The 144179-nt window shown below is 36.8% G+C and overlaps 2 protein-coding genes and 1 long non-coding RNA gene across 5 annotated transcripts; 2 read left to right on the plus strand and 1 right to left on the minus strand.

Moving 5' to 3' along the window:
* The first annotated feature begins 1931 nt into the window (after positions 1 to 1931).
* Positions 1932 to 49881, plus strand: LOC141506915 (periodic tryptophan protein 2 homolog). Of its 3 annotated transcripts, none has more exons than XM_074214124.1 (21): positions 1932 to 2039; positions 3426 to 3538; positions 5053 to 5147; positions 6848 to 6947; positions 11384 to 11527; positions 13058 to 13193; positions 14297 to 14541; positions 16717 to 16860; positions 17859 to 17929; positions 20466 to 20602; positions 21512 to 21660; positions 22856 to 23003; positions 23573 to 23723; positions 24927 to 25107; positions 30725 to 30872; positions 32475 to 32583; positions 36071 to 36136; positions 42020 to 42238; positions 42638 to 42788; positions 44444 to 44518; positions 44936 to 49879. In XM_074214124.1, exons 1-21 carry the CDS (start codon positions 2022 to 2024, stop codon positions 45084 to 45086), a joined length of 2751 nt encoding a protein of 916 aa, XP_074070225.1. In that variant the 5' UTR covers positions 1932 to 2021; the 3' UTR covers positions 45087 to 49879. The 3 variants fall into 3 exon arrangements, with proteins under 3 accessions (XP_074070225.1, XP_074070224.1, XP_074070223.1); XM_074214123.1 differs by lacking the exon at positions 1932 to 2039 and adding an exon at positions 2486 to 2788 and having other exon boundaries at positions 44936 to 49881; XM_074214122.1 differs by lacking the exon at positions 1932 to 2039 and adding an exon at positions 2806 to 2963 and having other exon boundaries at positions 44936 to 49881.
* LOC141506917 (uncharacterized) lies at positions 37219 to 52399 on the minus strand. Its single transcript, XR_012474013.1, has 2 exons — positions 51982 to 52399; positions 37219 to 49369 (listed from the first exon to the last, which is right to left on the minus strand). It is a non-coding gene; the product is annotated as an uncharacterized LOC141506917 (long non-coding RNA).
* On the plus strand, positions 52021 to 79310 carry LOC141506916 (putative glutamine amidotransferase-like class 1 domain-containing protein 3B, mitochondrial). The gene is made up of 7 exons (XM_074214125.1): positions 52021 to 52365; positions 53341 to 53393; positions 54914 to 55027; positions 58775 to 58894; positions 59658 to 59750; positions 77407 to 77563; positions 78239 to 79310. Exons 1-7 carry the CDS (start codon positions 52036 to 52038, stop codon positions 78365 to 78367), a joined length of 996 nt encoding a protein of 331 aa, XP_074070226.1. The 5' UTR covers positions 52021 to 52035; the 3' UTR covers positions 78368 to 79310.
* The last annotated feature ends 64869 nt before the right edge of the window (positions 79311 to 144179 follow it).

Below are 144179 nucleotides of genomic sequence, written 5' to 3' on the forward strand. Positions count from 1 at the left end.
TATTCTTGTTATTTTTAAATGAGTTAATGCTTCAAAATGTATCAGTTTTTTAATTAGAGTTGAATTGACAGCATTTATGGAATTATTACAAGGGGGCAAGCAAGCCCTGTTCTTTGGGTACTTCTGGGAAAGACCATAGTGGCAGAGGAGAATAATGCTTCAATCACACTTTAATAAGACATAGAGGGTATGAGGCAAGTGGCACAGAAGGTAAAGAAACAAATGACTTGGTGGGGCTATAGAGGCAGATGGGAATGGGGTGGTGGAGAAAGGTAGGCAGCATGGCAAAGAGAATAGAAAGGGGTGGGGGAGTCACTTATGTAACCATAGATTGAAGTTGGGAACACTTGGCAGGATGGATCCAGATGGAAATAGAAGAGTGGGGGAGGGTGGGCCAGGAATTTGGGATCTTGTTTTCATGGTGTTAGACAGACTCTTGTCCCTGCCACTTTAGGGTGCATTTTGTTAACATATTCATATCATTTTAAAGTTGATGTTTGCTGTTCTGCTGGTTTTATGGACCAACTTCCTGAGGCTTCTACAGGCAGTTAGTTCCGCAGACCAAAAGGTTCTTATAAAGTCCAGATTTAGCACTAGTTTCAGGATGTGATTTTTGGTTAATACATGATACAGTTTATAAGTTTGATACAGTTTATAAGTTTGATCTATGGGGCAATCTAGAAGTGATTTCTATGCTTCCTTTTTTTTTTAATCTTCTTGCTATTATTACTTTAAACTGGCTACTTAAAAGCTTAGTAGCTAGAAGGGGTTAGGGGGGGAAGGGGGACCAGAACATAATACAATTTCAACACAGAGTACAGTACAATAAATGACAATTTACTGTAAATAACTCACACAAGGTTCTCAATAGTTTTTATAGGCATAAAATAAAAAATTTGAGGACTGCCTCTTATAATGGCAAAAAAATAGTCACAAACCCTATAAAAATAAGCTAAACCTGTATACAATTATTTTCTTTCTATTAGGCAGCTGGGTGGTACAAGTGGACCTGGATTTGGAGTTAGGAAGACCCGAGTTCAAATTCAGTTTCAGACATTTACTAATTGTCCTTCCCTGGGCAAGGCAGAATAGTAAATGATAGTTAACATTTATATAATCGCTGGGTGTTATACAATTATTGTCTCATTTTATCCTCACCACAATTCTTGGAAGTAGGTGACATAATCATTCCCATTTTACAGATGAGGAAATTGAGGCAAACAAGTTGAGTGACTCTCCCGGGGTTGCAGAGTAGTGAGTAGAAGAGAAACAGTCTCAAGAACTACTCTCAGGGTCCTGATGAGGAGAAAATGGAATTTGCAAGCTTGACAGCCCTAAATAAACTCGAATGCTGTAAACCAGGGGTGTCTGACCCTCGAACCACCTTGAAGGAATGGGTGAGCAGCTCTCAGTGTTCACATGGAAAATGGCATATTCTTATTTTTTGTTTAAAAAGTAAATATTTTATGATTATAGTCATTATACTTTATTGCATTTTATTGCTATCACATTTTATGATTATACTCATTTTATTATACTTTATTGCATTTTCTTATGTTATCACATTTTGTGATTACACTCATTTTATTATACTTTATCACATTTTATGGTTATACTCATTTGTGATTTGAGTTAGGTTGCAGTAATAAAGCAATGCTGAACGTTCTGTGCTGCCCTGGGCCAGCTTTTGCTGGGTTATGGTTATACTCATTTGTGATTTGAGTTAGGTTGCAGTAATAAAGCAATGCTGAACGTTCTGTGCTGCCCTGGGCCAGCTTTTGCTGGGTGATGCAGCCCAGGCCCAGAAGGGATAGATGAAAGGCTGGACCGGAGCCGGAATCCTTGGCAGGAGCGAGCGTGCCGCGGCACTGTCTCCTCCGAGCCGGCAGGGGGCGCAGCTCCTTCCCAGTCGAATACTCCAGCGCCTCGCCTGCCTACCTTTCCGTTTCCGCCGGAAGTCCGGGCCTCCTGCAGCCTGACTGAACCGGGTGGCGGTGGGATCCCATGCGGGCACCGCGGAGATGAAGTTCAATTACCGGGTAAGCTCGGGGGTGCTCGGATGAGAGGCCCCCGCGCCCTCCCCCCGATTCCGTCGAGCACGGCGCCGCACTGCGCATGCGGACTGGGGTGGGGGTGGGGGCGTGCATCGCGCGCGGGGAAGGCCTGGGGGCCCGGAGCCGCGCACTGGGATGGGGGTTGGGGCAGCACGAGGCTCTCTGCCGAAGGGGGAAGGAGGGCTGGCGGCTGGGTCTGGGGGGGGGGGTGGCCTCAGCCTCAGCACGTGGACTCCTTTGTGGAGTCCGGAAGCAGCGTTCCGGGCCCGGTGAAGCCCCGGATGTGGGGGGGGTGGAGCTTTATTTTTCTGCGGGGACGCGGCTGCCCCGAGAGCTGGAGTCACGCGGGTGGCCCGCAGCCAATCAATCGCCGTCGATCCCTCGGTGACTCTTACGTTCCGCGTGTTGGCCGTGCTGCCGGAACCGGGAGGTCAGCAGGCCTGACGGCGGCGTGTGCACTGGCCGGCCTCTGCGCCCGTCCTCCGGGGGAATGGCGCTGTGGGATGGGATAAGGGAGTGTTTGTAGAGGACAGTGTGTGTGTGTGTGTGTGTGTGTGTGTGTGTGTGTGTGTGTGTGTGTGATGTAATGTGCGCAAAAAGTAAGACATCAGGAGCAGCAGTAGTTATGGCACTTTCTAAACAGTCATGGATAAGCAAAGGCTTCCTTTGGAGGTATGGGAATGAGAAGCTGGGATGTGTCCCCTATTCTGGAAGAAGACCATGACATCAGGGAGGTGAGGCCATGGCAAGCATGAATTGGATTTGAGTGATGAGAGCTGTGCCAAGTCACCAGCCTCCCCCTCTTCTCCAGAGCCATCTGGGTCCAGTGGCCAGATGTGGATCAGGACGACTAGAGATGCCCTGGATGCCTGTCAGTCAGGGTTATGTTTGCCGAAGTTCACACAGCTAGTAAGTGGCAAGTGTCTGAATTCAAACTCCTGTAGGAGGAAGATACTATTTAGAAGAAACCAAGCTATTTTCCTGAATTTTTTTTTTTTAGGTTTTTGCAAGGCAATGGGGCAAGGCCACACGGCTAGTTAATTATTAAGTGTCTGAGGCTGCATCTGAACTCAGGTACTCCTGACTCCAGGGCTGGTGCTCTGTCCACTATGCCACCTAGTCGGCCCAATTTCTTTTTTAAATTTTTTAACATTTATTTAAGGCAATGGGGTTAAGTGACTTGCCTAAGATTACACAGCTAGACAATTAAGTGTCTGAGGCCAGATTTGAACTCAGGTCCTCCTGACCAGGACCAATGCTCCATCCACTGCTCTACCTAGATGCCCCAAAATTCTTAAGATTTCTATTACTCTTTAGGAATAACAAGTTTATAATCTTTGTTTTAAGGCAATCGTATTTTGTTTTCTTCAGTTTTCAAATTTGCTGGGTACAGTCTATCGCTGTGGGAACTTGAATTTTACTCCTGATGGAAATTCTGTCATCAGCCCTGTGGGAAATAGAGTCACCGTCTTTGATCTAAAGAAGTGAGTGTGTTGGAATACTGATAATAGTACTTTGTGCTTCTATTAATACATCCACTGGAGTAGCTTGATTTCAAAACTTTTCCCCCTCATTTTTAATTTTTACAGCACAGTTGTGAATTAAGCATATTTCACCTACATTTGACAAGACAGTTTTAGAAAGATGTCAGCAAGTTCAGGGCAGAATTGACCATGGAATTAACACCCTTTTAATGTTAATTTATTAACTAAAATTCCACATTATGAAGTAATTTTGTGCTGTTCTTGGAACATTACATATGATTTTAGGGAAATATATAGGGAGCATAGTTTTGATTTTTATAACTAGATATGGACTGAGTAAGTATAACTAGGAAATGGACTTCTTAGATTTGATTTTGACTGATAATACAATTGTTGAATGAGAGAGCAGTTAAGGTTATAGTACAAGTGGGAATTTGGATGAAGCAAAATGATGTTATATACAACTGAAACCAGAGTATGAATTTATTAGTAAAAGGGAATAGATCTTAAAATTAAAGAAATTCAAGATCCTGTCTTGTGGTAAGGAGAGCATTGTATTGGGAAGCTGACAGCTAGATTCTTGTCCAAATTCTATGCCCGTGAAAGTCACCATAGCTTCTGTTGGTCTCTGTTCAACTTTAAAATGTAGGAGAATTGAACTCTTCCTTTAAAGCAACTTCGCTCTCTTATTCTTTGGAATTTAATTAATTGGAATTTAATTTTTGAAAACTAGAACTTATTTTTCTTCTGAATTGTTCTATATTTCCTTCTCTATTCCATAAAGGAAAAAATGGATAAAATGGTATCTAAGATTAGCATATTATGAATTTGATCTTTAAAGTTACTCTATTTTACTTTTCCTTCCTGCACATCTTTGATCAGCAGGGCTCTCCCATTACTTTCAGAATGAAATCCAGACTCCTCTGGCATTTAAAGTCCTTTACAATCTTGCTGGAGGCTACCTTTACAAGCCTTTTCTCACTTCACAAACACTTCAGATCAGCCAAATTGGCCTTTTTTTGCTGTTCCTCATTTATAGCACCCCATTTTCTATCTCAGCCTTTGTAAAGGCCCCCCCACCATGCATCTTCATTCCCATTTCTTAGATTTCCTTCATTTTTTCCAAACTGCTCAAGTACCACTTGATTTGTAAATCCTTTCCTTGGTCCTTTTTGCTGTTAATCCCCTTCCATCCCCCCAAATGATCTGTATATATTTTGTTTATACTTGCATATATATATATATGTTGTCTTTCCTCAGAGAATGTAGAATCCTTGAGATCAGGTCTTGTCTTTTTTTTATCTCTAGAACCTTACTACAGTGCCTAGCATAAATGCTAGTTGCTCAGTAAATGCTTGTTGATTGATTTGAGTGACATGATTAGACTTTCAGATCAGGTTCTGGATTAGGACTAGAGAAAACATTATTGTATTAATATTTACCTCTGTGTAATAATAAGATTTAAAAATGCTTATATTTTCTGTATTTTTTTTTTTTTGTTTGTCTGTTTTTAGCAACAAGTCTGAAACCCTGCCTCTGGCAACCAAGTATAATATTAAATGTGTCGGACTCTCTCCAGATGGTTGCTTTGCCATCATCATTGATGAAGGTAATCATTTAGCATATATTTCAGTTTTTTGGGGTTTTTTTTAGGTTTTTGCAAGGCAATGGGGTTAAGGGGCTTGCCCAAGGCCACACAGCTAGGTAATTATTAAGTGTCTGAGGCCAGATTTGAACTCAGGTCCTCCTGACTCCAGGGCCCGTGCTCTATCCACTGCACCCGCCACCTAGCTGCCTCAAGTTTCAGTTTTTTTAAAACATTCTTAGATTGAAGCTGTTATTCTCCATTTGGGACCTTTGTGGTAACCTGAGTCTAAGTTGAAATGCATGAGTAATATCCTTTTATAATGACTATCATAATCACATATACTCATTTACATAATCCTTACTTCACAGTAGTTTGTTGAGCAAATTATCCTGTCCATTTACATATGAGAAAATTGGAATTCAGAAAGGTGAAAAATCCTTTCCCAGGGTCACACAGCTTTTTCTTTTATACCTTGGTGCTGTATTACAAGGAATGGTTCTGTATCTTAGTTAATATCATATTTTAGTTATGGGTATCCCACACAAACTGCTTTGGTGATCTGTTTCTGGTGGATCCTATAGAAAAGAGTAATGGTATGTCACTGGCACCTTTCCTACATACCTTTCCTAGTCTCTTCCTACATAAGAAAGTATCCTTTGATAGTGACTTATAGAGACAAAGAGTTTATTAGCTAATTCCTTTATTAGGAGGGAGTTGAGGAAAAGATCTGGTTTTTGAAATCTTTTTTGGGACTAGATCTGTAATTCTCTTGGTATAAATTGATCAGAAAACTTTCTTTACCATTTAGTGTCCTAGAAATTTACCTGGGGCCACAGAGAGGTTAATTTATTTCTCTGGGGTCACATAGCCAGTGTATCTATAGAGATATATACATACATACATGCATACATACATACATACATACATACATATATACACACACATATGTACATTTTATATATACATGTGTGTGTGTGTGTGTGTGTGTGTGTGTGTGTGTGTGTGTGTGTGTCTATCTCAGGCAGGATTTGAACTTGGGTCTCCTTGACTCCAGGGTGAATCTACTTACTGTAGCATTCTACCTTTCTTTGAAGTCTTAGCTTTGGATTGTCAGAACCCAAGGAAATCTTTATAGTTATGTTCAGGTAAGTGGTTCAATAAATAAAATGCAAAACTTAGAGTCAGAAAGACTCAAGACACTAGCTTTATGACTCTAGGCATGTCACTTAACCCTGTCTCAGTTTCCTCATTGTAAAATGGTTATAAGAATAGCACTTATGTCCCTGGGTGTTAAATGAGTTCATATTTCTGAAGTACTTTGGAAATCTTAAAATGATATATAAATGCTAGTGCCACATCATCCTCATCATTATTATTATTTGAAGGAAGGGTCATGAGGAGAAGGGATCAGACTGATCTTTTTAATTCTAGAAGGTATAATAGGAGCAGTGAATGGAAGCTGGATATGGGTCAAATTTAGGTTCAGTTTCAAGATAAACTTGAGATGAACAAAAATAGAATGGATTACTTTAAAAGGTGGGGAGGGAGGTTTCCCTTCCTTAGAGATCTTTAAGGATGGATGAGCCCATTGTTAGATATGTTATACTGGGAATTATTTTGATGTTGGGATTGAATATGACCATGAAATTTCCTTTCAAACTTCAATATTTTGCTTCTTTTTTTCCCCATATTCTGTCAACTTGTCCTTGTTTTAATTTCAGAGGGAGCAGCCTTACTTGTCAGTTTGGTTTGCAAATCTGTGCTGCATCATTTCCACTTCAGTGGCTCAGTTCACAGTGTCTCCTTTTCCCCAGATGGCAGGTAGGGCATGCTGGATTTATTGGAAGGGGGAAAATAGGTTTGTCCTTTGAATATTTTAAAAAATATTTTATTCTTTTAAAAAGTCATTACTTATTTTTAATAGTTTAAAAAAAAATTTCAGTTTCAAATTCTCTCCCTCTCTCCCATCTGTTGAGAAGGTAAGTAATAAGATATCAGTTAAATCCTGTGAATTCATGCAAAATATTTCTATATTAGCCATGTTGCAAATGAAAGGATCAAAAATAAAGTAAAAAAATTGTACTTTGATTTTCACTTAGAGTTCATCAGTTCTCTCTCTAGCATTAGAGAGCATCTTCCATCATATTTCCTTCAGAATTGTGTATTGTATAGATCAGAGTAGCTAAGTTTTTCCCAGTTGATCATCCTTACAAGATTGCTGTTACTGGGTATAATATTCTAGTTCTGCCCACTTCATTTCACAGCAGTTCATTTAAGTTTTCTCAGGTTTTTCTGAAACCATCCTAGTCATTTCTATTACCCGAGGTCTTACAGCATCATAGTTGATTACTGCATTGATCAGAATTGTTAAATCTTCTAAAGTTGTTATCCTTTACAGTACTGTAGTCAGTGAATATAATGTCCTCATTCTGCTAAATTCACTCTGCATAAATTCATACACATTTTAGTTTTCTTCCTTTTTTCAGAAATAATTCAGTAGTATTCCATTATATTCCTATGCCATAATTTGAATACAGTTCTTTACTATGACAAAAAATGTTTAACATAAATATTTTTGTATACATGGACCTTTTCTCAGCTTCTGATCTCTGATATGTCTTGGAATAGTAACTTCAGTGACTTCTTTTGGTCTAACTCCAAATTGCTTTCCAGAATGACTGGACAAGTCACAGCTCCTTTTCAGGAAATAGTCAGGGCATCCTTCTGTCTTCAATTTGCCTTCTGACTCTGTTAGACCTGGGCACTTTTCACTTAGGATTTCTTGAAATATAGTGTTTGGGTTTTATTTTTATTATGGTTTTCAGGGAGTCCAATGATCCTTAAATTATCTCTTCATTAGATATTGTTACCAGATATTCTAGGTTTTTTTTCTATTTTTTCAACTTTTTAATTTTATTCTGATTTCTGAGGCTCTTGACTGCTCTCCTGGCCTGTGCTCTGATTTGTGACTGACCACAACCACTCCCTTCTGCCCTCGAACTTTGAAATATCCCTGCTCCACCAAGACAGCAAGGCTCCTTTTCCTGAGACTGGGGCCCTAGACTTCGACTTAAATCTGAGTATGGGCAGAGCCATAGAGTCCTGCCTCAGGGAGAGCAGAGAGTCCTCTGTAATCTTCCCCCCCTTGCCCCACTTTTGTCTCTCATCCCCCTTAGCATCTTCTTGCCTTGGCTTTGCCCCTTTCTGGCACTTTATCTATGGAATCCTCTGCTCAGGATGGAGAACCCTGCTGGCTCCATCTTCTTTGGTTGTGCTGGGAAATGGTAAACTTGTTTAGTAGTCCCTTTTATTATTGGCCATAGATCCATGGCTGCCTTTTTATGTTGTTCTGGGTTGAAAAACTCACTGTAATTTTTATGTTGAATTTCTTTTTTTTTTTTAATTGTATTTTATTTTTCCAATTACGTGTTATGAAAGTTTTTAAACATTAATCACATGCATATGCATATTTTAAAATTATATAATTTCCTTCCTCCCTTCCTACCCCCTCCTCTGGGTGGTGAACACTCAAGTGAATATTAAACACATATATTTGTGTTTAACATGTTTACAGATAGCTATTTTTAGTATGAGGAATTAGAATCAAGGGAAAAGGAAGAAAACCATGAGATAGAAAAGAAATACAGAAGAGATTTTTTATTTTTTAAATTTATTTTTGTAAGGCTGTGGGGGTAAGTGACTTGCACAAGGTCACACAGCTAGATAATTTTTTTAAAAGAAATTTTTTAAAAGTGAATATAGTGTTCATTCAGATTGTGTAGGGTTTCTTGTTTTGTTTTGTTTTTCTTTTCTTCTGGATTGGGATAGCATTGTCCATAGTTGGTCTCCTAGGGTTGTCCTAGCTCTTTGAACTGTTGAGAGGAGTTGCATCTATCAACACTGATCAATTCACAATGTTGTTAATAATGTGTACAATGTTCTCTTGGTTCTGCTCCCTTTGTTCAGCATCAGTTCCTGTAATTTTTTCCTTACTTCTCTAGAATCTGATCAATCATGGTTTCTTATAGAACAATAGTATTTCATAGCATTCATTTACCATAACTTGATCAACCATTCCCCAGTTGATGGGTGGGTATCCCCTCAATTTCCAATCCTTTGCTGCTATGAATATTTTGGAACATGTGGGACTTTTCCCATTTTTTATGATTTCTTCTGGATATAGACCTAGTATTTGTATTGCTGGGTCAAAGGGTATGATCAGTTTTATTGCTCTTTGGGCATAGTTCGATATTGCTCTCCAGAATGGCTGGATAAGTTCATAACTTAACCAACAATGCATTAATGTTCCAATCTTCCTGCAATCTCTACAACATTAATCATTTCCCCTTTTTTGTCATCTTAGCCAATCTAATTAGTGTGAGATGCAACCTTATAGTTGTTTTAATCTGCATTTCTCTAATCAGTAATGATTTGAAGCATTTTTTCATATGATTATAACCTTATTTTCATTTGAAAACTGTTCACATCCTTTGACCATTTATCAGTTGAGTAATGATTTGTAACCTTATAAATTTGATGCAGTTTCCTATATATTTTAGAAATGAGACTTTTATCAGAACCCCTAATTGAAAATTGTTTCCCAGCTTTCTGTTTTCCTTCTAATTTTGGCAGCATTGGTTTTATTAGTGCAAAATCTTTTTAACTTAATATATTCAAAATCATCCATTTTTACATTTCATAATGTATTCTATTTCTTACTTGGTCATTAATCTCCCCTTTCCATAGATTTGGCAGATAAAGTATTTCTTGGTCTGTTAATTGATCTATGGTGTCACACATGAGCAAGTCCATCAAGGTTGATCATCATCCCCATGTTGCTGTTAAGGTGTACAATGAGCAAGTCCATCAAGGTTGCTTAGCATCAGTTCATGCAAATCTTTCCAGGCTTTCCTGAATTCTCATCCTTGGAGGGACTTCCTGAGGTGAACTTTTGGGAGGAAATGAATAAGACTCTTACTGGAAGTGCAGACATGGATTAATTATGATTCTCTTCCTTGGAAGAGATTCTCAAATTGATGAGTTTCACAGATCCTTTTCAGCAGTTGACTTTTTGATTCTTCTTGTCCTTGACTTGGTCAAGAAATCTTTATCTTTGCTTCTGAATGTCATCTTCTTTGTCTTTACTGATTGTGATGTGATCTTTAATATGAAAATCATTGTCTATTTGGACTTTGTCATAGAAAATAGTATGAGTTGTGGGTGTACATTTAATTTCTGTTGAGTAATTTTCCAGTTTCCTTTTTGTCCTCCTTGCCCCTCCCAATTAATGGGTTCTTAACCTCAGAAGCTGAGGTGTTTGAGTTAGTATAGGAATGTATTACTATTTTTGTTTGCTTCTATATATTTTCTCCTGTTCTAATCCACTGTTCAACTTTTTTGTTATTTTAACCAATCTCCAATAGCTTTGGTGACTATTTCTCTTTAGTAGAGTTTGACTTTTGGTGTTCCTAGACCTACCTTCTAGAGAAGCATTTGTCAGTAGTAACTAAGAGAGTTAAGTTGCTTTACATGTTCAAAGAGTTAAGGATGTCCTATCCATTAATGTCTCTGGAACCGAGAAAACAGTGATTGAGGCAGATGATGTGTCTAAGACACCTTTTGATGCACTGTCACAGAACTAACTAGCTTGTATACTGTGATTGCATGTAATACACTCAAGTATTTTAGGAATTGATCGTATAGCTTGAATTATGATTTCTTCACATCCTTGTCAATCAGCGCTGGATTATAGACAGAATTGGAGAATGGTTGGTAACACATGTCATTTGTGCTCTTTGTTTTTTCTTTTTTGCAAGGCATTGGGGTTAAGTGACTTGCCCAAGATTACACTTTGTCAGAGGTCCAATTTTAACTCAGGTCCTCCAGGCCCCAGGGCCACCTAACTGCCTCTGTGCTCTTAGGGTTTTTTTTTTTTTTTTTTTAGATTTTGCAAGGCAATGGGGCTAAGTGGTTTGCCCAAGGCCACACAGCTAGGTAATTATTGAGTGTCTGAGGCTGGATTTGAACCCAGGTACTCTTGACTCCAAGGTCAGTGCTCTATCCACTGCGCCACCTAGCCGCCCCCTCTGTGCTCTTTGTTAAGACACTTGCTAACAACTTTATTGTGATAAGAGTTTGCAGTTATTGAGCTAAAAGGTTTTGAATCTGTTTTAACCCTCTCAAGAGTAGCAATAATTTTGAGGGGGTTTTGTTTTGAATTTACTGTTTGTATAACTTTTTAACTATTCATTTGACAGGAGGTTTGTGGTGGCAAAAGACAACCTTGCCCAAATGTACTATGCCCCTGGAAAGAAACGAGAATTTAATGCTTTTGTCTTGGACAAAACTTATTTTGGACCATATGATGAAACCACATTTATTGATTGGACTGATGATTCTAAGTAAGTATTTCTGTATATTTTTTGTTGTTACGGAATGTAGCTAGAGATCTTGTATTGAGTGAAGAAATATGGAACATTGAGACTTTTTTTTTTTTTGGCAAGGCAATGGGGTTAAGTGACTTGTTTAAGGTTACACAGCTAAGTAATTATTGAGTGTCTGAGGCCGGATTTGAACTCAGGTTCTCTTGACTCCATCCACTGGATCATCTAACTGTCCCTGAGACATATTATTGAAACTCCATTCAAACTTCCTGGAAAGTAGACCATAAAACTCAGGATCTAATTTAATTAACTAGTATATCTAGATTATAACGGTGTTTTTGCCTAAAAAAATTTTTATATTGTGTCAGATACTTGTGGTCATACACATAATTTAAACTGGAATCTTTTTTAATGTACATGATACCAGAAGTGTAGTTTAGATGTTGGTTGAGTGTAGTAGAGTTGTCAAAATACTGGAACTATGAATAACATTTTACATGTGAGGAAACGAGGCACAGAAGCTGAAATAATTTGCCCAGGGTCACACAGATAAGTTTATAGATGAGTTGGTATTCAGATCATGTCACATTACAGGTATGTAAGGTATATTGCCAAACTCACTCCAGATTAAGGACTTTTTTTCTACAGTATCTTTTTTTTCCTACAGTGTCTTTTATTGTATAGCATATAGTGAGTTATAGAGATCTTAAAACAACTGCTCCTTCACGTTTATTGTAGTTCTTGATATAATGAGTTATCGTAACAGCTTTCAGATAGCAGAATCCTTAGAGCTTTAAGGCAGATACTCAAATGTGGTCTGACAAGATTAGTGCTACTCTTTTTTATTTTAGTTGAAAATTGTTTTATATGATAGTTTATTTTCATATGTTAAAAGATTAATTAGTATGTTTAGTGAACTGGCCTTGGAATCTGAAAGACCTGGATTCAAGGCTTGCTTCCATTACATATTAGCTGTGTGATGTTAGTTACTCTAGCTTCTTCATTTTGGTTAATACACTTTTCTTAATTCTGTCTGAAGTTATTTTAATTTTTTCCCCTGCTTCTTATTGACTTTGAAATCTTTTTAATACCTCCCCAAGTATAGCTATGATTTTAAAGGACTTTAAGGTCGTGCCATATGATAATTATTGGTGATATAGAGAAGAAAAGATTTAAAGAAATTTGATAGAAATCTTCATGTATATTAGAAGGCTTAGGCTCATTCAGTTCAGTACAAGAGTGCAGAAATAGGAACTTGCAGTAACAGAGAAGTAATAAAGTTAGACTTGATGTAATTTTCTAAATGGTAAAACTCTACAAAAGTAGAATGGGCTCATTTAGCGAGTTCTCTCAATTCAAGCCAGAGTTGGATAACCACTTACTAGCTAGGTTGTAGAGGAGATGGTAGTTCACATATGGACATGGTGACCTTTAAGCTCCCTTAGATTGCCCTGAGGTTTTATATTTGTGATAATGTCTTAATCAAAGACTTTATTAGTGGGCATAAAAGGCTATGTAACTTGAGTTGCTTTTTTCTTGTGTTTATAGGTGCTTTGTGATTGGGAGCAAGGACATGACAACCTGGGTGTTTGGAGCTGAAAGATGGGACAATTTGATCTACTATTCACTAGGAGGTCACAGGGATGCTATTGTCGCCTGTTTCTTTGAAACTGGAAGCTTGGATGTATGTAGATGAGCAAATGTCACTTGTAAAAGTTTTGAGTCAAACCACATAATAGCTTAGTTAAAGACTGGTGATTTGAAAAAAGCATGGATATGGAAAAAGCCCAAGGAACTTCTAGTCAGTGTTTTAACTGCTAGGTTGAATATGTCTTTTATATTCTTTTTCATAATAACTAGCTGCTTTGCTGCTTCATCAAGCTTTATACATCTGTTCCCTACTTCATCTTCTCCCCCAATTATTGATATCCAAATTTACTTTTATCTGTTTGTCCATTTGTTTGCCTACATATTTGTATGAATCCATTCCTTCATCTATTACCTTGAAAAAATGAAAAATGTGTTGTAGAATGCATAGATTTGAGAGATGGAATCTCAGAATCTTTTATCTTCCTACAAGGCTTAACTCGGGTTCTATCTTCCTCCGTAAGGCCTTTTCCAACCTCTAAATTGTTATAAGCTGTAATTTCAAGGAGAGTGCTTTTAATACCATAGGGGATAAGAGAGAGTTCACAGAGGAAATAAATAAAACCCAAGGAGGGCCTAAATTCTTATTCCTTAGAATATCTATTCAAGGCCATCTCTTTCCTCAAGAAAAAAAGAGAAACTGTTTCATAAAATTTTGGGGTATTTCCTGTTTTGCAGAGTTCTGTAGTTTTAAAGTTTTGTTTAAGGCAGTGGGGTAAAGTGACTTGTCCAAGGTCATACCTCTAGGTAATTATTATTAGCATCTGAATTTGAACTTTTGACTCTAGGGCCAGAAGAATATAATGTTAGATTTTTAATTTATGAAGCATGATAGACAAAAAAGTGGAAAATAGTTTTTGAGGACAAAAACTTATTTGGCTCTTCCTTTAGTTTTTAACATTGTATGGTTGCCAAGAAAAGATTTTGTTGTATCAATTAATGAAGTCTTTTTTCCCCCATTTTTAAAAATCATTCTACATTGAGAGCAATGGTTACACTTAATAGATTCTTAATGTTTCATAAATATAATTGATTCCTTATTGCAATTACTGCCTTTCTTTGTGGATTCCATGGAGAGAAGGGAGCATCTGACTGGAAAGCATTACCTCTTTGTCAATCTGTATGTTTTTGGTTTGACAGCTGTATACCTTGAGCCAAGATGGGGCACTTTGTGTGTGGCAGTGTGACACAAAGTTGGATGGCCTGAAGTTGAAAGCTCCTAAAGGTTGGCGAGCAGATGTCCTGCAGAAGGATAAGGAGGAGGAAGAGGAAAAAGAGGAGAAGGAGGATGACCACATAGAAAAAGAGGACAATATCATTCGTGGAAAAATTGTTCCGGATGATGAAAAGAAAAAGGATAAAGTGAGATACTCACATGTAGCAAAGTAAGTGGTCTTTTGTCTTCCGTGCTCTTATTTTAAAAAAATTAAACTCAATGGCTATTTCAAGCAGATGGTGGATTGGGGCATGAGGCACCTCTTGTGAGTGTTGCTCTCTTGTGATTTTCATATCTCAAGACCAGGATGGAGCAACCTATATGCCCAACTATTTCAACTTACAATAACTTTGGTACAACTTTAAACCTTTGTCACTTTCTGACCTCTTCTTCTATTGCCCTTCATGGAACTCTCATTGTATTCCCAGCAAACTGCTCTTCCTTTTTTACTTGTTTTCTTGCAATAATGGAAACCTCATTTCCCCAAGAAGACACTTTTTCTTGTACCCCAGCCCTTGTCTAGGTATGCTTGTGACTATTCATTGCCACTTCTGTCCTCTCTCCCAATCAGGAACACTTGGCAGATTCCTCTTTGAGGTTTCTTCTATCCAGACATTTATTTTTAGAGTGATTTGATTGGCTCAGAGTCACTCAGCTAGTAAGTGTCCAAGACCAGATATGAACTCAGGAAGATGAATCTTCCTGACTCCAGGCTTAGCACTTTATCCACCGGGCTACCTGGTTGGTTGCTTGACAGTTATTTCATCTGTAAAATAATGAGGTTGGACTTGATGAATCTGTAAGGTCCTTTCCACCTCTTAAGTCTCTAAACCTATGGCTTGTGCAATCTCTAGCAGCCTCTTTCTGATTATTGGGCCCTACTTTCCTAAGATCCCATCGGACTTATCCAGGACATCCTCAGCCCCAAAACTTACAAATTCTGGGGAGATGAATTAAAAATAGCTAGAGACGTAACCTGTAATTTTTTTTTCTGCTCTTGTAGGTCTTAACAAATATTGCTTTATGTTGTATTCACATATGTATATTCCTTGAGGAAAGCAAGACTTTGTAGCTAGGAGACAGGCCATAGAGTCAGGAAGATCTGATTTCAAGTTCTGTCAGTGCTATAGAGTAATTCTGTGACTGAGCATTTATCATGTGATCTCTTGTGCCTCAGGCCACTCTTAGTAGTAAATGTTCCAGGTGAATCTCCAGTTTGAGTCAGTAGTTGAATTTCTACTCCCTAATTTGCTTATACTGATGAAATTGGTATAAGATTTAGACTCCCAAAAAAAGTCAGCTTTAATCCCTAGTGCTCTACTATAAACTGGAGGGCATGGATTATCTCTTCTGTTTGTTCCCTAAGAACCTAGTATAGTGCCATACATGCTCATAATAGGTATCTGATAAATATTTTGGTTGGGGTTAGGAAGCAGGTAAGGAAGAACAATTTGAAAGTTGATATCAGAATTTAAACCTGAGCTGTGATATGGCAGTGGTGCTAATGTGAGAGATAATAAAACACTGCAAAAGGATTTCAGATTCCTTTCTCATAGGAGAAGTTATTTTAAATGTGAACGGTATAGAACAGAATAACAATTGAGGATAGAAGATCACTACCACACAGTTTGGCCTGGTCATAAGGGTCATATTCACCTTCTATGAAACTGAACTGTTTTCGTGGTTTATATCTTCTTTTTTAAAAGATTTTATTTATTTTGATTTTTAAATTTTTCCCCTGATCTTACTCCCCCCCCCCCCCCACAGAAGGCAATTTGCCAGTTTTTACATTGTTTCAATGGTATATATATATTGATCCAAATTGAATGTGATGAGAGAGAAATCATATCCTTAAGGAAGAAACATAAAGTATAAGAGATAGCAAGATCAGACAATAAGAATAGCAGGTTTTTTTTTCCCCTAAATTAAAGGTAATAGTCCTTGGTCTTTGTTCAAACTCCACAGTTCTTTCTCTAGATACAGATGGTATTCTCCCATTGCAGATAGCCCTAAATTATCCCTGATTGTTGCACTGATGGAATGAGTGAGTCTATCAAGGTTGATCATCACCCCCATGTTGCTGTTAGGGTGTACAGCGTTTTTCTGGTTCTGCTCATCTCACACAGCATCAGTTCATGCAAATCCCTCCAGGCTTCCCTGAATTCCTATCCCTCCTGGTTTCTAAGAGAACAATAGTGTTCCATCACATACATATATATGTTTTATGTCTTAAAAAAATACTGTGACCTGAAATATCCAACTTTTTGAGGTAACTGTATTAGGGTTTTGTGTGAATCTTTTCCTAACTTAACTATATAGTACTTTGGTCTTCACCATAATTTAGGTACTTTTTCAACAAAGAAGGAGATTTTAATAATCTTACATCTGCTGCATATCACAAGAAAATTCATCTTCTAGTCACTGGCTTTGCTTCTGGAATCTTTCATCTACATGAACTTCCTGAGTTCAACCTGATCCACTCCCTGAGGTAGGTTCATTTGCCTGCTGTAGTGGTATATATATTGGAAAGCCTACTATGGTGAAAATCCTCAAGTTCTGACAAAGTAAGAGAACTTTTGAGTTACCTGAGAATACTCAGACCAATGAGTTCTGGCATTGGTATTTTTCCAATTACATGATAGTTTTCTTTTACCTTGTGACACAATTTCTGTAGTAAGGAGTAATCTCTAATGAAACCATTAGCTAGTCAAGCCAGTTTATTTAATCCATGAACTTTAAAAAAATTTTATCTACCTTCCATGGGAAATTTTCAAGAGAATTTAGATTTTGAAGCTTGTACGTTGTCAGGTTGCTTAAATTTATTTATTAAAATGTCCGTACATATTAGGCATATGTTTTATTCAGTGACAGCAGTATGGGTAATCTGATTTAGAAATTTGATGATAAATAGGTTAGACCCATTTTCTTTCAGTGAGATAAATTTTTCTTTTTTTAATCTTAAATCTTTTTAATGACTTTTTGTTGGTGGGGTATGATTAGTAGATTTGACTTACTTCTCTGTTCTCTGTTATCTTTCTGGTAGTACCATTCTGAAATTTCTGAAGCAAATTAGAGAATAAGTATCTCATTCACTTAGCCTTAGAATCCTCATTGAATCATTACTGAATTTGATAATCTAATGTGTGGGTAGTCTCATTATTATCATAGCTAGTATTTTGTGTAGTTCTTTAAAGTGTGCAAAGATCTTTATAACTATTACCTTATTTTATCCTCTTAACTACCCTGAGAGAAGTAGGTATTCCCATTTTACAAATGAGGAGAGGACTGCTTAAGTGACTTGCCAATCCAGAGTCTTGCAACTAGTTAAGTATCTGACTCAGGCTGCTTATTCCCAGCTCAGTGTTCTTTCCACTGTACCACTTAATCTGCCTTGCAAAGTACATAATCTACAAAATGTATCTTTCAGGTAGAATTATCTTTTATTCTTTTTTTCTCCCTATTTATCTCTACTTTGGTCTTTTTAAGTATTTCAGATCAGAGGATTGCCTCTATTTCTATCAACAGCACAGGAGACTGGATTGCCTTTGGATGTTCAGGTTTGTGTCTCTTGATTCATAAAATACACAGAATATTTTCTTAATTTTTGTTCCCAACAGACTTGGGTTTAGTTGCTGGAGCTGAAGTTAAATTTTCAAAGTTAATGAATGTAAGTGCAGTTGTTTGAGAAGTATAGAAGAAATTGCAGACCCTTTTCTATTAAGGAAAAGCCCAGTTAATACCCAAGAGGTTTCTGTGACTTCCTTTGCCATCTTTGTCATTTGTAATAGCACTTGAAGGGAGTTGTGTCTGACTTTCAGCTAGGAGGTTTAGTTATGACAAGATATACCTTATTTAAGTTTTGAGTTTTTTATTTTCAAGAATTTTTTTAAATGAACTTAACACATCATCAAACTACACATACAAAGCAGTACAGAAAAAGATCTTATGTGAAACAATTTCTTTTATGCACATTTTTAAAATTATGTGGATATTAGTATAAAATTTAACATTTGTCATCTTTTGTCTTAGGCTTTTTTCTGGCCATTTAAAAAAATGTTTCATTGGTGCATTTTCTTTCATTTTTCTTTTCATGACTATCATTACTCACTTACATGGTCCTGTCTTTCCCCAGGCTCAGTGAAAGTTCTTCCTTGTAACAGGTGTAGTCAAGGAAAACAAACATGGGGTAGTTCTGACAGTGACTAATGTATCATTTTGCTCCTCTGATCCATCATCTCTTTTCCAAGAGATAGGAGGCATTCTTCATAACATCAGTTTTATGAATCATGATTACTTATTGAATTGATCAAAATTAGGTTTTTCAGAATAATTTTCCTTTAGATTATGGTGTGGTCATCATATAAATTGTTTACCTGATTTTGCTCATCTCGCTCCATAAATTCATGCAAATGTGTTCTAGATTCTCTATATGTTAATAAACAATAATTTGTTTAAGTGATTTCCTCAGTTAATGGGAACTCACTTTAACAATTCTTTGCTACAACAAAAAATGCTAGTATAATTATTTTTGTTCATAAGAGTCCTTTTATTTTTTACTTCATTGGAGCATATATTTATTAGTGGCATCACTGGATCAGAAGCTATGGAAAAATTATAAAATACCAGCTTCAGAAAGAAAAATAACTTTGAAAGACTAAGAACTCCAATTCATGTAGAGTAATCACAACTCCAGAAGACTTATGATGTTTCTCACTTAGGAGAGTGAGACCAGAGGTGTGATGTGAGATACATATTATCAAAGTCAGTGTCTACAATGGTTTTTCTTAACTATGCTTATTGATTATAGAAGAAGAAACCTATTTATATGTTAAGGAAAGGAGAAAGAGTTATTGGAGCTGGGGCAAAGTAGTGATAGTTAAAACAGAAATTTGAAAGCATCATTGAAACATTTTAAAAATACATCAGAAATCAGAAAATATATATATGTGAGTATGCCATATTTACATATGCACATATTATATATGTATATATGCAGACATTTTAAACATGATGTATGTAGCTATTTTAAAAGATACATCCTACCTCAAACCCTACTGATAAGCAACCATACTGAAAATGGCAGGAATTGTGAGAACAACAAAGGTTAAAGGCGAAAAGGCCTGCATTGCTAGCCATTCTTGAAAGTAGTTTGGATTTACCCTTTCTATCCTATTATTTTATGCCTTTGCAGTTTTTTATTTTTCTTAATTCTTAATATTTTACTACATTTACTCCATTTATTTACTATAATTTGTTTAGCCATTCCCCACTTGATAGATGTCCACTTTGTTTACTGTTATTGCACAAAAAGTGTTTCCATAAATATTTTTGTATGTATGGGATCTTTCTGTTTAAGAATTGTATATCTTTATAATGACTACCCTGGGTCAAAGCATATGTGCAGCTTTTTGACTCCAGATTGCTTTCCAGAATTGAGTGGATTAATCATAGCTCCATTATCAGTGTGCTTGTTTTCCCAGAATCCATTTTCCTTTTCAGTCATCTTTGTCAATATAATAGATATAAGGTGGGACCTCAAAGTTTTAATTTTCATTTAATTTTAAATTTCATTTTCATTTTATTATTAATGATTCAGAGCCTTTTTTCCTTTGATTTTGATAGCTTAAGATTCTTCCCATGAAAATTGGCTATTCGTGTCTTTTGATCCCTTATCTACTGGGGAATGGTATATCAGTCAATTCCCTTTATGTCTTGAGTATCAACTTATATCATAAAAGTTTGCTACAAAGATTGTTTTCTTCCTTTGAATATTCATTTAAATCCTGCCATCATCTTTGTGAGGCTACTTCATATTTTCCATTTTCCCTAGATAACCAGCTCCCATTTACAGCCATCATTTTAGCCGTAGTATGTTTTTCATGAGTATTAAAGTATAGCAACCATCCCAGCACCTCTGTGTACTGCTAAAGCAGCAGTTTTCCTCCTCCTCTCTGGATCGAATGTGTTCAATAGCTGTATAGATCTGGTGCCTAATTCTAGTGGTGGAGTTTGTAGGAGAGTGAGAAATAACTTTACTACAGAAATAGACTCATTCATGTACTCACTTTCTTCTAATGTTGTATTGGTCCTCAGGTCTGGGTCAGCTGCTGGTATGGGAATGGCAAAGTGAGTCCTATATACTGAAGCAGCAAGGCCATTTCAACAGCATGGTATCTTTGGCCTATTCTCCTGATGGACAGTATATAGTGACTGGTGGCATTGATGGAAAAGTAAGCTGGGGATTTATTATTAACTAATTAAAACCAATGTTAGCCTGCTTTTGTAAGACTCCAGGGTAATGAGTTGCTCATTCTAGAGGTTCCTCTGAAAGAACTATTTCACCTCTTGTCAGGTAAGTAATTCATAGATTTTTTAAACTAATTCAGGAGTACATATGTCTGGTCTCGGAAATCTAAAACCATATAGCTGTAGTTTAATTCATAGACAGAAAGATCAAAGTAATTCTTTTATTTTTTCCCACTCTCAGAGAGGAAACAATTTAATTGTGTGTGATTAAATTTAAAGTTTTCATATATTTTGAAATTTTTATTCCTGTTAAGATTCAGTCTAGTATGTGTTAGTGTTTGCAATTATTTATCTGTTGTCAGCATTACCATTTAAGTCACTAGATTGGAGGGCTTTATTTATGCTTGCCCTTTTTAGTCAGACAAACTCTGCTACCTATTTTTTAACTTCTTGGCCATTACTTCTCTGCTTTACTCTGAGGACAAGGTAGATGGGGATTGACTAGGGACAGTATCACTCTTCCCATTTTGTCACTCTGATCTTGATTGACTTGAAGTCTTTTAGGGTAGTGGCATCTTTAACTCTTGGCACCAGTCAGAGTATGAGGTGTGACAACATTAATACCATGGAAATTTGAAAATATATTTCAGTGAACTAAATTTGTCAGTGCTCTCCAGCTCATTTTCTATTCTCTGTTGTAAAAGAAGTCTTGAAATTGGATTATAAAAGTGCAGAGTTGAGCTCCCTTTTAAACAGCATTTACAGGTAATTTCTACTAACTATCTAAAGTAAATTCAGTATTGAACATTAATTACTCTCTTGGGGATGTGAGTATAACTTGTGAGGGTATTATAAAGTCGACTGAGATCTTCCACAAACCTTTTCTGTTGCAGGTGAAAGTATGGAACACCTTGAGTGGGTTCTGCTTTGTCACATTCACAGAACATACCAGTGGGGTCACAGCTGTGACATTCACCTCCACCGGTTATGTTATTGTTAGTGCATCTCTGGATGGAACAGTGCGAGCCTTTGACCTCCACAGGTAGTAAATTCTTACGTTATATTAAAATGTAGACTCAGTATTTTAGAACTTGAAGGTAACTTAAGGTGACCCTGGTACAATTCTCATTTGACAGGTGAAGAACGTCTAGAGTATCTTTTTTTTTTTTAAGTTTTTTCAAGGTAATGGGGTTAAGTGGCTTGCCCAAGGCCACACAGCTAGGTAATTATTAAGTGTGAGGTCAGATTTGAACTCAGGTACTCCTGACTCCAAGGCCAGTGCTCTATCTATTGCGCCACCTAGCTGCCCCCTGGAGTATCTTTTTTGAATTATTTTCTCTCTTCCCATTAGTTAAAATTTATAATGGAAAAAAAACCCCAGACTGTTTGTCAGTGTTCTTGGGTATTGTTTCTGAAACTAGGTTGTTTGAGAATAGAACTAGATGAGTATCAGAGAGTCTCAGAATTGGAAGAAATCTTAGAGGACATCTTGTCTGTTACGTGCCTGAACAGGAATACTCTGTAAATCATCTATTCCATACTAGAAAAGCCTGTAGTAAAGAAAAATCCATTTCCAGGGGCAGCCTATTCCATGTTAGCCTACCCCTATTGGGAAGTTTTCCCTTACATCAAACTAAAATTTACTTCTCTACAATTATCACTCATCATTCCTAGTTTTGTCCTCTAAGGCCAAATAGAAAGATTAGAATTCCTTTTTCTGTACAACAGTCCTAGAAATACTTAAATGCGACTATCCTATTGCCCTGTGGCTTCTCTAGTCCTTCAGCTCATCCTCAGTCTGTTCCTTGTTCATCTTGGTTACCCTTCCCTGGATGTTCATCTGTACATCAAAATCCTTCCTGTTTGTGACTTCTACAAATAGACCCGATATGGCCAATATGGAATGAATAAAGCAGAGTTCCTTTGCTCTGGATACTGTGCTTTTAGGGGTTTTTGGATACTATGCCACATGATTGACTCATCTAGCACCAACTAATCCCCTAGAGCTTTGTTTCACAAGCTTGGCTGGGGGATTTTTCTCTTTTTGAACACTTTTGGGGTTTGATATCTATCTCAGCATTAAATTTCAATCTATCATTGTAGCCTATTGGGAACTCTTTGGATACTATTATGTAGCATGTTAGATCTCCCTAATGGCAGTGCCTACCTATTATTTGTGAAAAAAAAATCTGTAAAATAACAATGACATTAAGACTATTATTTTTTTCCTTATGCAGATACCGAAATTTTCGCACATTTACATCTCCTCGCCCAACCCAGTTTTCTTGTGTGGCTGTGGATTCTAGTGGTGAAATTGTTACTGCTGGATCCCAGGATTCTTTTGAAATCTTCATATGGTCTATGCAGACTGGTAGACTCTTAGATGTAAGGAAGAGAACTTATTATATATATAACAAACCCTTGGCACTGAAGCACAGTATGAATTGCATGTGGAGTTTTGAGGAGGGGATGGTTGTAAATGAATAATATATCTGCTTCTTGTTAGTATTATCTCACTTGCATTAGAATGGCAAGAGGGAGTTCTTTGCTTACTCATTCTTCTTGGCTAGTAGTGTGGAGAAGGTAAAATTTCAGAAAATTCTGATAATTTTTATTAGCTCCTAATCTGTGAGTAAACACAGCATATTTTATTTTTTATTAACTACCTAATTTTCTGTGGGACTTCCCCAGATGAAATTAGGATCTACTGTCATTGTAGAGGATTAAGGACAAAGAAAAAGTTGGGATTTGGGGGGGAGAGACAGAGAAAGAGTCAAAGATAGAGAGAAAGAGAAAGAATGAAGGTGAGAATTAAAAAATGAAAAGTGAGTATATGATGGAAGAAATGGTGTGGCTTCCCAGGAAGTCAAAAAGAATTCTGTTTCTAAATCTTACTATATCCATGGTTAAATCACATGTTTTTCCCTTTTCTTTCCAAATGAAAAATTCTTTAGGTTTTATCAGGCCATGAGGGTCCCATCAGTAGTCTGTGTTTTAATCCAATGAAGTCCATTCTTGCTAGTGCTTCTTGGGATAAGACAGTGAGATTGTGGGACATGTTTGATAGCTGGAGAACCAAGGAAACATTAAATTTAACCTCAGATGGTAAGTTTTAATTTGTTTCGTTTCTTGGTAAACTACAAGAGTGCATAATGGGAGGAGGTTCAGATTTGTGACTTGAATCATTTTTATCAGACTATGCTTTTTCATTTGTTTTATTTTGTTTTTTTGAAGGGTGGTGGTGGTATTCCAGAGAGGTCAGAAAATTGATCAGGGGATGTTGGGTCACAACCACATGCTTTAATTGTTAATGTCGTCTCTGCTTTAAAGCTTTTTAAAATAAATTTAAGTTGATAGTGATTATAGTGGTCAGTACTATCCGAATGTAGCTGCTTTTGGTTTTAGGCTTTGGTCACTATTTTTCTTGGTTTTCTGTTCCATATTTGAGCAGTAGTAACCACAAGTGAGAACCCATAACACTCTTGGTCTGCTTTTGGATATTACTAAGCAGTTTTGCCTCAGATTCTAGAACATCACCTAAACCTTGCATTCTTGGTAGGAATCATCTTAAGCTCCTTCATCTCTTAAAATTGTTCTGTTATCAAGGCCTTGTGACTCTCCAAGGCATCTTCCTACTCTAGATTAGGCTCTGAGTGATCTTCCCAAAATCTAGTTTAATTTATTTGCTTGTCACCTAATTTCCCTTTTTCCATTCTGTTTTGTGCTTTGTTAAGAGGAAAAAAGGTCCATAAAACTATTCAGGTCCAACTTTATGTACAACATTCTCCCCTGCAAAGAAGGAAAGGAAGTACATTCACACACTTTTCATCAGGGCTAAGTATGGCCATTATAATTACATAGCATTCAGGGTTCTCTTTCCCCATTTGCATTTTTGTACTCGTTGTACATAGTATTTTCCTGGTTCTTCCTTTTGTACCAGTTTGTGTGTCTTCCTATGCTGTTCTTTATTAAAATAGATTTAATTTTTCCTACAGAACAGTAAACATTTCATTACATTTAAGTGTCATCATTTGTTTGCCATTCTCCAATTAAAAGATAAAACTTTACTTAAAAGTTCTTTACTATTCCATCACCCAGAAATGGAATATTTGGGTGAAAGTCCTCAGGTATATACATTTTTCTGGGAAACATACAGCATGAGCTCAAATAAGTTTAATATATTCTTTGGAATGATGAAGTTAAGGAAATCAGGTGTATTCTAGGGAAAATTTGAGGCCGATAAATACCCAGCAAGGAACATGGTTAGTGTGAACTCTGGTTCTGAGTCTGTATTATTTCTCTTTGCAGCTCTGGCTGTGACTTTTCGACCAGATGGTGTGGAGCTGGCAGTGGCCACATTGAATTCACAAATCTCTTTCTGGGATCATGAAAATGCTGTTCAGACAGGATCTATTGAATGCAGGCATGACCTGAAAGTGGGCAGAAAAGAGCTGGATAAGATAACAGCCAAGCATGCAGCCAAGGGAAAGTAAGTGTATCCTCCTCTGGAGACTGATGAATGGAAATGGAGACTAGGATTCATTGAATGTCCCTATGTATTGGGAGGCAGTTGTGGGAGGCAATGTTCATCCTATGGAAAGAGTGCTGAAAAAGGAATCATGATGTGACCTGGGTTGGAATTCTGGGCCTTAGACCTCATAACTGTTACAAGACTATGCACTTCTATTGCTGACCTCTATTTCCTCATCTGCAAAATGGGGATAATATTTGTAATATTTATCTCACCGTTTTGTGAGGAAAGCACTTTACTGGTCTTAAAGCATTATGAAAAATGAGCTATTATTTGTAATAAATGACTTTAAGATGTACCTCAAATGGACCAAGTTATTGATTTATAGCTCTTCTATTTCTGAGAGCAATTAATCCTAGAAGGAAAAAATAATTTACTTTGAAAATCATATTTCTTTTTTCTTTGCCCTTTAGAGAAAACACAATGCATTTTTGCATAGATAGACAGCTTGATTCTTGGGGTATTTTTTTTTTTTTTTAGGATTTTGCAAGGTAAATGGGGTTAAGTGGCTTGCCCAAGGCCACACAGCTAGGTAATTATTAAGTGTCTGAAGCTAGATTTGAACTCAGGTACTCCTGACTCCAGGGCCGGTGCTCTATCCACTGTTCCACCTAGCTGCCCCTTCTTGGGGTATTCTTAAATTTCAGACTTGTAAATGTGATGGAATGAGTTATTTTTTTGTACTTGAAATCAGTGGACCTTGGTTCTAGTCTTGGCTCTTGAATGACTGGCAATAACTTACACTTCTTAGGTTTTAGTTTCCCCTTCTTAAGGGGGAGGGAGTAGATTTGAGTAGATGATCTTTAGGGTCCATTTCAGTTCTATGATGATTTTAAGGATTGGTGATAGGCATTGTTTTGGTCACCTGAACAGACAAGTTAGAAAACTGAATCAGCTTTGGAGAAAAATTTAACAGCTTACTTTATTTTTCCTATCTTGTTCTCATACTCTCTTGACATTAGGAAATGGGATAAAAATGGATAGCCAATGTGTAAGACCTAATCAAACCAATTTTGAGTTTTTGGTATAAAATCTTCAGATAATTTTAAAGCAAATGAATAAAAATCCTCTAACCTTTTAGTTTCAGCTTTCCTTCTATCAAAGCAAAGTTCAGAGTACTGCTTCTTTTCATTTCTCCTTCGAGCATTCTAATAGGAAATAATTAACGAATAATAAAATGTTGAAAAGGGAGATTATGATAAGCACTGGACCTAGATTGGATAGCTTGGCTCAACTTCTGATTTTATTTGGGTCCAGTCTAATTTTTTCTCAGTCCCTAGACAATGCTTTGGGAGAAGAAAGAGTAAAGCCTTTTTCAGATGCATAGTAATGCATTTCTGGTAATGTTCTCTTGCTAGTTAATAGCCACTTCTTTTTGAAATAGTGAGGGACTTTATTAGTGAATGATGGAGGAAGGGAATTGTTTGTATTTCTCAACCTACCCTACCTCATTTTCTAGATCTATGTAATAATTAAAGTTCTTATTTTGTCATTTGGAAGAATGCCCTAACTTAACTTCCGTAGATTGTAGATACAGGTTTTACCTACTTAAAGGGCTGTATAACCAAATTTTTTTTTAAATATTTTTTTTATTCTCATTTTGTACAAATTTTTTTTACATTAATATTCTTGTTTACAAGTAAACAAAATACCCCCTCCTCCCCCATGAATATAGATAGACTTGCTTGGGCGAAAAAAGTAAAGGGGAGAGAAAAAAATTAAAATAAAATAAAAAATAATAGTAATAATTGTAGGTATGGCCAGGTGGCGCAATGGACGAAGCACCAGCCCTGGAGCCACGAGCACCCGAGTCCATATCCAGGCTCGTAAACCCAATAATCACCCAACCATGTGATATGCAAGCCACCCAATCCCCACTGCTCTGCAAAAACCAAAAAAAAGAAAGGAAAAAAAGACCCAAAATAAAATAGTAATACTAGTAGGGGTGGCTGGGTGGCAGACAGAGCATTGGCCCCAGGAGTACCTGGGTCCAAATCCGGCCCCAGACACCCAAAGATCACCCTGCTATGTGGCCCCAGGCAGGCCATCCAGCCCCACTTGCCCTGCACCCTCCCCCAAATAATACTAACAAAAAATGTGCTTGAGTCTTTGTTCCAACACCAACAACTCTGTCATGGGTGGATCTCATTCTTTATGATAAGTCCATCACAAAAGTTATTTCCATATTTTTCTACCCTTGCCATTGCTGATCTCAACTCCCTCCTTTCTTATTTCTCCACTACCGTGTACTATATTTTTTCCTCTCCTTTCACTCTGACTCTGCTGTAGGGTAGCTGAGTGGCGCAGCAGACAGATCCCTGGTCCTGGGGCCAAGAAGCCCTAAGCCCCCATACCACCCCTTAGGCCCAGAATCCACCTGGCCCTATGGTCCTGGGCAGGCCATCCAATCCCAGCCCCTTGCAAGAAGTAAGAAAGAAAATATCTGGCCACTCTCCCCCATGGTCCATCCTCTCCTCCTTTATTCACATCCCCACCCCTTCCCCCTGCTCCCCCCTCCTTCTTACTGCAGATGTCTATACCCCATTGAGTATATATGCTGTTTCCTCTCGTAGCCATCTCTGATGAGAGCAAAGGTTCCCTCATTCCCCCTTGACTCCCCACTTCCATATCATTGCAATAGCTCATTGTAATAAAAAAAAATCTTATTATGTGAAATATCTTGGACTACTCCCCCTCTCCTTTTTCTTTCTCCCATTCCATTTCCCTTTTTTTCTATTGACTCCATTTTTACACCATATTTTATCTTCGAATTCAGCTTTCTCCTGTGCTTCTACTATAAAAGCTCCCTCTACCTGCTCTATTAACTGAGATGGTTCATATGAATATTATCAGTATCATTTTTCTATACATGCAGTTCATCCTCATTAAGTCCCTCATATTTCCCCCCTCTCCTCCAATCTCCATGCTTCACCTGAATCCTGTATCTGAAGATCAAACCTTTTGTTCAGCTCTGGCCATTCCAACAGGAACATTTGAAATTCCTCTGGTTCATTGAAAGTCCATCTTTTTCCCTGGAAGAGGACATTCAGCCTTGCTGGGTAGTTCATTCTTGGCTGCATTCTAAGCTCTTTTGCCTTCCGGTATATTGTATTCCAAGCCCTATGAGCTTCCAATGTAGCTGCTGCTAAGTCTTGTGTGATCCTGACTGCAGCTCCACGATATTTGAACTGTGTCCTTCTGGCTGCTTGTAATATTTTCTCTTTGACTTGGGAGTTCTGGAACTTGGCTATAATATTCCTAGGGGTTTGTTTTTTGGGATCTCTTTCTCTGGGGGATCGGTGGATTCTCTCCATTTCTATTTTGCCCTCTGCTTCTAGAATATCAGGGCAATTTTCCTGTAGTAATTCTTTGAAAATGATGTCAAGGCTCTTTTCCTGATCATGACTTTCAGGTATTCCAATAATTTTCAAATTATCTTTCCTAAGTCTGTTTTCCATATCAGTTGTTTTTTCAATGAGATATTTCACATTTTCTTCTAATTTTTCATTTTTTTGGTTTTGAAGTATTGATTCCTGATTTCTGGTAAATTCATCAATCTCCCTGAATTCTATTCTTTGTCTGAAGGATTTGTTCTCCTCAGAGAGTTTTCTTATCTCTTTTTCCATCTGGCCAATTTTGCTTTTTAAAGCATTCTTCTCAATAACTTTTTGAACCGTTTTATCCATTTGACCTAAGCTGGTTTTTAGCATGCTGTTTTCTTCAGCATTTTTTGGATTTCTTGACTAAGCTGCTGACTTCATTTTCATGTTTTTCCTGCATCTCTCTCCTTTCTTTTCCCAGTTTTTCTTCCAACTCCCTCATTTGATTTTCAAAGTCTTTTTTGAGATCTGTCATAGCCTGAGTCCAGTTTCCGTTTTTCTTGGAGTCTTTAGATGCAGGAGCTTGTGCTTCCTCATCTTCAGACTGAGTATTTTGATCCTTCTTGGGCTCATTTGCAAAATATTTCTCAATAGTCTTCCTTTTGTTTCTCTGCTTGCTCATTTTCCCAGCCTGGGCCTGGTTTTGGGGTGCTTCCTGAGCTTTTGGGACACTCCCATAAGGGTCTCTGTGTGAGGCTCTGTCCTCCCTCCTGGTCTGTGAATGACCATAAGCGTCCCCCTCTGCCAAAGGGCTGGTGTGGGGGGGGGGCTGCTGTTCTATAGGGGGGCCTAGACTGGGATCAAGATCTGAATGTGGTCAGAGCCCCAGAGTCCTGTTCCAGGGGCAGAGGACAGAGCTCTGCAGTCTCTCTTCACTCCTCTCCCTCAGCTCAATGGGCTCATGCCCTGGAGGCTCCTGCTTACAGGCTCCACCTGCTTCTGTTTCCTGGATCAGGGCTGGGGAAAGACCATGCTGCTGGCTGTGTGCCCTGAGGGCTGGGCTCCATGTGCTTTCTCTGGCAGAGGTCCCCAGCTGTTCCTCCACTTTGTGCCCGGTGCTCCTCGGGGTGCAGCTCAGGAGACTCCCCCGCTGCTGTGAGCTGGGGCTGCCAGCGCCCTGGGGCTGCCTTCGGGAGGCTGAGGTTCTTTGGCTCTGGCAGGCCACCCCTCTGGTGGCCGCCTCTCCAATCCCGGGGAGCAGAGCCTTTCTGCTCTTTTCCAGGTTACCTTGAGTAGGAGAACTGCCTCACTGGGTCTCTTTGTGAGTTCTGTCTCTGGAAAGTTTAGTTAGAGTCCTTAGCTGATGAATTTTATCAGAGAGCTCCTAAGACTTGATCCCTTCTTGTTGGCATCTTTGTCTAACCAAATTTTAAAATGCTTTTATTGTGTATACAATATATTTTGATTTGACATTTTAGTGAGGAATCTGAGACTTTAGTAAATCCATAGGCTGGCAGTCAGTGGGCCAAATTTTGGATGGCCCTTATTATTTGATTGGATATGTCTCTAGTTGAGTTAGTCACACCTAGTATTTAAGTATCTAATGTTATTGATCTTTGTGCTAAGTAAGCATTGAGGAGGCAAAGAAAGGTGAAAGACAATCCCTGCTTTCAAGGAGTTTATAATCTGAGAGGGAGATAATATACAACATTATGTACCAATCAGTTATCTACAGATTAAATTGTAATTTATCAGTAAGAGGGAAGGCATTAAGAAGATTTGGGAAAGGTTTCTTGCAGAAGAGAGACTTCAGCTGAGAACTGAAAGAAGTCAAGAAAGCAGAAAGGCAAGGATGAGGAAGGAGAGAATTCTGGGCATGCATAGTTAGTAAAAATGCTCATTCTAGGAAGGAGAGGTTCTTTCAGTACAGAAACATGAAAGTGGGATGAGGGGGTGAAGAGAAAGAGAGAGACAGGTAGACCTTTTATTGAAGAACAGAGAAGGTTGGATAGTAGAGAAACCTCAATGGACCTTGAAGGACTAGTAAAAATTAAAGTGAGGGAAGCTTATGCTCAAAGAATGCATCTATAAACTCTCAGAAGGCATATTTGAGTAATGAATTTCAACATTTGCTTTTATAAAAGCCTTATTTTGTGGTCTGTATCTTTTCTAAAGGTTTCATTTTTCAAAAAGTTTTAGTGGTCCAGAGGAAGGAATAGTTCAGTAATTTAAAGAACTTTTCCTTCTTTCTTTAGGTCTTTTACCACTTTGTGCTATTCAGCGGATGGCCAGTGTATTCTGGCAGGAGGAATGTCCAAGTTTGTTTGTATTTATCATATTAAGGAACAAATACTCATGAAGAAGTTTGAAATTTCCTGTAATTACTCCTTGGATGCAATGGAGGTAAACCACAATGGGGAAAGTGCTATTGGCTTTAGTGTCCCTGATATGGTTATTATGGTCAGCCAGATTCACCATATGTGTCAACAAATCACTTAGGCTTAGATTTACTGGGAGTACTCAAATGATGTTTCGCCAGATTAGTTTGAAATATGAATGCTGCATGGGTACCTTCTGGATTGTTAATGTCTTATTCATGATATCCCAATTCCATTAGAGCCCCAATTCAGGAGTAGTGTTTCCTAAGCCATTATTTTCTCTTTTTGGTTACTTATTAGATGACTGGACAGGAGAACATTCATTTCAGCATACTTGTTGAACATTTCTTCTGTGCAATTTGTCAACATTTATTAAGCTACTTCTAAATCTTAGGAACTATGCTGAGTCCTGGGGATACAGGAAAAAGCAAATCTAGTCACCACTCTCAAGGAACTCAAGAGTCTTATGGGGCAGAAAACATGCAAACTATATACAAACAAGATTTATACAGGATAAGTTGGAAATAATCTAGAGAGGAGTCACTGGAATTAAGGGAAATACATTTCAGAAGATGGTATTTTAGCTGAGACTTGTTGGAGACAAACTTCCTTCAAGCTGGGTAGGTGGATGAGTAGTGAGAGCATTTCAGGCTTGAGAGGATAGCCACTGAAAATGTCCAGAGTTGGGAGAGGGTATGAAGGACTTTGAACCCCAGATAGAGAATTTTATGGTTTATCCTGGAGTTGATAGGGAGCCACTGGAATGTATTGAATAGGGGTGGGAATGAAAACGTTGTCAGACTTGTACTTTAGGAAGATTGTTTGATAGCTAAGGGGAGGATGGAAAGACTGCAGTGGAGAAACTTGAAGCAGGGAGACTACTGGGTATGTGAGGATCAAATGAGAATATATGTAGCATATTTTTCAGTCCTTTAGGACAGATGTTCTGCATGTGGGGCCTACAACACTGCTAAGTGCAGCTCAAACCAGAGAAAGATAATTGGAAAATATTTAACAAAATACGTAAAAGAATTGTGATTTTGTCCATTGCATACTCTAGTCTTCATGAATGCCATAATCCAAATTTAAAGTCATCTGGTAATGAGTTTCAGAACTTTGGTCACCAGACCCTTTGATCAGTAGGCCTGCATTCTGGCACAGGTCCCATCCTTGGAGACTTTGTAGCTTCTAAGACTTGCCAAACTATGCTTCACTGATGCAGCCTTTGAAAGCCAGATTATTTCTGTGCCAAGATAAGGCATCAGAATAAGACTTTAGTATAAAATTAAATATCCATGGGGTTAAAAATAAGTGAATTAAAAATGTACCTTGTTAGAGAAATTAGGAGTGGAGTTATAGTCAGGGGGTCCTGTACATTTAGAGAAGTACTTTGTCTTCTGCTGAGGAATTCTTCATAGACTAATTGACCACTTACTTTAATTAAATGTAAAGGAGATTTATATTGCATTAGATGTCCTCTAAGATTTCTTTCACCTGTGAGATGAGTCTCTGAGACACTGACATTTTTCTAGGGATTTTATCCACATTCTTGTAGGTGCTTTATTGAATGCTGTTTTTCTGTTACTGTGATTTGAGATTTGATGACTTTTGTCTCTTTTCTTAAAAGGAATTTTTGGATCGAAGGAGAATAACTGAATTCGGCAATCTGGCATTGATTGATCAAGATGCTGGAGATGAGGAAGGCATTGCTTTGGCATTGCCAGGTGTAAGAAAAGGTAAAAATTTGGGGAAGCTAAGATTTCTGTAGGTGTCCTTCTTTTTATGCTGGATTATATGCTTTTTTTTTTCTTTTGGTAAGGCAATGGGTTTAAAGTGACTTGCCCAAGGTTACACAGCTAAATAAGTATTTGAGTCTAAATTTGAACTCCAGAGCTGTTGCTCTCTCCACTGCACTACCTAGCTGCTCCTGGATTACATGCTTTTATAAAATAGGTCTATTTGTGAATTGACATCCTGGGTTGTAACTTTAAGGCTAATAATAATGTGTTATATTTGTATGTATTTAGAAGCAACATGACTTTGTAGATAGAACTGGACTTGGACCCAGATTCAAATCATGTCTCTGAGTCTGGTTACTCAACCTTTTTGTGACTCAAGAAACTTAGCTACTAAATCAGATAGTTGCCACCTTTAATGTTAGAGTTCTAGTACCATGAGTTACCCATGCTGTTGACATTTTTATTACGTGTTTAAGATTTCAAACACAGTTTTTATTCACATCATGGTGCTTAATAGTGCTGAAAGGGGTATGAAATTAATGATGACTGATTAGACTTTAATGAAGTAAATAAGGTAATCACCTACATTTTCCAGAGGGGAGAATGAACTTTATTAATGACATAGATTTTGGACTGTAACTGCCTCAGGCAACTCTGACAGTCTTTTTTTTGGAATTCCAAAAAAAAAAGACTTTGGCTATTAATGATGGAAACAAATGGAACTTGTGTGTCATAGTAGTGTTTTGGTTTGAAATATATAAGCCTGACAGTCCAAAGTTAGGAGATACTAGGGACCTTGGGGATTACTTACTGAGGAAGGCAACTGGTAGTTCAATGGATAGAACACCAGTTCTGGAGCCAGGAAGACCTGAGTTCAAATTTGATCTCAGATACTTCCTTAGTTGTGCAGCCCTGGACAAGCCACTTAATGCCTGTCTGCCTCAATTTCTTTAACTATAAAATGGGGATAATAATATCTGCCTTCAAATGAGATAATATTTATAAAGTATTTAACCTAGAACATAGAGCACTCTATAAATTGCATTTATCATCATCATCATCATCATCATCATCAGTCTTGACTAATTAAAGTTGAGCTTAGTTCACTATCATCTGGGATCCAGAGCAGAATAAATATAATTGACATCCAAGGACAGCTTCTAAGGCCCAATTCTTTTTTTTGTTTGTTTTTTTTGGGGTATAGTCAATCATTATTCATTTTTTCGTAATTTTGAAGATAGAGTTTCAGAACATTCGGTATATATATAATAAGATGTTATTATACATGACTGAAATAATAGCAAATGCAGTAACCTGCAGGATCAACTGTATTTCAGGCCTAGTTCTAGGCCTTTGTTACCTCTTTGAGTAACTTAAACATGCTAAATACCTTGCTTCTTATAGTATGGCATGTATTTCTATTTTCAGTGCTAGGAAAAAGTTAACTCCATAGTAGACTTTGAATTGAATAAATCAGAATATAATTGAATCTAATTGGTGCTGTAAGATTCAAGTTGAGGGGGCCACTAGGTAGCAGTGGATAGAGCCCAGGCCCTGGAGTCAGGAGTACCTGAATTCAAATTCGGCCTCAGACACTTAGTAATTACCTAGCTGTGTGGCCTTGGGCAAGCCACTTAACCCCACTTAAAAGCTTTACAAAAGAAAAAAAAACACCCTAAAAAAAATATTGAAGATGAGTACATCTTACTCTTTTTTTATCAAAAAATCACAACAAATCCCAATAGTTAAATTGCTTTTCATAAATCAGAACTCAATACTATAAACATATTAAGCAGGGGATTAGAAGAATACAGATTTGAGAATTATAAGTAGGGGATTAGAAGAATACAGATTTGAGAAATATTCCTTTGGACATTTCTCTGGAGACTTGAGTTTCTGATTAGATAAATACCATGAACATTATCATTTGCTGACTTATATCTTTCACCTGGCAAAGATAACATTTTAAGTGTGGATCCCTTTACTGTGACCTCAGCTTCCAGAAAAAGTGGCAAGACCCTTTAACCTTTTCTCCTACTTCATCTTTTCTGTTGTTAACTTTTGCCCTTGTAATAATTGTATGAACTTTTCTAGTAATCAGCTTCCAAAATTACCTACATCTTTTGTCTGCATGTAAACTACACTCCTACTAGATGATAACTCTTTTGAAAAGAAAAGAATAAACAATATAAGTGTATTAACACTGATGATTAATTTTTAGAAATTACTATATTAAAAATTAAAAATCCATTTTGGAAAAATCATTCCCCCCATAAAAAGCAAAGTAAATTTTTTGTTCTACAAATTTAAAGTCAAGCTAGTGAGGAAATTTAGAATGACAAACCAGATTGAAATTTGTATTCATTCAGTTGATAACTTAATTCATATAGGCTGTTATTATTATTGTCCTTATTCCCTATTCTATTCTAACACATTGAATTAAGATTTTGAGTTTTACAGTTTTTTTCCCTAATCTTACTTCCCTCCTCCCACTTCCCACAGAAGGCAATTCGCCAGTCTTTACATTGTTTCCATGGTATACATTGGTCCAAATTGAGTGTGATGAGAAAAAAAAATCACATCCTTAAGGAAGAAACATAAGAGATAGCAGGATCAGACAATAAGATAACAGTTTTTTTTCTAAATTAAAGATAATAGTCTTTGGTCTTTGTTCTAACTCCACAATTCTCTCTCTGGATACAGATGGTATTCTCCATTGCAGACAACCCTAAATTGTCCCTGATTGTTGCACTGATGGAATGAGCAAGTCCATCAAGGTTGATCATCACCTGGGGCGGGGGGTTTCTTAAAAAAATAAAAATAAGTGTGAAGCAGAGCCTGGACTATTAAGAAAGTACACATCCCTTAAGGAAAGGGTCTTAGAGATCAGCACAAGGGAGAGAAAGTAGATGAATGTTGGTATCAGAGATTTATGAAAGTCACTTGGAATCTACAGATGAGAAGGTTCTGAAACCCTTATCTGGCATCAACAGAAGAGACTTCTATGTTGCTATGACCAGTGAGGTTTAAACTATATCTTTATTGTTTGCAGGCTTCACTTGTATCTTGTTGTTGTGTCATTGCAGTCATATCCAACTCTTTGTTATCCCATTTGAAGTTTTCTTGGTAAAAACAATGGAGTGATTTACTCTTTCCTTCTCCAGCTCATTTTACAGATGAAGAAATTGAGGCAGATTGGGTAAACTGATTTGCCTAAGGTCACACAGCTAGTGAACCTGGATTTGAATTCAGATCTTCCTGACTCCAGACACAGTGCTCTATCCACTGAACCAGCTCACTGCTCATTTTTATCTTATGCCTTTTTTGAGAGGAAAATGCAGTCTGTATTCAGATTAATGAAGTCATTCAAACCAGTTTTTATCTGACCTAAGATTATGACCTTTTGAGTCATCAGTTTAAATACGAGAATTTACAGAAGTTGGGAGTGTTCCTCAGTAACTGAAATAATTTTATTTTCTTTCAGGTGACATGAGTTCTCGGCGCTTTAAGCCTGAAATCAGGGTGACCTCACTTCACTTTTCTCCCACAGGTAGGAATGAATAAATTGTTTTTCTAGTAATAGGTAGATGACTTTGACTTTGATTGAATCTTTAAGATTGTAAATCCTCTGATAAGTCATAGATAACTTTTAACAGATAGTCATTAATTTACTATGTACAAAACAGTCTGCTAGATGTTGGAAATGATAGATTAAGTAAGAGTTCATTGTTATCTGTACTTTTGGAACTCTCACTATAGTATGACTGGTAGACAAGCAGGCTTAATACAAATTAAAGCATGTTAAATGCATAAGAGAGTTATAAACCAAGTGGTGGGGAAAATTTAAGGTGAAGGGAGAGGATCATTACTTCATAGTATTTTTCTACTTTCACCCTTCATTCCTCCCAATTGCACAGATTCCCAGGTCAATTCCCCATGTTTCATGATGCTTTCTTCCACGTCCATACCTCAGCTCACACAACTCCCAACACCATCTTTTAAAAGCCTAAACTTTGGGGGTGGGGTTGGGGGAAGGAAGTAAGATTGGGGGAGAAAAATTGTAAAACTCAAATAAAATCTTTAATTTAAAAAAAAAGCCTAAACTTCCAGATCAGGGCCATCTGTCCATAGAAGTAAGATTGAAAAAGAGGTCATTGAAAACTATTGGGAATTATTTGAAAGTTAATGGGAGGGGGCGGCTTAGGTGGAGCAGTGGATAGAACACTGGCCCTGGAGTCAGGAGTACCTGGGTTCAAATCCGGCCTCAGACACTTAATAGTTTACCTAGCTGTGTGGCTTTGGGCAAGCCACTTAACCCCATTGCCTTGCAAAAACCTAAGAAACAAAAAAGTTAATGGCAGAGTAGATGGTTCTTCTCACATGTTAGACTTAAAGGAAAGAACTTTAGCCAATGAAATCTGAGGATTAGATCCATCTTTTTTTTAAATTAATTTATTTTTGAATAATTGAACTTTTCCCCTAATCTTGCTTCCCTCCCCCCACTCCCCAAAGAAGTCAGTCTGATAGTCTTTACATTGTTTCCATGCTATACATTGATCTAATTTGAATGTGATGAGAGAGAAATCATATCTTTAAGGAAAAAAATAAAATATAAGAGGTAGCAAAATTACATAATAAAATAACTTTTTTTTTTTAATTAAAGGTAATAGTCTTTGGTCTTTGTTCAAACTTTCAAACTCCACAATTATTTTCTTTGGATACAGATGGTATTCTCTGTCACAGATACCCCAAAATTGTCCCTGATTGTTGCACTGATGGAATGAGCAAGTCCATTAAAGTTGATCATCAACCCCATGTTGCTGTTATGGTGTACAGTGTTCTTTTGGTTCTTCTCATCTTGCTCAGAATGAGTTCATGCAAATCCTTCCAGGCTTCTCTGAATTCTCATCCCTTCTGGTTTCTAATAGAACAATAGTATTCCATAATGTACATATACCACAATTTGTTCAGCCATTTCCTAATTGATGGACATTCACTCAATATCCAATTCTTTGCCACCACAAACGAAAGTTGCTATGAATATTTTTGTACAAGTGATGTTTTTACCCTTTTTCATGATCTCTTCAGAGTATAGACCCAGTAGTGGTATTGGATCAAAGGGTCTGCACATTTTTATTGTCCTTTGGGCATTCCAAAATGCTCTCCAGAAAGGTTGGATGAGGTCACAGCTCTAACAACAATGTATTAGTGTCCTAGATTTCCCACATCCCTTCCAACATTGATCATTATCCTTTCTGGTCATATTGGCCAGTCTGAGAGGTGTGAGGTGGTACCTCAGAGATGCTTTAATTTGCATTTCTCTAATCAGTAATGATTTAGGGCAGTTTTTCATATGACTATGGATTGCTTTGATTTCCTCATCTGTAAATTGCCTTTGCATATCTTTTGACCATTTGTCAATTGAGTAAGATTAGATCCATCTTAAAAAGGATTATCTGGTGGAACTGTGCAAGAGGTCATGGAGCTAGCTAATCCATGTCCCATATTTCTATGTGAGGGGTGTCTCTGGGCAGCTGGCCTGAGCTTGAGAGAGCTAAGAGGAAGCAGGTAGCTAGGCCAGGTCACCTAACACTTAGCTGAACAGAAGGCAGTGTCTTGACCACTAAACTGAGGGCATCTGAAACTGAGAATGTTCTGCACAGGTGCTTCCTGATGGTTAGCAAGTTTCCACCTTTTCCTTTTTTCCCCAATCTGAGTGATATGAAATCCCCTCTCTTCAGCCCTTACTTTCAATTTTCTCAATTTCATGTAGCTCAACTTTAACCCTCTAGTGTTTCACTTTAGCTCTGTGCTTTCCACTGTCATCTCTGGAATTCCCATTGCATAATTAACAAACTTCCTTTCATTTTAACCTCTTCCTCATGTATTCCCTTCACTGCCTGACCTCTGAAACCTGGCTTCCCCAGAGGACTTTACATCTATAGCCTTTTTTCCAGGACCATCTTTACCTTCTGTCATGAATCCTGCCATACTGATCCTCAAGAGGGAATTGGAGTGCTTCTTAGCTATTTCCAATCCCTTTCTGCTGTCATCACTCAAATTCTACCCAAATTTATCACCTAATCCTGATCGTGGGGGTTATCTATTCTATCTCAGTTCTTTCTCTTTTGCCACAGAGTTGGGTACCTGACCTATAGTCACTCTAGCACAGAAAATTTGAATGACTTAGGATTCCCTAACCTCCCAGTTGTTTTACTTATTCAGCTGCTATAGAGTATACTTCTATTCTACTTCAATTTATACAAGGTTGATCTTATCTTTGGCCTTACCATCATTTACAATTTACAACCATTTTGATGAGCAAGAATAATAAATCTAAAATTTCTTTAGTCAGTCGTTGCCTGCCATTCTGTCTTTCCCCTAAACTTATTCTTTGTTCTTACTGTGTCTCTTTGCCTTTCAGTACTTTCCCAGACTAATACCCCTACTTTGGCTTTATTTTCCTCCCTTCCCAGGTTCTTCTCAATGGATTTTGTTCTGCTTTTACAGATTTCTTGTTTCCATGCCCTGTTTATACTTTGCCAAACTCCAACCTTGGATTACTTTTGCTGTCTCTTCTCTTCATCTACTGTATGGAGCTAGAGAATATCATGGTGATTCTTTATTGCTCTACCTCTCCACTCACTGCTAAGAATTTTGTCTCATACTCAACTAAGAAATAGAGGCCATGTGCCAAGAGTTCCATATTTTCTTCTCCTTTTTTAATTTCATTCATATATTTCTCCTTCCTCTTTTCACTCTAGTCGCTGATGATGTAGTGGCCAACATAATTACTATATGTGTTCCTTTACACCTCCTGTCTTCTCCATCAGATTTACCCCATAATCATCTCTTCTCTGTCACTTATCTTTAGGCTTTTCCTGTAAACTGATTCTTTCCCTACCTCCTACAAATTGACTCTGAGTCTCTCCCATCCTTAAAAAATAATTTTTTTTTAGAACCTACCTGGTCTTTAAGCTATCATTTTACACCTTCTCAATGACAACTTCTAGGGGGGAAAAACAACCGTTGCCATCATTTCTTCCCTTTTCAACTCTTCATAGCCTGTATCTTTACTTCATATTTCAACTAAAGCTGCTCTATTTAAAGCTGTCAATGATTTTTTAATTGTCAAATCCTATGACCTTTTCTCAATCATCATCCTTTATCATTGTGTATCTTTTGACACTCTCAACTATCTTATCCTTCTGAATATTCTCCTAGTTCTCCTTTCTGTCTTACTGCTTTCTTCTTAGTTTCCTCTGTTTGATTATCATTCCTATCACACTGTGTGCATACTTGAGCCCACTTTACTTCTCTCAGCAGTCTTTTTTTTTCTTTTTTTTTAGATTTTTCAAGGCAATGGGGTTAAGTGGCTTACCCAAGGCCACATAGCTAGGTAATTATTAAGTGTCTGAGACCGGATTTGAACCCAGGTACTCCTGACTCCAGGGGCAGTGCTCTATCCACTGAACCATCTAGCCGCCCCTCAGCAGTCTCTCTTTAATAAACTTATCAACCCCCTTGAATTAGGTTATTCATCTCTATATTGAAAACCTAGCTTTCCTGAGTTCTAAACCTGCATTACCAGCTATTTCTTGGACATTGTGAACTGCATGTCTGTCATGCAGGCAACTCAAACTCAACATATCCAAAATAGGACTTACTTTCTTTTATTCCCCACCCCCCCTTCACCTCTAATGTATCCCTCTTCTAAAACTTGCAAACTTTCCTATTTTTATCAAGGGTACCATCAGTCTTTTAATCATCCCATTTGTAACCTTCCTGTCATTTTTGACTCTTCATGGTCTCCACATATCTATCACTTGTCAAGTCTTGTCATTTCTTCCTTAACAACTTTTCTCACCTCTAGTCTTTTTCTAGCAGACCCTCATCTTCTGGCCTTGACTGTTTCATTAGACTCTTCCCTTTCCAGTTTGTCTTTCTTCCATATAGTGATATAATACGTCCATCTATTATTCCCTTCCATCCCCTAGTCACACATTTATTACTCTTGACAGCATGTTAGGGTATTGACCAATACTAAGACAAAAATGACATTGATCCTGTCCTCAAGAAGCTCTGATTCCATCTAGTAAGTAATATGTGTGTGTGTGTATAAAATACAAACAAGATATCTTGACTCATTTCTGATATCACCTCAGCTGCTGAAGAATGTAGGGATTGTGGGAGATGGCGATGAGGAAGGGAAGTATATTCTAAGCAATGGGGAAAGCCCAGGGCAAAGACTTAGAAGTGGGGGAGAGGGAGGGAGGGAGGAGTATGTGTGAGAGTGATGGGCAGTAGAGAATAATGGGCAGTTGGTGTCAAAATGACTCTTCCAAGCCAGGCAACAGCCTAGCCTTTATGGCTCTTTTCACATACTCTTCATGCCAGTCAGAATGGACTGATCTAGTCTTTTTCCACATTAGTTCTCCCCTTTTCATGACTGTTAGGTCCCTCTCTCCTCACTGCTGCCTCCTAGAATCTCTATATTCCTTCACAGCTTAAATGCCCTTTCCTGGTAAGGCCTATTTTGATTCTTTTGGTTTGCCACAAGATTTTAGCTTTTATGTTTATTGCCTCATTCTCTCATACCAAGAAAAAATTGCAACTCAATACATAGAGATCCAGCTATTGATTTTGATTGTTTTGGTAACTCATTGAAGGAAGAAAGGGCTGGAATTTTTTTTTTTACTAATTTATAGAATGTAATAAGTACTTCCTTTTGTACCTTTATAACTTAATCTATTCATTGAAATCAATTTTTTTCAAACTATATCACTATGAAATAGGATATTCACATTTTTAGTTGTTATGCATTGAGTGTTGGGTAATTTTATGTCTTTATGTTATTAGTTCCCACAAATTGTAATGAGATTCCAGATCAGTGCTTGTCCTTGTTGGTTTTTAATATATATATATATATATATATGGAAAATTTTCAGTTTTATCTTTTTCCTCAGTAATATCTTGTAACTTAAAAGTTCCTTACTATGATTTCTTTTGGACTAGAATAAGGAAGTCTTAACTGAATTTAGTACCCTAGAAACTATACTTTCAGGATATTGAATAGGCAGTGAATGTTTTGAACCACTTAAAAAATCTTTGATTTTTTTTTTTTCAGTGTATTTTCTCCAGTAGTTGAACACTTCTAGAACTTAGATGATGATTGAAAGTATCTATAACCCATAAATTCATCAAGGAAACCAACCTGGGTTTGTTATGAGAGTAGACAGTTGACACAGTCTGTTACCACAACTGGGCTGGAGGTCTTTTTATCTTGTTGGGACCTGAAAAGTTATCCCTCTTTTAGATTGTCCTAAATTATATGTGGGTAGTAACTTTCTTTAAGTCTTTTTCTTGCCTCTACTACTGACCCCCTATGAATTATTTTCTATTTTGGAATTTAATGAACCCCTTCCTTCCCTAGGGAGATGCTGGGCAGCCACCACCACCGAAGGCCTTCTTATTTACTCTCTTGACTCTGGCTTAATCTTTGATCCATTTGAACTGGATATCAGTATCACCCCTAGCAGCGTACGTACAACATTGAGACAGAAGGAATTTACAAAGGCAATAATGATGGCTTTTCGATTAAATGAGAAGAAGTTGATCCAAGAGGTCCTTGAGTCAGTCCCCAGTCATGAAAGTAAGTAACAAGCTTAAACTCATAGTTCTCATCATTAAAGTTCTTGACTAAAAATATGGAGAATGCTATAGAATCATAAGGGATAGAAAATTATGTGTAAGCTTAAAGCTGTTGTTGCTTCTGGACTCTTTATGTTTAAGTTGCTTGGGTAAATGTCAAGATTTGCAGTTATTTATTAATGTGGAGAAGAAGAAAATCAGTTGTACTAATAGTTTAAAAAAATTCTCCTTTCAATTTTTCACTTATCAGATGATTTAAAATAAATTCAAGGAATGTTTGCTAAACCAGAAGTGCTCAGAACTAACATTTGACTTTCTTTGGAATGAGGAAATGGGTGATTATTTTCTTGTAATCTGAGTTTTTCAGAGAATTAATATTAGCCTTTTCCTCTTCCTCCAGTTGAGGTTGTTTCATCATCACTTCCTGAATTGTATGTGGAAAAAGTACTTGAATTTTTAGCATCAGCCTTTGAGATGTCCCATCACTTAGAATTTTACCTCATTTGGACCCAGCGATTACTCATGTTGCATGGCCCAAAATTGAAATTGAGGTAAGTATATGTACCTTCATCATATTTTTCTGCTTCACAGCTACCACCCTAATTCAGACCTCTCATCTGGGCTATTATAATAACCTCTAAATTGGTCTTTCTTGTTCAAGTCTTTTTCCATAACAGTCTATCCTCTATACTGCTGTCATAATAAGAAATCTAACCAGGTTCTACTCAATGAATTTAAGTAGCTCCTTTGAATTCTCTCTCTCTCTCTCTCTCTCTAGCTTAATGTCTTTCTGTCTAGACTTCTTCCCATTCTGGTTCTTCTTGCATTTACAGTGCAACTATACTATATAGCTTGCTGCTCTTCACAAATGATACTCCATCTTTGGCTTTGTGCCTTTGTGTTGTCTATCCTTCTTCCTCAGCTCTGCCTCTTAGAATTTCAGCCTCCTTTAAGACTTATCTCAAGGGGTGGCTAGGTGGCGCAGTGGATAGAGCACCGGCCTTGGAGTCAGGAGTTGCTGAGTTCAAATCCGGCCTCAGACACTTAATAATTACCTAGCTGTGTGGCCTTGGGCAAGCCACTTAACCCCACTACCTTGCAAAAAAAAAAAAGTAAAATAAAAAGACTTAAACAACACTCTCCCTGGAAAGTCTTTCCTGGTTTTCTGAATTGCCAGTGCCTTCCCCTTTAGTTTTTTTTTTTTTTTGCAAGGCAATAGGGTTAAGTGGCTTGTCCAAGGCCACACAGCTAGGTAATTATTAAGTGTCTGAGATTGGATTTGAACTCACCTACTCCTGACTCCAGGGCCGGTGCTCTATCCACTGCGCCACCTAGCCACCTCAGTGCCTTCCCCTTAAGACCATCTTCATTTGTTCTGAATCTATCTATCTTTTATTTTTAGTCATTTATTTGGGTTTTTTTTTTTTTTGGCTTTTTGCAAGGCAGCGGGGTTAAGTGATTTACTCAAGGTCACACAGCTAAGTAATTATTAAATGTCTGAGATCAAATTTGAACTTGGGTCCTCCTGACTCCAGGGCTGGTGCTCTATCCACTGTACCACTTAGCTGCCCCTCTAATCTATCTTTTATGTCTTGAGAGACAACTAATAAAATGGAATCAGGAGGACCTAGGTTTGAATCTTACCCTAGACCAAAACAAACTCTTTGACTCTCAGTGTCCATAGCTGTAAAATGGGAGTGATGATAACAGCACCTATAGCACTGTGTAGATGTGAGGATCATGTGAAATGTATGTAATATATTTTTCAATCCTTTGTAGTAGAAGTGTAATACACATGACCTCTGACATTTTTGACTGCAACCTGAACTAGATTAAAATGTAATTGAGAAATTTTTAACAAAATACATAAAAATATAACAAGTCATATGTAATGGTAATTTGGTTTTTGAAGTTAATATGTATGTAGCCTTCAGGGATCTTTATGTGTGATTTAGTGGCCCTCATTTTTGTTTGACATCATTGCTGTAGAACATTGTATAAAAGTAATAGCTGTTGCTATTTATGAAGGAGCTGACTAAATTGCCCAAAATTAATCATAATCTGTTAGTACCAGTTAATAAATTGCTCTATTTGTTCTATTTATCTATAAAGGTACATGGAAAAACCAAAACTTCATATATAAGTGAAAAATGACTTAAAGGGTTACTTAGAGTATTGTTGACACCCAGTGTTTCTTCTTTTTCAGAGCAGGAAAATTGTTGGCCCTGATTCAGTTTCTTCAAAAGAGTATTCAGCGTCACTTTGATGATGTTTCTAAACTGTATGTACATACTGCTACCATTTGTTACTGAGTCTTTCTTTAATTAGTATGATCAAATGACTAGGGCTTCCTATGAGGAGAAATCTGGAGACACCAGAATTTTAGTTTTTGATCTTAAGAGATAGGGGTCAGGGTTCATATTCAATTTAATTTAAATTAGGGTGATAGTCCTTGCCACATACATACCTTTCCCTTAATGTTTCCATTATCTTCTCTGATGATCCAAAAAGACTAATCTCCCTTCTCTCACAGCAAGGGACCAATAGAGGAATAAATGAAATGAATATGTGTTGTTTTTTACTGGGACTTATTTTTGAACAAAGATCATTTGGAAGAAATGGTTAAGGAAGGACAATACTGAAAATATTCTCTAGGGTTTCCTGTAGGATTTTAACTATTTATGACTTCTTTCAACAGCTGTGACTGGAATTACTATAATATTAAATATGCACTGGGGGTTTCCCAGCAACGAGGTGTTAAACGGCCTTCAGAACCCTTGGGAAGCAATGAAGACTCAGACTCAGAATCTGCAAGTTTACAACTGATGAATGAAGAAAAAGAGGTGTAAATGAAGCAGCAAAATTTTCTACAGCTGTGTTTTATTTAATTCTTCCTATTTTGGGTATGGCCCACCCAAAAAAGAAGAAGAAATGATTTTGTAGTGATTTTTCACTGGCACTACATGGCCCTTATAGTGGCTTCCTTTTTGTATTCTAATATCTGATATTAATGGACACTGAGGGACAGAACTTGGAGGCTTTGGAAATATTGTTTGTTTGCTTCTCTTGATTGAAGAATAATCATGAGTCTCATTCTGAAAGTAAAATCACGTTATGATGGGTGGAACTTTCTGTTGAATAGACCGATTTTTTTTTTAAGAGCTAAAAGAGTCTAACTCTTTCATTTTATATATTTAGGAAACTAAGGCCCAGAGGACTTTGATATGGGATTTGCTTTGATGAGATATATCTATCTTACAATTTTTAACAAAAAAAAATCCATCTTCTATTTCTAAGAATATTTATTATTAAAACCCCAAGAATTTGGTTCTGATTTAGTTTTCACCTTTATTGTGAACCCACATTATTAAACCTGATATTTTATGATATGTAGGCGAACTTGGAAAGATTTTGGGTTTTTTAAACTTGGAATTGGTTAATTTGGAAACTTAAGATCAGAAAATGGAGAGGACAAAGGATTGTGATACAGTAAACAGAACATTAGATTTGAAGTCTGAAGATCTGGGGTAGAATTTTGACTGTCTCTCTCAGACTGCCTTTATGACCTTGGTCTTATCATTTAACCAACAATGGTGAAATGAGGAGGTTAGACTAGATTATTTTTAAGTTTCCATCCAGCTCTAGATTGAAGATCCTAAATTGACGCAGTGAATATTTAAGTCTCCTGAAAACAATTGCCCCTCAATAAATATTGGAACTCTACCATTGCAAAATCTGTTTTTCTTTTCTGACTTCTGAAAAGAATTTCATTCTTCAGTGTTTAATATGTATTCTTTGACATAAATTTTTAGATAATCCATGTTAAAATAATTACAGAACTGAAGCTTTGAAAACATTTTTAAAACTTAATCTGTAGTGTTTGGCACAGTATTCAAGTGGTAGACTGAAGGGTACACCAGATATAATCAGTATTAGAGTGGTGATGGCTCATTGACTTGAGGTCAGGGAAAAAAATTCACTATCTCAGATGTTATTTGGTTTATTTTGTGTGGGTAGTAGAAGCACAGAAGTCATAGAAAATGGGAATGAGACAGATCACAAGACTTCTCAGAAAGCTCATCCATGATTTTTGTGACTAGGAGTTTTGCAAACCTTAACAAGAATCCCAGAGAAAGTAGTAGACTGGGGGTGGCTAGGTGGTACAGTGGATAGAGCACTGGCCCTGGAGTCAGAAGTACCTGAGTTCAAATCTAGCCTCAGACACTTAATAATTACCCAACTGTGTGGCCTTGGGCAAGCCACTTAACCCCCATTTATTTGCCTTGCAAAAATCTAAAAAAAGTAGTAGACTGGCAAACTTGAGTTAAGTGCTTTTAGTGTATAGGAATCATACTTTACCACAAGGACTACAAGCAAGAAAAATGGAATAAACCAGCAGAACCCATTTTGAATATATTTTTCCAATGCAGTCTAATATATACTCATAGAAGAGAAAGAAGTGGCACCAAAGATTGAACATGAATGAGAAAGCATTTGTTAAGTGCTAACTATGTGCCAAGCATGGGATCCAAATGGGAAAAGTGAGACATTTTCTTAGAGATAACACATAAAAAGAAAGTTCCGCTGCAGAAAATGTTGGTGACATCTGGACCCAATTAGAGCAAATTGCTAAATTGACATTGTTAATTTTTAATTTCAGGTATCAAAATGCTACAAATTAGGATTTGATTCATTTTGTCAAACTAGGCTAAAGAAAGTTATGAAGAAAATGTTAATAATGCAGATTAAACTTCATAGTGTTTCTTGGGTACATTTTTTTTGAAATCTGATTATTAAACATTTACCTGCACTTCATGAGTGCTGGGTAGATGGATAGAACCAAAAGATCTCAGGGTGTGGTAATGGAACCTATGGCTTGGTCCAATAGTCCTTGGTTTTCATAAAGTCAGCTAACAGTACTGTGGAGTGGCTGGGTGGAGAGGTAACTTCAGAGATAAAGACTAGCATGCTGTGGCAGAACAAATAGCAAGGCCTGGTAAGCTTTCCATGTTATTGAAGGGAATGGAGTTGTTGACTCATCTACACTCTGTAAGTAGTCAAGCATCCTAGACAACGGGGATAGATTAGACGAGTCCTCTTATAGCCTGGCTACCGTAGGAAAGGGGGTCTTCCTACTGCTAGCTGGATTGTAACAATTATAGATAGAGAAGTCTATTTTATTCTTTCCTTCTTCAGTTTGAGAGATTATAGACTTAGAAATTCACTAGTAGAACATTTTAAAAATATTTTTTGATAAATATAAATGTTGAGTTCCAGTTTGAGTTCTAAAGAGTCAAGATGGCAGAGTAAGCAGTAAACAGGTGTGACTCAAATAGTACCCTAAAACAAATCCTGGAACAGCAGAACCAGCAAAAAAGATAGGATGAAACAATCAACTCAAGAATTTCAGCTCAAGAAATCTGGAAAATTGGCAGGAAAGATACATCCTACTTGTGTAAAAGGGGAGCACAGTCCAGGGTAAGGGGTATTCCAGCAAGCCCCTCAGCAAACCAACTGGTGATCCTGAGCCCTATTATGATGGAGCAGAAAAATGCCAATACCAGGACTCATGTCCTTCAGCATAGCCCTGGGCAAACAGCTGCCAGGGGCCAGATCTCCATGTGCTTCAGCATAGAGTAGCCCACTAGCCTCAGCTCATGTCATATACTGCACCTGTTCAGCATCAGATAAGCTGCAGGACCCCTACATCCTCTGTAGCACTTGCTTCCCCCTCAGCACATTACCAGAATCAGGAGTCCCTCATGGACCTCAGGGCATTATCAGTGCAGCACAAGGTAAATAGCCAGGATCTTCAGTTCCTGAAACAAGAAGCCTGAAACCCCCTTTACCCTGAAAATTTAAAAGGAAAAAGGCCAAAGAAGACTCCAAAAAACCAAAAAAAAATTTGACAGGAAAGATCAAGAGAACTGCAGAAGAGGACAATGCCAAAACTTTTTGGCAAAGCCCTAAAACAAACTGGGAAGTGATCTCAAACAGAATTCATGGGAGGGCTCAAAAAGGAACTTAAAAATCATGAGAGATAAAAGAAAAATTAGGAAAAGAAATGAGTAATGAAAGAATTATGGAAAAAGGATCAGTAACTTGGAAAACAACTTAAAAGGAGAAATGGCCAAAGAAAAAGGAAGTACAAAAGCTAACTGAGGAAAACAACTCCTTAAAGGTTAGAATTGGGCAAGTGGAGACTAGACTAGTGACTTTATGAGACATCAAGAAACAAAAAATTCAAAAGAATGAAAAAAACCGGAAAATACTTAATTGAGAAAACAAATGATCTAGAAATACAAAAGAGACAATGTCAGAATCCTTGGATTGTCTGAAATCCATAATCAAAGGGAGGGCCTGGACAGCATCTTTCAAGAAATAACGGAAAACTTCCTTGATTTCCTGGAACCAGAGTTGTAAAGTAGGCACTGAAAGAATACACTAATTACCTCAGGAAGGAGACCCCAAGATACGGAATTCCAAATTCCTTCCTTTCTATCCCTCCCTCACCTCTTTTTTGGGGGGGCGGATTTCACAAGGCAAATGGGGGTTAAGTGGCTTACCCAAGGCCACACAGCTAGGTCATTATTAAGTGTCTGAGGTCGGATTTGAACTCAGGTACTCCTGACTCCAGGGCTGGTGCTCTTATCCACTGTGCCACCTAGCTGCCCCCCCCCACCTCTTGAGAAGATAAATAATGTTATAAATTACACATGCAAAATCGTGCAAAACATATTTCTGTATTAGACATGTTGCAAAAGAAAGTCTCCCAAAAAATCCAAAAGTTTAAAAAAATTATGCTTCAATTTACATTCAGCATTCAAAAGTTCTTTCTCTGATGAATAACATTTTTCATCACAGGTCCTTTGGAATTGTCTTGGATCATTCATTGTCTTTATCAGAGTAGCCAAATCTTTCATAGTGAAAAATCATTTATTTTCAATTCCCTCACTTTACACGTGAGAAAAAGGTTCTAGAATGTTAATTGATGTGGCCATGGACATATTGAGTGGTAGAGTTTGGATTGGAACCCAGCTCTTTTAAATTAAGTTCTATTTTTGTTTAGTACATCTCACTTATCTTCACTTTCTCCTCTGTAGCCTGCAAAGTTGCTCAGGTCTTCTTTATCCTTAAAAAAAGTCAAACCCAAACATTTTACTTAGTTCCCTCAAATTGTCGTACTAATATCTCTCCTCCCTTGGCTGTCAAACTCTTAGAAAGTCTAAGATGTGTTGCAGCTATTTCCTTACCACCCACTCCAACACTTTTATATCTGGCTTCTAATGGTGGCACCAGTGAAAATATTCTTAAAGGTTACCAAGCATTTCTTTACTAAAAAATAAAATTTTAATGCCTTTTTTCTATCATCTATTTTTCTCAAAATATCTCTTCCTTTCCTCTCAGAACACTTCCATATAAAGAATAAAGTTCAGCAAAAGTAGCAAAAAATTGCACAGTGCCACAAGCTAGTATATCATGAGGAGAAAACCTCTGATCTAATTTGGGGCCAAGTTGGGTCAAAATTTTATAATATTCATTTGGGGGATTACTTTGTATTTTTCTGATGTTTTTATATCACCACAGTTTTCCCTAATTCCCTCCTCTCCTATATAACATGAAATATATTTTCATGTTACTTATATATGCACATTTATATATATATATATATATATATGTATAGGACCATCTATATAAAAAAGCATTTTTCTTAATAGTATTTTATTTTCCAATTGCATGTTGAGATGGTTTCCAGCATTCATTTTTTCTGTAAAATTTTCCCTTCTCCAAGCAATCTGATAAAAGTTATAAATAAATATATTTCCATATTAGTCATGCTATGAAAGAAGAATCAGAACAAAAGGGAAAACTGAAAAAGGAAAAAAATTTAAAAAGTAAAAATAGTATGCTTTCATCTGCATTCAAACTCAATTCTTTCGCTGGAGGTGGATGGCACACATTTTAGCATTGTGATTACTATATTGCTAAGAGTAATGTTGCTGTTACTGTTTACAATGTGTAACAGCATTTATTTTAAAAAGGGGATAAAAAATTCAGGACAAACTACATATCAACACATTAAAAAGTCGACCTTTTTATGACCTACTTTGAAGAGGTAGATTGGGAATGCCCTCTTACAATTGTCTTTATAATTTTACAACCTTGACTTGATTTGTGTGTGTAATTCTATTTACATTGTAGTTATTGAACATATATATATATATATATATATATATATATATATATATATATATATATTTTCCAAGGCAATGGGGTTAAGTGGCTTGCCCAAGGCCACACAGCTAGGTAATTAAGTGTCTGAGGCAGGATTTGAACTCAGGTCCTCCTGATTCCAGGGCCTGTGCTTTATCCACTGTACCACCTAGCCACTCTTGAATGTATATTTTCTTGGCTCTGTTTCATTCACAGTACATCCATTCAGAGTTCTTTCCATGCTTCTTTGTATTCATCACACATATCATTTTTCACCATATATATATCACTATTTAGATATTCCCTAATAGATGGGCATCTACTTTGTTTCCAATTCTTTTGCTTTTGGAAAAAAAAGTTGCTATAAATATTTTGGTGTGAGAATTTATCAGTGGCCTCCTGGGGATTACAGTGAGTGGATATTTCATTCACTATGTTTGCATCATTCCAAATTGCTTTCCAGGGGCAGCTAGGTGGCGCAGTGGCTATAGCCCGGGCCCTGGTGTCAGGAGGACACAAGTTCAAATCCAGCCTCAGACACTTAATAATTGCCTAGCTGAGTGACTTTTGGCCAGTCACTTAATCCATTTGCCTTAAATAAAATAAGAAAAAAAACCAAGCCAAATTGCTTTCTAGAACATTTGAAATAGATCACAATTCTAACAGTATAGTAATATGTCCTAGCTTTTCATAACCTTTTCAATATTAACTATTCACATGTTTTGTCAATCTTATCGAGTTTGCTAGGAAGCGAGACCTCAAGAATTGTTATAATTTCTATCTTATTAGCTACATAAAGCATTTTTTCATATGATCATAGTTTGTAAATCTTTGAAAACTTTATATCCTTTGGCCATTTATCTAATGGGTCATGGAAGTTTAATTGGTAAATATAGTTGCATTTCCTCATCCTTTGATCCTTTTGTATCCTTTGAACTTACGGACACTGCCTTGCAGCCTGTCCTGACCATTCTTCCTTTTGACTTCCAGGACACCTGCTCTGTGGTTCCTCATCCCTCTTCTGCTCCTCTAAGCACTCCTCTGGGCTCCTCCTTTCCCTGGTGTGCATGACTCCCATATCTCCCTATTCAGCCTCACATTTTCCTGAGCTCCGGTCCTAAATCTGCATCTGCTTCCAGAACATCATCTCGTCATTCCAATTATTTTTTAAAATTATTTTTTTAAGATTTTATTTAGTTTTACCATTTTCCCCTAATCTTACTTCCCACCCCCTACCCCCACAGAAGGCAGTCAATCAGTCTTTATACATTTTTCCATGGTATACACTGATCCAAAGTGAATGTGATGAGAGAAATCCTATCCCCCAGGAAGAAGATAGATAAGATCAGACAAGGTATTGGTTGGTCATTCAAGTTCTCAACCCCAAGGTTGGGGTTTGAACTACGCATGCGGCCTGCACTGTTCAAAGAAATCACCTTATTGTTTTACTTATTTTTAAAAATGTTTTTACAAGAGAATTCTCCGGGAGCGGAAGCAATCTATGAAGGATTAGGAACAAAACAAATGCACCTTCCAGTCCGGGCGCGATGGGGCCGTTTTGGGCCATGACCTCAGAAGGGAAGGATGTTGGCTTTGCTATGCGTCTTCCAGCGCCTAGGGGGCGCCCTCCTCCGACTCCCGAAAAGCGTTGTCGCCGCCCCCGCCGGAAAGGAAGAGGAGCGCATGAGCGGCTCTGGATCCGGGGAGGAGGCGGAAGTGGCGGTCACGTGGAGCGCCTACCCTCGGGTCTTTTGCCCTGCGACCACAGCAGCTGCCCCAATGTTTGCTGTGAGATCCCTGGCAGCCTCCCGGCCGGCCTTCCCCGGCCGTCTGCCAAGGCCGGGCGGGCAGCAGCTCCCTGCCCTCGCCGCCCTTCACGGTTCCGGCCGCCGCCCTGCGGCCAGAGTAGCTGTCGTGAGTACGGCGGGAGCGGGGCGCGGGACGCCCTCTGAGCGGGGAAGCTGGCGCACTGAGCATGCGCCCCGCGCCTGGGGGGGCGTGGGGTCAAGTCCCGCCCCGGCCCCGCCGGCTTCCGGCCTCGAGCCCCAGGGCCTTCCCGCGGGAGGGGCATAGGGATGCCGCCCTGGGCCCCGCCTGGGGGCGCATGCGCCTTCCTGTGACCCTTCGAGAATTAGCAGTCTGCACGGGGGGAAGGGCGGTCGTGTCTGACCCCGAGGCGGGCGGGAAGTGACGGGAAGTGTTGTTACTCATCCTCTCCCCGGGCGGGGGGGGGGGGGGGGGGGGGGGGGAGTTTAGAGTCCAGGTTGAAGGTGCTAAACAAGCCTTACGACTGCAACAGCCTATTTCGGTCCAAGGAGAACCGATGTTCAGCGAAGGAAAGTGATAAAGCTAAGGAGGGAAAACATTTTTTCCACATACTCGCAGCTTGGCGCTGCTAATTGTAACAAGGATCGATTTTGTTGAATGCTTACCTCTTTGCCTTATAAGATGAAGTATTAACATTCTTGGGGCAGCCAGGTGGGCAGTGGAGTCAGGAGTGCCTGAGTTCAAATCCGGCCTCAGACACATTAATTGCCTAGCTCTGTGGCCTTGGGCAAGCCACTTAACCTCATTGTCTTGCCAAAAAAAAAAATAATAATATTTTAACATTCTGCTGATGGGGTATGAGAATCTAGGGGAATCACAAAGCTAGTTGCAGAATCATTTCCATAACTGTGGTGGTTTCTCAGTTCTAAGTCTAGTGTTCTTTCTACCATACCAGCATGCTTGCTTATCTTTTTCTCTTAAGTATTAAAGGTGATTTCTATAATCTTTTGTTCCCACAAGACACCCAAACTAAAACACTTTCTTTTTACTTTCACTTCTACTGTCTTGACTCTGATTTACTCAAAAATTTTGTAGAACGAATGCCTTTTTTTCTCTTCCCAGATTTTGTCTGGATGTGGTGTCTATGATGGCTCAGAAATTCATGAGGCCTCAGCGTAAGCCCCTTTCTATATAAAATCTTTTTATTACAATAGGTACTGTGGTGGAGTAATTAGAAAACTGGACCTAGGCTAAGAAACACAAGTTCAGATCCTGCCTCTTAACATTTATTAACTATGACCATGGGCAAAAGTCATTTTTATAAATTTTAATAGCTTTACTTGTTAGATGGCAATAATAGTACCTTCTTTACAGGTGTCATGAGGCTCAAATGTATATATATATATATATATATATATATATACACACACACATATATGTGTAGCATATAATGCTTTGCTGACTGTAAAACCCTATATGTTTATCAGTTATTGTTATTATTACCACAGTCCAAGTCCAGAAACAATATTGTTTTCTTCTGTTGAAGTAACTTTGTCAAGAGAAGCTGTGCTAATCTAGTAACCTGAAAGATCTTGAAACTAGCCAGTCCTGTGGTCATCAGTTCACCACTATATGGTACAAAATATCAAATCTGTCTGTGGGGAAAAGTGGGAAGGAAAAGTTAAGGGGAAAGCCTTACTTAACATAACACAGATGATTTCAGTACTTTCTAGTTTACCATACTGTTTGATAAATGCAGTTTGTCAGAGAACTTTGGGACAAATAAGTCTTTAGTTTCCCTCCCAAGATTCTAGAATAGTGGAACTTTGTATTGTTATTAGTAACTCCCCCTTAAACTTAATGTTAAATAGTCATATTTTCAACAAGGATTTGTTGAAAACAAAAGTAAAACAAAGTAGACAAGTAGTATGCACCTGGAATTCATGCTGAGCATTTGGTTAAAAGCCTATTTAAAAAGCATAATGGTAGCTCTCATTTATTTAACATTTTTAGGATTTGCTACGTGTTTTAATCATTTTTATCTCATTTAATTCTCACAACAAGCTTGTGAGGTAGATATAAGTGCCATCTTCATTTTACAGATGAGAAAACTGAGGCTTATAGAATTAAGACAAGACTACACATTTATTAAAAACTTAGTATATGCATTGTACTAGGAATGGAGGCTATAAATACAAAAATCAAGAAAAATAATTCCTGCCCTCAAAGAGCTTACATTCTAAAGAATAAAGACAGCACTAAAAATGATCTGAAAACGAGTGGCATGGGATGTAGGAAGGGGAAAAGGAATATCCTTGAGTTAGGAGCATGGTATGTAGTTCTGGAAAGCCAGGGACCATGAGGCAAATAAAGATTTGTTAGCCCAGCAATCTCATTCCCTACCCTCACTATCCCCTTTCAAGGCTTTGGGAGAAATTCACCGATGGAAGAAAGGGAATGCCTGGTATGATTGATGTTCTAGGTTGAGATGACAGCTGGATAGAGTGGCAGAGGTCAGAAAGAGTGGGAAAGAAATGAATGAAAGTTAGGTGACATGATTCATGGTCAGAACTGATTTGTACTTGGGTCTTCTTGATTTCCAAGTGCTCTTTTCACTATACTGTTTAAACTTAGATTTAAACATTAGGAATTCTTTTTTAAGGCTTTTAGCCTTATTGAGGCTTCTGTCTTATAGGATATTGGTTCACTTAAGTCGTGGAGGTGCTGATGTTAAGATGTATGCCCCTGATATTTCTCAAATGCATGTTATTGATCATACCAAGGGACAACCAGCAGAGAATGAAAAACGGTAAGTAAGATGAGTTCAAATTCAGCCTCAGTCACTTACTAGCTTACTCAGTCACCACACCTTGGACAAGTCACTTAATCTCTGTCTTGGAGACTACTTGGTGGCTTAGTGGATAAAGTGCTAGACCTGGGATCAGGAAGCCCTGAGTTCATATCTGGCTTCAGTCTGCATTAATTGTATGATATTGGATAAGTCCCTTTACCCCTATTTGTCTTAATCTGCCAGAGAAGGAAATATGACAAGTTCCTCTAGTATCTTTGCTATGAAAGCCCATGGACGGTGGATAGTCAGCAAGGATGAATGCTGCTTTGGTTAGTGTTTTCAACTGTACATTATGACTAAATTAATTTCAGTTTCCTCTGTCAGTGCACTGTGCTGGGTGCTGAGGTTGTTGAAAGGGTGAAAAACAGACCCTGCCTACAAGGAACTGTGGTAGGAGTATATAGTTAGAGAAATAATGATAAAGCAAAATATAAGATCAAAGGGGGAAGAAGAGAATGAGCATTTATATATCACTTACTGTGAACTGGGCACTGTGCAAGTGGAGCAAACTGATTTGAGCTGAGAGTCCAGTAAGTACCTGAGGCTGGTTGTGAACTTTATTCTTCCCTCCTTTAGATACAGTGCTGTAGTCATTGTGGCACCAGCTGCCTAGGAAAGGCCTAAGGAGAATGGCTTAAGAGATGTAAAATGAGAGAAGATTCTTACTTCTGGGGAAGGGGAAAGAGAAAATATTAAAGAATATGAGGGTAATATGCTAGAAAAGACAAAAAGGGAGGGGACAAAGGACACATTTAGAGGAGTTGACCTTGGCAAGGAGAAGTACATCAGATTAGATAATTAGAATTTTTTAGTTTGTATTTATGATTCGTTGGCACCGAGATATTTAAGGAAGATATTAATAAGAGACTGGAGAAAGGATGAGAGTGGGGGAGAATGATGTGAGGGAATTTTTAGGTGAGAAGGAGAGAAGAGGGAGCTCATGGTGAATGACTTTAGTTTTCTCATTAAAGTAAGAGATGGGGTAGGGGAACTATGGGAGATTTGAAAGGTTTTATCTGGAGAAAATTGATAAGCAGAATAAAAGGCAGGAATTGCCTTGCTGCAATGAGGGCTCAATTTAATTTGGATAATGTAAATTTATATTATCACCTCTGAGGAATGACTTCTTTAGCACTATTCAGAAACACATTAATGGAAATAGAAGAAGCAGATAATAGTAATTTAGGACTGAGATTTGGCAGAAGATAGTGAATTGAAGAATAGAGGACAGTGTTCAGTTGAGTCGGCCAATTAGAGGGCAGATTTTGAGAGGGAGGGAGAAAAATGAAGTCAGAGAGTTGGAGGGTTTGGAAAACTCAGGTCAGGAATAGGTTTTAGAGAATTAAAGGAGAGAGAGTGAAGTCAGAGTTTTTTGATTAAGGAAGTATAGCAATTGTGGATTATGCTGAGCTGCAGTGTTTAGCCATCCCTGTGTATGACTGAAGTAGAGGACTAAGTTTTATGATTTAAGAACATTGAGGAATTAGGAGTTTAGGAAATTGAAAGGAATTATAAGGGCAGAAGTTGGAGAGGAAAGAACAGTTATGAGCTTGGTGCTGAATTTACAATACATGATAGGGGATTGTTGGTTATAAGAATTGTGGTTAGGAGATGACTAATGAGACTCTCAGTCTCAGAGAGGTAGTGTTGCTGACCCAGGGTCAGAGGTGTGATCCTTAGTTAATCTCTCCTGTATTTCCCATTTGATTGTTGGGAAGGTGAACTATGCTGCAGCTAGAAGCCAGCCAATAGAGATATGGAAGCACTAGTTCTTCATTATCTTAAGACTCTGCTTCTTTATTCTTGAGGTTTTACTTTAGCTTCCTAATGTTTTCTTTTTTAAGAGCACCAACCTTCCCTAATCTCTTTTACTCTCTGGTATTTCTTGCTCTCCAAGTCTTGGTATGGATCCCCTGACTCCCCATAATTTTATTTATCTATTTTTCAAATTACATTTAGAGATAGTTTTCACCATTCATTTTTGTTAAATTTTCTCCTACCTCTCTTTCCTTCCCCCCTTCCCACCATTCATTTTTGTTAAATTTTCTCCTACCTCTCTTTCCCTCCCCCCTTCCCAAGACAGCAAATAATCTGATAAAAGTTATGTATGTATGATCATGTTAAACAGATTTCCATATTAGTCATACTGGGAAAGAAGAATCAGAACAAAATGGAAAAACCACGAGAAAGTAAAAAAGAAATTTAAAAAAATAAAAATTGTATACTTTGTTCTATATTCAGATTCCATATTTCTTTTTCTGGATGTGGATGGCATTTTCCATTACAAGTCTTACAGTTGTCTTTGATCATTGATACATAGTTGATCATCACATAATGTTGTTAATGTGTACAATGTTCTCCTAGTTCTGCTTACTTCCATTAGCCTCAGTTCGTAAGTCTTTTCAGGCTTTTCTAAAATCTGCCTGCTCATAATTTCTTTCTTTTTTTTTCCATTAAAAATTTTATTTATTTTGAGTTTTACAATTTTTCCTCCAATCTTACTTCCCTCCCCCCACCGCCATAGAAGGCAGTTTGCCAGTCTTTACATTGTTCCCATGGTATACACTGATCCCGACTTTCTAATCTACATGTTGCTTCCCCCTCCTCCCATATATGTTGTCCTACTTGCTATTTGTACTCACCCATAGCACTCCATCTTTGTGGGTTTTTACTGGCTTTTCCCAATTACTGATTGTTCTTCCTCCTTACCTCCACCTCTCAGAATCCTTAGTTTCCTTTAAGACTAAGAGGTTCCTCATTACCATAGCTTGAGTTATTATCCACCTACTTTATAGGTATCTTGTATGTACTTGTTTTTTTGTTTGTTTGATTTTAGTTTTTTCCAAGGCAAATGCGGTTAAGTGGCTTGCCCAAGGCCACACAGCTAGGTAATTATTAAGTGTCTGAGGCTAGATTTGAACCCAGGTACTCCTGACTCCAGGACCGGTGCTCTATCCACTGCCTGTACTTGCGAACTCTTTTTAAAAAAATAATTATGTCCCTAACATTTAATATACATGACCCATAGCAAATGCTTTATAAATGCCTGTTGACTGCCTATCTGTGCTTAATTAAACTGGTCTTCTGATAATTATCCTTGGTGTTTACTTGAAGCCAGCTTAGCTTAGCATTTCAAAATCCAGGATCACCTCTGCCAGTTGGGGAAGGACTCTAATGGAGGCAACTCTGAATTTTAACAGTTTTTGATGGGATAGGGAATTGATTAAATAGAATTTTAAATTAAACTATTGACTAATTTTCTTTTATAAAAAATCCTTAGGTACTTATGTCTGCTTCTGTCTTTTTTTTTTTTAGAGTAAGATGTGTTACTTATACCCTATTAAAATTTTCTCTTCTTTATAGTGTTCTCTGTCTCCTAAGATAGCATTTCCTGGCAAAAATAGCTTTAAAATGATATTCTTTTGTTAGGTTTTTTTTTCTTTTCTCTCTCTTTTTTTTTAAGGTTTTTGCAAGGCAATGGGGTTAAGTGGCTTTACCAAGGCCACACAGCTAGGTAATTATTAAGTGTCTGAGGCTGGATTTGAACTCAGGTACTCCTGACTCCAGGGCTGGTGCTCTATCCACTGTGCCACCTAGCTGCCCCCTGTGTTAGGTTTTTTAAAAAGAAAAAAAATTGCATATAGATCAGATTCTTTGCCTATACTTTGCCATTTCCCAACTTCTTTCTGTGATTTTTTTTTCAAGGAATGTTTTGGTGGAATCATCAAGGATTGCTCGAGGTAAGATTACTGACTTGTCAAAACTTAGTTCAAAGGACTATGATGCTGTCATCTTTCCTGGAGGATTTGGAGTTGCCAAAAACCTGTGAGTGTTTTACTGATTTTGGGGACTCTAGGGATAAAAGGCAAAAATAAAAAAAACCCTGCACATTGATTGGGAAAACTCTAAATAAATTACTGTGCTGTAAAAAATGATACATATGTAGAATCTAGAGATTAATGTGAATTGAAGACTAGATTAAAAAGACCCAAGAAAACAATATACTCAGTGACCACAATAATGTAAATGGATTAAAAAAATATGAAACTGAAAGCTATTTCATTTTAATGACCAAACTTGATCCTGAAAAAGAGTTGAGAAAATGAACCTCTCACTCTCTTCAGCAGAGGTAGAGGGATTCTTATCAGGGGTCTTTAACCTTTTTTTGTTAAACAGACCTCTTTGACAATCAGATGAAGCCCATGGGCCAGTTCTCAGAATAATATTTTAAATATGTAAAATTACATTATGGAGCAATATGGTTATCAGTATTTTAAAAAAAAAAGTCACATCAGAACAAGTGCACAGAGACCAGGTTCAGAACTCCTGAATTTTTAGACTCTGAATGTGTTAGTTAGTCTTGCTGAATTGCTTCCCTCTCCCCTCCTTTTTTTTTTAAAGTAATAAGGGTATTAATGAGAAAGGGGGAGGAATATATTTGGAAATAAAGATGTGAAAACAAAATATATAAATAAAAATTTTAAAAGTTTTGGTATATTGGCATGAGATTTTCTGGAATAGATAGACTTTATAAATTTGTAAAATAAAGATCCATCTATGTACTTAAGAAAAGTTTTGGTTTTGGCAGGTCTACCTTTGCAGTTGATGGAAAAGATTGTAAAGTCAATAAAGATGTTGAAAAAATCCTAAGGCAGTTCCATAAAGAAGGGAAACCAATTGGGTATGTATATGATTAATAGCAGATTAATGAAATGGATTTTTTTTTCCCCCCAGAGATGAGAGTGCAGACCTGGGACTTGGATTTTTTTGGTTAGATAATTATCCTATAAATATTAAAGACTCACCTGTACCCTTTGTCTATATATACTCCTAATTGTCCTAGTAATGAGAAAGTTTTTTAGAAGCTACAAGTATCATTTTCTTATGTCAAAATGTAAACAGTTTAACCTTATTGAAAACTTATGATTTATCTTTCCTATTTACCTATTTAAATTTCTCTTGAGTTTTATATTTGAAAATCAAAAGTTTTATTCAGCTCCAGTCTTTTCATCAAGAATGCTTGGGGTAGGGGCAGCTAGGCGATACAGTGGATAAAGCACCAGCCCTGTAGTCAGGAGTACCTGGGTTCAAATCTGGTCTCAGACACTTAATAATTACCTAGCTGTGTGGCCTTGGGCAAGCCAATTAACCCCATTTGCCTTGCAAAAACCTAAAAAAAAAAAGAATGCTTGGGGGCAGTTAGGTGGCACATGGGGCAGCTAGGTGATGCAGTGAATCTAGCACGAACTCTGGAGTCAGGAGGACCTGAGTTCAAACCTGACCTCAGACACTTAATAATTATCTAGCTGTGTGACCTTGGGCAAGTCACTTAACCCCATTGTCTTGCAAAAAAAAATTCACTGATCTAGCCCAAACTAGCCCGAAGTCACACATGTAGGTAATTATCAAGTGTCTGAGGTGGGATTTGAACTCAGGTCCTCCTGATTCCAGGGCTGGTACTTTATCCACTGCACCACACAGCTGCCCAGCAGTGGATTATTTAATTTTATTTTGTTCTGTGATTTTAGAATGTCAAGGCAATTGTCCTTGGTAATTTCTGGAAAGATGATGTCTAGGCTTTCATTTTAATCATTTTAAGATAGTTCGATAATTTTTCAATGAGTTCTCGTGGATCTATATTTTAGGTGAGTTCTTTTTCTAGTGAGATATTTCATATTTTCTTCTATTTTTTTCATTCTTTTGATTCTGTTTTTTGTTCTTTGATGTCTCATAAAGTATTAGCTCTCACTTGGTCTTGGTCAATTCACTTGTCCAGTTTAAGGAATTATTTTCTTTTTTTTTTTAAATTTAAATTTATTTTTATTAAATATATTATTTGACTTCTACATTTTTCCCCCAATCTTGCTTCCTCCCCCCTCCCCCCCACAGAAAGCACTCTGTCAGTCTTTACTTTGTTTTCATGTTGTACCTTGATCCAAATTGGGTGGGATGAGAGAGAAATCATATCCTCAAAGAGAAGAGAAGTCTAAGAGGTAACAAGATCAGACAATAAGTTATCTGTTTTTTTTTCTAAATTAAAGGGAATAGTCCTTGCACTTTGGTCAAACTCCACAGCTCCTTATCTGGATACAGATGGTATTCTCCTTTGCAGACAGCCCAAAATTATTCCCGATTGTTGCACTTATGAAATGAACAAGTCCTTCAAGGTTGAACATCACTCCCATGTTGCTGTTAGGGTGTACAGTGTTTTTCTGGTTCTGCTCATCTCACTCAGCATCATCAGTTCATGCAAATCCCTCCAGGTTTCCCTGAAATCCCATCCTTCCTGGTTTCTAATAGAACAATAGTGTTCCATGACATACATATACCACAGTTTGCTAAGCCACTCCCCAATTGAAGGACATTTACTGGATTTCCAATTCTTTGCCACCACAAACAGGGCTGCTATAAATATTTTTGTACAAGTAATGTTTTTACCCTTTTTCCTCATCTATTCAGGGCATAGACCCAGTAGCGGTATTGCTGGGTCAAAGGGTATGCACATTTTTGTTGCCCTTTGGGCATAGTTCCAAATAGCTCTCCAGAAGGGTTGGATGAGTTCACAGCTCCACCAAGAGTGTAATAGTGTCCCAGATTTCCCACATCCCTTCCAACAATGATCATTATCCTTCCTGCTCATACTGGCCAATCTGTGAGGTGTGAGGTGGTACCTCAGAGAAGCTTTAATTTGCATTTCTCTAATAATTAATGATTTAGAGCATTTTTTCATATGGCTATGGATTGCTTTGATCTCCTCATCTGTAAATTGCCTTTGCATATCCTTTGACCATTTGTCAATTGGGGAATGGCTTTTTTTTTTTTAAATATGAGTCAGTTCTCTGTATATTCTAGAAATGAGTCCTTTGTCAGAATCATTAGTTGTAAAGATTGTTTCCCAGTTTACTACATTTCTTTTGATCTTGGTTACATTGGTTTTATCTGTGCAAAAGCTTTTTAATTTAATGTAATCTAAATCATCTAATTGGTTTTTGGTGATGTTCTCCAACTCTTCCTTAGTCATAAACTGTTCCCCTTTTCATAGATTTGACAGGTAGACTACTCCTTGATCTTCTAATTTGCTTATAGTATTGGTTTTTATATCTATATCCTGTAACCATTTGGATCTTATCTTGGTAAAGGGTGTGAGATGTTGGTCTAATCTAAGTTTCTTCCATACTAACTTCCAATTTTCTCAGCAATTTTTATCAAAGAGGGAGTTTTTATCCCAATGGTCAGACTCTTTGGGTTTATCAAACAGCAGATTACTATAATCATCTCCTGCTTTTACACCTAGTCTATTCCACTGATCCACCACTCTATTTCTTAGCCAGTACCAAATAGTTTTGTTGACTGCTGCTTTATAATATAATTTTAGATCGGGTAGGGCTAAGCCGCCTTCTTTTGCACTTTTTTTCATTAAGCTCCTGGCAATTCTTGACTTTTTATTTCTCCATATGATTTTACTTGCAATTTTTTCTAACTCGTTAAAGTAATTTTTTGGAATTTTGATTGGTAGGGCACTATAGTTTTGGTAGAATTGTCATTTTTATTATATTACCTCTACCTATCCATGAGCAGTTGATATTTGCCCAGTTATTTAAATCTAATTTAATTTGTGTGAGAAGTGTTTTATAATTGTTTTCAAAAAGATTCTGAGTTTGTCTTGGCAAATAGACTCCCAAATATTTTATATTGTCTGTGGTTACTTTGAATGGGATTTCTCTTTCTAGCTCTTCCTGCTGTTTCTTGCTAGACATATATAGAAAAGTTGAGGATTTATGGGAGTTTATTTTATAACCTGCAACTTTGCGAAAATTGCTAATTGTTTCCAGTAGTTTTTTGGATGATTTGGGATTCTCTAGGTAGACCATCATGTCATCTGTGAAGAGTGAGAGTTTTGTCTCTTCCTTCCCAATTCTAATTCCTTCAATTTCTTTTTCTTCTCTAATTTCTGATGCTAACATTTCTAATACAATATTGAATAGTAGTGGTGATAATGGGCACCCTTGTTTGACCCCTGATCTTATTGGGAATGCCTCTAGCCTCTCCCCATTGAGTATAATGCTTGTTGATGGTTTCAGATAGATACTGCTAATTTTTTTAAGGAACAGTCCATTTATTCCTACACTCTCTAGAGTTTTTAATAGCAATGGATGCTGTATTTTCTCAAAAGCTTTTTCAGCATCTATTGATATGATTATATGATTTCTGATAGGTTTGTTTTTGATATAATTGAGTATTCTAAGAGTTTTCCTAATATTGAACCAACCCTGCATTCCTGGAATAAATCCTACTTGATCATAATGTATTATCCTAGTGATGACTTGTAATCATTTTGCTAAGATTTTATTTAGGATTTTTGCGTCTGTATTCATCAGGGAGATAGGTCTATAATTTTCTTTCTCTGTTTTAACTCCTCCTGGTTTAGGTAACAGTACCATATTGGTTTCATAGAAAGAGTTAGGCAGAGTTCCATCTTTCCCTATTTTTCCAAAGAGTTTATATAGCATTGGAACCAATTTTTCCTTAAATGTTTGGTAGAATTCACTTGTGAATCCATCAGGCCCTGGAGCTTTTTTTAGGGAGTTCAGTAATGGCTTGTTGAATTTCTTTTTCTGAGATAGGGTTGTTTAGGTATTTAATCTCTTCTTCATTTAACCTGGGCAACTTATATTTTTGTAAATATTCATCCATTTCACTTAGATTATCAAATTTATTGGCATAGAGTTGGGCAAAATAATTTAGAATTATTACTTTAATTTCCTCCTCATTGGTGGTGAGTTCATCTTTTTCATTTATAATACTAGCAATCTGGTTTTCTTCTTTTTTTTAATCAAATTGACCAGAGGTTTATCAATTTTATTGGTTTTTTTCATAATACTAACTTTTGGTTTTATTTATTAATTCAATAATTTTTTTCTTTCAACTTTATTAATTTCTCCTTTAATTGTTAAAATTTCTAACTTGGTATTTGATTGGGGATTTTTGATTTGTTCTTTCACTAATTTTTTTACTTGCATGTTTAGTTCATTGATTTCCTCTTTCTCCCAATTTATTCATATAAGCATTTAGAGCTATAATATATCACCTGAGAGTTGCTTTGAATGAATCCCATAGGTTTTGGTATGTTGTTTCATTATTATCATTATCTAGGACAAAATGGTTAATTCTTTCTATAATTTGTTTTTTGGTCCACTCATTTTTTAAAATGAGGTTATTCAGTTTCCAATTTGCTCTGGGTCTGTATCTCCTTGGCCCAGTATTGAATATGATTTTTATTGCATTGTGATCTGAGAAAGATGTATTCACTATTTCTGCCTTTCTGCAGTTGATCATTAGGTTTTTATGTCCTAGTACATGGTCAATTTTTGTATAAGTTCCATGTACTGCAGAGAAAAAGGTATATTCCTTTCTATCCCCATTCAGTTTCCTCCATAAGTCTACCATATCTAATTTTTTTAACAATCTATTTACTTCCCTAATTTCTTTCTTGTTTTTTTATGATTTGATTTATCTAGATCTGAGAGTGGGAGGTTGAGGTCTCCCACTAGTAGAGTTTTGCTGTCTATGTCTTCCTGTAATTCTTTCAGCTTCTCCTCTACGAATTTGGGTGCTGTCCCACTGGGTGCATATATATTCAATATTGAAATGACTTTATTGTCTATGGTACCTTTTAGGAGGATAAAGTTTCCTTCCTTATCTCTTTTAATGCTATCTGTTTTTGCTGCTGCTTTGTCTGAGATAAGGATTGCTACCCCTGCTTTTTTTTACTTCAGCTGAAGCAAAATATATTTTGCTCTAACCTTTTACCTTTACTCTATATGTATCTCTCTGCTTCAAATGAGTTTCTTGTAAGCAGCATATTGTAGGATTCAGGTTTTTAATCCACTCTGCTATTTGCTTACTTTTTAAAGGAGAATTCCTCCCATTCACATTCAAAGTTATGATTACTAATTCTTTATTGCCCTCCGTGCTATCTTCCCTCTGTTTGTATTTTCCCTCTTTCCCCCCTTTTATCCATATTTCCCAATATTTTGTTTTTGAATACCACCCCCTTCAGTGTGTTTGCCCTCCTATATTGCACCCTCCCCTTTCTTTCCCCTTTCCCTTTTTCCCTTTTCCCTTCCCTTCCTTTTGTTATTTCCCCCACTCGCCTTCCCGTTCTGCATCCCCCCTCCCCTTTTCCCCTTTTAATACTTGAAAGGTTAGATGTTTTATAAGTTAACTGAGTATGTGTAGGTTGACTTTAAGCCAAGTCTGATGAGAAGAAGATTCAGGTGTTTCTCCTCTGCTCCCTTCTTCCCCACTATTACCATAGGTTTTTTGTACCTCTTAGTGTAATGATATTTATCCAATTCAATCCCCTCCCTCCTCCCATCTCTTTCCTGTCCCCCTTTTTAGGGTGGTAGTGTTTTTTTTTTTTAGATCCTTCTATCTAAGTCATAGAAAATTCTGAGTGTCTGTCCCTTCTAGTTCTGTGTATTCTATCGAATAGAGTCAAAATTCCTGAGAGTTATTAGAGTCTTTCTCCCAAGTGGGGTTAAAGCCAGTTACATCCCATTAGATAGTAGTCTCATGGATAGATCATGAATGTCCATCATTTCTGGCTAGGTGTATTCTCTCTGTTAGAGTTACATTTCTCAAGGTTTATGAGAATCTTTTTTTTTACCCCCATGCTGGGATATAGCCAGTTTCAACTTACTGGATTGCATTTTTTTTTTCCTTTTACTGCCCCCCCCCCCTTTTTTTAACCTTTTCACATGTCTCTTGAACCTCCAGTTTGATGTCCAAATTTTCTGTTGAGCTCTGGTCTTTTCATCAGAAATTTTTGGAATTCTTCCATTTCATTAAATGTCCATCTTTTTCCCTGTAAGAGAAGGCTCAGCTTTTCAGGAAAGTAGATTCTTGTCTGCATTCCAAGCTCCCGTGCTCTTCGAAATATCTCGTTCCAGGCCCTTCGAACCCTTAAAGTTGATTCAGCCAGGTCCTGTGTGATCCTTACTGTGGCTCCTTGATATTTAAATCATTTGTTTCTGGCTGCTTGCAGGATTTTCTCTTTTATCTGATAGTTCTGCAGTTTGGCCACAAACATTTCTTGGTGTTTTCATTTTAGGATCTTTTTCTGGTGGGGATTGATGTACTCTTTCAATAACTACTTTGCCCTCTGATTCCATGATATCAGGGCAGTTTTCCATCACTAGATCCTGTAATATTAAGTCCAGGCTTTTTTTCTCTTCAATGTTTTCAGGAAGTCCTATAATTTTCAGGTTGCCCCTTCTCGATCTATTCTCAGTGGTTTTGTTGATGAGGTATTTTACATTTGCTTCTATTTTTTCTATTTTTTGATTTTGTTTAACTGACTCTTGCTGTCTCGTGGAGTCAGTAGTTTCTGTAGACTCCATTATTTTTTGGGGGGAGGAGTTTTCTTCATTAACCTTTTGCAACTCCTTTTCCAATTGGTCAGTTCTACTTTTGAAAGAGCTTTCCATTTGACCAATTGAGGTTTTGAGAAAATTAATTTCTTTTTGCATTTGCTCATTTGAGGATCTGAGAGAATTATTCTCATTTTGTAATTGTCCAATTGATGATCTGAGAGATTTATTCTCCTTTTGTGTTTGTCCAATTGTACTTTCTAAGGTTTTGTTTTCTTGTTGCAAGCTATTAATTGTCTCTCCCTAATTTTTAAGCTCCTTCCTTATTTCTTCAAGGAAGTCTTTCTGTGCTGGAGACCAGATTGTATTCTCTTTAGAGGTTTCAGGTCTCTCTGAGTTGGGGTCTTTCCCTTCCAGGAATTTTTCTATGGATCCACCTTTCCGCTGACCCTTCTTCATTATGCTAAGACCTTGAGTTGGGGGGGGCGGCGCTGGTTCACCTGGGCTTGAGATTCGCTAAAGGCTTTACTGAGTGCAGTTCTCTGGCTGGCCAGTAGGAGGTGCTGGTTGCCCTCTCTGGAATGTCTGTGACCTTGTTTGAGAGGCCTTCTCCCTTTGCCTGAAGGGAGGAGTTGGAACTATTGAATTCTTTTGCCTTCAGTCATTGGTGGGCTTTACCCTGGCCTGAGGTCATTCTTCAGCTGGGGCCTGAGGCAGAAGTAGTTTGTCTTTGTTTGGGGAGAGGCCTCTATGCAGTGGAGGGGTGGACTAAGAGTTTCTCAGACTGGAGGAGCCCAGGGATGGTGTCCGCAGCTCTCCTGCATCAGAACTCTTCCCCCAGCCTGGACTCCGAGCTCCAGGGAAACAGCACCAACACCAGCACCTCTGCTTCCCCGTGGACCCAAGCCCCTTTTTTCCAGCCCCACCGCTGATCCAGCAGGTCGGCTCTCCAGCCCTCAGACTCCTGGTTCCAATTCAGCTGTTAATCTGGCTGATCTCCCTCTGAGCCCAGACTCACCCGCCCGAATTTGGCCAAAGCTGCTGCGGGAGACAAATCCTGAGGTAGATGTTCTTTCTTCTGGATTTTGTGGGTCAGATTTCTTTTAAGAGGTTTATTTCATGTGATAGATGGGGAAGAGATCAGGAGACTTTAGAACTGTGCCTGTCTTCTCTCTGCCATCTTGGCCGGAAGTCCGAATTATTTTCTTCAATAAGCTTTTGTACCTCCTTTTCCATGGGTCCAGTTCCACTCTTTAAGGAGGTTTTTTCCTCAGTGAATTCTTGTCCCTGTTTTTGTATTTGATCAATTCTGCTTTTTAAGGCATTTTTATCTTCATTGGATTTTTGTACCTCTTTTATCTTTTGACCTATCTGTTTCTTAGATTTTTTCCTTCAGTATTTTTTTGTGTCTTTTACCAAGTTATTGATTCTTTCCATGATTTTCTTGATTTTAAGTTCTTCCATGGCCTGGGTCCAATTCATATTTTCCTTTGAGGCTTTGGATGTAACAGTTATGACTATTATTTTCTTCTGAGTTTGTGTTTGATCTTCTTATTACAATTTTACTTTCTTTAATCAGATTTTTTTCTGTCTTTTGCTCATTTTTCCATTCCACTTCTCGACTATATGCTAAAGTGGGACTTTGCTTCTGGGATGGAGAATACACTTTCCCAAGCTTCAGGGTTTTTGTGCTACGATTTTCAGAGCTAGTTCTGAGGGTTTATAAGCTTTCAATTCTTCCAAGGTGGTGTGATGTGAAGAGAGGTGTGTTTACACTTCTGTGACTCATTCTCTGGTTCATGAGTGACCGCAAGCATTCTATTCTGTCCTGGAACTGTAGTGAAGCTTCCTGTTCTCCTGAGATTGCAAACTCTGGTGTTCTTGTGCAACCTCCTCATCCTGGGACTGTGACCTGGATCCAGGTTTGGGCAATGCAGTAGAGTTGTGCTCATAATGCCAGCAAAAGGGACCCTTATAATCTCCTTCTAACCAGTTGTCTGATCCCCTTACCATCTGAATCAGTTGTTGCCACTGCTGATTCAGTTCCTCCCAAGGCCTGCTCCTTGTTTGTTAGGGCCTGGGCCACATATAACCTGCACTGGACTGTGCTCTACTCTTGTGCAACAAAATCCTGCTGACCTTCTAAGTTGTCTTGGGCTGGAAAATTATTTGAACTCCCCAATTTTTTGTGGATTCTACTACTCTATAATTTGTTTTGAAGCATTATATTAACAGTATTTGAAGGAGAATTTAGGAGAAATTGAGCAAAGCTCTGCCTTTTTCTCACTGTCTTGGCTCTGCCCCTGGTACCTTGATTTTAGATTTTTTCTGGGTGAACTATGGAATCTTCTAGGAGATAATGAGAACCAGATCATGTTAGCAAAAATAGTGCTAGATGCAGTCAGGAGATCTCTGGAGAATGATCTAAAAATGCTTAATCTGTAGAAGAGAAGACATAGGAATGAGTAGGTCATGATACCTTTTTTTCAGCAGTTGAAGTTGGAAAAGAAATGAACTTTGTTTTGCTTGGTCCTCTTGAGGGCAGGAATTGGAGTAGTAGGTAGAGAGGTAGCAGAGAGGCAGATTTAGCTTATTATAAGGAAAAATTAAAGGTTAGAACTGTTTAAAAACTGGCAGGGTAATAGTGGCTCTTCATCACTTCAGGTCTTAATAGAGGCTGGATGACCACTTATCAGGGATTCTATTTAGTGGTTTCTTCAGGAATGGGTTGAACCAGGTACCTCCCCTCTTGTTCATTTTATCTCTGAGATTCTGTCGGTCAGAGATAACATCTACCTGTTAAATAATTCTATGATATATTTCCCCTTCCTCTATTTACAGTCTTAACAGAAAAGAGAAATTGCTGAACTAAACTTGCAGGATGTTTGCTATACCAGATGGTTGAAATCTCTGGAATCTAAGTGAGAAGGGATAGTTCCTGTTTAATGTATTTTTGTTCTGAGCATTAGCCTCACTAAATTTGATGTAGTTTATCATCATATCATATATATTAGGATATTCATAGCAATATGTTTTATGGTAGCAAAGAACTTGAAACAAAGTAGATGTACATTGATTGGGGAAGGGCTAAACAAATTATGGTGTAACAAATGAGATGTAGAATTCAGACAAACATGGGAAAACTTAAATTGTCCATTTTCTCTAAAAACAATGCTAATTCCATAATATTTTTATATGTAATTATATATGTGTAAATATATATTTGTATATATAGCTCAGAATAGTTATATAATTATATGGCAGCCTACCCTTTGACATGAAAGAGTAGGTTGATACATAATTCTTTTTTGATTGCTATAAATCATTAAGACAGTTCAGTAAGATGTGGAGGTTGTTGCAGTCAGAACTGATGGAAATATTGCCTATACAATTATGATAACCTGAAGTATTGAAATAGATAGCACTCTGTTCTGATTGTATTTCTAATATATACACACATATATATATATATATATATATATATATATATATATATATATATATATTTTTAGGTTTTTTTTTTTTTTTAGTTTTTTTTGCAAGGCAATGGGGTTAAGTGGCTTGCCCATGGCCACACAGCTAGGTAGTTATTAAGTGTCTGAGGCCGAATTTGAACTCTGGTATTCCTGACTCCAGGGCCAGTGCTCTATCCACTGCACCACCTAGCTGCCCCTTCTAACATGTATTAATGACCTACCCTCCCATTAGTCTAAATAACATCTTCTTGCTTATCATTTGTTTTTTTTAATCTATACTTAAATTGATCTTCTTACTTTCCTCTATATTTTACATTCACACACACACACACATATATATACATATATATGTGTGTGTGTATATATACATATATATATACATATATATGTATATATATATATATATATATATATATATATATATATATATATATATGAAATTAAATTCCTAAATATAGGAATTAACCACATTAGTTGGGGATATTTCTCCATTTGGGCAATCTGAGCTCTTAGTTGTATATCTAGCTATTGCTATTTCTAGGACCCCATTAAATCAAAACTATTTTATATGGAGCTGCTTTTCTCATACCTAAACAATACAGGAAGCAGAATAATGTTGACATAGCAGTGGACTATGAACCTAGATACTTGACTTCTAGTTTTGACTGCTATTTAACCTTACAAGCTTTTGTACCTCATTTGCCTAGGTCTCAGTTTTCTCACTTGTAACAAGAGGGTCTTAGACTAAATATACTTTAAGGTTCCTTTAATCTCTTATGCTTTGCATAAGCAAATGCTTAATAAATATTAGTTGTGTCATACTCACATACTTATGAGGTTTAGGGGCAAAAAAAATGCTATAATAATTCCCTCCTATTTATAATTCTGATCTCAGTGATATATCTAAGTCTAGCATAAGTCTAGATATATCTAAGTCTAGGAGTTTAGCTTTAACTTGGAGATTGGCTTTAGTTTATTTAGTTTCATTTATTCTCTCATGCATTCTCTATTCTAGCCTGATGGGACTAATAGCTGTTGCTCAACCTCTACCTACAATTTCTTGTGCCTTGACATTTGTACAGGCCACATGCTTTCATGCCTGGGATGCATTCCCTCCTTATTTATGTTTATTGAAATGCTTCTCTTCCTTTGAAGTGGCCACTTCTTTATTAAAGTCCTCTCTGATTTCCTCCAGCTATAAGTGTTCTCTCCTTTCTTGAAAAGCACTTTGGAGCTGGTTTTCACCTGGAATACTTTGTCTGGATCTCACCTTTGGCTTTTATCATTTTCTATTCTATTATACATAATTGTGTGTCTTGATTCCCTTTTAGAGATTGTAAGCTTTTTGGTGGCAGATACTAAGATGGTTTTTATGTTTCTGTTATCTATTGCCTAGCACTATTTCTCAAATCTTGTTAGCATTGAAAAAATGTGTATTGACTTTGTAGTAGAAGGTATTTTTCCCCTTTTACTGATTTTTTTGCTATTCTGTTTTGATTAAACCTTAAAAATTCTTAGAAATACTATGAATGTTCATACACTGTCTTAGGCTTTTTAGTTCCTATATGTGCATTATAATCTTGTTCCAAGAAGTAAACTTATTTTCTTGTGCTATCATAGTGATGATTGCATCACTGAAAAAGCCAAAATTAAGAGCTTTGGTATAGAATCTTTTGTATAATAACCAATACACTTTTGTGTAAATTGTGTAATGAATTTTTTCATTTCTTAAACTATAAAATACAATGTCTTAGTCAACTAGAATGCCATAGTGTGGTGTTTTTGGTTTGGAGGCCTTTGTAATGAATATTATATGATAAAATCTTTTAATAAGTATTCAGAATTAGATAAATAAAAAAAGTCGCCATGTTCCATCTTAAGAAGATTTTCCCATTAAAATCTTTATCATGCTCATAGAACAATAAATACTATATAATTTGAAACATTGAGTCTTTGAGTATATCTTTCATGATTAAATTTAATATGTAACTTTTTGTGCATCATGAAATGACTGTGGACATTGCTAGCATAGAAAAGAAAATTATATTGAAATGGAATCACACACTTTGCTCACTTTCTTTATTCTCAAAAACCAAAAGTGGGTTTGAAGGAGAAACCCAGAAGTGAAATTGCAAAGGAGTTTAAAATTCCCCTTTTTGATCATATGTACTTTTTTTGAAGACATGATATCTCATCAAAATCCAAATTATGGGCAATGGTAAGATATAGTTAAAGGGAAACTGTGAGTTGCTAAACTTTTTAACCTAGAAACCAAATTGTTTTGTGTGGTTATATCAATGGAAGGGAATTGCCATGTCCTCCTGAAAGAGCAGCCAATTCTTTGGTCTTGGAGGAGGGAATTTAAATAAAAATTTTTAATGACTGATTGAAAGAAATAGAAGCAGTAGCATAATTCCGTGGCAAGCCTGATGATAAAGTTGGATTGGATTCAAATTCTATTCTATATGATCTAGGCAACTTAATCTCTATGGGTTTCTTCATCTCTAAAATGAGGAAGTTGAACTGAAGCCCTTTTGACCTCTAAATCCATGATCCTTTGAGCTCTGAATGTTGTCTGATAGTGGGCTGATAAAGAATGTCAAGCTTTCGCTATTTTTTTCTTGGTTCTGCATTTTGAGTTAGTTACCCTGAAATCCATATTCTGAAATAATGCATAAGTCATTTAAAGCAGATAGAAAAGGTTTGTGAACATACTTGTTCTACCCATTTATTCATTTTACAAACATTTAGTATCTATTATATACATAGCCTGTTGTCAGTGTTTATACAAATACAGTTTAGATAAAACAGTCCCCACTTGTGTGGAACTTTCATTCTAGCAGGGGAATGAGAGACATGCAGATAACTGAAATTATTTATACATATATATTTAAAATATTTTATATTACAAATGCAATAGGTTGCAGAGCAAATTGTGAGAGCAGGGAACCATTATCCTGCTCTCATTATACAAGTTTTTAAAAAGTTTATAGGTATATAGTAGTAGCTTTTTCTGAATAGGTCTAGGCTGTGAATATGGCAACTATAGAAAGGTGATATAAAAGGGGCATCTTTCTCTATAGGATCCCATATTCAAAATGATAAGATACCTATCTCTGAACATGAAGACATCTTAGAAATTAGCCATAAAGTATGGTTAAAGATACCTACTCCTAGTTAGTCAAAACGTGATATGAGATAATAGAGGTGACCCACTGTTTTCTGTGAATGTATAGATAGTCAAGGTACACTAGTAACTTGGCAAAGAAAATTGTAGAATTTATAATGGAAAAGGATTGTCCAAATGAGCAGAGTTTTTTTTCTTTTTGTTTTAAATTTATTTATCATTCCAAGCATATGAAAAGATCATTTTCAGCATTTATGTTTTGTAAGATTTGAGTCCACACTTTTCTGTCTGTTCCTTCCCTCCTCCCTCCCCTTGATAATGAGTAATCTGATATAGGTTATACATGTATAACTATGTTAAATACATTCCATATTAGTCATGTTGTGAAAGAATCAGAACGAAAAGGTTACAAAAAATCCACAAAATATAAAGCACATTTTTAAAATGGAAAAAATAGTATGCTTTGATCTACATTCAAACCCCATAATTCTTTCTCTGTATGTAGAGGATATTTTCCATCACAAGTCCTTTAGAATTATCTTTGTTTATTTTATTGTACTATAGAGGAGAGCTAAGTCCATCATAGTTGATTATCACATAATGTTGCTGTTAACATGTACAATGTTCTTCCGGTTCTGCTTCCTTCACGCAGCATCAGTTCATGTGAGTCTTTCCAGGCTTTTCTCAGGTCAACCCATACATGATTTCTTACAGAACAATAGCACTAGGGGTAGCACAGTGGATAAAACACTGGTCCTGGAGTCAGTAGTACCTGGGTTCAAATCCGATCTCAGACACTTAATAATTACTTAGCTGTGTGGCCTTGGGCAAGCCACTTAACCCCGTTTGCCTTGCAAAAGCCTAAAAAAAAAGAACAGTAGCACTCCATCACATTCATATAAGACAATTTGTTCAGTCATTTCCCACTTAATGGACATCCTCTCAATTTCCAGTTCTTTGGTACTACAAAGAGAACCTCTAAATATGTTTGTACATGTAAGTCTTTACCCCTTTTTTATGATATCCCTTTGGGATACAGATCTAGTAGTGGTATTGCTGGATGAAAAGATCTGCACAGTTGTATTGCCCTTTGGGCAAAATTCTTAATTTCTTTCCAGAATGGTTGGATCAGTTCACAGTCACCCCCCAATAGTGAATTAGTGTCTCAGTTTTCCCACGTCTTCCAACATTGATCATTTTTCTTATCACTTTGGCCAATCTTATATGTGAGGTGATACTTCAGAGTTTTTTAATGTTCACCTCTCTAATCAGTATTTTTTCATATGACAATATATAGCTTTAATTTCTTCATCTGAAAACTGTCTATTTGTAACCTTTGACCATTTATCAATTTGGGAATGACTTATAAATTGGACTCAGTTTTCATTTTTACTGAGTCCATTATCAAAAACTTAGCTGTAAAAATTGTTTCTCAACTTTCTGCATTACTTCTCCTGATTTTATTGGTTTTATTTGTGCAAAACCTTTTTTAGTTTAATATGACAAAAATTATCCATTTTGCATTTTATAATATCTATTTCTTTTTCAGTGATTAACTTCTTTCCTTTCCATAAATCTGACAGTTATACTATCCTTGTTCTCCATCTGCTTATGATATTACCCTTTATGTCTAAATTCTATACCTATTTCAATCTTTTCTTGGTATAGGGTGTGATATGTTGGTCTATGCCTAGTTTCTGTTACACTATTTTCAGTTTTTTAGCAGTTTTTGTCAACCAGAGAATTCTTATCCTAGATGCTAGAGTCTTTGGGTTTAACAAGCAGTTAGATTGCTATACTAATTTACTATTGTTTCTTTTGTACCTAGTCTATTGCACTGATCCATCACTCTATTTCTTAGCCAGTACCTAATAGTTTTGATGACTGCTGTTTTATAATATGATTTTAAATCTGTTACATCTAGACCATCTGCCTTTGATTTTTTCCAATTAATTCCTTTTATATTCTTGACCTTTTGTTCCTCCAGATTAATTTTGTTGCTTTTTTCTAGCTCTAAAAAATAATTTTTTGGCATTTTGATTGTTCTAACACTAAATAAATAATTTAATTTAGGTGGTGTTTTCATTTTTATTATATTAATTTGGCCTGCCCATGAGCAATTTGACATTTTTCCAATTATTTAAATCTGATTTTATTTGTGTGAGAAGTATTTTGTAATTTTTTTTCACATGGTTTCTAGTTTTGTCTAGGGAGGTAGGCTCCCAAGTATTTTATGTTCTTTTTATTTCCTTTCCTTTATTTTTTTATTTTATTTATTTATTTTTTTTAGGTTTTTGCAAGGCAAATGGGGTTAAGTGGCTTGCCCAAGGCCACACAGCTAGGTAATTATTAAGTGTCTGAGACCAGATTTGAACTCAGGTACTCCTGACTCCAAGGCCAGTGCTTTATCCACTACGCCACCTAGCCACCCCTATTTCCTTTACTTTAAATGGGAATTTCTCTTTCTATCTCTTACTGCTGAGCGTTGCTGCTAATATATAGAAACACTGATGATGTATGTGGGTTTATTTTATATCCTACAACTTTATTAAAGTTGCTAATTTGAAGTAATTTTTAAGTTGATTTTCTAGGATCCTTGAAGTATACCATCATATCATCTGCAAAGAGTGAGAGTTTTGTTTCCTCTTTGCCTATTCTATTACTTAATTTCTTTTTATTACCAAAGCTAACATTTCTAATACAATATTGAATAAAAGTGGTGATAACAGGCATACTTGTTTCATCTCTGATCTTATTGAGAATGCTTCTAGCTTATGCCCATTGCATATAATGCTTGCTGTTGGTTTTAGATAGATACTGCTTATTATTTTAAGTAAAACTGCATTTATTCCTATGCTTTCTATGGTTTTTGATAGGAATGGGTGCTATATTTTGTCAAAAGTTATTTCAGTATCAATTGAAATGATCATATGATTTGTATTAGTTTTGTTATTGATATAATCAATTATGCTGATTGCTTTCCTAATATTGAACCAACCTAGTATTTCTGGTTAAATCTTACCTGATCATAGTATATTATTTTAGTGATATGATAGCTTGTTGTAATTTCTTTGCTGATATTTTACTTAAAGTTTTTGCAACAATATTCATTAGGGAAATTGGACTGTAATTTTCATTCTTTGTTTTGATTCTTCCTGGTGTGGTTATCAGCACCATATTGGTATCATAGAAGGAATTTGGTAGAACTACTTCTTTGTCTGTTTTTTTTTCAAATAGTTTATATAGAATTGGAATTAGTTGTTTTTTTAAATGTTTGGTAGATTTGTAAATCTTTCTGGCCCTGGAGATTTTTTTTTTTAGGAAGGTCTATGATGGCTTGGCCACTTTCTTTTTCTGAAATGGGTTTATTTAAGTACTTTATTTTCTTTACTGTTAGCCTGTTTATATTTTATTTATATTTTTGTAAATATGTGTCCATTTCTCTTAGATTCTCAAATTTATTGGCATATAGTCGCAGAAATTAATTCCAAATTATTACTTAATTTCCTTTTCATTGATAGTGAATTCACCCTTTGCATTTTTGATACCGGTAATTTTGTGTCTTGCTTCTCTTTTTTTAAATTAACTAAAAGGTTTATCTAATTTATTGTTTTTTTTCAAAACCAGCTTTTTCTATTTCTTTTTAGAAGAATTGTGTTGGGGGATTGGGAACCTTGCTGTGTTTCTTTATGCTACTCTGCCATCCTGGGAAGGGAACAAACCTTTATTAGGGTTTTACTCTGGAAAGGGAAATGGCAAACCCATTCCAGTGTCTGTTCCAAGGAAACCCCATGTGGAATCCCAAAGAATAGAACATGACTGAAAATGACTATGTGCCATTATGCTAGGTGATTTACAGATATCTCATTTGATCTTCACAATAGTCTGTGGAGGTAGGTGCTGTTATTATTGCCATTTTACAATTGAGAAAACTGAGGGAGTGGTTAAATGTCTCACCCAGAGTCACAACAAGGAAGTTTCTGAGGCTGAATTTGAACTCAGATATACATTTCAGAAAGTTTTTAAACTTTTTTTTATTTATGGTAGTGGGGTTAAGAGTGATTTTCCCAAGGTTACACAGCTAGGCAATTAAGTGTCTGAAGCCAGATTTGATCTCAGATCTTCCTGACTCTAGGGCCAGTGCTTTATCCACTGTGCCACCTAGCTGTCCCTCAGATATACATTTCAATCTACCAAAGGTATCTACTCTTGGAATTCCCCAGTGATAAAAATGAGAATATGAACTGAATTTTAAAAAATGAATACTTTGTAGAATGGTAAATCTTATGTTGCATCTTCTTTTATGGAACTAATTGCTTGATGTTTAATTAAAAGTTTGAATATATCTCATTATTCTTTCAGCTTGTGCTGCATTTCTCCAATTCTTGCAGCCAAAGTCCTTCAGGGTACAGAAGTGACGATAGGACATGAACAAGAAGAAGATGGGAAGTGGCCTTATTGGGAGACTGCACAAGCCATTAAAGCCTTAGGAGCAAAGCACTGTGTGAAAGAAGTAAATATATCCTTTTTGGTTGTCAGAGAAAAGGAAAACAGTTCTCTGTCCTTTGTCAGATAGTGCTGCCATAAGCAGAGCTTAAGGTGTAGCAACCTTAGGCCTTTGCGTTTGGAGAATGTATTAGGCAATTATAGGTTTCAAATGAGTAGGAGAAGGAATAAGCATTTTATTGTGCCTGCTATGTGCCATACACTGTGCCAAGCCCTTTATAAATATTTCATTTGATCCTCTCAACAGTCCTGGGAATTAGATGCTTTTATTTTCTCTGTTTTGCAATTGATCAAACTGAGGCAGATGGAATGTATGAGACTTGCTCTCAGGATCAAACGATTAGTCAATGTCTAAGGTCAGATTTGAGGTTAAGTCTTCATGATTTTAATCTCAGGGTCCTTTATCTGCCTATTGATGGAATTGTCTTCCTTGTCTTCAAAAACCAGGCAATTAATGTAGCTTTCATAGTAAGCTGATCCAATTTTCATAAAAAAAAAAAAATTGAGACCCTTTAGTGTGGTATCTACTGGAACAGGATAAAAACTGTATTGCCCAACAGTTTCAAGAATGGATTTAGGGAATGGTTCTGAGATGTAGAAGGATAAATAACTTTATAATTAAATGTTATCTAGATGAGTACCAGATGGACTGGCTGTTTACTTTTTCTTTTCCATAACTTCTCCTTACGAAGCTCATGTGGACATTAAAAACAAGGTGGTTACAACTCCAGCCTTTATGTGTGAGACAGCATTGCATCATATTTTTGATGGGATTGGGGTAATGGTCCAGAATGTGTTGAAACTAGCCAAAAAATAAGAACCCAGATTCTTAATAGTAGCAAAAGACTTGAGTGCTTCAGTTCTGAGGAGAACAATATCAGACATAGAGAGTACTTTGACCTGGTAATTTGGATTTTTTTTTTTCACTTGTTGATAAAGATCTGACTCGGTAGAACAAAAGGCTATCTTTTTTCCTCTTCTGCCTCTTCATGATGAGAATCTATTTTACTGAGCAAAGTATAAAATAAATGCCTTCTACTTAAGGAGAAGATTTTTTAAGTTGCTTATTTAGAGCTGAGATATTTCATCCTAGGATTGGTTTGATTTACTTGGCAAAATTGAGAGTGGTAATTTTTATGTTGTATTTTTCACAACCTACCTTGTAAGTTAAAAACCTAGGTAAGATTTTACTGGATGGTAATTAAAAAGAAATAATATTTTGCAATCCTAAATAGAATCTATTTTCCTGCATTACTTTTTGCTTTTTGGAAGTGGAGGGGTATGATGTTCAGCTTTTCATCTTCCAAACCTGAATGTAAATGGAACTAATAAAATAGAAGAAATAAACACTTTATATTCTTGTTGTGGATTTATATTGAGATATATATAAAATATTGTAACACAAAATCTCTTTAACCAAAGAGAATGCATGAAAACACATTTAATAGCTTGGGCCTGATATACAGTTATAAATATGGTACTAAGAATGTATTCTTTTAAGGGTGTCTTTATTGTGAACATCACCCCTGAACTCAGGAATAAGAAAGGGAAATGACAGGTCTAAATCCATGACACTAACTTCCTTGTTGAGATTTTTTGACAATCATTATATCGTTGGCTCAGATCTACAAATTGTGGAAAAACAAAATAAAATATATGGATGTGCTTTCTATTGTTGTGAAAACATTCTCCCTTCTTTTGATTTCATAGCGCAATCTCTCTTCCACCCGTTCTTCCATTAGAATAGGAGCAGGTAGACACTCATTGTTTGGTATGCCTCAGAGCCACTACTTCTTAGAATTAAATTCAGTTCAATAAGCATTTATTGAGTGCCACTGTGTGCCAAGCACTGGAGATCTAGAAAGAGGCCAAATGTGTCTCTGCCCTCAAGAAGCTCACTCTTGAAAAGAATAACTGACTTCATATAGTTCTTACTAATGCTGGGTGCTAAGGGATTTGCAGGGATTTCATTTGATCCTCTCCAGGACTCTGAGAGGTAAGTGCTGGTATTTACTCGCATTTTATAGATGAGCAAAATGAGGCAAATGGAGGTTGTGATGTGCCCAGAGTTAAACAGATAATAAGTCTCAGACTGCATTTGAACTTGGGTCTTCCTGACACCAGGTTTGACACTGTCCAGTGTACTGCCAGCTGCAGGAGCCTCTTGGTAATTAGTGGGATGCTAAGTTTTTTGATAGGTGTGTGGCTTTTGTCCACAAGTTGAGAGAGGAAAACCTTTCCAAGATGCACTGTTTTTACTGTGTGCCCATCCCAAATGAGTACCTATGCTGATTAGTGTAATGAGTTAACTAGTGGTTACTAGTGATGTTTTCCTGCTTGGAAGCCAAGCCTTTCATGTCACAAGAAGTCATCAAAATGGAATGTAAGTTATATTTTCCTATATAAACGGTATTGTAAGTGGTGGGTAGCTCCTAAGTCCAGTCTACAGATAGATAAATCATGAATTAAGCACTTAATGTGTCCTAGAATACAAAGTCTGAACAAGTAAGGCAGCTTTGATATGTCCCCTCCTTTGACAATGCCACCAGCCTTGTTCAGGCTTCCAGCACTTCATAACTGAACTATTTGAGTATCCTTCTAGTTGATCTTCCTGCCTCTAGCCTCTCCCTGTTCTAGACTATCCTTTACTTGGCGCTCGCTCTCTCTCTCTCTCTCTCTCTCTCTCTCTCTCTCTCTCTCTCTCTCTCTCTCTCTCTCTCCCTCCCTCCCTCCCTCCCTCTCCCTCCCTCCCTCCCTCCCTCCCCACCTCCCGTCAATTAACTGCAGTTGCTTCCTGTAATGTTCCTGCTTTCTGTTTATTATCTCCAGTTTCTAATGCATATGTATTTGTCATAGCCATTTGCATGTTGTTTCACCATTAGAAAGCTGGGATTATTTTTGTATTTATTCTATCTTCTCTTAGTACAATGTCTTGCACATGATAGATGCTTCATAGATATTTGATGACTGACCAGAAACTCATCCATTTGAGGAAAGGGCCACAGGGTTGACTCACCTCTAGAGTGAACCTGGCAGGATTCAGAGGATCAGAAGGGCAACTGGGTTATAAGTGATCATGGTTCACTGCTATGTCAACTTATAATAATAACAAAAGAAGGTATCTTCACTATCACTGTGATGGAAATATGATCTTGATATCACGGAGAGCCAGAGGAGAAAGGAAGCCTTAATGATTATCAATGCAAAAAATTTTAAATAAGCTATTAACAAATAGAAAGGAAATCATTATTATGTGCTTTCTATGTACCTGACACTGCTAAACATTTCACAAATATCTCACTTAATCTTCACAATAATTATGAGTAGTATGTGCTTTTATCTCTAGTTGAAACAGACAGCAGTTTAAGTGTCTAAAAATGGGGTCAAATGGTCTAAACACATTAGAAAGATTATATTGTATGACTATGCTGAGTTTATAACAGAAAAATCAAGGAAGACAAAAGACAAAAATAATAAGCCATATTAATAAGAAGATCTATTTGGTTATTTCATTTTTATGACTATAGATAGTTTTCATCACTTAATCTAAAAACTGCCTGTTCATATCCTTTGGCCATTTATCAATTGAGAATTGGCTTATTTCTACACATTTGACTCCATTTTCTAAGTATTTGATAAATGAGGTCCTTATCAGATATGCTTGCTGTAAATTTTTTTTTCATAGTAATGATTATTACAAGTAAGGATTTTTTTAAGGATTGAGAAAACTTGGGTTCGTAGGCAGCAGGAAAGGAACCAGTAGATAAGGGAGAGGCTGAAGATTATAGAGAGAGGATATGATTGTGGGGGCAATCTATTGGGATCAATTTTACATGTAAAGAAAGAAAAATACAAAAGTGGACTAGAAATAATTTTAGGAAACTGAGCTTGTTCCAAAGGCTGTGTATCTCTTGAATAATCTTGTGGCAAGTCTCCAAAGCCCTGTCAACCAATCAGCACTGCCTTCCAGACGCACAGATTTACTCAAGTTCCAAGAATGCAGCTAGACCTCAAGAGTGTGGAACAATCTGATGACTGGGATCTTGGGGTATGGGATGGGAGGTTAATGGGGTCATGAGAGTGGGGATGATTGTACTTTTAATTTTTGTTTACCACTTTGATTTGATTAATATTTTACTTTAATATTAGGTAAAATCTTTTTTTTAATTTATTTTTTATTCTCATTTTGTACAAATTTTTTTTACATTAACAAAATATACTTGTTTACAAGTAAACAAAATACCCCTCCCCCCATGAATATAGATAGACTTGCTTGGGCGAAAAAAGTAAAGGGGAGAGAAAAAAATTAATATTAAAAAAATAATAGTAATAATTGTAGGTATGGCCAGGTGGCGCAATGGATGAAGCACCAGCCCTGGAACCACGAGCACCCGAGTCCATATCCAGCCTTGTAAACCCAATAATCACCCAGCCATGTGACATGTAAGCCACCCGATCCCCACTGCCCTGCAAAAACCAAAAAGAAGAAAAAAAAAAAGACCCAAAATAAAATAAAATAGTAATAATAGTAGGGGTGGCTGGGTGGCAGAGCATTGGCCCTTGAGCCAGGAGCACCTGGGTCCGAATCTGGCCCCAGACACCCAAAGATCACCCTGCTATGTGGCCCCAGGCAGGCCACCCAGCCCCACTTGCCCTGCACCCTCCCCCAAATGATAATAACAAAAAATGTGTTTCAGTCTTTGTTCCAACACCATCAACTCTGTCATGAGTGGATCACATTCTTATGATAAGTCCATCACAAAAGTTACTTCCATATTTTTCCAACGTTGCCATTGCTGATCGCAACTCCCTCCTTTCTTATTTCTCCACTACCATGTACTATATTTTCTCTCTCCTTTGACTCTGACTCTGCTGTAGGGTAGCTGAGTGGTACAGCAGACAGATCCCCAGCTCTGGGGCCAATAGGCCCTGAGCCCCCATACCACCCCTTAGGCCCAGAATCCACCTGGACCTATGGTCCTGGGCAGGCCATCCAATCCCAGCCCCTTGCAAGAAGTAAAAAAGAAAATGTGTTATATCTGACCACTCTCCCCCCCTGATCCATCCTCTCCTTTATTCACATCCCCACCCCTTCCCCCTGCTCCCCCCTCCTTACTCCAGTTGTCTATACCCCATTGAGTATATTTGCTGTTTCCTCTCCTAGCCATCTCTGATGAGAGCAAAGGTTCCCTCATTCCCCCTTGCCTCCCCCCTTCCATATCATTGCAATAGCTCATTGTAATAAAAAAAATCTTATTTGAAATATCTTGGACTATTCCCCCTCTCCTTTTTCTTTCTCCCATTGCATTTCCCTTTTTTCTATTGACTCCATTTTTACACCATATTTTATCTTCGAATTCAGCTTTCTCCTGTGCTTCAACTATAAAAGCTCCCTCTACCTGCTCTATTAACTGAGATGGTTCATATGAATATTATCAGTATCATTTTTCTATACATGCAGTTCATCCTCATTAAGTCCCTCATATTTCCCCCCTCTCCTCCAATCTCCATGCTTCACCTGAGTCCTGTATCTGAAGATCAAACCTTCTGTTTCAGCTCTGGCCATTCCAAAAGGAACCTTTGAAATTCCCCTGGTTCATTGAAAGTCTATCTTTTTCTCTGGAAGAGGACATTCAGCCTTGCTGGGTAATTCATTCTTGGCTGCATTCTAAGCTCTTTTGCCTTCCGGTATATTGTATTCCAAGTCCTACGAGCTTCCAATGTAGTTGCTACTAAGTCCTGTGTGATCCTGACTGCAGCTCCATGATATTTGAACTGTGTTCTTCTGGCTGCTTGTAATATTTTCTCTTTGACTTGGGAGTTCTGGAACTTGGCTATAATATTTCTGGGGGTTGGTTATTTGGGATCTCTTTCTTGGGGGGGATCGGTGGATTCTCTCCATTTCTATTTTGCCCTCTGCTTCTAGAATATCAGGGCAATTTTCCTGTAGTAATTCTTTGAAAACGATGTCAAGTCTCATTTCCTGATCATGACTTTCAGGTATTCCAATAATTTTCAAATTATCTTTCCTAAGTCTGTTTTCTATATCAGTTGTTTTTTCAATGAGATATTTCACATTTTCTTCTAATTTTTCATTTTTTTTTTTGGTTTTGAAGTATTGATTCCTGATTTCTGGTAAATTCATCAATCTCCCTGATTTCTATTCTTTCTCTGAAGGATTTGTTCTCCTCAGAGTTTTCTTATCTCTTTCCATCTTGCCAATTTTGCTTTTTAAAGCATTCTTCTCAATAACTTTTTGAACCATTTTATCCATTTGACCTAAGCTGTTTTTTAGCATGCTATTTTCTTCAGCATTTTTTTTGGATTTCCTTGACTAAGCTGCTGACTTCATTTTCATGTTTTTCCTGCATCTCTCTCCTTTCTTTTCCCAGTTTTTCTTCCAATTCCCTCATTTGATTTTCAAAGTCTTTTTTGAGCTCTATCATAGCCTGAGCCCAATTTCTGTTTTTCTTGGAGTCTTTAGATGCAGGAGCTTGTGCTTCCTCATCTTCAGACTGAGTATTTTGATCCTTTTTGGGCTCATTTGCAAAATATTTCTCAATGGTCTTCCTCTTGTTTCTTTCCTTGTTCATTTTCCCAGCCTATTCCTGTTTTTGGGGGGTGCTTCCTGAGCTTTTGGGACACTCCCACAAGGATCTCAGTGTGAGGTTCTGTCCTCCCTCCTGGTCTGTGAATGAACATAAGCATCCCCCTCTGCCACAGGGCCGAGGTGGAGGGGGCGCTGTTGTTCTATGGGGAGGCATAGACTGGGATCAGGATCTGAATGTGGTCAGAGCCCCAGAGTCCTGTTCCAGGGGCAGAGGACTCACAGTTTCTCTTCTCCCCTCCCTCAGCTCAATGGGCTCATGCCCTGGGGGCTCCTGCTTACTGGCTCCACCTGCTTCTGTTTCCTGGTCTGGGGGAAAGACCAAGCTGCTCACTGTGTGCCCCAAGGGCTGGGCTCCACGTGCTTGCTCTGGCAGAGGTTCCCCACTGTTCCCCCACTTTGTGCCCGGTGCTCCCTGGGGTACAGCTCAGGAGACTCCCCCGCTGCTGTGAGCTGCGGCTCCCAGCGCCCTGGGGCTGCCTCCGGGAGGCTGAAGTTCTTTGGCTCTGGCAGGCCACCCCTCTGGTGGGCCGCCCCTACAACCCTGGGAGCCTTTCTGCTCTTTTCCAGGTTACCTTGAGTAGGAGAACTGCCTCACTGGGTCCCTTTGTGGGTTCTGTCTCTCAAAAGTTTAGTTAGAGTCCTTAGCTTGAGTTTTTATCAGAGAGCTCCTAAGACTCGATCCCTTCATGTGGCCATCTTGGCTCCGCCCCCTCCAAAATTAGGTAAAATCTTAAAGAGTATATACATGGTGGAGTTGGGTTGGCCTTGCTGAGGAAAAGCACATTTCATCAGAAGCTACTATAATTGGCAATTCTGTAATTAGTAAGTTCCTAGACATCACACAAGCATATAGAGAATCAACTCAAAGAATACCAAAGAAGTATCCTGAAGGGTCAAAAAGTGAACCCTTGGTAAAAAGGAAGGTTGTGCTATAAATGGAAGTGAATGCAAAACGGTTTATAGAAGGAGGGAAAGGAAGACTGGATCCAAGGAGACTCCAGCAGTGGGTAGTGGGAAGAGCAAATCTTTTTATATGGTATTGAATATGGGAGGTAGGGTGGTATGATTTCTGTAGGACTGGAAGCCACTGGGGCCTCCATAGAGGATATGTTTTGTTTGAGGGGTCACCAATGTGAATTTGGGCATTTGGAATTTCTATGGGGGTTAGGATTAGTGTCCTTGGGAAAGGATAATCAATGGGGCTCCACTGGGCAAGAATGAACTTGGACCTGGATCCAACATAAACAACCCCGGTGACAGTTTTGGAGTTTTAAGAACAGATAGAGTTCCATAAGATCAGTTCTTGATTCACAAGTCACATTTCCATAGTATTTTAAAGCTTTCCTCACAAAAACCCTCTGAGATTGTATTATCATACGTACTTTATGAATGAGAAAACACGCTCAACACAGTTAAATAATTTTCTAAAATTCGCACAGCTAGAACAGTCTGACATCCTTCTGGGAACAAATCCAGTATTGATTCCACTATACCATATTTCTCTACTTATGGTTTTCCTAAATTATCAACTGTCCATGTTAAATCACAAACTCCCTCTAATTGCAAATGCCACATTCCCCCAATGTTGTGCTGATTGATTTGTATTGGTTACCTGAAGGAAAAAAAAATTAGAAAAAGCATAGGAAAAAAGTAGAGTTAGTTCCCAATTATAAATACCTACTTTCTTATGAAAGGCAGAGAGGTATTTCTCTGAGCTAGTTTTTTAATCTGTTGAGGATAAAGCTAGCTCAGAGAAATAAAATTCAGAGATGAAACCCAAACTTCATTTTAGTTAATGGGGTACTTCACTTTTCCCACCTTTTTTTTTTAAATTTGGTAGGTCATTTCCTCTTTCTGGACTTCAGTTTTTTCATTTGTAAAATTAGTCAACCAAAGTGATCCTTAGAGTTCTTTCCAGCTCTAAACCTGATGGTTCTATTTTTAGGGTTGAGTGAGAAATATTTTCTGCCACCAGAGGGAGATAATAGAGCAATTTTGTAACTGTAAGACTGCACCCACTTTCCCTATCTTGCTGCCTTCAAGGAAATAGTGCTTAGGAGACTGGTCTCATGAGTATGGAGGACTTACTCTTTGTAGGGTAACCTGCTCTGTGGAAATAGAGGTTGAGGGGAGCTCATAGAGAAGGAGGAGGAGAAGCAGCACCTTTTAAACCAGATGATTTAAAAAAGAAATATTTTTTTTAGTTTTTTTTTGCAGGGCAAATGGGGTTAAGTGGCTTGCCCAAGGCCACACAGGTAATTATTAAGTGTCTGAGACTGGATTTGAATTCAGGTACTCCTGACTCCAGGGCTCACCTAGCTGCCCCAGAAATATCATTTCAAACTTCCCTCTCTGCATCCTATTTATATACTTGTCAGGCTCCACACTGGTCTTTCTCTTCCGTCCCAGGTTTCCCTTGATCATGGGATCATAGTTTTGAAATTGCTTAGAGATCACCTAGTCTGACCCCAATGAATGAGAGAACATGGCCAGACAGAAAGACACTTGTCCAAGGTCCCATTTATTGTTATTTTTCAGTCATTTAAGTCTTATTTGACTCTGCTCCCATTTGAGGTTTTCTTGGCAGAGATATTTGAGGGGTTTGCCGTTTCCTTCTTTAATTTATGTTACATATGAAGGAACTGAGGTAAGCAGGCCTAAGTGACTTGCCCAGGGTCACATGACCAGTGTGTGCCTAAGACCAATCTTCTTGATTTTAGACCAGGCACTATGTCCACTGTGCCACCTACCTGCCCTTTCAGTGTCACATACATAGGTAGGAAATAGCAGAGGCTGGATTCAACCTGTTCTCTGACTCCAAGTCTATCACTCTTCATTATACTACAATGTTAATTTTCACAATGTTACCTTAATGAATATAATGGTGGTGAGAAGCCCAGTGTAATTATGCCTCCAACCTCATAATATTAGTTCTGCCTTCTTTAGGGATAGTTTTGCCTACCAGTAATTTCTGCTGTGATGAAAAATTCTCTAGTTTGTAAGTAATATTGACATATAGTTTCTAAAGAAATCCTTGCTTGTTGCCAAGTCTGAGATGATTCTTCTTGTATAGGTATCTTGTTTTTACAGAATCATCATGTCCTTGGTGGGAAAGGAGTGGGTGGGTAAGTGTAGAGTTATCCTCTAAAAATGACTGTTGTAGTTTATTAGAGGTGTGTTGGCAACCTGTTTAGGGATTTGTCATCCATTGGGAATGTTTTGTTGCTATCCTCATCTTCCTTGAGCTTAAGGGTAGAATAGTCATAGGGAAGATAGGAGATGAATTGTACATTTGAATCTTACCTTTCCCATCCTCTTAATAACTTCTATTTTATGGCATCTTTTAGAAAAATGTCAGGGCATACAGTGACTTGCCCAAGGTCACACAGCTAGATAAGCGTCTAAGGTCAGATTTGAACTCAGGTTCTTCCTTATTCCAGGGCCCGTGATCTATCTACTTCTCCACCTAGCTGCCCCCATTAACTTCTTTAAAAATGTTCTCTACTGTCTCTGAACCATCATCATAAGGAAGTATAGATCTGAGTTGTAGGTAGTCATGGGGTGCCAGTGCTTCAAAAATCTGAATGTAAATACAGTTTCCATATCATAAGGTGTCCTCATGATCTGGAAAATCTGTGTAAAATTTTTTGGCTCTCCCTTCATATCAGAGAAAAAGTTTGAACTTTTCTTTTATGGGGCGTTTACCTCATTATAAAATTTTGGTTAAGTTTTTTTATCATAGGCTACATAGGTCAATATTGAGTAAAAATACTAATCTTTGTGTGCTATCTGCTGACTTTTATGTTTTGTCTGTAGCTTCTGCAAAACTCCCCTCCCCAAATTTCCATTTAATTTTTTAGGCTGACCCTCGATATTTTGAAACCAAGACAGGGAAAGTCACAATGTGGAAAACATAACTGTACTACCCTCTAACTCTTGGAGGGAAAGTAAATTTCTGACCAAAGGAAACTGAGAGTCACATCTGCTTTTCTTAATATAAAGACCTAAATAATCCCTAAAATGCTGTAAATTTAAGTGTGAGGATTTTTTATATTTTATTTTTTCCAGTTACATGTAAAGATAATTTCCAACATTGATTTTTTTCTTAGATTTTGAGTTCCACATATTTCTGCCTCCTTTCTTTCCCTCCTCCCTCCCCTTGACAGTAATTTGCTTTTACATATACAATCATATTAAACATATTTCCATCTTAGTCATATTATGAAAGAAGAATCAGAACAAACAGGAAAAATACTTTGAGAAAGAAAAATATACCACAAATTTTAAAAAGTGAATTTTTTTCTTTTTTCTTTTTTTTTTTTAGTTTTTGCAAGGCAATGGGGTTAAGTGGCTTGCCCAAGGCCACATAGCTAGGTAATTATTAGGTGTCTGAGGCCGAATTTGAACTCAGGTACTCCTGACTCCAGGGCCGGTACTCTATCCACTGCACACGACCTAGCCGCCCCTAAAAAGTGAAATTTATATGCTTTGGTCTGCATTTGGACTCCACAGTTTTTTCTTTGCACGTGGATGGCATTTTCTATCACAAGTCTTTTGCTCAATGAATTGCTAAGAGGAGCTAAGTCCATCTTAGTTGATTATCGTACATTGTTGCTGTTAATGTATAATGTTCTCATAGTTCTGCTCACTTCTCCCAGCATCAGTTCATGCAAAGTTTTCTATATTTTTCTGAAATCTGGTTGCTTACAAATTTTACAGAACAGTAGTATACCATCACATTCATATATCACAATCTGTTCAGCCATTCCCCAGTTAATTGGCATCTCTTTAATTTCCAGTTCTTTGCCAATACAAAGGGCTGCTATAAATATGTTTTTATATATGAGTCTTTTCCTTTTTTATTGTTTCTTTGAGATACATATATAGTAGTATTGCGGGATCAAAGGGTATATGCAGTTTTATTGATCTTTGGTCATAGTTCCAAATTGCTCTCCAGAAAGATTGGATCAGTTCACAACTCCACCAATAATGCATTAGTGCATGTAAAAGTTATTAGTTTTGTTCATATTCCTGTGTTGAGAAATTGGGAAAACCAGTTAGCTAAAGTAATTAAGACTAATAGTTTAATTGCTGATACACACATGCACATTTAATGCTTTGATTTAATAGTACCTCATATGATATTCACAATAATATCATGAGATGCATATTTTCTATTTTAGCATGTATATGTTGCATACTATTTTTTATTTAAAATTTAATTTTTCCCCTAATTATATATAAAAATAATTTTGACATTCTTTTCAAATTTTGATTTCCAAATTCTTTCCTTCTATCCCTAACCTCCCCCATCACTGAAGAAAACAATTTGATACAAATTATATATATGTAATCATGAAAAACTTATTTCCATGTAAACCATACTGTGAAAGAAAACAGACAAAAAACTCAAGAAGAATATGGGAAAAAGTTGTATGGTTGCATCTGCATTCAAATATCATCAGTTCTTTCTCTGGAAATGGATAGTATTTTTCATCATAAATGACCTTCATAATTGTCTGGATCATATATTGCTGAAAATAGCCAAAATATCCAAAATATCCAACATTGTTACTGTATACAATGTTCTCCTGGTTTTGTTTATTTCATTTTCATCAATTCATGTAATTCTTTCTAGGTTTTTCTGAGAGCATCCTGCTCATTATTTTATATAACACAGTAATATTCCATCACAATCATTTACAACAACTTGTTAAGTCATTCTCTAAATGATGGACATCTCCTTAATTTCCAATTCTTAGCCACCACTAAAAGAACTGCTATAAATATTTTTGTACTTTTAGGTTCGTTTCCTTTTTGTTTTTTATCTCTTTGGAATACAGACCTAGTACTGCTATTACTAGTAAAGGGTAGGCATGGTTTTATAGTCATTTGAACATAGTTCCAAATTATCCTACAGAATTATTAGATCAGTCACAACTCCACCAACAATACATTAGTGTCTCGGTTTCCCCCCATCCCCTGCAACATTTATCATTTTCCTTTTTTCCAAGTTAGCCTATCTGATAGGTGTGGGGTGGTATCTCAGAGATGTTTTAATTTGCATTTCTCTAATCAATAATGATTTGAGCATTTTTTTCATGTAACTATATATAGATATAGATATAGATATAGATAGATAGATAGATAGATCGATAGATAGCTTTGACTACTTTATTGAAAACTTTGACCATTTGTCAATTGAGGATTGGCTTTTATTTCTATAAATTTGACCCCATTCCTGGGCAGCTAGGTGATGCAGTGATTAGAGCACTGGCCCTGGAGTCAGGAGGACCTGAGTTCAAATTTGGCCTCAGACACTTAATAATTACCCAGCTGTGTGACCTTAGGCAAGTCACTTAACCTCATTGTCTTGCAACCCCCCCCCCCAAAAAAAAGAAATTTGACTCCATTTTTGACATATTTGTGAAATGAGGCCTTTTTAAGGATGTGGGATTCTTGAGATGAGGGGCTGTTTGCATCCCCCAGAATCCAGGTCTCTGTCTACCACAGATTAAGTACTTGGGGTTGAATGCTTGTTGATTAATTGACTGTTTTAAGTGGGTAACATAAATATATCAGTCTTACAGAGGAGAAAAATTGTGGCTGAAAAAGTCACTTGTCAGTGTTTACAGAGTCAGTATCTAGGTTAGTATTCCACATTTTGTATCCTTAGGTCCTATATGGCATTTTTCTTTTTTTTAATTTATTTTTTAAATGAACAAAAATTTATTTTCTTTCTTACTTTTGATGAAAGGGAAAAAAGATAAAAGAACACCCTTGCAAGAAATGTTCAGGCAAGAAAAACAAATTACTACATTGATCAAATGCAAAAGATATATGTGTCAATCTGCACCCTGAATCTAATACTCCAATATTAGGAGGAGGGTAGCATATGTAATCGTAGGTCCTCTAGAGTAGTAATTAATGATTGTGTTGATCAGAGTTCTGAAATATTTCAAGCTGTTTGTCTTCTCATTATGTACCAGTTCATATAAGTTCATATAAGTTCCCAGAACTGTTTCCTTCATCATCACAACACAATTGTAATCTAACATATGAACATTTTGTTTAGTCATTTCCCAATTAATGGACAATGGCACACTCTTAATTTTCAGTTCTTTGCCACCCTAAAGAAAGATACTCTAAATATTATTTTTGTATATATTGTTCCTTTTCCTTACCTTTTTTTTGGCATAGATCTAGTAGTGGTATTGATGGGTCATAGGTATATACTATTTTGTAACTTTTGGGGAGCATAGTTCCAAACTGTTTTCCAGATTAACTGAACTAATCAATCAATAAGCATTTATTAAGTGCTTATGATATGCCAGGAGCTATTCTAGGCACTAGAGATACAAAAAAGAGGCAAAATAATGTCACTGCCCTTAAGGAGCTTACAGTCTAATGGAGAAAGTCAACATGCAAACTAATATATGCAAAGCAAGCTATGTACTGGATAAACAGAAAATAATTCAAATCTCTGCCAACAGTACATTAATGTACCTCTTTTCCTGTAGTCCTTTCATGTCGTCTTTTGTCAGTCTGTTATGTTCAAAGTAGAATCTCAGAATTGCTTTAATTTATATTTCTCTAATGGTTAGTTAATTTGTAGGATTTTTTTTTAGGATTTTTTCAAGGCAAATGGGGTTAAGTGGCTTACCCAAGGCCACACAGCTAGGTAATTATTAAGTGTCTGAGACCGGATTTGAACCCAGGTACTCCTGACTCCAAGGCCGGTGCTTTATCCACTGTGCCACCTAGCCACCCCAATTTGTAGGATTTTTATATGGATTTTGATAGATTTAATTTCTTCCCTAGAAAAATTGTTTATTTATTCATTTATTTGCTATCCTTTGATCATTTGTCAGTTAGGAAAAGTCTCTTGGATAGCATTGCTTATTAACTACACTATTCTTCTTTAACTAGGAAATAGTGCTAACTAGAATTCCATGATTTCTAAATTCACTCTGAACCCAGGAATGAGTGGATAAAAATATCCTGAAAAAAAATAAAGCAGCCCAATCAGAAAAAGTGAAACTAAAAAATTAAAGCAATGTCACACAAAAAGAGGAAAGGCAAATGCTTTTATTTTTAAAACTATATAGAACATGAACAGCTTGGAGTGATGGACCATGTCTTCCACATCCTCTGTAAATCCCCACTGTACTTCATCTGTTATTCATATTAGAAACTGATGCTCTGGATCATATTGTTTTTAGTTTTCTAACTGGAGGAAAAGGAGACAATTTTAAGATAGATCTTTGAGTTTAATTAAAGCAAACACTGATTGGGTTCTAAGGATATGCAGAACACTATGCTAGAAGCTAGGAGAGTGTGAACTGGTAAAAAATAGGGCTGACTGGTGTAGTCTTCACCTCTGAAGTGCAATTAAGTGGCACTGTTGGATAGAGCCTTTGAGCTTGGAATGAGGAAAACTTCATGAGTTCAAATCTAATCTCAAACACTCATTAGCTATGTTATCCTAGGTAAGTCATTTAACCCTTTTTACCTCAGTTTTCTCATCCATAAAAGGACCTGGAAAAAGAAATGCAGTATCTTTGCCAAGAAAATCCTAAATGAGGTCATGAAGATTCAGACATAACTTAAAAGACTAAACAATAACAGCAACAAAATAAACTGGCACTACCCTCTCTCCCTTCAGCCTCTTGCTGGATGGTACAATAAAAATCCTTGCATCCCTGCCTCTAACTTTTAGACAATTTAGAAAATGGTCTCATTTCACTGTTCCCAATTATATTGAATGGCATATGAATGACAGGCAGTCTCTTATTGGTGCTAACTTACTTGTTATCTCAAACTTTATATAAGTTTCAACACCAAGGTGCCCTGAGCCTTTGATGGGGTAGTACAACTGTTGCACATTTATCCATCCACTGTATGTTGCCTTTGGCCAAGGGCAATTGGGGGGGGGGGGGGCTTCTCACTGAGACTGTTCCCCATGGAGATCTATTCTCTTCCTCCCCTTGTGAACAATGATACAGTTTTATCCCTGCTGTTCTTTCTCTGAATCCTCCTGCACTATAGAGAGATTGGAAGTTTAGCTAAGACAAGGTCCTCATGAAGTTAGGAGGCTATTACATATAATACTAATAGTCTTTTTTCCCCCCAGAGCTAGTCTTAGAGTCAGAAAGATGTAGCCACAATACAAAGGAATTCCTGTTGTGTTCGTTTAGAAAATGCAAAAAAGGGGAGGATTGAGAAATTCAAGAATGGTTTCTAGAAGTAAGCATCCTATTTGGGTTTTTGGGAATGGATAAGAATGGTTCAATAGCAATGGGAAAGGAGGGTGGATGTTTGTACTTTGTTCTTGAGGAAGACCATGGCATCTGAGAGGTGGTGCCATGAAAAGCACATGAGTTGGATTTGAGTGGGGGGGAGCCTCACTTTCTCCTCTGGAGCCATCTGGTTCCAGTGGCCAGATATGAATTAGAATGACTGAAGAGGACCATGAATTCAAGGCAGTCAGGGTTAAGTGATTTGCCCAAACTCACACAGCTAGTAGATGTGAATTTAAAGACTGAATTTGAACTCAAGTCCCAGTGACTTCAGGGCCAGCACTGCTACCCAATGGGGAAGCATGGAGAAGTTCAGTTGACTGGAGCATTGAGCACTCTATTAGAATATGTGATAGAGAGGGAAAGATAGGAGACTGAAACAAACAGGGTTCAATGACTTGACTAGGATCTGAGACTGGATTTGAACTTGGGTCTTCCTGACTGCAGATCCAGTGCTCTATCCATTATCCTTAGAAGGGATCTTTTTATATCCTCTTCTCTGGTCTTCTTTCTTATAGATTGGGAAATTGAATCCCAGTGAGGTCAACCACTTGCCTGTTGGTCACAAAGCTAGTTAGTGGCGTCACTAGGCTCAGGGATATTTTGGAAACTTAAACCAATAGTGTGATGTCCAGACCATGACTGCTATTGTTTTCTATTTGTTGTTTGTTTTACTGCGGCTTTATCTAGACCTTTGATTTCATCAAGGAAGAGATTTCTTCTTACAGAATTTCCCCCACCACTAAAGATCCACAACTATTCTGCAACCTATAATTTTGGAGAGTTCCCTGTAGCATAGAGACATTGAATGACTCATCCAGAATATCAGAGGCAGATCACTCAGAATCTATACCTAGTTCTAGATCTATAATAATAATAATAATAATAATAATAATAATAATAATAGCAATAACAATAATGATTATGATAATGAAAATAATAATTTTAGGGTCTTTCATCTTTTGATGACCTTTATATAGTTTGTACGGTTATCCCTTCCACATTACAGGGATTAGGTTGCTGCCACAATCTAGAAAATCTGCATAAAATTTTTTTGGTCCTCCCTTTGTACCAGAAAAGAAGTCTGAAATTGTTTTCTTTCTTTTCTGGGGTGTTTACAGTACCTTATTGTAAAATTTGGGTTAATTATTTGGTCATAGATTATATTATACAATTCCATGGATATATTTTATGCATTTCTGAGTTTCTAAACTTTTTCTGTCACCTACTAGTCTTAGTGTTTCATCTACAACTTCCTCAAAACTCCCCTAAATTTCCTATTTGATTTCTAATACCATTCCATGATATATCAAAACTGCAATGGAGAAAATCCACATTTATTACTTTGCATAACTGCAAAGGGTTAACTGTACATATTACTGTGGCTACTTGCTCTCTCACTTGGATTCAACTCTTTCCTAGCTCCCTGTGGAGTAGAATCCAAGGATCTCAATGCCCTCTGAGGAATCTTCCATCTCTGAGTTGTTACTTTCCCCTAATTCTTGGCTTCATTGTTCTACCATCTTGGAAACCAGCATGCAACACTTCTTCAGTTTTCTCTGGGTTTTTACTCTTAGTAACTAAGGAAAAAAAGACAGGGGTTAGAAATAATCAGAAGGGATAATTAAAGTTTCAAGAAATCTTTTTAAAGCTTATATGAGTCAACCCTAGTCTTCATTAAAATGTGTATTATTAGGTATAATTGTTCTTGGCTCCTTACGTTTTTTCATCTTGGAAGTCAGTTCTACCTCAAAATAACTCTCTCTCTCTCTCTCTCTCTCTCTCTCTCTCTGTCCCCTCCCCACTCCACCCCCCATTTCTGTCTTTCCTCTTCCTCTCTCTCTTTCTCTTCCTTTCCCTTCTCTCTCTCCCCCCAACCCCACCACTACAGGACTCAGTCAATTCAGTTAAAAGTAAAAAATTAAAATGAAAAATTATTAAATGCCTAGTGTGGAAAAAGAGGTGTTTTGAGTGCCAAGGATTAAAAGAGAATAAAATCACTGTCTTCAAGGAGAATATAGTCTACACTGTAGATGGGGACATAGCATAAACAAATAAATATGCTATCTAGTAGAATGTGATAAGAGCAAGAAAGAGACCCAAAGTATCCCAGTAAAATTTTAGGTAGGAGAGAATGTTTTCTGCTAAAGAGGGTTATGGAGGCTGTAGCATCTTGATTGGGTTGTGCAAGAAGAGAAAGATTTCAATAGGTGGATAGATAGCATGACTTGTGCAAATGTACAAAAGGCAGGAGTTTCCAACCATTCTGTAAGCACCTGCTATATACAGAACACTGTTTTAAGAGTTGGGGATAAATAGAATGATAAAAGGAAAAATATCTCTTCCCTCAAAAAGCGTATAGTCTTCTAGAGAGGTACAATGTGTTAATAGTTGTGTGTGTGTATGTGTGTATGTTTATGCACACATAGATATATAAATATGTATATATATATATATATATATATATATATATGGGATATCTCAAAAGCTTTTGAGAAGTTTAATAGCTTAAAGCTGCATTAATAATTTTGTATATGCATATGCATACAATTTAGCACATAGACAATAAATATATGGTATAGACACATTTATTGTCTATGCATATGAAATATATAACATTTGTGAAGGAGGGAAGTTCCCCTAATAAGTGGGGAGTAGGATCAAGAAAAACTTCCCATATGAAGCACATGAGCTGAGAACCTTAAAGGAAGCTGAGTTTCCTAGCTTGAACATAAAGTGCATAAAGAGTAATGATGTGAAATAAGGATGGAAAATTAATTTGGAGACAGATTGTTGATTAAAGGAATTTATTTTTTATCTTAGAGGCAAAAAGAAGACACTGGAAGACTTTTGGCAAAGGAATCTCACTCATGATCAAACCTGTGTGTTGGGAAGATTATTTTGTCAGCTGTGTGAAAGAAGAAAGATTGAATTGGTGAGAGGGAAGATTCAGAAGAGTGATCCAAGATGATAAACCTAGACTCTTTCCTCCCTAAACCCTATATTTTCTACTTTGTTGTTTCTGGATCTTCTGTTCTGTCTCTTTCCTTTTCCTCCTGCTCCATTTCCTTCTAGGGCCTCTAGAGCGATCAGGGAAGCTCACAGAGCTTCATTGAATCTCGGACAAAATTCCAGATAATTTCCATGTTTCTGCTTCCCATGGAAGTCTCTTCAGTTCTTGCCTCAGTCTTATGGTAGTTTACTTCTTGCTTTTCCATTTGTAGAGAGTAGTAACAAAATCACCCTGGCACCCCTAAGGCAAATAGATATAAAACATTTTGCAATCAAAACATATAGAAGATAGGATCATTTTAGAGTTGTACCTTAGAGATTTCATATGATCCAACCTCCTCTTTTAATAGATGATGAACCTTAAAATATAAAGAGGTTATGTGATTGGTCCAAGATAATATGTAGTAGACTCCAGCTTCCTGACTTTTCCAAATCCATCACTCTTTACACTGTGACATTCACGAGATATATAGTTTCTGGGTAATTAATCATTAATTATGCTAGAGGATAATTAATAAAAGGGATCAGTGGCACTCTCAAATGCTCATGCTTATATACCTTCAGGATAAGGGCAGCTAAGTGAATAGAGCACTGGCCTTGGAGTCAGGAGGACAGCCTCAGACACTTGACACTTACTATGTGACTTTGGACAAGTCACTTAACTCTGCCTCATATCCAGGGCCTGATCCATATCTGGACACTGGATCCAGCTGTCTCTGGAGGAGAAAGTGAGGTTGGTTGACTCAGCACAGCACCCCCTTACTCAAATTCACTTCATGTGCTTGTCCTGGCATCACCTCCCTGATGGCATGGAGGTGCCTTCTTTTAGAAGAGTAGGTGCTCTTGAAGGTGACAATTCTGATTGGTTAACAGCTAATGAGAGGAATATTATAATGAGATGGACCCATTATAATGAGAGGCTGAGGGGACATGACTTTGATCACTCTCCATCCCAGACCATCCCCAGTCTGGGGCAATCTAGTCAAAAGATCTACCTTCCCCACCCCCAACCAGCCAAACTTGAGTCAATGAGCTTTTCTACTTGGGTGGGGTCAGAACAAGACAGGAAAAAATTAATCTAATCTCATTATCTATAATGTTCTTCAGATACTGACTTGGCCTAATTAGAGAATGAGGAAATAGGAAGGAAACCTTTGTATTTCCTCAATAATTGGTTATTTTATTGTCATTTCTCTCACCACTCTGCCTCCCAATGTAATTAACCTCCTTGTCAAACAATAAAGGGAAAGAATTGTGTTCAGGAGGTACTGCAAAATTATGTATGAAAGAGGAAAAGGTATGATGTCTGGTGTGGCATGAGATGTGTATGCTTCAGTAACATTCAGGCTTCTTTTGTGAGTCTCACATGCTGATTTGGGTACAAAACTCATCTTTGGAAAAAAGTTTTTATTGATTTTTTATTGTTTTACATCTTCATCTTTTATTGTTTTAAATCTTCAACTCCCTTACATATTCCTTCTGTTTCTCCTAGAACAATTATGAGCAATTCAAGGTCCACAAAGAACAGCTGCTGAATTGTTGGAGTCATTCATGAAGCTGAGAATAGAACTGGTGTTCTGTCACCATTTTCCTGCTCATTGCTTCACTTTGATTCTTTCTTTTGTGGTAGCTTTCATTCTAAAAAGAAACAAATTTCTCTAAGATAAAGTGGTTAGCCATTGTGTTACTGTATTGAAACTCTGTCCTTGAGATTTAATTGGGGCTGTGGACATAATTTATTGGATACTTGGATACAAATGAGTCAGAATATGAGGAGCAGGGTTTATGACCCTTGACCAACAGTATGAGTCAAACTGGGAAGCCTTGCTCTACTGAGTCTGGAATTAAAATCCTTTCCCTTGCTAGACTGTGTGGACCTCTGTTTTTTAACTGTTGAATGGATGATTCTTGCCACATCTTGACTGCTTCATTTTATTATGCATTTGGACTTAAAAATTATCAGGAGAGTCAGTTACCTGACTCAGGCCAGTCCATAAAAAGTGATAAAGTATACCAGAGAGGGAGATTTTACAATTGTTGGAGTCTTTTCAGCATGAAGAGCTGAGGGACCTGAGTAAAATAGGATGAGTGTATGCTGACCACTGAAGAATGAGTACCCAATTGATTCAAATTTATCTTTTGAACCCTGACTTATGAAATGGAATGTTATAGTGAACTGTGAAGGCATGGTCAGTCTGGAACCCTGGTCAGGAGGCTCTGAAGGTGGAGGTGGACTCTGATGCTAAAGCTTGAATTGGGGAGGGGGAATTCTAGGAAGGTAGAAGTTGGAAACTGGTAGGGTGGCTCTCCAAGATTCACTTCCCTCATGCTGGAGCTGGTTTGCTTCAACTTGTCTTGCCATTTCCTAATTAAAAGTCATTTACTCTGTTTCTACCAAAAAAAAGGGCAAAGTACTTTTGTTTTTAAATTATAGATTCTTATTGCTTGTTGTTATGTGTAGATTTCCTCCTGTATCTTTCTCCCTCTTTAACTAAAGATTTTTATGACTAAGAATTTTTAACTTAAAAAGTGGAAGAAGGAAAAAAAAAAGCAACAAAACTAATAAATATGTTTTAAAAACAGACAATATCTTCAACATTCCATTCCAGTGCACCTCCCACTTTGCAAAGGAGTAGGTGGAGAAATCTTCCCCTATCTTTGATTTTGGGGATAGGTTAGGGGAACAGTATTTTTCAAGAATTTCTAAAGTCACACTCGATTCCTTTATTTTAATAAAATAAAAACTCTTAGCACTTCTGCCTCACAGTCCTAGTTAAAGAAGTGGGAATATGACTGTGGTCATAAAGGAAAGGAGAGAGAAGGGAAGGGGGAATGCCAGCCCCCTACTTCTCCACTCTTTTTATGTTCAGGCAACCAAACAGCTTTCTAGTTGTTCTGAGAGTCAAAAAACATCTGTTATATTCACTATATGCTAGGAACTGTTCTAAAATACCAAATGTGTAATATTATACCATTACCACAAGAGCCTAGACTCTTCTTTTCCCTGCTCCCCCAAAGGAATATATTTTTGTTTTCTCCAGGATTTCATAATTCCTATCACGTATGTAGCTGTTCTGGGTCTTGCATCTAGTAAAAGTCCTAATAAATGTTTTTTTCAATTGGATTATACAGGATTTCAGTACCATCTCGGAGCAACAAAACATTTTGACAGCTAGTCAGTAGCAGGACTGGGAAAAGAGCCAGGGTCTTTTTGGACTAATAAGTATTCTTTTCTTTATATACACTGTTACTTTGGGTCCATGATGATGTAATATTATTTGCTTATAAGGTGTGGTTTGACTTAATTACTATCTATACCTCTGACAAACTCTTGACATCCTGGCCACATGTTCATTATATTCTTATTATTATATTATTATTATTATTATTATTATATTTTAAGACTGGTTCTCTTTATCTTGCCCAGGCTGAAAGTGTAGGGGCTGCTCACAGAATCCATCACACTACTGATCAACTTGGAGCTCAGAAGAAAGCCATCAACCTGTCTCCTCAGGAACTGTGATTGTAGTTCACATACCTGATCCAGATTATTTTTTCTCTCTAGAAGGGTAACCTGACTTCTGGATTTTACCCAACTTTCTAGTTTCTCAAAAATATTCTTATCTTTTCCATGGACTCTAGGGTGGAAGATTCTATGACTAAGCCTCTATAGAAGCAATCCCCATTTCATAACTGGGATGATATCTCTTAGCAGTCTTGGAGATATGGATCAAGGAGAAGAGATCCCAAGTGACTAGATTGGTCACAACAATATCATATGAAAGATTTTTGGATCCCTGTAAGGGAACATATCAGTTCTTAGAACTGGTCGGTTGTTTGGTTATTTGTTTGGTTTGTTCTTGACCTTTGTTATTGAAGAAGAACAAAATGATATCACTATGTTTGAGACAAATTACAGCACATCCTATTATAACTGATCAGAACAATACGAACTCGGAATGCTCTGCCACCGGTTAGGCAGAAATAGTCCATATGAACACCTGGGGTGGGTATTCTAAACTTACCTATGCCTGTTTCCTTTGAGCTGCTTCAATTCTATCTTCCGCATAGAGCACAACACCCTTACTGGTGAAGGCACACCATGCTGGGTGGTCTATGCCAGTATCTCCCATGCTGTACAATCAGTTCTAAAGTTCTCCAATGAGACTTTCAGGGTATTCTGGTATTGCTTCTTCTGACCTCCTTGTGAGTACTTGCCCTGTGTGAATTCTCCATAAAATAGGTTTTTTTGGGTAAGTGTATGTCTGGCATTCTAACAACTTGTCCAGCCCATCGTAGTTGTACTGTCTGTAGTAATGTTGGAATGGTAGATAGTTTAGCTCATGAATGGACCTCAGGGTCTGGTATCTTCTCCTGCCAGGTGATCTTCAGAACCTTCCTAAGACAATTTAAATGGAAGCAATTCAGTTTCCTGACATGGCACTAGTAGACTGTCCAGGTTTCACAGGCATATAGAAATGAGGTTAGCACAACGGCTCTGTAGACCTTCAGTTTGGGAGTCATTCTTTTTTTTTTAATTTTTATTAAAGATATTATTTGAGTTTTACAGTTTTCCCCCAATCTTGCTTCCCTCCCCCACCCCCACCCCACAGACAGCACTCCGTCAGTCTTTACTTTGTTTCCATGTTGTACCTTGATCCAAATTGGGTGTGATGAGAGAGAAATCATATCCTTAAAGAGAAAAGAATTCTCAGAGGTAACCAGATCAAACCATAAGACATCTGGGTTTTTTTTTCTGAATTAAAGGGAATAGTCCTTGTACTTTGTCCAAACTCCACAGCTCCTTATCTGGATACAGATGGTACTCTCCTTTGCAGACAGCCAAAAATTGTTCCCAATTGTTGCGCTGATGGAATGAGCAAGTCCTTCAAGGTTGAACATCACTCCCATGTTGCTGTTAGGGTGTACAGTGTTTTCCTGGTTCTGCTCATCTCACTCAGCATCAGTTCATGAAAATCCCTCCAGGTTTCCCTGAAATCCCATCCTTACTGGTTTCTAATAGAACAATAGTGTTCCATGACATACATGTACCACAGTTTGCTAAGCCACTCCCCAGTTGAAGGACATTTACTGGATTTCCAATTCTTTGCCACCACAAACAGGGCTGCTATAAATATTTTTGTACAAGTAATGTTTTTACCCTTTTTCCTCATCTCTTCAGGGTATAGACCCAGTAGTGGTATTGCTGGGTCAAAGGGTATACACATTTTTGTTGCCCTTTGGGCATAGTTCCAAATAGCTCTCCAGAAGGGTTGGATGAGTTCACAGCTCCACCAACAGTGTAATAGTGTCCCAGATTTCCCACATCCCTTCCAACAATGATCATTATCCTTCCTGGTCATACTGGCCAATCTGAGAGGTGTGAGGTGGTACCTCAGAGAAGCTTTAATTTGCATTTCTCTAATAATTAATGATTTAGAGCATTTTTTCATATGGCTATGGATTTCTTTGATCTCCTCATCTGTAAATTGCCTTTGCATATCCTTTGACCATTTGTCAATTGGGGAATGGCTTTTTGTTTTAAAAATATGACTCAGTTCTCTGTATATTTTAGAAATGAGTCCTTTGTCAGAATCATTAGTTGTAAAGATTGTTTCCCAATTTGCTACTTTTCTTTTGATTTTGATTACATTGGTTTTACCTGTGCAAAAACTTTTTAATTTAATGTAATCGAACTCATCTAATTGGTTTTTGGTGATGTTCTCCAACTCTTCCTTAGTCATAAACTGTTCCCCTTTCCATAGATCTGACAGGTAGACTAGTCCTTGATCTTCTAATTTGCTTATAGTATTGTTTTTTTATGTCTATGTCCTGTAACCATTTGGATCTTATCTTGGTAAAGGGTGTGAGGTGTTGGTCTAATCTAAGTTTCTTCCATACTAACTTCCAATTATCCCAGCAGTTTTTATCAAAGAGGGAGTTTTTATCCCAGTGGCCTGACTCTTTGGGTTTATCAAACAGCAGATTACTATAATCCTCTCCTGCTTTTACACCTAGTCTATTCCACTGATCCACCACTCTATTTCTTAGCCAATACCAAACAGTTTTGATGACTGATGCTTTATAATATAATTTTAGATCGGGTAGTGCTAAGCCACCTTCGTTTGCATTTTTTTTTTCATTAAGCTCCTGGCAATTCTTGACTTTTTATTTCTTCATATGAATTTACTTACAATTTTTTTCTAGCTCATTAGAGTAATTTTTTGGAATTTTGATTTGTAGGGCACTAAACAGATAGTTTAGTTTTGGTAGAATTTTCATTTTTATTATATTAGCTCTACCTATCCATGAGCAGTTGATATTTGCCCAGTTATTTAAATCTGATTTAATTTGTGTGAGAAGTGTTTTATAATTGTTTTCAAAAAGATTCTGAGTCTGTCTTGGCAAATAGACTCCCAAATTTTTTACACTGTCTGAGGTTACTTTGAATGGAATTTCTCTTTCTAGCTCTTCCTGCTGTTTCTTGCTAGTCATATATAGGAAAGTTGAGGATTTATGGGGGTTTATTTTATAACCTGCAACTTTGCTAAAATTGCTAATTGTTTCCAGTAGTTTTTTCGATGATTTCTTGGGATTCTCTAGGTAGACCATCATGTCATCTGTGAAGAGTGAGAGTTTTGTCTCTTCCTTCCCAATTCTAATTCCTTTAATTTCTTTTTCTTCTCTAATTGCTGATGCTAACATTTCTAATACAATATTGAATAGTAGTGGTGATAATGGGCACCCTTGTTTCACCCCTGATCTTATTGGGAATGCCTCTAGCCTCTCCCCATTGAGTATAATGCTTGTTGATGGTTTCAGATAGATACTGCTCATTATTTTAAGGAACAGTCCATTTATTCCTACACTCTCTAGTGTTTTTAATAGGAATGGATGCTGTATTTTGGGGAGTCATTCTAATACCTCTTCTCTCTCATACTTTGTTTCAGAGCCTCCTAAATACTGAGCTAGCTCTGGCAATGCGAGTGTCAGCCTCATTGTCAATGTGTATCTCCTTGGAAAGGACACTGCCAAGGTAAGTGAACTTGTCCACAGTACTCAAAAATTCTCCATTTGCTGTAACCAGTGGTTCCAAATATGGATGGTGTAGTGTTGACTGATGGAGCACCTGTGTTTTCTTGGTGTTAATTGTTAGACCAAAATTAGCACAATGTAATTACACACAGTAAGGGTACCGATTAGTTCTTAGAACTAGAATCTTCATGTGAGTGTCCTAGCCTAGGGCTGCACTCATCAGACTGTTGCTTGGCATTTATATTTGTATCATGTTGTAGTATTGATAAGAACTGCTTTCAACTAAGACCAAGAACTGTTCAAAAAATAAAAAAGGTGAGAGGGTCAGGAAGGTCTTCAGAGCACATAGTATGGCACCTACCATGACATATTTAAGTTAGCAAGCATCACAAAATTAGAAAATTTAACATCGTATGGTATGGGTGATCTATAATTTTAAGATACAGTGTGATAGAATAGAATGAACATATATACATGATGCAATGGATCTAAGTTCAAATGCTGGCTCTGCCACTCAGGACCTTGGACAAGTCACTTCCCTTCTTAATGCTTCCTTTTCCTCATTGCTAAAATGAGGATTGTTGATGCTTTCTAAGGTCTCTTCTTATATTAAAGCCTGATGATTCTTTTTTTTTTTTTGCTCAAATACTACTCTATCAGCTTGTCAGTTTTCCTTCAGATCCAGTACCTTGGACCCCTTTTTCATATGAGCAACTAAGTTACAGCGCTCCAGATATTCTGTACAATTTAGCCTTGTGATGATTGAACTCTATCAGCAGGTTCTCTAGCTCTGAAGTCAAAGGACCTGGGTTCAATGATTACCTTTGTGATTTATACTACCTGTGTGATAGTGGGAAAGTTACCATATTTCCCCATGTATAAGATACAACCTCTTTTTAAAAAATTTGGGGTCAAAAAACTGGGAGTTTCTTATACAGTGGTTGTAGATTTTTTTTACTTCCATTTCCTGCTTTTTTTGCATTTGTCCCTGTGCTCATTATTTTGCATTTGTATCAGTATATTAAGTTTTGCCACAGTTTATCCAGAAATGACTCAAAAAAGATTTTTTTACAGTGCTGAATTCAAGTTCAAAGTGATCCAGTTTGAAAAAGTGAATGGAAATTGTGCTGCTGAATGTAAGTTTGGTCCTCCTCTAACTGAGAAAACAATCTGAGACTGGCTACCAGAAGAAGAAATCCAACTGAAAACACCACAGTAGAAGGTCATGAGAGGCAAGTGAGCCAAATGACCTAAGTTAGGGGTTGAAGAGCAAAGGGCAGTTGGGATTCTTGTGTCTACAAAGATAGTTCAGCCGGAGGCAAGAAGAATTGCTGATGAAAAAGAAGTTACTAATTTCAAAGGAGGATACAATTAGTGCTTCAAGTTCATTAAACGGAATGGACTAAGCATGTGTCCATGCACCAGACTTACCCCAATGATGCCTGGAAGCTATGAGAAGCAGGTCCTTGAATTTCATGATGAATAAAACTTGAATTCAATAACTTTAAGGCATTTTTTTTTCAAATTTTGGGTCCCACATTTAAGGTGCTTCTTATATGTGGGAATGTCTCATACATGGGGAAATATGGTACTTTTCTGGATTTCCAGGTTTCCTTGTCTGTAAGGTAAGGGAAACTCCCAGGTGCCTTCAGTTCTAGATCTCTGATGTCAGGGTCTGTTAAGTATGTGTGTGAACCAGATACAGGAACTGCTATGAAAACTTTTGGAGCTGGTTAAGAAGGAAAACTCCCTACATCTTAAGTAGGGACATTAACCATGAAGAATGAATGAATGAATGAATGAATAAAAAATATGTATGAAACTGCGCATGAGTCACACACTGTCCTAAGAGCTGGAGTTAAAAAATAGAAAGAAGAGACTTTCCTTGCCTTCAAGAAGTTTACTTTAATAGAGAAAGATAGCACAAAAAGAGGAATGGTGGCCTTATTACAGAATAAAACTTGGCATTGACCTTTCCCTGGAGGTGATCTTTATGGGTCCGCTATTGATGATGTAATACTTTTTATTACTTATTAAATAGTTTTTCATTGTAATGATCTTAAATTTATTTAATATTTAATTATCTCACCAAACACATAGTTACCAGATAAAGTAATTTATAGGTGAACAAAGGTTACTTGGAAAAAATCAGCGATTGCAAAGGTGAGGGAGATAACACTAATTGGGAATGTGGGCAGATTTAAAAGCATGTCTGAGCAGAGAATGGATGCTATGACATGTCACGAATCAGGATCCATATGGTTGCTGAAGTGGGGCAACCACAAGTGGAATATAGGGAAATGTTTTTAAGAACATGCTGATATAAATTACAAAGAACAATTACAAGTCCTAAGACTGTAGTAAAACAATAAGCACAGGCAGCCTGAGCCTTGAAATACAGCCATCTTCCCTTTGCACTGGGAAGATATGAGTCAGAGAAGATGCATAATCAGATGTTGTTGTTCTCAGGTGTTTTGTTTGTCTTTTGTTCTGGAAGAGGACCATGACATCAGGAAGGTTGTGCCATCGTTTGCAAATGAACTGGATTGCAGCAAGGGAGTTTCTTATTTTCTCCTCCAGAGCTATCTGGGTCCATTGGCAGGATATGTCAGAGTGACTGGTGATGGCCTCATCTTGGTCTTTTTAGGTTAAGATTTTTTCCCTCAGTTTGACTGAGATAATACTCATTAGTGATTAAGTAAGAAATGAGGTAAAGAAGGACTTCTTTTACCTAGTCAAACAAAGATAAATCTGGGAAGGGAAGATCCTAAAGGTTTCTGGTCAAAACTGAAAGAGGAAAGGAAAGGGAAGGGAAGGGAAGAAGGGAAAGGAAAGAGGAAGGAGTTTTTTTTTCCAACTGACCAGTTCCACTTGGGTCCCCAGTGGGGTGGCCCCTATTTATACTTACAGTGTTTGTTGTTTGTTTTTTGTTCTCAAATGAGAATGACAACATACTCAGGCTGCAAAAGAAGGCAAAGCAATGCAAACAAAGGGTCATTGTTGGAAGAAGCATTGCTGTTCACTCTCTTGTCTTGCATTCATCAATCAATCCATCCATCAAATATTTATTAAATACTTACTATGTGCCAATTGCTGTGGATGCAGAAGAAGGCACAAGGTAGTTCCTGCTCTCAAAGAGCTTACAATCTAATGGAAGAGACAACATGCAAGCAAATATATACAAACAAGCTATATACAGGACAAATAAGGAAAAAAAATAACAGAGGGGAGGAACCAGAATTAAAGATTGGCAAAGGCTTCCAGATGAAGAAAGGATTTTAGTTTGGGCTTAAAGGAAACTAGAAAGCAGTAGTCAGAATGGAGGAGAAAAAGCATTCCAGGCATGAGGTATGTCCAGAGAAAATGCCCAGAACCAAAAGGCTAGTGTCCCTGTATTAAAAAACTACTTGTCAGTGACTTAATATTTATTAGGCACTTTCTACATGACGCACATTGTCCTAAGTATTGGAGATACAAAGAGATGCAAAAAATAATCCCTGCCCTCAAGAAGCTCACCATCTAATGGGGGACACAATATGCAAACATATATAAGCTATATATTGGAAATAAAGGATAATGGAGACAGGATATAGTATATATACATACATATATAAATATAAACACACAAAGACATACACATATATGTATATAAGAGTACTATCAAAGACCAAATAGCTTGCTCAGTGGATAGAGCAGTGGGATCTAGAAGACCTGAATTAAAATTTAACCTCAGGTATCTACCAGCTGTGTGACCTTGGACAAGTCATTTAACTTCTGTTAGCCTTAATCCACTGGAGAAAGAGATGACAAACCATTTCCAGATTTTTGTGAAGAAAGTCTCATGGACAGTATGGGTTCACAGAGAGTTGGACATGACTGAAACAACAACAACAACAACAACATATAGGATAAATAGAAAATAATTAACAGGGGGAAGGCACTGGAAGTAAGAGGTGCTGGGGAAAACTTTCAGAAAAAGATGGTATTTCATTCATAAATTCTATGGATTTACATATCTCTGGAGCTCTTGTGTTGCCAATGTAAAATCCTCCTAAGTGGCATTGTGGATGAAATAAGTCTGCTTAGGTAGCACTCACAGCTACATAAATCTTGGAAAAGTTTAGTTAAGCTTCTTTGAAAGTAGTATCCATCATTGAATACCTAGAATGTTTATGATGGGGGAATTTTGTTATTTTTGTATTGTATTTAGCGTCAGAGTTCCTGTGTTCTCCCCTGCTCTTTACTGCCTAAATGACCATGATCAAGGTTCATGGATTGCATATATTGGATTGCATATGATGATTTCATTAGCATTAAATACTCTGTGTCATATAATGAAAAAAAATATAACCTTTTTACTGGGGGAAGAATTCAGCACAAGAGGAGACATTCTAGGTCTAGGGAAGAGCTTGAACAAATGTAACAAGGAAGATTAGTGAAGAGCCTGTTTGAAAAGACAAAGGGTATTGATTGGAAGGTTCATTGAAGTGCATGAAGGGTAGTAATCTGAGAAAAAAGCTGCCAACACCACTTGGTACTAGTTTGTGGAGGACATTGGATGTCAGGAATTTAAATCTTACTTAGCAGGCAATAGGGAGTCAATGTAGATGTCTGAACAAAGGAGAGACATGGCTAGATCTTTGCTTGATTTTTGCTACTATATTTATTCTTCTGGGTTGTATTCAAACACTTTCAATACCACAAATGAGCTCTTTGAGCTATGGAGCATGACTTCCTCTACTTAGTTATATAAAAGGTACTAAAATACTGTTGGGTTTGTTTTTGTTTTTAAGGCAAAGGGGACAGAGGTTGACATCCAAAACCACCTACGTAAAGTTCAGTTTACAGTGGAAGGTAAAGAATAGAGGATAGGATAACTATACCACAAACAAACTTGAGGGAATAAATAAAAAGTCAATGTAAAGATATTGACAATTGTATGGAATCATGACTCACATTTATATAGTTCTTTAAGTTTATAAAGAACCTTCCTTACAATAACCATGTGAGATAAATAGTATAAATATTATTACCATATCTATGATATAGATAGATTGAAGTCTGGACAAAGAAAGGTTTTAATTGGGTCTTAAAGGACCCAAAATATTCTAAAGACAGAGAGGGAGAACACACTGTACAAAGGGACAGAAGCTAGATATGGAATGTCAATTTGTCTACAGTGTAGAGTCTATAAGGAGGAGCAATGTTAAATTAATATCCCAAAATTGCTTGAAATCTAACTGAATTACTTTAAATGATGAAGTTGGCATTTTTATCTTAGAGGTAATTGGGAGCCATTGAAACTCCTTGAGCTGAGGAATCTGCTTTAGACATATCAATTTGGCAGCTGTTTGCAGAATGGATCAGTGAAGACTTGGTTTGGAGACAGCCAATACAATTAGGTGACAATTTAAGTTTTAACTAAGAGGTGATGAGGACTGGGATAAGGTGCTGGCTGTGCAAGTTTAAAGAACTGACAAGAATTGGAAAGTAGGGGGCGGCTAGGTGGCGCAGTGGATAGAACACCGGCCCTGGAGTCAGGAGTACCTGGGTTCAAATCTAGCCTCAGACACTTAATAATTACTTAGTGTGTGGCCTTGGGCAAGCCACTTAACCCCATTGCTTTGCAAAAACCTTAAAAAAGAAAGAAAGGGAAAGAAAAAAAAGAAAGAATTGGAAAGTAATTGGATATGCATGGAGGGTGGATGGAGAGCTAAGAGTAGAGAATGACTTGGATGATTTCAAGGTTACTCAAATAATATGCCTCCTCTGCCATGAAAAGTTTCTTTATCCCTCAGTCACCAGTGCTTAAATTATTTTGTATTAACTGTCCATATATTTTTAATTATTTAAATATGTTATTTCTCTCTAGTAGAACATATGTTCCATAAGGGCAGGAATTGCTTCTTTTTTGTCTCTGCCTCTTTAGTTCCTATTCCATACTTTAGTTCCTATTCCATGATACTATGCTTAAAAGCAGGTTCTTCATAAATGCTTTTTAAATTTAATTATTATCTCCTCTACAATGCTAGAATGACAAACCATCAAATGTTTTTGAAAAATTCAGGTAAACACTATTGTTGGAGATTTTAATTGGTTCTACCATTCTAGAAAGGGAAGATGATCAATGTTGGAGAGGTTGTGAGAGGACTGAAATATTAATGCATTGCTGGTGGAGTTGTGAATGAATCCAACCTTTCTGGAGAGCAATATGGAACTTTGCCCAAAGAGCAATAAGAACCTTCATACCCTTTGACCCAGGACTATATCCAGAAGAAATTTTTAAAAAATGAGAAAAGTCCTACATATTCCAAAATATTCATAGCAGTGAAGAATTGGAAATTGAAGAGATGCCCATCAATTGGGGAATGGCTGAACAAATTATGGTCCATGAATACTATGGAATATTATTGTTCTATAAGAAGCCATAAATGGTTGGACTCTAGAGAAGCATGGAATGAGTTACAGGATCTGATACTGAGAGAAAGGAGTAGAGCTAAGAGAACAATGTACACATCAACAGCATTATGCGATGAACAATCTTAATAGAACCAACTCCTCTCGACAGTTCAGAGAGCTAGGACAACTCTATTAGACTAGAAATAGTTTATATTATCTCTAACCAGAGGAAGAAAAAAACCAAAAAAAAAAACCATACAGAAAAAACCCCACCCCTACCAAATCTGATGCACACTTTATAAAAATTATCTTTTATATATCTCTTTCCCTTAATCCTAATTCATCATGCCAAAAATTACTAATTTGTAAATATGTTTAACAAAATATGTATGTAAAATGCTAACTTGACTGTTCCCTACTGAGGAGAGGGGGTGGGAAAGGGTGGAAGGAAATTTTGTAATTTGGAAATATGCATGTATGAATGAATGAAAATTAAAAAAATAAAAAAAAGAAAGATAGTTACATCTCTTAGTTGTCATGCTCTGGAGTTTTGGTTGTTTTTATTTTTATTTTTATTTCTATTTTTACCAAAATGTTATTATCTACCATTTTCATCAGACTTGACTCCAAATGCTAGTGAAGACTCAGAAAGAAATTCCAAAAAGAGAAATTCCTGAATTCTTAGGAATAATAGTCACCTTCAAGACATAGTTATCACTCTCTTACAATGATTACTTTGAAGGGGACAAAAATAATTTATGACTAACATTCCATTATGCTTGCTTTGTTTTTTAAAGTAATCTCCTCACCTTATAGTCTCTTTCCTTTATCTTGTGGTCATAATCTTTCATGAAGAAACTCTACTATCAAGAATAACAATTATTGAAGATGTCATATCCAATAAATATGGAAATTAGGATAAATTTTGCAGTGAGTTATAGTAAGTTATGATGTTTATATTTTGCTTTGGACTAATTTTTAAATAAAATCCTGCCCCAATCCAAACAAATGAGAATGTTATTTTTTAAAAATTTTTATCAATGAGCAAGTGAGACTTGTACTGAGGATTCAAGGATACTTCAACATGCAATTAATCATGTGCAAAACAAAAACATTGCATAATACATGATTATCTTAATAGATGCAGAAAAAGCCTTTGAAAGTACAACATTCATTTGTTCAAAGTTTAAACATTCATAGTACAACACACAGTGTGGCCACAGAGGATGTTTTTTAATATAATTAAAGCATATAAAACCAAAAGAAAGAAAAAGAAACTAATCAAGATTTTGTGATGTTAACACATTTTTAACTATAAAATAATATCTAAAAAGCAATATTTTAGATAATAATAATAATAAAAAATAAAAATCTAGGAAGCAATAACAAATATGAAAATCCCATTCAAGATAACTACAAAATATGTAAATATTTAGAATTCCATGCATCTAAGCACATTCAATATCTATGTAGATTCAATCACATATTCTATAGATAAAAAAGAACAACTTTTAAATATTTGGAAGAATATTTAGTGCTCTTGAAAAGATCATGGAAATTTAATAATAATAAAAATGGCATTTCCCAGAGGTAGGCAAAATAATTACAAAATTCATTTAGAGAATCAATAGGTCTAAAATATTAAGATAAATAATGGAAATTGTTGATCAATCAATCAACAAATTCTTCACCCCTCAGTCACCAGTGCTTAAACTATTTTGTATTAACTGTCCATATATTTTTTAAATTATTAATTTAATTTAATTTAATTAATTTAATTATTTTGAATTATTTAAATATCTTATTTCTCTCTAGTAGAATGTATGTTCCATGAGGGCAGGAACATAGGAGTACTGGTTTTAAATAGAAAGGTAAACAGTAAAACATACTGAACAAAGAAGAAATAGAAATAATTTAAACCAATAACCAGTGTTCATAATGAATTTATCAGATATTTGAGAGTTTATCTACTGAATCACACACATGAACCATATGAATACAAGTTTAAAACAATCTTTATGATAATAAATAAAGACTTCAATAACTGGATAAATAGTTATTGCCTATGGGTAGGCTGAGCCAATACAATAAAAATTATAATATTAACTAAATTAATTTACTTATTCAGTGTCATATTAATCAAACTACATAAAGGATTTCTAGAAAAACTAATATCAAAATTCTTCCAGAGTAACAAGAAGTCTAGAACATCAAAGGAAATAATTTTTTTTTTAAGAATGGGAAAGAAGGATGCCTTATTTCAGTAAAGTACTGATTATCAAAATGATTTCATCCTACTTAAAATAGAAGTCAATCAGTGGCAGAGAATAAGTATATAGCATACAAAAGCAAATTAAAAGATAAGTCCATTGTTTGATAAGCCTGAAGATCCAAGCTACTGAGGTAAATGACCACTATTTGACATAAACTATTGAGAAAATTGGAAAGTAGTCTGGCAAAAACTAGATTCAGACCAAAATCTCACATCATACAGCAACATAAGCTCCAAATAGATAAATGACCTAATATTATAAAGTCACATCATAAAAAAATTAGAGGAATATGGAAGAAATTAACTTTTAGATTTATGGATAGGGAAGATCAGGGTAGAGAAGATTATAAAGACAAAAGTAGATTCTTTTATTATATAAAGTCAGTTTTTAATAATTATTATTGACAATTAAAATTATTACATATAATAAAAAATTTTTGCGAAAGCAAATCTAGTGCAACTAAGAGTAGAAGGGAGTCAGTTAACTCAAGAAAAAGTTATTACAACAAATTTCTTTGATAAATGTCTGATTTCCAAGAATATGAAAAGAAATGATGCAAATGTTTAAAACTAAAAACTGTGGTCAAAAGATATGAATGGGAAGTTCTTAAGGGAAGATATCCAAGATATCTACAGTCACATGAAAAAATGATTCCAACTCATTAATAATTAGAGAAATGCAAATTAAAAAACTCTGAGTTTCTACTTCATGTCCATCAAATTGTTTGGTTTTTTTTTTAGGTTTTTTGCAAGGCAAATGGGGTTAAGTAGCTTGTCCAAGGCCACATAGCTAGGTAATTATTAAGTGTCTGAGACTGGATTTGAACCCAGGTACTCCTGACTCCAAAGCCGGTGCTTTATCCACTACACCACCTAGTCGCCCCCTGCCCATCAGATTGTTAAAGTTGAAAAGAAAAAAAGCAAAGAACAAATATTGGAAGAGGCTACATTTACACCACAAAATTATGAAAAAGAACAGAATATTTATAGAAAGTAGGGAAGCAACTGAAAGATCTTTTTTTAGAATTAAGTATCATATCTCTGTAAAGATAACAGTTTCAAGAATTCTAAGAGAAGATCTAAATCAGTTACAAATGTCTAGAGCAGATTGCTTTAAAATCTTGTTTCATTCTCAGACTAAATAGCATTTGGTGTATCTTGCCCAAGGCCAGACAGCTAGGTAATTATTAAGTGTCTGGGGCCGGATTTGAACTCACGTCCTCCTGACTCCAGGGCCAGTGCTCTATCCACTGTGCCACCTAGCTACCCAACTTTAACTCTTCTTACGAGGCAAGGAAGTTTAATTCATTTTCTGACCTTGATTCTTAGATTTGATAGGAAAAGCATTTATTTTCACTTTGATTATAAATCTGAAACTTGAATGTTATGTTTCTTCGGAATCAACATGACTCGATCAAGATCAGTTAATGCCAAAAGAACTGGAAAAATTATAGGTATCCATCAATGTGGAATGATTAAATTAATTGTAGCACATGAAAATAACAGGGTATTAGTGTGCTATTATGAAAGTACAAATATAAAGAATTCCAAGAAATGTCAAAAGCTTCAAATGAATTGATAAAGAGAATTAATCAGAATCAGGAAAACAATGACTAATGATGAAAACAGAAAAATAAAATAAAATGAAATTAAGTGCTTTGTAATCTTTCCGACTTCAGGCCTGGTACTTTGTGCCACATAGCTTTTCAAAGGTAAGTTAAATTTCAACTTAACTCCTAGGAAACTAGGAATGCAGTCCAGCAGAAATTATGCTCAATCAACATTCCAACCATATATTAAAATAAACTCCAAGGGATACATGAACTAGATATAAAATCTCACATCATTAATAAATTAGAGGAGCAGGGAAGGAGAAATATTTTGCAACTATGAATAAGTGAAGAATTCTTGACTAAATAATGAATAGAGGGGAATCACAACAGAAAAAAGCAACACTTTTGTTTACATAAAATTGGAAAGATTTTATACAGACAGGACTAATGAAATTAGAATTAAAAGTGAAAAAAATTAACTGAGAAAAGGCCTTCATGGCACAATTTTCTTTTTAAAATAATCTTATTTATTTAAGGCAACGGGGTTAAGTGACTTGCCCAAGGTCACACAGCTAGGCAATTATGTGTCTGAAACTGGATTTGAACTCAGGTCCTCTTGACTTCAGGACCAGTGCTCTATCTACTTTGCCATCTAGCTGCTCCACAGCACATTTTTCTATGAAAATTCTAATACCAAAATATTTATGGAATTGATACAAATTAATAAGAATGAGACAGTCTTCAGTAGATAAATGATTAAAAGATAAGAATAGAGAATTTTCAACAAAAGAAATAGAAGCTATCAACAATCATTTGAAATAAAAAATGTTTCAAATTGCTATTAACAAGAGAAGTGAAAATTAAAATAGCTTTCAAGTTCTACCTTATATCCATCAGAATGGTAAAGATGACAAAAAAAAGAAAATGATTGTCGGGGAAGTTCAGGAGAATAGGCACACTAATTCATTATTGGAAACAATCTGATCATTTTGAAAGCGATTTTGGTTTCAACCCCAAGAGTCACTAAACTGTTTATAGCCATTGACCTTGTAGTTTAATAGAACTGGAAACAAAATGTGTGTGCATCGACTGTGGCATAGCTGAATAAATTGGTGTATATTCATGTAATGAAATATCATTTTGTCATAAGAAATAGCAAAACGGACAGATTAAACTAAGGAAACTTATATGAACTGATGCCAAGTGAAGTGAGTAGAACCAGAAGAATAATTTAGATATTAATTTATATAATGTTATTCACTGTAAAATACCTAAAAGCTTTAATCAATGCATTGAACTATTAAGATTCCAGCAGACTGATGATGAAGCACGCCTTCACTTCTTGGAGAGGTGACAGACTATAGGCATAGGGTAAAATAGGAATCTTGACCAAGGACTCAATATGATGTAAATTTGTTTTGCTTTATTTCACTTATTTGTTATAAGAAAGAGTTTTTCTAAGGGAAGGGTGAGAGGAGAGTGAAGCTGATGAAATTAAAAAAAATTTTAAATCTTTTATTTTTTTAAAAGTTCATCTTTTTTAAAAAGCATTCATCCATATACATATGTATATTTTAAAGTTACAAAATTTTCTTCCACCTTCCCTTCCCTCCCTCTTCCCCTCAGCAGTGAACAGTCAAATTAGTATTTGTACATATATATTTTTGATAAGCATGTTCACAGATTAGTCATTTTTGGTATGAGGAATTAAGAATTAGGTTTGAGGAAAGAGATATATAAGAGATGATTTTTATAAAGTGTTCATAAGATTCTGAAGGGTTGTTTTTGTTTTGTTTTTATTTTGTTTTTCTTCCTCTGGATGGGGATACATTGTCCATAGTTGGTCTAATATGGTTGTCCTAGTTCTCTGAACTTCTGAAAGGAGCTGCTTTCATCAAGGTTGATCATCTTACAATATTGTTGCTAATGTGCACATTGTTCTTTTGGTTCTGCTCCCTTCACTTAGCATCATATTCTGTAATTCATCCCTTGCTTCTCTAGAGTCTAACCTTTTATGGTTTCTTATAGAACAATAATATTCCATAGTATTCATGTACCATAACTGACATTTCCCAATTGATGGGTATCTCCTCCATTTCCATTTCTTTGCCACTACAAAAAGAGCTGCTATGAATATTTTGGAACATGTGGAACTTTTCCTATTTTTAATTATTTCTTCTGGATATAGGCCTATAATTGGAATCACTGGGTCAAAGGGAATGACCATTTTAATTGCTCTTTGAGGAATAGTTCTATATTGCTCTCCAGAATGGCTGGATCCATCCACAGCTCCACAATGATGATGATTTATTTGTTTTTTTTTTAGGTTTTTGAAAGGCAAATGGCATTAAGTGGCCTGCCCAAGGCCACACAGCTAGGTAATTATTAAGTGTCTGAGAGCGGATTTGAACCCAGGTACTCCTGACTCCAAGGCTGGTGCTTTATCCACTACGTCACCTAGTTGCCCCAATGATGATGATTTAAAAAAATATTTTTATTTATTTGTTTTTCAACAACATGCAATGATAGTTTTCCCCAGTCATTTTTTACAGGGTTTTAAGTTTCATATTTTTTCTCTCTCCCCCCTCCTTCTCTCTCCCCTGATAAAAAGCAATCTAATAAAGGTTCTTCATGTATAACTATGCTAGACAGAGTCACGTTAATCATATTGTGAAAGAAGAAGAAAGTGATGGTGATTTTTTAAAAAAATAAAAGAAACAAAAGAACATCAATGAAACATTTAAAAAAAAATCAGAAGAGAGATGAAGAAATTTCAGAAGATGAAATAGCCAAGAAAGCAATGTTGGCCCTACCATGTTAAAATTGATGTACCCTTAAAGAAGAACCCAAACAAAGAATACACCAGAGATTTGCAGTTTTATATGCAATCTTTTTTCTTTATATATGCAAATAAATATTTTTATTGATGACTTTTTCAATGACTGTTAATTCATAGATGAAAAACATTTCAAAAAAATATGAGTATCTAAAGAATTCCCGACCAAATAAGGGCTAGAGAATAACATGGGTGCTCACATGATGATAAATTTAGAGCTAGAAGGAACATTAGAGACCAAGTCTAAGTCCCTCATTTTGCAGATGAGAAAGCTGAGACCTAAAGTCATTAAATGACTTGCTTAGAATCATACAACTAATTATTGTATTTGGAGGGAATTGAACCAAGTTTTCAATTTCTAACAGGGCGGTTTTGCATTTAATTGCATAACATTGAACAGTTTTTGCACAAAGGAAACCAGAACAATTAAAATAGGAAGAAAAATCATTAACCTGTCATAGGGAGAGGGCCTTTGAAGCAATTTTTTTCTGTTAACAGTCTGATATCCAAGATATTTAGACAACTTATTCAAGTTTTTCAGAACAAGATCCATTCCCTGATAGAGAAATGGTTAAAGGACATTAATAGATATTGTTCAAAGGAAATGTAACTCAGCTTGTTTGGGCATATTTGATCACCAAATATGAAAGTACCTTGTAGAACTTTGGAGTATATTCAGATCATCTAACATGGAAACCTCTGCATTTTCTGCTATTTGATGGGTGTAGTATTTTTTGATTGGAGTCATTAAAACTGGAGAGATTGAGACAGAGGCTCTCTCTCTCTCTCTCTCTCTCTCTCTCTCTCTCTCTCTCTCTTTATCTATATGAACTCAGTAGTGAGATCTTTAGGGCCAAGGTATAAACAGCTTAGTGACCTTTCTTTAATAATTCTAAGTTATTTTCCAAAATGGTTGAACCAATTCAGTTTAGAGAAGTGAATGATTTGAGAGACTGAAGCAGGACTGACAAAAGTAAGTAACTGGATATGATGGTGAATGAGGTGACAAGAATGAAGAGTAGAAGACAGTTCCAAAGCTACTCAACCAAAGTGCTAACAAGCTGTTGTTAATAATCTTCCCAAATTATTTTGCATTTACTTTGCATATATATGCTGTTTCCCTCTGGTAGAATGTAAATTTCTTGAATAAGTAAATGGTGTTGACCCAGACTTCATGGAACATTAGAACAGAAAGAAGCCTTAGGAGATCACCTAGAAGATCTGAGAAAAACCTTTTTAGCTTTATTCAGATAAAATAATCAGAGCTACAACAACAGGATTCCAGGTTATGTTAAAGAAACCCAACAAGTTGTCTGGTTTTGCTATATTTTAATCTTATTATTCTTTTCTGTCTCATTTTCATGCCTCTGTGCACTTCCTAGTTTTGGCTAGGGCCAAAATAGCAGAAGTACTGAAAGACTTTATATGAGGTTCTCATGATATTTTTGATCAGGCCAGAAACAGGATGTATTGTGAAACACCTCAAAGGAAGTCTTGACACTTGACTTATTTTTTTTAAGGTTTTTTTCCAAGGCAAATGGGGTTAAGTGGCTTGCCCAAGGCCACACAGCTAGGTAATTATGAAGTGTCTGGGACTGGATTTGAACCCAGGTACTCCTGACCTCAGAGCTGGTGCTTTATCCACTGTGCCACCTAGTTGCCCCGACACTTGACTTATGCTGCATATTGTTTCCTCTCCTTTTCCCTTCCATTCCCTCCTCATCATCCTCCTTACCTTAACACATTCACACTTCACTAGTATAGAATATGTCCATCAAAAGGTTCTTTAATGTTAATGATATCATGAATATTCACAATTTGTTGCACTCTCAACAAAAGTAGAGATAATTTTGGTTTTAAAAAACTGGACATTTAAACTTATTATATTTGAAAAGATATGGTGGAGCTAATCAACTTTAAGAAATTGATATGGTTGTTAATAGCTTGCAATTCTTTCTTTTTTGAGGACTGTTTGTTCACATCCTTTAATTATTTAGTTAATGTGGAATAGCCTTTGATCTTATGTAATTGTATTAATTCCCTATTATTTTGGATAACAGCTCTCATCAGAAATATTTAATGAAAAGGTTTTTTTCCCCCCACAGTCACCACATCACTTCTTATTCTAAGTTGTGTTTATTTTGTTTATGAAAAACTTCTTCAGTGTTATATAATTGAAGTTTTATATATATACTTTGTGATCACCTCTATCCCCTCCTGGCCTTCTTTTTAAATTAAGAATTAATTCTCTAGCTATAGATATAAAAAAATTAACCGATCATTCTCCTCTAACTTTATTTTATGGAATGATCTTTAATTTTTATGTCATAACATTTTTTCATTCATTATGACATATTCAGAAAACATTTATTAAGCAATCCTAATCAGTGTCTTCTCAGCACTTTTGAGCTGGAGAATGAATGGTCCAAGTGTCTTTCTCTGATGCCTGATACCCAATGTCAGCCCCACCTTTCCATTATCCCTATTCCAATCTCCGTCAACATTCTATGGAGTCCTCTAGAGTCTCCTAAATAACTTTTTATTTACTTATTTGTGACTTTTAATTTTTCTCTATGTGCATATGAGCTTCTTGAAAGCAAGGGCAGTTTTTTTTTCTTTTTTATAGAGCAGTGCCTGGCACATAGAAAGTTAATAAAAACTTGTTAAATTTGAATTAAATTGAAAGAATGGAAGGATTTCAAAAGAGAGAAATGGAAGAAATCAATTTCAGAAATTGGGAATGGTGAAATCTAAGACAGAACAATAGTCAAGAGCATAACAAGAATGGAAGAGAGTTTGGTTGTAGGATAATGTGTAGTATACTATAAGGGTGGAAATATAGGTTGCATCCAGATTATAAAATGATTGAATGTCAGAATAAGAAATTTGCATTTCATTTGATAGATAATGGAGTTCCTAAGAAGTTTTTTTGAGTGTAGGAGTTACGTATTTTCCAAGTGGTAAATTCGGAAGATTACTTGGTTGGTGAGTGATGTTAAAGGATTGTTGTTGTTGTTGTTGTTGTTCAGTTGTGTTTGTCTCTTCATGACCCCATTTGGGGTTTCTTTTTTTTTTCATTTTTGGCTTTTGCAAGACAATGGTGCTAAGTGTTTTGCTTAAAATCACACAGCTAGGTAATTTTTAAGTGCCTGAGGTCAGATTTGAACTCAGGTCCTCCTGACTTCAGGGCCAGTGCACTATCCACTGTGCCACCAGCTGCTGACATTTGCGATTTTCTTGGCAGATACTGGAATAGTTTGTCATTTCCTTCTGTGGATCATTTTACAGATAAGGAAACTGAGGTAGACAGAATTAAGTGACTTGCCTAGGGTCACACAGTTAGAAAGTACCTGAGACTGGATTTGAAATCAGGAAGTGAGTTTTCCTGATACCACATCACTTAGCTGCCCTGAAGAAAGGATTAGAGAGAAATTAAATGGGTGGTATGAACATTACTTAGGAGAGTTTTGCAATAGTGCAATAGAACTAAGGCCTTAAAATAGGGTGATAGCACTTGGAATAGAAAGGAGGGGAATGGATATAGAGATTCTAAGACATTGTCAATGTATTGGATGTGAAGAATAAGGGATAGAAGGCAGCTTGGTAGTGCAGTGGATAGTGCACTGGCCCTGGAGTCAGGAGGACCTGAGTTCTAATTCAGCTTCAGAACTTAATTGCCTAGCTATGTGACTTTGGGCAAGTCACTTAATTCCATTGCTGTAAATAAAATAAAAAAATGGATAGAGAAGAATCGAGGATGACTGAACTATTGAGTCTCAGTAACTGGGAGAATGGTAGTACAATAAACAGAAAGATAATTAGGGAGAGCAGAAGGCTTAAGGGAAAAGATAATAAATTCAGTTTTTGATGTGTTACATTTGAGGAATCAGTAAGTTATCCAGGTGAAGTTTTCTAAGAGGAAGTTGGGATATAGGACTGGAGCTCTGAGGAGAAACAGGGAACTTTGGGAGACATCTATATAGAGGTTAAAAATGACCTCACAATTTTGGATGAGAAAATCAAGCAAGAGATGATAGAGATGAGATGAAGGTCAATAGCAGAACTTTTAGTCTTCCATGTTTAAGGAGTTGGAAGAAGTTAGAGCAGAGGCTGTAATAACAAAGTAGTATTTAATGTCAGTTCATTATATCTCAAATCCTCAAGCAAGGGATTTAGCAACCTTAAAATGTAGTTTAAAAGAAATGATCCTGGACTACCAAGGTAGAAGCTCAGGTTCTAGTTTAAGTTAAACCACTCTTTAGCAGTATGATATTGGACTATCTGGGGGCAGCTAGGTGGCGCAGTGGATAGAGCACCGGCCCTGGAGTCAGGAGGACCTGAGTTCAAATCCAGCCTCAGACACTTAATAATTATCTAGCTGTGTGGCCTTGGGCAAGCCACTTAACCCCATTGCCTTGCAAAAACCTAAAAAAAAAAAAAAGTATGGGGTAGCATACATGATTTCATAGCCCTTGGAAAAAATATTCAGAGTTTCTCCTTAGATAAAAGAATCAACCATAGTCCTTTAGAGATTCTTTTATGTTCTAGCAAACGATCATGATGAATGAGAGTCATTCCTGTTTTAATTAGGTGAGGGAGATACATAGCTCTCTTGAGATTCCTTTTTTTTATGATAGTTTCTCTACTGGAGACAGGGATAAGAAAAGAACTTTTTCTTATTAATGGTACTAACAAAACCAACATTATTCTAGGTGGCACAATGGATAAATCACTGGGCTTGGAATCATGAGTTCAAATCCAGATTCAGACCCTTCCTGGTTGTTTGATCTTGGGCTTTTTTTTTTGGCAAAGCACTGGGGTTAAGTGACTTGCCCAAGGTCAGACAGCTAGGTAATTATTAAGTGTCTGAGGCTGGATTTGAACTCAGGTCCTCCTGACTCCAGGGCCGGTGCTCTATCCACTTGCCCCAACTTGACCCTTCCTCATCTATAAAATGAACTGTAGAAAGAAATAGCAAATCATTCCTTTATCTTTGCCAAGAAAACCCTAATCGGGGGGTAATGAATACTTGAGCATGCTTGAAATGACTGAAATCTCAAGTAAGAGAAGTATTGTTCAATGTGGAGACTGCATGATGATTGTTTCTGTAGTCTAAGGTTTACAAACAAGATACATAGGAGAAGGCGCACATGGTTAATAGTATTCATGAGGAATTGAATCTTACTTATGGCCTAGGTCTGTGTGTTACATAGAAAAGATGGTGTTAGAAGCTGAGCGCTGTGGTAGCGTTGGCTAAAGTTAGGGGTGTGGTCACCCTCTAGATAGATCTAGAGCAGGGTCACCCCTGTGGAACTAGGGATAGTTTTTTAGGTTTACTGATTAAGCAACTCAGATTTATTAGTTTCACTAGGAGCCACCAGACTCTCAGGAAGCAATTCTTTGTTTTAGTCAAACACAGGAGATTGGTTAGTTTATCTAAGAACCCAACTTTATAATAGAAGCTGTCTAAAACCTGAGACTCTCTGAGGTATTGAGGTATAAAAACTACCTAGTTAGACCCTAGACATGAACACTTTACACACATTATCTTTCAAAGCATTTTAGACTTAGAGCTAATGAACCCAGAGAGTTTAAGTGACTCTTCTCACATTATATGGGTTATTAACTGGCAAAACTGGAATTTGAACTTGGAACTAAAAGAAATATTTATTTTATTTTTTCCAATTGCATGTAAAGATAGTTTTCAACATTCATTTTCTGTAAGTTTTTGAGTTCCACATTTTTCTGCCTTCCTCTCTTCCCTCCCCCTCCCTATCTGATATAGGTAATACATGTACAATCATGTTGAACATATTTTCAAATTAGTGATCTTGTGAAAGAAGAATCAGAGCAAAAGGGAAAAAATCATGACAAACCCCATAAAACCATTTTTTTAAAAAAGTGAAAATCACATACTTTGATCTTCATTCAGTTCTTTCTCTGAATGTGTATGGCATTTTTCATCAAAAGTGGTTTAGAATTGTCTTTGATCATTGTACTGCTGAAAACTAGGTCCATCATAGTTGATCATCACACATGTTGCTGTTAATGGCTATAATGTTTTCCTGATTATGCTCACTTCACTCAGCATCAGTTCATGTAAGTCCTTCCAGGATTTTCTGAAAATCACCGGCTTATGATTTCTTATATAACAATAGTTTTCTATCATATTCACATACCACAATTTGTTCAGACATTCCCTGATTGATGGAAATCTTTTCAATTTCCAGTTCTTTACCATTGCAAAAAGGGCTGCTGTAATTTTTTGTACATGTGGATATTTTCTCCTTTTTTATGATCTATTTGGGATACAGCCCTAGAAGTGGATCAAAGGGTATGCACAATTTTATTGCCCTTTGGGATACTTCCAAATTGCTCTCCAGAATGGTTGGATCAATTCACAACTCCAATAATAGTGCATCAGGGTCCCAGTTAGAATTTAGATAATCTGAATCCAAATCCAGACCTCTTTAGACTATTCCATCAATAATCTTATAATTTTAGATATTTTAGATATTATTATTCTCTTTTTTATGGGTAAAGAAACTAAGTATCAGAACTATTAAATGAGTTGCTATTGAGAATTATTGTCTTGAAGGAGCATTTAAACCCAATCTGACAAAATAATTTGGATTAGGGATTGGTCATTTGCCTAGAGCAGCTACATTCTTGTAGATTATCTTCCTTGAGAGATCATATTCTACATCAGAAGACTGCTTTAATACGTGAAACAAGATTTTGCCTAGCTAACCCATATCTGACATTAAAATTGGATCATCATCCTTCTCTAAGCAATGTTGGAGAAAAAGATGAATTGTTTGGCTCTCTTTTGTAGACTTCATGTGGACCACCAAAACCTTTCTGTTTGCACGTGTAATTTATACACTATAACCTTATATTGATAATATTAAGGATAATACATTTTTATATAGCATATTAAGGTTTACAAACCTCACTCCTCCAATCAACCTCTGAGGTAAGTAGACATTAATATTATTATTATTAGTCCCCATCTGGGCGATGTCGGAAATGAGAGAGAAATGATCCTGGTTTTAGGGTAAGTGGCAGAGGTATGATACAAATTCAGAATTCCTGATTCCAATTTTAGCATCCCAGAACATCTACCATGAAAATTCAATGTCTAAGATGGAGATTTATCTTGTAAGTTATATTTATGGTTTTTTCTTCTTTGTGACAACTGAGAAACACTGATTCTTTGATAGGAATAGGAGCTAAAGAGCATTGCTTTTTGGTCTTTGAAAATGAACAACAAACATTCCTGAAATATGTAAGCAATAGCTATTGGAGATTTCTTTCTTTCTTTCTTTCTTTCTTCCTTCCTTCCTTCCTTCCTTCCTTCCTTCCTTCCTTCCTTCCTTCCTTCCTTTCTTTCTTAGTTTTTTGCAAGGCAAATAGGGTTAAGTGGCTTGCCCAAGGCCACACAGCTAGGTGATTATCAAGTGTCTGAGACCGGATTTGAACCCAGGTACTCCTCACTCCAGGGCTGGTGCTCTATCCACTGAGCCACCTAGCTGCCACTATAGGAGATTTCTTAAAGAGCATTTAGGAAATATAAAACCAAAGGATCTAATTTCATTTATATGTATATATATCTTCAAAATGTACAATTTAGCTATAGGGATAGAATCTAGTCTCCTCTGCAGCCCATTTGCAACCTATCTTTTAGACTGAGTCACTTCTACAGATGACTAATTTCACTGCTTTGAGGTTGATTCATATTACCTTCCTTTCCAGAGAGTGACATTTCTCTTAACCCCACTCCCAAATTCTGGGGACATTTTTGTTCAGTGTTTACAGCCCCCAGGCACCAAATGACCTCACTGACCTCTGGACATTGGTTTTACCCAGCTTTTCCAGAACCACCCATTTATATACTGGAGATTTGGATGCAAATGGGAAATCAGCACCCAAGATAAGAAAGGTTTTTTTAAATCATGTTTCCTCATGCATAGCATACATCTATTGGCAAAATGACTGGCTGTGAATTCATTAATGCTATAGTTCTTTTTTTGGGGTGTGGTTTGCATGAAGTATAGTGCTTGTCCTTGTCTTTGCAGCTGGGCTTCCATCCACCTGCACATGCAAAAAAGCCTAGTGTGTCCCATCTATGTGGTTTACATAGAGAAACTGGAAAAGTTTCTTGATAATAATAAGAGCTAACATTGATGCAACTTTAGAGTTGCAAGTGTTTACTTATTCTTTACATATCCCTAAGGTTGTGTACTATCATTATTCCTATTTTATAGATGAGAAAACTGAGGGTGACAGTGGTGAAATAACTTCCCCAGTTTCAAACAGCAAGCATCTGATGTGGGGTTTGAAGGCAACTATTCCTTACTTCAAGTGAATTGCTCTGTCTACTAACACAAGCTGCTTTTCTTTTCTTTTCTTTTTTTTCCTCTTAAAAATACATTAAAATGTAGTTTTCAACATTCATCCATCTGCAAGTTTATGAGTTCCACATTTTTCTGTCACCCTCTTTTCCCTCCCCCTCCCCATGGTAGCGAACAATCTGGTAAAAATTATATATGTACAATCATGTTTAACATATTTCCATATTAGTCATATTGTAAAAGAGGAATTAGAATTAAGGGGGGGAAAACCATGAGAAAGAAAAAATAATATGAAATTTTAAAAAGTGAACATAGTATATTTTGCTCTGTATTCAGATTCCATGGTTTTTTGCTTGTTTATTTGTTGTAATTTTCCATAGCAAGTCCCTCAGGGTTGTCTTTGATCATTCAACTGCTGAAAGGAGCTGTGTCCATCCTAGTTGGTCCATCTCAAAGTTGCTATTAATGTATACAATGTTCTCCTGTTTCTACTCATTTCACTCTACTTCAGTTCATGCGAGTCTTTGCATACTTTTCTAAAATTCGGTCACTCATGATTTCTTACAGAGCAATAGTACTCCATAACGCTCATATTTCATAGGTTGTTCAGTCTTTTCCCAATTAATAGGCATTCCTTTAATTTTCAATTCTTTGCCACTACAAATAGAGTTGCTATAATATTTTTCATACATGTGGATCTTTCTTTCTTTTTTTTATAATCTGTTTGGGATACAGACCTAGAAGTGCTATTGCTGTATTAAAGGGTATACACAGCTTTATTGCTCTCTGAAGATAGTTCCAAATTGCTCTCCATTAAGGTTAGATTAGTTTACAACTCCCTCAAAGTACATTAGTATCCGAGTTTTCCAACTTCCTCTCAGCATTGATCATTTTCCTTATTTTTGTCATCTTAGCCAATCTGATAGGTGTGAGATGGCATCTCTGAATTGTTTTATTTTTGCATTTCTATAATCAATAATGATTTGAAACATATTTTCATATAACTATAGATACCTTTAATTTTTTCATCTGAAAACTGCTTGTTCATGTTCTTTGACCATTTATCAATTAGAGAATGACTTGTATTCTTATAAATTTGACTCAGTTCTCTATATATTTTAGAAATGAATCCTTTATCAGAGACACTAGCTGTGAAAATTGTTTCCCCAAGCTGCTTTTCTCAATCAGCTTTGCAGTTAGCATTCATTCAACAAAAATTATTAAGTATTTCTAATAGCTAACATTTGCAAAGTGTTTAATACATGCCAGGCATAGCTATCTAATTTGATTCTTACAACAACCCAGGGAGGTAAGTGCTATTATTATCCCTATTACATAGATGAGGAAACTGAGGCAAATAGAGCTTACTTGCCCAGGGTAACATATTTCTTACCTAAAAAGCACCTTACTGGGTACTGGCTGTACAAGAGGAAAAGTGAGCAGCTCTTGCCCTCAAGCACCTTATAAAACTTATCATAGGAAATATAGCATCATCGTAATTCAAAGTGATAAGTGATTAGGACAAGTGGAAAGTCCAGAAAAAAGGGAAAATTTGGGGAAGGAGAAGACATTTTTAGCTGAGGAGGATCAAGGAAGACTCCATGGAGCCTTGATAAATGCTGTCTATTCAAACTGGGCTAAGTCTGTACAGTTCCTAAACATATAGGGCATTATCAAGTGTTGATATCACCTAAAAACAAATATAAATTTTGTCTGCTTTTCTCTCTTATCCAAGGTCATTGGATAGTGCTGACATTGAGGAGAGAGAAGATTCACATACTTTGTGAAGGTCTTTAGCATAAATGATAAGGCACAAAGGTCCTGAGTTGAGAGAGGGCATTCCTCTGGTATGTCCTCCTAGATATACATCCTAGAAATGTCTGAGATCAACTCCATTTTGGATAGAGGGCTGCTCTCTTGAGCAACTTTTTCACATCCTACTTTCTGATGTGGAATTGTATAAGAATCCCTCTCCAAAATTCCATTTTGAAAAACTGGATCTCAATTCATGCAATGCTTAATTAGGAAGCTTAAATAAATTCAATAAATATGCATGTTAAGCTAATTTTTTTTCTTTTTGAGACCGAACTCTGGAGATTAACATTTATTGCTTATTAGGACAAACTCTGGAGGTTAACACCATGTTTTGTGTAGTTCTTTATTAAGGCCAAGCTCACAAAGGTCATTGAAAGTCATACAAAATAAGACTGGAAAGATAGGTTGAGGCCAGATTGTGGAAAACCTTAAGGGTCAACAGGAGGAGTTTGTATTTTATCCAAGAGGCTTCTGATATTTTTTGAGCAGGAGGCTAACAGAGATGCACCTTAGGAAGTTATTTTTATAGTCTGTGGAAGATAGATTAGAGAAAGGAGAGGAGGGAGATATAGAGAATATTATAATACTTTAGGAGGAAGATGATGTGGGCTTGAATTAAGCTAATAGCCATGTGAATGGAGAGAAGGGGAGGGATGTATGAAATGTGATAGACCTTAATATGGTCCCTCTATTTTGCATGGTTTCTTCTATTAAACTTTAGTTTACTCTTCAGGGCATGGATGCCATGAGGGGACAATAGATAAGGAATGAGGAAATCATAGAGAAAAGGATGGAAAAAAGCCATAAAATAGTCAGTAACAGAGAACATCTTTTTGATTTCTCTCCACTATGTCATACTCTTTTCTTTTTGTTTACTCCTGAGAGAAATTATTATTAATAGCCAATGGTTTGGGAAGATCCAAATCCCCTTTTTTCTCTATATCCTCATTTCAAAAATTCAGTATCTGAAGGTAGAACTTTCTCTTCTATTAGACTCCACCCAACCTTGCAAGAAATCTCTAATGTAAGGTGAATTCCTGCTCTTTATATTCTACTCAATCAAACTTGGGTGGAGGTAGATCCTTTGCCTAGATTGCCCAAGGCTGACAGTGGTCTGGGCATGACTGATGTCACTTATCAGTCCCTCATTGGAGTGATCACATTTCTTTTTGTACAGTGCATCTCTCATTAATTATTAACCAATCAGAATAGGTTGCTGTCTGTTGGAATACCTACCATGCAAGGGCATGTATAAGTGGTACTCATATCAACTAAAAGTTAACCTTAAGAGTTCCATCCAATGTATAAAAAGCTTTCTTAATTTTTTCCCTAACATTTTAAGGATATCATAGAGTTCTTTGGATATTTGCCCACTCTCTATCATTCATGCCAGATGATCAACCCATCTTCTCTACAATTCCTTGATGGCATCTTTTCCTTCTATTCCTTGGAGTTACTCTTTTTTTTTTTTTGTAATATAATTGCAGCCTGTTCACATTTGTTATTCAACCAGAGGCCATTTTTTTTCTGTGTAGTCACATAACTACACCAGAAGAATGTTAGTATTTAAAAGATAGATCTTTACTTTCATAGAGAAGGTTGGAGTCAGTAAGAGTTTCTTGAGAGTAATCCATCAAATTTTCCTTCTCTTGTTCAACTCTAGGCAAATTTGTTGTTCATCTCTACCATCTGTCTAAGATATTGGCACATCAGATGACACAGTGGATAGAGTACTGGACATGGAATTAGGAAGACTTGTTTGAAAAGCCTTTCAGTCACTTGAGCTATGTGCCCATAGGCAAGAGTCACTTGGCCTCTTGAGGCCCCAATTTTTTTCATCTACGAAATGGGAATCATGACAGTATATGTATATATATATCTTTTAAAGTTGTTGAGATGATAAAATGAAATATTTGTAATGCCTTATAAAAGCTATTATGTAAAAATTATTGGAAAACTCTAAAGGTATTTATCAAATGCATATTGAAATATAAGCAATAGATATTCTTCATCCATTTGGTCTTTCCTGTATAGATGGATAGGCCAAACTCCTTCAAGTAATTACAAATCTTTTCCAGGGAGTTTTGTAATTTCCAGGACTTGATGCAGCAAGAAAGATGTCATCCCTAGGAAGGAGTAGCTGGAGGACCTTACCTTTCACAGGGAATCACTCTTTGCCTTTAACTCTCTGCTGGAACAGCTCCTACTATACTGAATCTCCAGAAAGTTACTTGAACAGGGTTATTTTTTTTTATTTTTTTTAGGATTTTTTTTTTGCAAGGCAATGGGGTTAAGTGACTTGCCCAAGGCCACATGGCTAGGCAATTATTAAGTGTCTGAGGCCGGATTTGAACCCAGGTACTCCTGACTCCAGGGCCGGTGCTTTATCCACTGCGCCACCTAGCCGCCCCCTACAGGGTTATTTTTGTTGTGAGTCAGTCATCAAGCATTTATTAATCATTTCTGATCTCCCAGGAACCTAGGTAGTACAGCTGGGCCTGGAGGTAAGAAGACTCATCTTCCTGAGTTCAAATCCAGTCTTAGACAGGGACTCTGTGATTTTGGACAAGTCTCCATATATTTCAGTTAAGTAAAATGCCAAAGAAATGGTCAGTTGTAGAATATCACTTAGGAAAGCCTACTTGTTTTCTCCTAATACACTTATAATTCATGCTCTGAGGTGTTTGTTTATTCCTACTTCTATTGAACTTAATGGGTTGGGTCCCAGAGTTCATATATTCCCCCCAGTACCCAGAGGGAATCTCAATCATGCCCAACTGTTCATGATCCTATTTGAATTTTCTTGGCAAAGAAACTGAAGTGATTTTCCATTTCCTTCTCCAGCTCATTTTACAGAGGAGCAAACCAAGCCAAACAGAGTGAAGTGATTTGCTCAGGCTCGCACAGCTAGTGTCTGAGACAGGATTTGAACTCCAGTTTCCCTGACTTCAGACCTGGTACTCTCTTTACTGCACCACCCAGTCCTTTAACTAGAATGCTACCTCTCTCTATTTGCTACTCTGGAATTTAAAACTCTGTCAGATGCTTGAATAACTTGGATGTTGAATTTTTTCCATTTTATAGATGCCTCACAGGACAAATTCCTCAGCCAATCTGAACTATAGTTCATGAGGAACATTTCATACTTAATTTGTAGCATTTGATTCATTGTTTGATTCTTGCTCTCAATTCATTAAAAAAATCAAAGTAGGGGCGGCTAGGTGGCGCAGTGGATAAAGCACCGGCCCTGGAGTCAGGAGTACCTGGGTTCAAATCTGGTCTCAGACACTTAATAATTACCTAGCCGTGTGGCCTTGGGCAAGCCACTTAACCCCATTTGCCTTGCAAAAACTAAAAAAAAAAAAAAAGAATCAAAGTATCTTATTATTCTAAGTGGAATGAAGTCATTTGATTGGTTTACCCAATCAGTCCCACCTTTATATCCTCATCTAGGATAATCTTGATTCATACATATCTCTTTAATGAGAAAGTAGACATTAGATCAATAGTTATAGATGTTCTTTTTTTTAAATTAATAGAGTATAAGATTTTTTTCATATCTTATCTTCCCTTCCTTCATATTCATTGTATGCCAGTCCCTCAATACCCTAATAACAGTATCTTTCAATATATATTTTTACCTTCTTTATAGTCACACTAGGACTGTGGTGTTGCAGATCCAAGTGTGGTGATTCTATTGTCCTTAATGGAGAAAACAATTTGTTAAAATGTATATTGTACATTGTAAATTGTACATTGGTTTCAATTTTCTTCTGTTTTTAGTCTTTTTATATTTTAATATTAAATGCTTTTGGGATGACTGCTTAATTTAATAAATCAAAACGCTTCCTTTAAACTGGCTTAACATTCTATTTCTTCTCTATGATATAATTAATACTGCTCATAATAATATTCACTGCACATAATCACAGATAGATGTTGCATTAGACTTGAAGTTTCTTAAATCTAGACAATCAACAAAACAGTAAACCAAGTCAATCTATAGTTTTTGACATATTGCAATTCTCATGAACCTTTATGAATTGGCCTTTGCATACCCTCACTATTTTCATCTCTGCACTGAGGCTACCAAGTAAGAGTATATGTAATTTTGATTTTGAAAATCTTATAAAGTTATTTGTAAATTGTTATATCATTTAAGTAATTGATGTTGGTATGTTGACAGTAACAAGAATTATTTTCAAGGGAATCTTTTTGCAAATTCTTATTATTACAATATGTGATGACCAAATATCACAAGGAAAAAAATGTTTCTAGTTTTCTCAGGACATATAATATAAATCTTCAGTCAGTTCAGTTCTTGGATTATCCTATGTATCTGCATCAATAGAGGGAATTCATATACTCCTTTTCTGATAATATTTAAAAAACTTCACTAGTTTCATTTGTTTTGATGGGTATGTGGGTAGCTGATATAAAATCTATTAGATCTCTATTTACAAATTATGGCTCTAAAGGTTACATATCATTTACTCTCTAAAGCCATTTTTAGCTCTAAAATTTAATCATTCTACAGAAGCCCACTGGTCTTGTGATTCTGATTCATGTGACAGTCTGTAGAACTATGAGTACTGATTTGCTTCCAACAACTAGGGCCCTTATGATATTAACTGTCACAGACATTCCCCCTAAAATTCTCTCTAAAGATGAAAACATCGTGGTAAGGTAAGGTGGAAAGACTTGAAGTCAGAGTACTTGAATTGTTATCACAACTTTCCTAGTTGTATTTTTCAGTGCATTATTTTAAAATATAAGTTTTTAGGAATGAAATGACTTTTTCCCCCAATTAGCAAAAATGTATTTTTCTCTGCCTCTCATCCCCATTCCCTACTGGGGAAAAAAGCTTTTGTAACAAAATGAATTATAACATTGATTTTATCTATATCTATATATCTAATATCTATGTATCTTAAATGTCTATCCATCTCAATTTATATCTCCTCCATAATCTTTCTGTGAGAAGCCAAATAAGGTATTTCAACATGAGTCCTCCATATCCTGGTTGATTAATACTATTGCTCTGCTAATTACTACCTATGTGAAATTGGGTATATCATTTAACCTTTCTAGCCCTGTTTCCTCATTTGTAAATTGAGGAATTTAGAACAAGTGACCTTTGAGATTGTTTTTAAACTTTAATTCAATCACAAATTAAAAAAAAAACCTTGGCTTAAAGGCCTTTATAATTGTACCCCCCATCCCCACCCCCATTCTAGTTTTCTTACACCTTATTCCTCTTTTCTTACTCTGTTATCCAGTGACACTGACCTTGACCTCTTGCTACATTTCTCAACTAAGAATTTTCTCTGACTTTTCCCCAGACCTGGAATGCTCTCCTTCCTGTTTTCTCTACCTCCTGGCTTCTCTGGCTTCCTTCAAGTCTCAACTATAATCCTATTTTCTACAAGAAGCTTTCCCCCCTTAATACTAGTGCCTTCCCTTGTTGATTATTTCTATTATCTCATATTGTTGTTCATCCTTCATTCTTAAAGAGGACCAATGTCATCAGTGGGGTGATGCCTTGACTTGGAGGTGAATTGAGGGGTTTGCTATTTCTTTCTCCACTTTATTTTTCAAATGAGGGAACTGAGGCAAACAGGGTAAACTGACTTGCCCAGGGTCACACAGTTAAGTGTTTGAGGCCAGATACAGAAGGCTCAAGATAAATAACTGCATGTTGACTGAGTTTTGTGATCTCCCCTTTTGAAATTAGTCCCTTATCTCAGCTAGTTCCTGTGAGAAGGAAGAATGCCAAATAAATTGGGTGGAGTCTGGAATGCTGCAAAGTACAACTTTTGTTGTAACTTTGAAAGACGTTCCTTCAATCTGGAGAATTAGGTTAACAAATAAGTCTTCTTGGCCCACATTACTTTCTCTTGTGAAAGAAGTTGGTCTTTGGGGCTCTTCAGGGAATTTTTAAGGGGAATTCCACGTTATGAGACTGAAGGTAAGGTGTTCAGTGGTCAGCTTTTTATTTGTTTTCTTTGTTACCATGAAGAGTGAGGTTGCTAAATCATTCTGACAATGTGGCACTGTACTGTGGCTCTTTGTAAGGTGAAGGAGTAAATAATGAGAAAGGACCCTTAAAAACAATAACCAAAAAATTCTCTTCTGACCTTTGAGCCAGTATGGAGTGAGGGCTGAATTCTTCAGATCTGAAAGCTAAAAGACAAGCATAAGGTCAAGACTCAGTTAAAAATGGTTAACTGAACAGGAAAATTATTAGTAGAAAGCTTCAGATTTCATAGGTATCAGAGAGTTTGAAAAAGGGAGTTGTTTCTGGTGGCAAGAGAGGAAAGTTTGAACTTGAACCTCAAATGAAAAGAAGATTCCCTTTGGCCCTTACTTTCTCTGGGCAAGTCCCAGTATTGTTAATGAAAACTTCCCTTTGTCAAGACCTTCATAGTAGTATCAAGTACAACAGTGACTTGTATACATATGCACACATATCCATATATGTGTGTATAATAGAAAACATATGTGTGTATATGTATGTGAACATATCTGTGTACGTGAAAGAGAAAGAAACAGAAAGAGAAGAGAGACAGAGGAGAGAGACAGAAACAGAGAGAGAATGAGGGAGAGAGAGAGAGAGAGGAGAAGCAGAGAGAAGAAACAGAGAGAGATAGAAAGAGAAAAAGAAGGATACAGAAGAGAAAGAAGATAGGAGAGAGAGAGACAGAGCAGGGGATAGGGATGGGGGTACATTTTTCTAATGCTACCTATTCTAATTCTTTCTAGGGTGAGAGTTGAAATATTCTATAAATTTTTGGAGGGAAGCTGAATTATTTGTTTCATTCATGCTATTAATTATATCATCTAGAGTTAGAAGGGACCTAGAGTCTATCTAGTTGAGGATGAGGAAACTGAGATCCAGAGTGGTTTAGTGACTTGTCCAAGATCATACAAATAATAAGTGTCAGAGTCTGAAGTTGAAGTTAGATCCTTTCATCCAGAGTATTCCTGTGCTTTCCTTCTGTACCTCAGTGTCTCTCTTAACTTGTTATAGCTAAAACTAATGGCAACTTAGGCTAATATTTGGATGAAGAGGAATTATCTGCATTTTGATTTCTTTCTTTGGAGACTATTTAACAGATAATGTCCTTTCTAATTTACCATCCCTCCTTCCTCCCAGAAATTCTTCTAAAACAGACTCTCCTGTAAGACTCTTCATGACTGTATTTGGGGTTTTCTTGGCAAAGATACTGAAATGGCTTGCTAAGTAAACATATGAGGTCAGATTAGAACTCAGGTCTTCCTGATGCCAGACTCAGTACTCTATCCACTGTATCACCTTGTTGTTCTCTTGGATTCTCTTAGAGGATAGTTAATATTTCAGGTGCTCCCTGGCTCCTGAAGTCCTCATTGCCGCATTTACCATTAAGTTAGAGCGCACATTTATCTATCTATCTATCTATCTATCTATTCATTTAATTTTGTTTTTAGATTTTTGTAAGGCAATGGGGTTAAGTGGCTTACCCAAGGCCACACAGCTAGGTAGTTATTAAGTGTCTGAGGTCAGATTTGAACTCAAGTACTCCTGACTCCAGGGCCCCTGCTCTATCCACTGAGCCACGTAGCTACCCCTGGAGCATACATTTAACTCAAATCAAAGGCATTTATTGATTGTCACTATAGGAACAGTAGTTAGAAATCAACCTCCCTCCTCAAATTGAGCTCCATTGTCTCACAAAGAATGAACACACACAGAATTCACTACTAGGAAGGCAGAGGGATTTTTATTTCAGATGAGGCAGGATCCTGATGTCCTTTCTCTTCTTGGAGTGTCTCTACATAGCTTCCCCAGTCATTTCTCTGCTGGACAGCCTGATCAACGGATCATATAGAAGAGTGAGGAGAAAGGGTGAAGATGAGTAAAGGAGATCATGAAGAAAGATATTGTGAGATGAGAAAGGAGAGAAGGAGATGGAGGAGTAAAGAAGACAGAACTCTTAACAAATGGCCAGAATTTTTTCAGGAAGCAATTTCTCAGTTGAGAATGTAGGGATAGAAATACCTTGGAAAGTTCAAGAAGGGATGAAAAGATCTAGAATAGCCTCTGTCATGAAAGGGAGAGGGAATCATTTAGGAAGGTGTAAAAGGTTTATCTTGCTGCAGTGAGTATGCAACATACATATTCACAATGGTTTCATGATTTTCTCTTGCTGAATGGAGTTAAAGCAGCAGATTGTAGGACTTAATCAAGGTTTAGGGTTGACAAGGAAGAATGAAGGCCAAGGCCCTATTGTATAAAGGATTGTACAGAGTTCAAGAAGTTCAACTGGTCTACCCAGATGTGAAGACTAAAAAGAGATAATAGTGCAATCAGTTTAGAAATGTTGTTCTGGGAAAGAATTCAAAGGTGGAGGGCAGAACTGATGGTCATAATGAGTTTGAAGAACAAGATAAGATATTGTTAGGCGGAGGGAAAGATAGAAAGCTAAAAGATTATCATGAGATAAAGGAATTTCAGAGTTCATGAACTCTTTAGAAGTAGAATACTGGTGGGTGAAAACAAGTTTAAGGGTATGAACATCTCTGTGTAAAGTCGAAACGGGCTGGAGGAGTAGTCCATGGGAAAGTAGTAAATTAAAAAACTGAGAAGTTACATAGTATCAATATATATTTATATACATATACACATACACACATATATTGTGTATAAATATATACAAATATATATTTATACACATGTATATGTTGAAGTTCCTTATATCAGGAAAGGAGTTGGGATTGAGGAGAAAGTTTGTGAGCAAGACAGTAAATTAATTGAGGAGAGGAGGAAAGAGAGATAAGTAGATAATAGTTTCCAGGATCTTGATTGTGTGATAAATATGCACTGAATGAACTCCATTTGAGGAGAGGTTACTGGCTGATGATAGTTGAGGGAGAGTTTGGAAATGGCCATATAGAAGCATGTATAGAATAATTTTACACATACATGCACATACACACATACAAACACACATATGTATAAATAAAAATAATTAAATATACATATGTAAAATTTATCTATTTGTGTCTGATGATTGCTATCTCTAAGACTGAGGTGGGGGAGGGAAGAAAAAAAAGAAAAAAATTTACACGGTAACTTTATTATATATTTAAAAGAATTTGAAAGTTGTACATAATAGATTTACAGTTTCATGTGTAATCATTTTTTTACTATATTATGTCATGGAAACACTTCTTTTATTCCATAAATTAAAAAGAAAAATAAGTAACAATGGGGAACAAGGAGTATTTCAACTATCTCACCAGAGAGTTGGGGTTGGGTATAATGAAAGTGCAACCAGATCTGGAAAGGATGATCAGGGAGGATGTGCCATCCATAGGGAGCCATGTCTGAGTGAGTATCAGAAGATGGTAGGAGCAAGAAAGGATGAGATTTAAACTAAAAGCACTAAAAACTAGTGACACAGAGGATAGAGTTCCAGAAGAATCAAATTCAATTTAGCCTCAAGCACTTACTAATTAGGTGACCTTGGGTCAGTCACTTAACCTCCATTTGCCTCAGTTTCCTCATCTGTGAAATGGGGAATTGTGAGGATCAAAATAATGATTATAAAGTATTTATCATAGTGTCTGGAAAAAAGTAAATGTTATATAAAAGTGAGCAATATAATAATAATAATTATTATTATTATTAACTTTTGAGCAGGCATTCCAGAGAACAAAGAAGAAAAGTAAGGTAGATCTGAAGAGAAACATTGGAAGTATAGTTTGAAGGGGGAAGGTAGTAAGAGAGTAGGAAGTGGGAAATGGGAAGCAGAGTTTGTATGACAAGAGCCAGGGATTGTGAATCCCTGAGATGGGGAGAGCTTGATAATTGAAGAGTATATTGGGTCAGATTTTCTATGGCAGGAGAGAAGTCCATTGAGGGGAGCAGGTGATCAGACTGTTCAGGGTTCTGTCTTGATGTTTATCCACATAGCAGGTGATGATGCTGATTCCTGTGATATCTAGGAGACTGAATCAAAGCAGACAGGAAGTGGTGAAGGTACAGTCTTGGGGGAGTCTGGACATAAGGGAGGAGCTAGCCATACAAAATGAATCTGCTCTGGGAATAGCTTCCAGAGTACCGAAGAAGGCTGTGAGATAAATGGCAGAGGCTGAAGGCCCAAGGCCTGGATGAAGGGCAGCTTTAGGGCTGCCTGGGAAATCTCAGGAGCAAGGAAATCATAAATGAGCAGATTGGATCTGGGGCTAATTCAGGGCAACCTTAGAAGTCTCAGCAGCAAAGAAAGAGGTCACTGAGATCAGGGTGAAAAGGAAAAAGAATAGGTGAAGTGGGCATTCAACTTGGTTTTCAGAGACCCTGGGATTTATCCTATTACTACCCCCGCCCCAAGAGGGTGACTTATGTGGCATTCAGAGAGAAGATATCTTTTACCATAAAGAAACTTGAGAGTTAACAGAATAAGTTTTTCCTATTCTTTTTGGAGGCAATGGTGTTAAGTGATTTCTCTAGGGTCACACAGCCAGTAAATGTCTGAGGTTAAATGTGAACTCATATTCTCCTGATTACAGGGTTAGTAGTACATCTACTGTGCCACCTAGCTGCCCATAAGGATGAGTTTTAATAACAACTTGAAATTCACTAGAACAATGGTGGTGAAGGCTTGGTCCAATAGTGTGGAGCTCATGTTGGGGAAGAGTACCTTTGACCTGGGAATCTAACAAAAATTTTCCTTTTTCAAAACCAGTTAAAGTTAAGATACTAAGATACAGTTAAGATACTAAGATGTTGTTGTTCAGTGGTGTCTGTCTTTTCATGACCCCATTTGGGGTGTTCTTGGTAAAGATATTGGAAAAGTTTTCTATTTACCTTCTTCAACTCATTTTACAGAGGAGGAAACTTAGGCAAATTGAAGTTCACACAGATAGTAAGTGTCTGAAGCCATATTTGAACTTAGATCTTCCTGACTCCAGGCCTGGTGTACTATCCACTGTGCTGCCTGGCTGTCTCTAGGAGTTATGTCCACCTGACCTATGTTCTTTTATCTTTAAGTCAGTTCCCAATGGGTGTTAACCAGAGAAAGGGTGAATTTCCCAATAGAGATAATTTTGGTAGACTGGCTTGTACTATGCTGCTCTACCATAGACCTATGCTAATCCCGAGCTAGGAGCATTAAGGTGATTTTTTTTTTTGGGAACATCTCCACCCAAATGGTATCAGACTTAGTCATGCTCCTCCTACACTATACTAACACACAGGTATAAGCAGAGAAAATTGGTAGGATTTGAGTAGACCATCACTACATTCACAGTAGAAACCCAGTCAAATACTCTTCTTGTGAGAAGAGGGAGATGACTTCTCTACACCTTCTGAAACATAGGGTTGTGAAGAAAAACTTTTGACTATCCTATATAGATGCAAGTGGAACTGCATTAGGGCCCCTGGGATACAGTTGTATCTACCTGTATCCCTATTCAAGCCTAGAGCTTTGCCAAAACCTCTTAGATATAATGAGCTACTTATATATCCATAACTAGATTACTATCACATTGAGACACCTCCTGGAGTTCTTTGTGACATATCAATCTTTTTTTTCCTAAAGAAAGTGTTTATGATATTTAAAGTCACGAGGCTTCTGTTTAATTCATTAGTCTTTGGTCTCTGCTATTTCTTCTTTAATCATACTTTCCTGATGTGTTTTTACTCAGTGGTATGCTGACTTAACAAAAACTTCTGGGGAAAAAAACGTATGCTTTTAATTATGTTAAGTATGAATTGTCAACATTTTCTCCATCACTTTCTTAAGTTTGGACAATTAACACAACAATAAATCAAGACCTGATTTGTAATTTTGTAAAAACCTGAGGTGTAAATATTTTCACTGAATTTTTAACATTTGACTCTTGTGAACTGGTATAAGCTGACTCCAGCACAACAAATATGGCCTTTGTTTTCAGCTCTCACATTGGGCCTCCCCACTTGAGCTTCACCAATAAGAAATTGACTTTAGAGCATCACCATTTTCTTAGTTTACTAGTTTGCCTACTGCAATGTGGGCATGGGTAATTAATTGGTTCTTGATGGTTGTCCATTCAATAATAGGGGATATTCTGAGGAATGAAGATTTTATTAAATATTCCCTGTGTTGGTGCAGCTGCAAGACATATGACTGAGGTAGAATAGAGTTTTGAGGAATGAGACCCAAAAGATCTTCACCTTCACTGACTCCTGGGTGATAGCCATGGATCTGGTTGAGTGAGCTGAGATATCGCGGGTGACAAGACTAAACTATCATAGACTTTCCTCTTAAGGGTCAGGAGCAAAGGAGGAATTTTTTTACGTCTTCTTTTGCCAAGAGTTTTGTGGGTCATTCCAGAGACATCCCCTTTGTGGAACTGAACAACCAGGTTGATGCCTTTATGAGAATGGCAGAATTTGGGGAGTATATCTAACGTCAATTTAGACATGGAGGCTATGATACCATGTTGTTGCACTGGATATAGTCTATGACAATTACTTTTGCCCAGGGGTGCTAGTTGTGCTAATTGGCATGTCCAAATATTGCAACTGGTTATTGATCTGCTTTCATTTTACTCCTTCCCCAACCTTAGGGCATGAGCTAGTCCCTGCTAAATAACCTTTTTATCATCATGTCTTTAACTTCTAGGTTTATGTGTCCATTTCCACAAGAAAGCAGTGCCATCCAGAGAAGGTGAGGTGGAAGTGGATGATGTTGTCTTTCTAGTCTAGTGATTTCTTTCATCTTGTCTCCAGGAAGGTTTATTCAATCAGGACAGACAGCTTATAGGCAATTCCAGTTGACCCTTTCCTGCCCTTCTGGTTTTTATTCCTTTGTGCAGAGTTGTCTTGGTCAAGGGGCCCTTGTCTCCTCAGAGACTCTATATACATTGGAGGAATGACTCAGGATTCCTTTAGTTGACAAGTTTCCTTTCCTTTCCCTTGATGGTTTGGATAGGATATTTATAAAGAGGGCTTAGAGAACCAAAGGGAGGAAATATTCGGAAAACATGGGTAAGGTAAAAAGGTCTTTATATAAAAATTGGAAAGGTGAATTTAACTGGAAGAAAGGAAACTCTTAGCCAACTTGGTGGTAACCCTGGGGCCCCTGAATTAAAGTAAGGAAGAGTTCTTACCCAACTCCCTTGAAGGAGCAATGTCTCAACAGAAGGTACTCAAAAAGGACGAAGATTTCATATCCCTGTGCTATATTCATTTTTACTGCTTTATATCAGAAGATCCACTATGAACTACCATTGATATTACCCTAATATGAACCAGGAGGTTGAGATTTAGGACAAAGTCCTTCCAAATGGAGGAAGCAGACAGATCCTGGAATTTCAGGGGCTACTCATACCCCCAAGGTCAGGGCTGTGCAGAACTGAAGTCTAATGGCCTTCAGGATATGCAAGTGGGGAAAGTCCCCTGGAGGACCTTTGGTATCTTGACAACCAGGGAGTGAATTGTTTCTAAGATAGGTTATACAAATAGACTATACACAGTGCCCAGAATATTCTCCCTCTCCCTCTTTGCCTTTTGATTCCTCCTTATCAGAGAGTGCAAATACAATGGGCTGGACACATTGTTAGAATGCCAGAAGTATGCTTGCCAAAAAACCTGTTTTATGGGGAACTCACACAGGGTAAGTGCTCACATGGGGGTCAGGAGAAGCAATACAGAACACCCTGAAGGTCTCATTGAAGAACTTTTGGATTGATTGTACAGCATTGGGAATCACTGGCATAGGATTACCCAGCACGGTGTGCCCTCATCAGTGAGGGTGGTGCATTCTATGAGGAAGACAGAATTGAAGCAGCTCAAAGGAAATGTGACATTTGTAAGTTTAGAGTGAGCACTCCCGGTGTTCATGTAGACCATTTGTGCCCAATCTGTGGTATAGTATTCTGAGCTTGTATTGGTCTGAGCAGCCTCAGTAGGACACACTGTAATTTATCTAAATGTAGTGATGTCATCTTGGTCTTCTTTGATTAAAAAGGACAAGGACCAACCTACCATTTTTAAAAGCTTAAATGAATAATAAATGCTAGTTTCTTCCAGAAATCTCCTTTAACTTTGACTGGATTGCCAATGGAAAACCAGGAATGTGACCAGCAGGTAAAGGAGACAACTACTGCCTTCTGGGTTTAACTTTTTCTGTGCCCTTTCTTTATCTATTCATCTACATGAGAGAACATAAGAATTGTAGGGTTGAAAAATTGAGAAACTTTGAATTCTAGAATGGTTTCGTAGTTCTAGGGTAAATACTCTTTATAAAACATGTGAGTTTCACCTTGACCTAGAAAGACATTGTTCAGGAAAATCCCAAGCACAGTCACCCAGAAATATTGTCCAAAGTAAAGGTTAAGCCTCAGGACATTAGTGAACTTTGATTTTTGTAATAAAGAACTTGGTGTGTGGAGATGAGAGACCTAACTAAGACGCTAAAAGGGAACAAAGATAAGTCATTCCACAAGGGAGGAAAAAAAGTCTAGGAAAGTTTCTCCCATCCCCTGCAAGAAAATGATTTTTTTTGTTTTTTTTTGTTTGTTCTTGCTTTTCTGAAAGAGTTATTAAAAATCAGGGGTGGCTAGGTGGTGTAGTCAATAAAGCACCGGCTTTGGAATCAGTAGTACCTGGGTTCAAATCCAGTCTCAGACACTTAATAATTACCTAGCTGTGTGGCCTTGGGCAAACCACTTAACCCCATTTGCCTTGCAAAAACCTAAAAAAAAAGAGTTATTGAAAATCCTCTATTTATAACTGAATAACTATCGGAGGCCACACCTTTTAAAAATAAGAAACAGATACTAAAGGATTTCTAATGAGCCATAAACTGGAAGCAAAGAGAAGCTTCACACTATGTGTACAGTTAGACTGAGCCCAACAGTATCTTGTAAAAGACTACATATAATTAATGGCTATTTAAACTACACGAGGCAAGCAGAGCCCAGTGGTAAAGCAGGACTAGCTAGGACCAAAGTGAATAATGTGATGACATTCCTGGAAGATACCACAGCTTTAGACATCCTACAGGAAACCCTATAACTTCAGAATCTCAATGAACACATATCGTCTCCCATCAAATGTATACTGTTTTCTATGAGTATTCTGATTATATACATTCCCATGTGTGTATATGCCTCTCGTTACATATTCTCTAGGGCAGCTAGATGGCACAATGGATGGAACACTAGCCTTGGAATCAGGAGGACAGGAGTTCAAATCCAGCCTCTGACATTTACTAGTTGTGTGACCTTGGACGAGTTACTTAACCCTGATTGCCTCACATTCAGGGCTATCTCCAGTTGTCCTGATTCACATCTGGCCACTAGACTGTATGGTTCTGAAAGAGAAAGTGAGGCTAGTGACTTAGCATAGCACCCCCTCACTGAAATCCAATTCATATGTTTGTCATGGCATCACATCCTTGATGTTGTGGTCTTCTTAAAGAATGAAGGACAAACCATCATCATCATCATCATCCTCTACATATGTACATTCTCCTTTACTTTTTTCAAGATTTCTATTTTGGGTTTTAATGAGGATTTTTAATTTGTTATTTCTCTAGGTTTTTTTTAATTGCATTCCCAATTTATTGTTTTGCTCTTTCTTTTATTGATATACACATAGAGATAAATCCCCCCCCCGTATTGCTTTGCCTGCATTCCATAATTTTTTATTCATTTTGAATTTAAATGCAAAAAGATAAAAAAAAACTTGTATTCACACAATACAACGTAAAGAGAGGATTCAATGTGAAACCATGAATCTTCATTTCACACATTTTACTTTTTTCTTTTGAAAAATTTACTTGGCTTGTGTTCAACTTACAGATATTTTTCCCTTCAAAACTTTGTTGCTGTTTTGACAATTGTTTTTTTCTGAGTTTGTGTCATGGTTTACCTTGTCATAATTTTTTATAGTCAGATTCTTTTCTGTAGTTTGCTTATTTTTCCAGTCTATTCTTTACTTTGAAATGTTATGTTGAAGTTGGGGTGAGACACTCTTCTAAATTTCAAGGAGTTTTGCACCATTTTCCAAGGTGGTCACTGCTCTCCTAGTCTGCACTCTGGTCCTTACCCAGGAAGATTCCTGCTCCCTTGGAACCATGAGTCATATTCAGAGATCATGATACCTCATGACCAAGAGCATTTCTTTCCTCCCTGGAACTGTTACCCAGAAGTGTATAATGACAAACAGCATCAGATTCTGCACCCATTGCTAGCAAATTTAGCCAGGTTTTAACAACATAATATTAAAAGTAACCAACTATTATAGACTTTCTATATGGCCTCATTAAAAGCTTAAGGGTTCTCTGGGAATTATGGTTCCTTTACTATTTCTTTCCCATCTTTTTTTATTTTACTCATGTGATTCTTATGAAAGAAGTTCCCATTCATTACCTAATTATTATTTGCTCAATAGTTTGTTCCCATATGACCAAACCATGGGATTGCTGGTCAGGATCTTAATCATTTTTGTGTGTTTATGGGGCCCCTGTAAAGTCTATGAAGACTATGGACCTTCTCAGAATGTTATTTTTAAGTGAATAAAATAAAATATATAGGATTACAATATATTTTAAAATATACTTTAAATATACAATACACAATATATTTTAAAATAAAACAAATTCACAGATTCCTGGTTAAGAACTTTGGCTTAGCTGTACTGATCATTGAGGAGACATAATTTAGTATTAAATGGAACTGTTACAGAAGCCATACATTTAGCCCCATTATAAGAGAGGCTAAATCAGTAATTTTATTCCAGGGTTTTAAAATTAAAGTATATTTTTGGAAATAGCTATGATCATTACAATGTACTTGGTGAAACTGTGGTTTGAACCTGAGTGCTCTCAGATACCATTCTTCCCCAGTGACAAAGGTAAAATTCAACAAACCAGGGACAGTATCTCAAAACCGAGTGGCAACTATCTGGAACCAATGGAATCTACTGATTAGTTAGACTGCTTTCGAGGGCTTTTCTTTCTGTGCTTTCTTTGGCAGGGTGAAGATCCATTTATTTATTATTTCAGTCGTATCTGATTCTTCATGTCCCCATTTGAAATCTTCTTGATGAAGGACAAATTTCTTTTTTTTTTTAAACTTTAAAAGCCAGAGGATTTTATTTTTTAATTTATTTTTATTAAAGATATTATTTGAGTTTTACAATTTCCCCCCAATCTTAGTTCCCTCCACCCACCTGCTCCACTGAAAGCAATCTGTCAGTCTTTACTTTGTTTCCATGTTGTACCTTGATCCAAATTGAGTGTGATGAGAGAGAAATCATATCCTTAAAGAAGAGACAAGAAGTCTAAGAGGTAACAAGATCAGACAATAAGATATCTGTTTTTTCTAAATTAAAGGGAATAGTCCTTGAACTTTGTTCAAACTCCACATCTCCTTATCTGGATACAGATGGCACTCTCCTTTGCAGACAGCCC

The sequence above is a fragment of the Macrotis lagotis genome, chromosome 1, assembly GCF_037893015.1.
Source record: "Macrotis lagotis isolate mMagLag1 chromosome 1, bilby.v1.9.chrom.fasta, whole genome shotgun sequence".
Classification (NCBI taxonomy): domain Eukaryota; kingdom Metazoa; phylum Chordata; class Mammalia; order Peramelemorphia; family Peramelidae; genus Macrotis; species Macrotis lagotis.

Bases quoted from the DNA above. Each gene is read 5' to 3' on its own strand.
- LOC141506915 (XM_074214122.1), top strand. From the start codon at position 2,889: ATGTGGATCAGGACGACTAGAGATGCCCTGGATGCCTGTCAGTCAGGG. The intron at 5,148-6,847 runs GTAATCATTTAG...TTTTAATTTCAG, and splicing joins TGCCATCATCATTGATGAAG to AGGGAGCAGCCTTACTTGTC. The intron at 42,789-44,443 runs GTAAGTATATGT...CTTCTTTTTCAG, and splicing joins GGCCCAAAATTGAAATTGAG to AGCAGGAAAATTGTTGGCCC.
- LOC141506916 (XM_074214125.1), top strand. From the start codon at position 52,036: ATGTTGGCTTTGCTATGCGTCTTCCAGCGCCTAGGGGGCGCCCTCCTC. The intron at 52,366-53,340 runs GTGAGTACGGCG...TTCTCTTCCCAG, and splicing joins CTGCGGCCAGAGTAGCTGTC to ATTTTGTCTGGATGTGGTGT. The intron at 53,394-54,913 runs GTAAGCCCCTTT...TCTGTCTTATAG, and splicing joins GAAATTCATGAGGCCTCAGC to GATATTGGTTCACTTAAGTC.